General features: G+C 34.6%; 1 long non-coding RNA gene across 1 annotated transcript; it reads left to right on the top strand.

Annotated features, from left to right (window-relative positions):
• Window positions 1–62,292: 62,292 nt before the first annotated feature.
• On the top strand, window positions 62,293–116,644 carry LOC108493696. Its single transcript, XR_001873562.1, has 3 exons — window positions 62,293–62,383; window positions 90,320–90,394; window positions 114,798–116,644. It is a non-coding gene; the product is annotated as an uncharacterized LOC108493696 (long non-coding RNA).
• Window positions 116,645–140,134: the final 23,490 nt, after the last annotated feature.

The following is a 140,134-nucleotide window of genomic DNA, read 5'->3' as shown; positions in this document are numbered from 1 at the left end:
AGTTTCTCCATGATTTTGTTGGTGTTTTTTTCTGTCTTAATCTGTCAGAGGCAACCAAATCTACAGAATAGAAAAAAAAAACACAACAGAAAATTCCAAGTTCAGGATTCAGAATTTGACTGAGGTTAATTTTTCTCCTTCAGTATCTTTTGAAAAATAAGCCTGAAAATGTCATAAATACAGACTTTCACTACCTCATTTACTCCTCTGTCCCTTAACTGTTGAGACTGTCTTCTCAACTGGTGCTGAGAAGACATCATGGATGTGTTGGAGGAGACAGCTCTAACTAGACTTTCATTTGTATTTAATCATTAATATACTATTGACTTTACATTAGAAAAATGAGAAAAATAATCTCTGCTTTAATAGGTGACAAACACCTCTAAGAACAATACATCATAAAAGAATGCTTGCATTGTATTCATTTGAACCAAGTCTTACCTGTACTTAGACTTACAAGGAGAGTGTTTCACAATGGAGATTCTTCTCTGGTTTTGAAGAAGCCCCATTTTTAAATGGGTCAGAGAGTTCCCTTTCAAACTTAAAATCAGAAACAAACTCGTGTGCCCCGAAATGCTAACCCTGAGACCTTTTCACAGTTTCCAGATTCAGTGAAGAGTCTGTGTATCTTACATGACTTTTCCGTTTTTACTAGATGAATTAGAGCTTTTAAAAATGACTTGAATATGCATTGTAAACATAGCATCTTATGGACAGAGTCTTTGGTCATTAGGATTCCAAAGAGGAAGCAATGATGATAAAAGAGCAATTTAGAGTATTGATAGAGCAGTTCACTGCACAGATCTCTTAAAGTCAACACTGATCAAACAAAAGATTTGTTATATACAGTTCATCACATCCACCAGGAAATAAATGCTGCTTCAATCTGACAATCATCCCTTATACTCACTAGACAAATCACTAAGCTGGAAAGCGTGACACAAACAATGGATAAAGTGAGTACTGTATTATATGGAAAAGTATGAAGAACATTGTATTACTGTAGTGCTGAACACTTTAAATACAAATGTAAGAAAGAAGAACTTGCTAACATTTAGTGTATGTAACAGACATTTCCCTCTGCTAATATTCTCTTCAGTCCACTTATGGAAATGCAAAAATTATAGTGCAGAAAATACATCTGTGAGAAGAATCAGATTTTCAACTATATCCATTCCGGAATGCCATCTTGCAGAGAAGTTTCTCCCTTATTTAAATTTTCTTATATTGATAGAACTGAGATTTTCTACATGCATTCTCCATGCATAGACTAAAATTCTGATTTGTCATAGAATCATAGAAAGGTTTGGGTTGAAAGGAAACAAAGATCATCTAATTCCATGGGCAGGGATGGCACTTGCTAGATCAGGTGGCTCAGGGCCCAATCCAATTTTGCCTTGACCACTTTCACAACTTTTCTGAGCAACCTGTGCCGGTGCTTCACCACCCTCTGAATCAAATAACTTCTTCCTAACATCTAAACTTAATCTCTCCTCTTTTAAAATCATTCCACCTTGTCCTATCACTATCTGTCCATATAAAAAGTTGCTCTCCCTCTTTTTAATACATCCCCTTCAGGTTGAACTTCATGAGGTTCTTGTGGGTCCACTTCTCAAGTTTGTCCAGGTCCCCCTGAAGGACATCCCTTCCTTCTGCTTGATTTTTTTCAACTATCATAGAAGGACTTTTTTAGTACTTGTTCGCATTTGTGCTTACAAAAAGTATTTACAACTGCACATATGTTAGGATCTGATTATTAAAAGATGCCTCTGTAGGAATTAAGGTGCAAATGAGACCATATGCCATAGAAATAGGAAGACAGAGAGAGAATGCGAGAGAGAGAGTAAGTAAAAAGATAAAGATATCACCACCACATGGATTCTGATGGAGGCCTGCCAGTTCTGCTTCTTCTGGTCTTCTCAGTGGTGAGGGTCCCAAAGTTCTGCTTCTGGGATACCACTTTTATACAGTCCAAATATTGGATATTCACAGGACATCTCAGATGTTTCCACAACTTGGGATGGAATGGATGTAGGCAGTTGTTTTCTTTCCCACAGTTTGCACAATGGAATTTTTTCTGATGTGTTTAATTTCAAAACTTTACCTTTGTTTAGGTCTGCAATTGACGCTTTCTTTTCTCACAGGTTTTTGTTCAGGTAGATTACCCAGATGTGCCTTACCATGCCTGGTTCCTGTTGTTGCCATCTGCTCTTATCACAGGTTCCTGTTGTCGTGGCTTACCTTGTCGGAATTTCCTTCTTTGACAGCATTTTGAGACAATAAACTGCATTCTGTAGGTCCTGACAAGATATCATGTTTATTTGTAGGCTCTGTACAAATATGAAAACTTCTTTAAAAATCAACATCACAATGCGTGTCTCAGGTACTAGAGAAATGAATACTATAGGGCACCTACAGTGGGATAAGGTATTTTCCAAGATTTTAAAAACAATTTGTAATCCATCTACAGAATCTATCCGAGATGAGTGAGACAAAAGGAAATTTGTAATTTTCAGCATGTCTTTAGTCAATTGTGATGAATAGCTCAATTGGCTGCTTAAAATTGTATTAGTAGAAGTAATGTGACGAGAGACCACTAACAATGCTTATTAATTGTCTCTAAGCTTAAGTGTACTGTTGCATAGATTAAAAGTGAAAAGACCACCACCTGAGGCAAGCATCACTCTGAACCAATGACTGTGTTTATTTAAGTGAAGGAAGCAGCCATAAAAAGTTAATTTTTTGTGCAGAAAGTTAAGGTAAAGACCTCAAGGCTTGATATCAATTGCTTTGGTACTTGAACCTGTGGTGGACGCTTTCAGGGGCAGAGAATATCCATATTCTTTTCCATTTGGATGCAGAACAAAGTGATGCTGTTATCTACAGGTGGGCACAAAAAAGCATTAACTTCCAGTAATGGTCCCCTGAGCTGGCCAGTTGCAGACGAGGATATAACAGGTCAGTGTGTAGACACAAATAACTTACATGCCTGTCCACAATACTCCTGCCTGCAGAGAAATACCTCAAGATTCTGTAGTTATGGAAGACCTTGCCAAAGATTGTACCTTTTACAGTCAGGTTTTTCCCTACTCAAGAAAAGAAGTGACAAATTCACATGTAGCTAATGCCATGTTCAGAAAAAACAATGGCAAATAATAATGACTACTCACAGTTGACAGTGTGCCAGAGCTTTCACATCAGACTGGAAACCAATACTGTTCCTAAGCATGACTATGGTATGACAGAAGTGGGGGTGGTTTTTTGGTAAAAGGAAACTGGTTCCTTAAAGTACTACTCCTTGCCTATTGACATAACTTAATTTTTCTGGATATTTCTTTCTTTAGATTTCAGATGTTACTCTTAATCCAATCACTGGTTCAGGAAATGAAACACTGGACTATTCTGATGATGCAGATAGTGAAAGAAACTAAAGATGAAAAATTAAGTAATTAAAATGTAGAATTGATCGGCTGATATAAATGTTGTCCTCTAAGTAGAATTTTTATATCCTTTCAAGGGTAAATTTATATTCCTTTGTGAAATTAATGTAATTATATCAATTAGAGCTGAGAATATTGCTCAATCCATCTATGACAGCTGCCTTTCACTTCTGAATTTCAGCTATGATGTGATAGCCTTATCAAATTAAAGACACTAAGGAATAGTCTCAGAATGAGTCACATAATTCCAAAATAATAAAACTATTTTAGTAGTATATTTAAGGCTTGACTCAATTTTCTGAAATCAGTACAAATTCTTCCATTGACCTCTGTGGCCTTTAAAAGTTTTAGGAAAGTACTAATCAAAAAGCAAGGATCACTGTAATGCATAGATATGAAATAATAAGATTACTATACAGAAATGCAAAATTTACAACAAATTTTGTAAGGAGAAATAAAATGCTGCACCGACATATCACTTCCTAAACACAGAAAACAAGAACTTCTAAAGAAAAAAACACAAAACATCAGGATGATTTTTATCTTGCCATATGCTGGGAAATATAGAAAACAATAAAGGCCTTTAGAAGCCATGTCATTTTTTGAAAAGGGAACAGAAAAAGTCCACTGACGTGTCTTTTCAACCTTCCACATATAACCCAATCAAACTGAATTTTGTGCAATCAATGCTCTTTTCCTTTTGATGGGATGTAGTGGGAAGGTGGTAAAAAAGAAAGAAAAGAGAAGGAGAGAGAAGGAAGGCAAAGACCTCACATTTCATATAGAAATAGATGAACCACAAGCAATGGAAACTTTGAGTGAAGATACCCTGGATAAAAGTCTGATTTCAAACAAGAAAAATAAAATTCAAGGACATTCACTTGAAAATGGGAACAATGATTTGTAGTTGGGAGCTGGGCTGGTTTCTGATGGATAGAGTTAACTTTCTTCACAGCAGCTGGTACTGGGCTATATTTTGGATTTATGCTGAACACAGGGTTGATAATACAGGGTTGTTTTTGTTATTGCTGAGCAGGGCTTGCACAAAGCCAAGGCCTTTTCTGATTTTTGTACTGCCATGCTGGCAAGGAAGTTGGGGGTGCATAGGAGATTGGGAGGAGTTACACCTGGGACAGGTGACCCAAAATGACCAAAGGGATATTCCAGACCATATGACATCATGATCATGATATAAAGATGGGGGGAAGAAGGAGGAAGAAGAGGTTTGGAATGATGGCACTTGTCCATCCCAGTCAGTGTTATTCGTGATGGGGCCCTGTTTTCCTGGAGGTTGCTGAACACTTGCTTGCCCATGGGAAAGATTGAATTAATTCTTTGTTTTTCTTCACTTGTGTGTGTGGGTTTTGCTTTCCCTATTAAATTGTCTCTATCTCAACATACCACTTTTCTGGCTTTCATCCTTCAAATTCTCTCCCCCATCCTGCTGGTGGGGGAGTGAATGAGCAGCTGCGTGGGATTTGGTGTCTGCCTGGGGTTAAACCATGACAGAAGCTCACTAAACTAATTAATGTAAGGGTTTTGGAAGTTTATCATGACATCCAGAGAAAGATAATCTATATAGAATAAACCACTATGAGGTAAGTACTCTGTTAGCTTACGACAAATGCACTATTAGGGGAAAAAAAGAAAGAAGTAAAAGAGAAATTTGTGGCTTGATAGTGGAATTAATAGAATGTAGTGAAGTCATCTGAGGCTGTGGGTTACATAGGTATGGAAAAAGTAATGGCTTTTTACATTTAAATTTTACTTGATTTGATTTCTGTGCTCTAAACATAATCCTTAGCTGAGCTTGTAGTGTAGGTCCAATATTTATCTAAGGATTTTGGCACTTATGTAAAAGAAACTTTTACTTCTGTGGACTTATTTTACGGACTTTGCAGAGAGATTTAAGTTGGTGAGAAAGTAATTTCTGCTGGGATATGATACATAATGCATCATATATATATTCATTGCTATAGGACTGAAAGGATCTCCTGAATAAATTTCTAGGTCATCCTTTTACTTTTAGAAGCTTTGAAATAAGCTTAATGTAACTAAACCATGTGTGAAAAATGTTTGTCAAACCTGACTTTCAAAACCTCTCCAAGGTGTGGGTTGCAGTGTTTTGATAGGTTACATGAGCGTAACAGTGTATATCAGAAATGCTTCTCTCAAATTACACTTTTTATAAATTAAATCAAATTCCAGTTGTTAAATTCCAGTTTGAAAACGATTGTTAATCTCTTTGCAACAAAGTTTTTAACATGCATTCAAGAAACATACAAGGATAGAATGATTTGAAACATGGAACATCTTCCGTTGGATGATAAAGCAATTTACTTAGAAATGAATAATCAGGAAATGAATGAAGCCCTCAGAGTTGTTAATGATTTGCAGCAGGTGCTTTGAGACTGGGATATGGTCTTTCTGGAGATCAGAGCAAGACTTAGTCTCCTCCAGTGCAGCACAGCCTGATGGCTTTCTTATTCTCATGGTCTGGAGGCAGTTGCTTTCTGGAGGCCAAGCCTGCTTTAAAATAAATCCATTTTGCAGACTAAGGAAGAATGAACATCCTAATTTACTGTCAGGAATAATCTGTTTTAAATTATAAATGAGATATTTTCATCTGATCCTTCAGGAAAATTGGATGACTGATATTGAGAAATAGTAATGAGCGTATTTGACACTTTCAGTCATTGAAGGGTGAATCATATAAAAGTTGTATCTGCACATATCCCTTCAGTTCCGAATGGTTTCCAGAGGATCAACTGAAACCTTACTCTTCTCAAATGTATAAAAAGTTATGTTGTAATTAGTTTTAACATTCCTTGAATTATCAATAAGCAAGATCTGTCCACAATGAGTAGACAGTCACGTACAAATTACATCACCTTGAAATGCACAGAACATCTTATCTGCAGAAGGGATTCCAGGAAAATATTATATTACACGTGAAAAGTTAATTAGCTATTTAGGAAATTCTGAGACAGTCACATTTTGTAGATTTGCTCCGCAGAGGGATATATAAGTTCTTTTAAAGATCACAGTATCTTATATAGCTGTATCTGTTGTTATACATGACTGAATCAGAAAATAAAATAAATTTTTCAGAATTTGAATGCGGCTAAAGTTGTCTCTATAAAGACAGAATGATCATCCATATCACTTATCATTGTTTTTAATGGCATATTTATCTTTTTCTCTTTAAACCAATGACTTACCCAGAAATCTTGTAATAAAGATAATCTTACCTCTTTCTCTACAAAGCTAATTAAATGGCAATCTCACTGCACCTTAAAAGTACCTTCGTTATCTCAAGTCAATTAGTGGTTGATTTATCAATTACTTTTGTCACTGATGATTCCAGAAACATTCTGCATTGCAATGTGGCTCAGTTTAATTAAATCAGATTCTTTTAGTACATGTTTTAAGACACTCAAGGCCTCTGGTGTTAATAGCAATAAACTATATGCAGGTTAAAATTGCGAAGCATAAGTTAGGGGTTTCAAATATTAAAATGGCAAAGCAGAAGAGCATAATGAAATACATATTCTGATGTTAATATACTTGTGTTTCAACTCTCAACTATTGCACTTCCATGTTTTTCACTCTTCTGATACTCTATAGCAGTGTGTATTGCTAGGTACAAAATATATAAGGAAGATGCATAACTAAAAGCTCAAGTTTTGAAAAAAAAACCCAAAACCCCAAAATTGCAGTATCATGAATCTTAACTATACCAAATGCTAAAGGGAAAAAATCCTTTTGTAGGATATAACATCTATTAGCCTTACACATTCCTCTGACTAAAGAAAAATTGTGCTTAACTAAATTCCAGGCAGCCTGACTATTTACATGAGAACATTACTTTTTGTTCCAATTTTATTTGGGGCTTTTTTTTTTGGTTTTGTGGTTTTTTGCTTGTTTTGTTTCTGTATTTTTCTTCTTTTTTTTTTTTTTTTTTTTTCTGAAACATGAGCTCTGCAACATGCAAAACTGAATTAGTTTTCAGCCAATTTCAGGAGAATCCAGTAAAGTCCCATTAGATACTCAAACCTGGCATTGTTCTATCTGTCCTTTATGCAGTCATAATTTTGTTACATTTCTCAAAGCAAGCTATGGTGGAAGATCAACCTTTTTGAGACAATGTCCGTGGGTATTGTTCTAGCCTTAGAGATTGCTGCTATCAAGCTCCATTTGGGTCTAATCAACAGTTTCATGCTTGGCTTTTATGTTGCAGAAACATCTCAGAAGCTCAGCATATCAGTGGATGTTTAGAACTTTCTCAAGGGTTGATCAGGACATTGACACGTCCTGACATAGGCCTGGCTGTTGAGACCTAAGGGGCAAATTTGACACCAACTCAGTTCCATCCTACTTTGGGAAGTTGAATGATTTCTCATCACTTCATCCCCAGTCCAGCACTTCTGCATGGTTCTTTTATAGGTTAGTCTGTTCTCTTTTAAAGTACTGAGTCCTCTACATGGCTTTTAATCATAAAAAAAAATTAAGTCAGGCAGAAGGAAAAAAAATGGGGAAAGTGGAGGCACGACATTCATCTTGCTCTCACAGCCTTCAGCCGTTAATATGTTTCCATAAACTGATTAATCATAAATTATTAATGTCAGCCTCACTGAGATAGGATGTATCTCCTTTATTGAAATCTGTCTCCGAGGCGTTCTGCCAGTGGCTTTGACTGATAAGGCAATAGTGCCTCTATTTGCATAATCATGCTGGTACCTGACTGCAGAGCTAACTTACTGTTGTGTTGACACAAATATGATATATTTGTCCCTGGTATAATCTTGATGGACCACAAACAGTACTTCTGGATGAGAAAAATATAAATAAGTCAGGGTGTTAAGTTATAATTTTGCTGTTGTTGCTATTGTTAATGCTTAGCTTTCATGCTATGCCACCTAGAAGAAATGAAATTTATTTAGGTGTGCATGAAGCAGTTGCAGAATGTGTTGTGCTTCAAAAATAGCCACAGAGAAAACAGTAAACACAGAAACCCAAACCTTTCTGGTTTATCACATCAGGATATTACTGCTTTTAACTTTTTTTTAAACTGTTATCATAGATGCAAGCACTATAGAAACACTATTTGAATTCTAACTAGCACTGAATCACTATTATTTGACTTCTATCTGAAGACTGTTACTTCCTTTGACTAAGTTTTCACACAAATGATGCTATTACAGTAGCCACTGAAGATAGATACTTCCAATTGCTCATGAAGACGGTCTGTCTTGGATTAAAAAGAGATTCTTAAAAATCAGTACAGCCAGAAACAGTACAGCTAGTCGGAACTGAGTAATATTTTTGGCTAGAAAGTGAGATTTTAATGAAAATCTTAAAATCTGTAAGGTGGCACAAATTGTGATAAAAATGCTTACAGAGGTTAAGAATTACTCAGAATCAGTATATGTTTGGCATCAACATTTTGAACTTTTTATCTTTAATACTTCTTTCTTTCCAGAAAGATCATCACTAGCACTGATATACAAAGCACTCTGTGTCTATAGCTCCTGTCTCCAAGTCTGCTGGAGAGTTTTGAAGACCACATTAAATTAATTTTCAAAATATTCTATAGTAAAGTAGAGAGAAGTGGTAAAATATTTGAAGGTCTGCTACCAGTTCAAAACACTTTCAAAAAGCAGTTCTCAAACATTCTAACACTAACTGAAAGCAAGTGAGTCTGCACCATTTTTATGTCTTTCCAGGCTGTTGTTTTGTACTGGGAAGACATGATATTTTGGGTTAATTTTTAAATAAATAATCTATAAACTTGAAAAAGGAAGAGTTATTAATGGGTACTAGTTCTTCTGTGGTAGATTAAAAGCAGCTTAACACAAAAAGTAAGAATTGTAGATCTGTTATTTACTCTTTTAAATTAATTTAATTTAGGAACATACAACACATCTCAAGAAACATGTTGGTTCAGTATAAATTTCATCAACATTTTGTTGCTGTGACTGTTAAAGATTACATACAGAGGCAATATCATTCCCCTAGTAACTATTAAAATGCATATTAGTCCTTTTTCTCTTTTGTGTTGGCAATAATGAGGCAAGAATGCATCTACTGAATGGCTGAAGAGGAAAAGTAAATTATTTTAAACAAGTGAGGCTTTTTAGATACCTTATCAATTGACTTTCTTCAGGCTTTGTACTTTATATATGTATGTATTAGTCTATATATGCATTCCTCTTTTTTATCATAGTTGCATATATATATACTATATATGCAATTCTTTATTTATGTTTTATTTAAATATACATTATATTATTGATCTCAGATTGTCAGAAAACACCAGTTGTTCATGAGGATCATATATTATTTAGTTATAAAGCCACTCAGAGGTGGTATCGCTCATCTTTCATTATGTAGCTAACAAGTTACATTCTTTATTTTTGAGAATTTTTTTTAATATATAGGAAGTATTGAAATTGGGAATGCGACATCATTTGGACCAAAGATTTTTACAGATCAAATACAAATAGGTAGAGAACTAAATGTTTTTCTTATGCTTCATATCAAAGATATCTAGTAAGATTTTTTTGTATGTCAGTTTGCCACTGTAAGGCTAAGCAGATGAAACTGGTTTTTGTGGGAACTTTGGTTTTCTACAGAGACTTCTACCAAAATCTCACAGTCATGATGCAGATCTCTCTCCACTGGAAAGTAAGCTGACATTGACTCACTTTCTGCAAGAGTTTTTCAGAGTGAAAAAGCCATTATCAATTTGTGATACTTAGTGTTCATTGTGGAAGAGAGAAAGGGTAAAATAGGAAACAATCTGAAGTAATTTAGCAGTTTAAGAACAAACTCAGTGATAGGCTTAAATATCAGATTTGAATAAATTAAATTTCTGACATTTTTTTCTTGTCTGAGAAATTACGGTAATTTCCATTTTTGTTACAGCAATTTATAGGAAAAGGTAGACTTTTTCTCTGCATTTCCAGAAGTGTTTCCAGTTCAGTGGAGCTGGATAACCTTACATCTAACTCAGCCTAAATCCAACTTAACGTAAATCCAATTTGAAAAACCAGGATCTGCCCAATACCTAAGCCCTAAGAACCTATGTGAAAGACATATGGTTTAAACATAGCCAGTATATGCTGTCAGAACTAATCAGCAGGAAGCATGCCAGCTTTACATGGAGGTCATAGAAGTATCTCCTTAACCAACTGTAACACATGCTCAGGAAATGGGAAACCTTTGGATCGAATGTCTTTTTCAGCCTGAAGAAATATAATCCTTCAAAAGTGTGTCTTAACCATCATCCTGGAACTATGGATTTGGTAAGAGTACTGTCTACCCTTCTGTTTCAAGCAGATCCTTGCACAGCTCTAATGGACTGATACACAAGACCAGGTGTATCAATGTGAATTTTCATATACAGTCATCTGGTCTTAAAGGTCAACAATTACTTCTGCCTAATTCCACGGCACTGTTATATAATCATATATATAATAGATAGAAAATAAAGCTTCAAATCCACTTTTTCTGACTGTGTGCTTTACTGCAAGTAACATGTAAAGCATTGTTACTTTGTATTATGCTGAACAGCATCTTGTGAGAAATTAATATTAGTACACATGAAGCTAACATTATTTTATTTTACATTTAAAAACATTTTTGTTACCAACACCTTCAATTTGTAAATGATGAAGCTTTAGGAAGTCATATAAACAGAGTTTCAAAATCTGTTAAACTTGTATTCTTGATATTCACTCCTCAATTTACTGAAACACTGAAAAAAAATTGTATATTCTATGTGAAGATGTTCTGAGTCAGAGTTAAAAGTGGAGGTTAGGGCCTTTAAGGAATACTTAGAAAGAACCAGATCCCTCTAAAACATTTATTGTTAACACAGTTTACAAAATGACAACAGAAATGGTATAGTGATTGAAATTTTTCCTTTAGGACATTTGGGAGTCTGATGGGAAATGAGATGTCATTTATTTGACATTTCAAATGCAGAGGTAAGATAGCAGAGTGATAGGGCCATCAGAGAATAGAACACAAAATTACAAGTCGAGAGATTGATTACATGATACAGAGTTTTGGCTTATTCTACTTGCCACTCTCATTACAGCTGCATTTCAAAAATAGATTCACATGTTGCTATTTTCTTTACTTGTAGCAATTTCTCATCACCAGATTTAGCCAGCAAGTAGGTGGGAGTAAGGAACACATTAAGAAGTGGAATAGGTCATTGTGCTTGACATTACTGCTGTTTAAATGAAATTCTCAGAAAAGTGCACTAAGGCAGTAATAGGTTATATTTTCTACCCTCTATTGCAATTGGCCAGTGATGGCTCAAGATAGAATCTAGAAATGAGAATGCCTGTGCAATACTCCCAGCTCGGCTGCGGAGCATGACTCCAAACAAATCATGATTGCTTCTGGCATGTACTTCAGCTTCACTAGCTGTTAAAAATAATGACCAGATCATTACAAAAACTACAAATAGGAAAGACTTGTTTGTTTATTTATCTATACCCTTAAGTTGTAGAAAAGAACTTGGGGAGTGGGTTTTAAAAGCAGGATGAAACGAGCAGAAGATCCTAGAGTCAAAATTGTTGATAGTAAAATCTTTACTCTCAGCATATGAGCTATTTAAGCAAGGGGAAAATGTTAATTTTAAAAGAGTTTTGATTAAAAAATCTCAAATTTTGTTTGAAAATTGAAAAGTTGAGACCTAGGCATGTATTCCTTGCAAAAAAGGAGATAAAATATAATTGGATATCATATTCAACTATGATCATCCTATCCACCAAAATAGATGCTGGAAAAGGGTCATAATACCTTAAAAAATAAAACTGTTGAGTGGGGTAATTAGCCAATATTTACATTTAAGGAGTAAATCCAAATATTTATCTTTTTTCCTATAATGTAAGAAAACAGCATTTGTCAGTAATATTTTTAAATAGTAGGGGATATTAAATTAGAGAAAAATATACTCTGTATATCTGTTCTGCAGAACTTTACCATTGATTGATGATGATGATTAAAATAGATATAGATAAAGAACAAAATATTAGTCTAAAAAGAATTGTCAAATATCTATATTTCAAAAAAGTAACTAATTTTGGCCATTGCTTTTTACCCCTGAGTTCCTTGAACTTCCTTCTGCCAAATCAGGTACTATCTGTGATATATACATGGAATCATAGAATGGCTTGGATTGGAAGGGACCTTAAAGATCAGGTAGTTCTATGGGCTAGGATGTCACCCACTAGATCAGGTTTCCTAGGGCTCCATTCAACCTGGCCTTGAACAATTCCAGGGACATGGCATACACTACTTCCCTGGGCAACTTCTTCTAGTGCCTCATCATCTCCTGAGTAAAGAATTTCTGCCTAATATCTGATCTAAATCTCTCCTCTTTCACTTTAGAACTGTTCCCTTATCAAGATCTGCCCATATAAAAAGTCACTCTTTTTGATAAGCCCCCTTTAAGTACTGAAAGGCTTCAATGAGGTCTCTCTGGAGCCTTTTTTAATCCATGCTGAACAACTCCAACTGTCACAGCCTGTCTCCATAGGGAAGATGCTCCACCTCCTTGGTCATTTGCATGACCCATAATTTTATAGGATCAGAAAAAAATACAGGTTTAACGTATTTGCCATTCCCCAGTCGATTTGGGCTTTGATAAAAATAGTGGAATTACTCAGGAAATAAGTAGTTAATAGTAGTAGTAGAAGTAATTAAACAGTAGTTAAATAAGTAGTTGGTAGTTAAATAGTAGTAGTAGTTAAACAAGTAGTTAATAAATAATAGTAGTTAAGCGGGGGCCTCTGGTGGTCTAGTGGTTAGGGTGCAGGACTCTCACCGCTGCGACCCGGGTTCGATTCCCGGCCCCCCGGGCAGATGGAGCTCGTTAGCCCTGTGTGGCAATCCATCTAAGAGAAGGTCACTCTATGAGACCCTCACTGCCACTGTCCGAGTTTCACTCGGCCCCGGCAGATGAACCTCAGGATTAAAGGGTGGGCTCAGTTCAGCGCACGCTGGGTCTCACCTAAAAAATCCACTGCGCAGGCTCGAAGGGTCAATGACCTTTCCCAAATCTTCGCTCGCGAAGACTGGCCATTAATAGTAGTTAAAGGTCATAGTAATATGAGGGCTGATAGCACTGTATAAGGTTTCTCAATAGGATAGACAAAAATTTCAACATACGTGTTCGCCATCAGAACTTCATGGGAGATTTTAAACTAATAAAAAGCACTTTGATCAAACATGAAATGTTCACTTTAATTGCTACAAATATAATATTTGAGCAATAATTTTGTCATAGTTTGAATTTATGATATCGCTTTAAAAGGATCCTAATGCATAAAATTATTCTTCTCAGCCTAGCTTTTAAAACATTTTTCAGAAAACAAACAAAACAAAAGATATCCAAATAAGCTGCACAAAAATTTAATATAAAAAAAACAGAAGCCTATTCATATCATAATTAGTTTGAATTTCACTTTTAATGGGTACAATGAGCCACACCACATAGTCTACTGAATTGATTACAAAATGACCCTCAATGTAATTGTTTCTTTTTTGAAAGCTATTTTCAAAGTCATAGTGAAAAGAGATTGGTTGCATTTACATATGATAAAATAAGGCATGGACAGGGTGCATGCTGGGTCTAGTAACATGTAATGCATAAGAATGAGATAGAATAATACAAACATTAAAATGTTCTTCATGTTCTCCTTTGTGTGCTTTGACTATGGTCAACCAGATATTTAGGCATTAAAATCCCATTATGAGATGAGAATTCAGAGTTTCAGCTATCATTTTCTTTAAACAAATCAATAAAATAAGACTAGGCTTAATGGCTGTGAGACAGTTTTTGGAGTTACAGACAAACTTCGTCAGACATTCTGCCACTCCAGGAAGGGCAATGTTACGGTCAGATGGAAACAAAATAAGTGTATAGTAGCAGATCATCTATCACAGCATCAAATACAAGAAGTTATATATTTGGCTACCACGTGAAAGAAAGAAAGAGAGCTTTACACTGATGAATGTATTCCTTTAAACCGCAGATGATCTGTTGTCCATAGCACTTTTATGAATAAAAGTTCATGGGATAAAATCCCTAATGAAATGCAACAGAACAGAAGCCACTTTGGGTATACACTTTGTTCTTGTTGATGTCTCCTGTCTGTGTCACACCCAAGCAAGCTTTTCCAATATCTTTGGATTTGCTTTTCCTGTGAGTTCTGATACACTTCACAAACTGAAGGGGTAGCTGCACTAAATTGAGAAGTAACAATACATTTCAAATAAATATCTGATTTTAAACAATATTTGAGTTAAAAATTAAATCTGCTGTTAATTTGGTCCTATTTGTAGCAGGATTATTTTCAAAATAGAAAAGTTGGTATTTAATTTTTGTTCTCCTTTAATAGAGAGTGCATAGGTTTTTAAGGTACTGGTGCATCTTCCTAATGTAGTGCTGGTGAGGAAATACCTGTAAATAGATCTCAGTATGAGATCTGTGTCTCTCTTAAAAAACATTTAATGCTTTATATTAGCAATGGCCACCCTGTGTGGTATGGGGTGTTGCTGTTGAAGCAGCAGGAGAGTGACTTATTCACAACTTTTCACTGTCAAAGAAATAAAAGGCTCAAATCAGCCATGCCTGGTACAAGTTGCAAAAAACTGATTTGTTGCACATATACAGATTCTGTGTGCTGATGGGCTGTGGTTATGCAACACAAAGGAAAAAAAAGTGAAGGAACTCCATGAAAAGAAGATTATCTCATTTCGATAATAAATTGCTCAGCCTGAAACTTATTTCCTAGGTGCTCTCAAATTACCTCAAAAGGAGGACTTTCAGGATCAGACCTATGCCAGATGAACATGATAAACTATAAACAATCTACGGGTTAAAACATCTTTGCTTCTCAAGAATCATTTGACTATAAACTGGTCATGGTGAAAGTTTCCAATTGCAGGTTCAACTAAAAGTAAAGCACACATTTTACATGTACTCCCTTATCCCTGCCTAGGCTGCAAAGCCAAATATGTTATCTGTGTACATCTAACAATTAAGTAAAGACTTCTGCTATGATTGTGTAAATCTCTACTTTTCCTAGTTTGGCAACCTTTCAGTAAACTTCAGGAAGCTGTATATACAATTATGCATAGCTGTAGGAGGTTTCATTTGGTTTCTGTCTTTAAGTTATGGTGAGCACTTTTAGGCACACTGATACTCGTGTAGCATATTGCAGATGTGTTGTTGGAAGACAGCACATAGGGAGAAATATATATCCACAATAAAAAATATTTTCTCTCACTTTCAGTGATGAAAGTTAGTGAAGTTTTCCTTTCTTCTCAGGGTCAAATTGTCATTTTAAATTACCTGATAAGTTTGATTACACACTAATATTCTATATTCTACATTTATACTGAAAAATAATAGAGTCAACTATTTACCTAATGTCATTCAATATTGAAAACATGAATTTTAATTCAATATCACTGTACTCAATTGATACTATTGTAATCATCACATATGGGAATGGCTGTAAACTGAAAGAGGGTAGACTAGGTTAGGTATTAGAATGAAATTATTCACTGTGAGGGTGGTGAGGCACTGGCACAGGTTGCTCAAAGAAGTTGTGGATACCTCATCCCTAGAAGTGTTCAAGGCCAGGTGTGGTACCGAACTTTGAGAAAGCTGGTCTAGTGGGTGGCATCCCTGCCCATGGTAGAGGGGTTGGAACTAGATAATTTTTGAGTTCCCTTCCTACCTACCCAAATCATTCTACGATTCTATGTTTTGAGGATGTAAAATATGTTACTCTCCCCTCAGTTCTATGTGATTGCTTTTTGAAATGGAAAGGATTTTTTGAGATAGGGTATTTAACAGGAATAATATGCTGGACAGCTTGGTGTAAAATGAATTATCAAGAACTTTCAGTGTATGAATGAAACTACCACATAAAAGTAACATAGGGGAAAATGCTTAAAAAAATGATGCAGAACATGGTATGAAGAGCAGAGATACCCAGATACTCTGATAAAAAATTTATAGCTAACTCAGAGAAAGGTGGATTGGATATTAAATATATTTTTTCACAATAATAGTGTAGTGATGGGAAGAATCTTAGTACTGACAGCATTCAATGCTATGCACTCTGTATGATGGTCCCAGTGAAGGTAGATGGGGTTAGATACGTTGTGCTGTTCTGTGCTGACATTTGAACACAGACTACAGCTGGGTACTTTTTGGCTGCTCTACTGCATCAGTAACACTATGTGAAGTTGGTGATACTCCATTTTAGCAACTCAGGTTAATGCTTGCTTGGGATGTATTCAGTTTAACTCCTTTGCAATACAGGACACAGAGCTTTTAAAGTCCTCTCTTACATTACAGTGTTAATAAACCAATATTTGTATTATCCCTCTCACACTCCTTCTCTGTCTTCAGAACATGTAACATCCTCAATGTTTTATTGAAGCTTATGTATTTTTGATGCTGTATATACCAATTTCTACAAAATTCTTTTACCTCAAAAGAGTTCCAGTTTGATCTACTCACTAAAATCAGGCACAGCAACTTCCTTGGAGAAAACCACCTTTTTTAAAAAAAAAGCAAAATTGTTTACCCCTCTATGCTGCAATGCTGCTTGTTAAAGGTGAAGTTTAGGTTTTTGTCTATTGTTCTCAGAGCTGTTGCAGAATATCTAGACTCCTAAAAAGCCTCTTTAGGTGATCTCATTTGGTTCAATTAAATGATATCAGAAGAATATCTGGAGAAAAATTTTTCCTGTCTTGGATTCTTTTCCAGTTTTCCTACTGAGATTTATACACTATTGAGAAAGGACTCTTTCATCTACAGAGGCACTACTTGTTCTAAGCTTCCCTGAGAAGTAAAACTGTGATTTTAAGACCTCTCTTTGCTCCTGACTTTTTCAAGGATAGATTTCTTATTTTAAGTGGTTTGCATGTTTGACAAGAAATGAAAAGTTTCTTTATTAGCATAATATAGCTATTTAAATAGCTCTTGCATATGTCACTTTGAGGACAAAAAGTCACTGTACACACATTGTCTCTGAACTTCATCTGAAATAGCAAAAAATGAAAAAAAATTAAACTCTTGGAAAGCACTGATATCCAATAATAAACTGGATTGAAAAACTGATGTATTTCCAGTTTAGTTAAATCTCTATAATAGGTTATATTTATATTTAGGACAAAGGGAAAATAAGAATTATCAAACTGAAAATGAGCTTTCAGGCTATATAAATAATTTTCAGAATGATTTTTTGTTATTTAATCAAGAAAAAGTAAGTATTACCAAATGAGATATAAAGATTTGACAGAGAAGAATTGGAATTATTTCTCTTTTGATCTTAAAATTAAAATTGCAAAGTTATGTGAGGAGCAGCCTGTGACTTTATTTTCTTAAAAATTAATTAATTCCAGGGCACTTTTAAATATGGATAGGGAACAACTGAAAATTCAGATTATGGATTGATCAAGTGGCAATCTGATTTTCAGATATTTTTTATTCTGCATTTTTAAAACCTACTTGCATTCTAAAACCCCAGAATATGGTGTTGGAAAGAAAAGAGCTAGAAGGGTATGCAGAAGTTTATTCTTCAAAAGATTCTCTTCTCTTAGGTTCCATTTTTATTTCAACTCTTTCTTTGTTAAGATACTCTTTCTAGACATTTCTAAATCCCTGCTCTATTTAACAATGGGAGGTATGAAAGACAGAGTGAAGAGAGATCTGTTCTGATGACTTTAAAGCTATTTTAGAAACAGATCTTTCATATGTTTCTGATTTGACATAGTTACTACATAAATATATTTAATACATAAAAGAATGGCTCCTTTGTAATATTCCTTTTGTGAAGGAGAACATCAATTCAAGTGTGTAAACCAAAAATGCTGAACTTCTGCTTTTTTCAGTTGTAGCAGAATGAATAAAGGACGGGCGTATTGGGGTAACCCATACCAACCTTTTTAAATGTGAAGTATAGTGTGTGAATACTCTACGCAGAAAAACATAGATATTGAAAAAACTAGGTGCAAAATACTAACTTAAACAACTTTCAGAGTATAACAGCTGAGAAACTGATGTGAGGCTGAATGCAGAAGCCACTTGTGAGATAGTTGTTTCTTTTTTCTTTTTTTAAAAGTTGCTCTTGTTTTGTCTTTTTTTTTTTTTTAATCTTATATTGCTCATTTTGTCTGATCAATACTTAAATGTACATCTGACATGCATACTGTTTAGAAAAGTAATCAGAATTAAGAGACATTGTAAAGAATGGTCTGCTCCAGCGATTCTCAACATTTTAAATGAAATATTTACTTTACCTTTTCAACTATGTAGTGTTGAAAGCTACATTGGATTTAATTTACAACAGAACAGTCTAGGAATTTAGCTGAAATGTTACTTCCTTTTGCTACTACTACTTAATTTTCTCCTTATTTGTACTTTTTCTTTCTTGCACACATAAAAAAATTCCCCTTTTTCAGATCAGCTATCAATGTCTCATGGACCACTGTCTGAGAAACACTTCTCTAGACATACTAACCAGAGAGGGTATCTAGCTGATACTTTTAAAAGAGAACCACAAGAGCAGTTCTGTAATCACCATAAGAACAAAAAGTTCAGTTAAATACTCCAGGAAGAATATGAAGGACTCATAAAACATGTACCTTAATTTGGACTAAAGTAAACAAAAAAAACCCCTGTACATAAATAAATTTGAAATTACAATCTTTTAAAGGATAAAAAAGGGAGAATTTATGTCCCAATAAACTTCAGTTTTTCCCCTCAGGCTTACTACTAAAGTCAGTAGAATCACTGGGACTTAAAGACACATATAGAGTAGTGGCAAAAGACATTATTTGTTCAGATATGTCTTTCAGAAAAAAAAGCCTCTCTTGTCTTGAGTTAGATTCTCCTATCGGTTGATAAGAATGAAAGTTGTGTGCAATGAAAGTTATATGAATGAAAGTTCTCTGCAAAATAACTAAGACTCCATGGTGCTTCTGAATGATGGAACTTGGATGTCTAAGTGGTAATGTACTGACAATTAATAAAACTGAGAGTATTTGCAACAAAAACTTAAAAGAGTTATCCATAAATTTGACAGCAGTTCTAGCATTAATATTTTATTTATTAAGATAATATGACAGAATCAGTATTACTTAGGAGGATTTGCTTTGAACAACATTCTGGTTCTTTGAACAATACTCTGGTGGATAAGAGAGAAAAGTATGACACAGTATCCATATTTTACAACCACAGTTGTCCCTGCTGACTGTGTTAGCCATGTAAAACCAGATATAACTTTATCAATGCATTGAGGAATTTATAGAAATTAAATATCTTTCTTTTTTAGAAGATATGTCCTTTTCAACTTGAGATAATTTTCAAAATATTCTAAACTGCTAAATTTCTTTTGAGCATAAGGGTGTATTCTACTAATTTTTAGATGCCTCTCTAAAATTTCTTACTTTCTAAATATTTAGTGTCATACATCATACAACCTTAAAAATCAGCCTGGACATAAACTGTAAATGCCAGAATGAAGAGACAAGACAATAAGAGTGGAACAATTCCCCCTTAGTTGTTTAGTAACACCTCTTTATACAGAAATATATCAAGAAAACTCAGCAATTCTGGACGATCTGCTGTAAATGAAAATGCAGATGAGAAGGGGAAAATAATCTCTCAGCTACAGTACACAGGCTTTGAAGAGAGTCGGTAGGGGTGTCATTGTATTGGCAAATTTTGAGAATTATTTTATTTACTATGGACTTTCAGGATTGTAATGTATAGTTTACAAACTAGGTGCAGACACCAAAAAGACATCCCTGGTGAAGGAAAATTTTTACACTTGATGCAAGATTTTTGTCTTCTATGTTCAATCAATATTTCACATGAATTATTATACAAACACCTCTTGATCAGAGAAGGAAATAGCTAGTAAATTTTCATACCTAAAAGACATTTTTACATTTGCAGATGTCCGTGTTTTCCAGAAGTGGAAAAAGCTTGTTCACTGACACTCTTTAAGAAAACACAGTGAATGAAAGCTGAGCAGAAGCTGCAAGTCCTAGCTTCTTACACACACACACTTAAATTTTCACAAAAGCAGCCAAAAAAACCTGAAAATGTAGACTTGTTTACTTCTAATAGTCCATCCAACTATAAGTTATCCTCATGCTATACTTTTATTAAAATGCCAAAGTTAACTTTAATTTCTCTTTTTGCACCATTTCTGGTCTGAATTGATAGCAATTATCCTACAGTTCTGTACCTTGGAGTTTTGGGGGCACTGCAATGGGGGAGATGCTGAAATTGTGTCTAAAAACCTGGTGTGAAGGTAATTTGGAAAAAAATCCCAGACAACCTACATACCAGTAGTACCTTATCCACTAGTATTTTGCATCTCTGATTTCTAGACATCATATCTTCTTTCTTGTCTATATAACCTAAACAGTTCAGAGAGATCTTAGGGTGGAAGCACAGTTAGTAACAGCAGGGAGTTAAATATGATTAAAAGATACAGTGAAGATTCAGTTTTATATGAATGACAAACACATTAAGGGCAATTCTAAAAGAAACCCTAGGCAAACTGAATATCCTCTCCCTTAGTCAAGTTCCTCCTCACCCCTCACCAGTTCACAAAGGAGAAGCTTTTGTTACTAATTGCAGTACACAAGCTACACAGCTTGGTTTAAACAAAAATCCACAGTGCACTGTATGCACAATCTGTTGGCATCATATCACACTATTTTTCACACATATATTAACACATTAAACCTTTCTAATCATGGGGTAAGGGAAAAGCTTTTCACATTGTATTTATTCAATATCTAAGTTTGGTGATAAATCTTGTCTTTTTGGAATTTGATTCTTAAAATGATGCTTTTTCTATATATATGGTAGACTTAGAGCAAAAAGAGAATAAATTTGATTCAAGCTTTTAAAAACTCTTATAAAGATAATAAAAGTTATCATTGAAATCTTTACATCCATGATTACAAGAGCAGAAGGGTCAGTACTCATTCTAAAGTCAAAATATTGGAATAGAGAAAGATATTCTAAAAAAATTTGGAAACAGCTAAAACTGATGAGGAAAGAACATGCTGAAATTATAAAGCAGACATCATTCTACTTGAAATATCTTTAACTGTAAGTTCCTATTAACTAATTACTTTTGAACACACTGAAGGTCTTTAACAAAAAAGTTTCACTGTAGAGATCTAAGTTTTCCCAGTGTGAGTGATAGAAATCTAGGTGAAATATTTATCCACCTAGAGAGGAAAGGTTACTAGCACTATAAGAAAAGCCAAATCCCAAAGGAAACAAGTATCTAAACCAGAAGTTATTTTGATCTTTAAAGAGCCTTTATTTTGAATATACCGAGATCATCAAGCTGTCTCCAAAATATTTGAAAAAATGTCATGCAGAGACGCCTATTTCAAGGAAAATGTTCTCAGAGAAATAAGATGATCTGATATTCCTCTCAACAAGTTTACCCTTGTCTGTGTTCAATACATTAAAGCTTTTATGAACTTGTTAAAGATGCAGTGAACCATCCAGGGTTCTCATTAAGGATACATTTCAAAAACCTCCATGTAAAACATTACATGTCTATCCTCTTTTTTAAGCCATTTAACTTAGATTGAGATGCTCCATCAGTAGATAAGCCTTTGAAAGCCCAGAAAAAACACCATTTTAGATCAGAATTAAATAGAAGTGTTTTATGGTTTTCTTGATTCCTTCTTCAGGAACAATACATTTCATTATAATCCAGATAAATGTATACAATAATTTTAAATTGTCTTTTGTTTCCAATAGGTGGTATAGCACATAGAGTAGTGTTAATACCTTCTAACAGTTTACAATGTAGATTTTAAGATCCAAGAATCACCACCTAGAAGTGCTTATTTTTCTTCATTACTTATGAAGCTAGATGAAGCTATTTTTGGGGCAGCTAATACTGCTAAAGAATTACAGGAGTCTTAAAGAATATTTTTAGTATCTCTATATGTGAAAAAAGCCCAGACCGAAACAGAGTTTAACTGGTCAACTACTATCTTTTATATAATGCTTGTTCTGACCTTAGATTTTATGGTGATAAACATTTAATATAATGTCTGAGTTTGTTACATTGTTTTAATTTTCATGTTGTAAAATGGGTGAAATTAAACAGGCTAAGAATTAAAAAAATAATTTTAAAATATTAAACCTTTTAAGACATACAGCATAGCATATTCTTTTTATCAGCTTTTGTACATTTGTGATTACCCTGTTCTCAATTGACACCAGAGTACCAAGCATGTCACACAGTGATCTCCTACTAAAGTGGCAAGCTTGAATGTCCAAATGGGACAAATACTGAATTTTGTACAGCAGTGATGTGCTCCAAAGAGAAAAATAAAAAGAAAGTTTTTCTATTCGTACTTTTCAAGAAGGTTAGGGTGCCTTGACAAATTATCTGCAATCCTATGCTTCAAAGGATCACTGTGAGGAGCATCACAGCAAGAGCAGGAACTGAATTCTAATCTACCTTCAATGAACACCTGGGCATCTAAATGATGGTTAAAGAGACAATTTTAAACATTTTCTTCAAATAAAACATTTCAGAGCTATGCATTAGACGTGCAGGTTTAAATAAGGTTTAGAAAAGGCAACGAAATTTGAAATATGAGTGTACATGAGCTATTTAGTTTGGAGAAGTAATGTGCCTTTGAAGTGAATCTCCAGCCAACTCCATTTCAAAGAATCATAGAATTGATTGGATTGGAAGTGACTTTAAAGATCATCTAATTCCAACTCCCCTGCCCTGGGCAGGGAAGCCACTCATTAGATCAGGTTGCTCAGGGCCCCATCCAGCCTGGCCTTAAACACTTCCATTCAAAATCTCTCTGGGCAACGCTTGCCATGCTTCAATTCACATTGTGGAGAAATTTTGAGTGCATGAACCGAATTTCATTCAGGAAAAAAACTAACTGAAAAATGGCATCCCAGGCATATGAATTGTGTTCCAGCTGCTACAAACATTCAGTGTCCTATGTTCTTCTCACAGCAAAAGGAATACCATGTTTTTATTATCTAAGGAACATGCATGATGCTCTAGTCATATAGTTTAAAAACAGAGATAAAAGTATAATGCATTCTAGCAGTTGCAAGAGGATTTGAGATACTACTGCCAAGGCCTTTCCTCTTACTACAAATCTTTGCAGTTCTCTCTCATACCCATGGACCATTTGCTACTAAAAAAGAGTCTTGAAAATCTTCACCATAATATTTATGGGATTAAAGTGTCCAGAAGCCATACGGTCACATTGTCCTGGCTGTGGTTTGAAGCACTATGAATACTGGAGAAGTTTCTACATTCATACCAGGATGCTTTGATATGTACACTTACTAGTTCCCCTCCTTCTTGTATGTCACTCCACAGTTGTCTGGACTAAAACATCAGAGGAATAGTAAAAAGTGATGCTCAACCCTAGATGATTAATACTTTCTGAACAACCTAGATAGATGGCAGAACTTTGACTGCATCAGGTTTTTTGATGAACTAGTTGCAATCCAAAGGCGGTACAAAAATTTCAGTAGTATGAGGAGAAAGGGAGAGTTACAAGGCAATTTAGCAGGAATCCCAGTTTCTCAGGTTCTTCTTGCAAAATAATGAAAAATGAAGAAAAAGCAGATCCCTACATGAATGATGACAGATCCACAGTATGACAAAAGAAGGGTGACTGAAATAGCTATAAACTTGGAAGGTACTGCAGAAAATGAGACACAGGAAACACCTGCTACACTGACACAGAAGATACTTGTCACCATCTGCACTGTCTGTACTAACACAGCATCACTAAAGACATGAACGAACTTTTCAGTCTCAGAAAATACATGTGTTTATTTGAATTGGAAGACAAGGCTGTTCTACCTGGGTTTCCTGCATCAGATTAAAGAATTTTAACCCTATCCTGGTTTCAGCTGATATAAAGTCAATTTTCTTCTTAGCAATCGATTGAGTGCCATGTTTTGGATTTAGTACGAGAATAATATTGGTAACACAGTGATGTTTTAGGTGTTGCTAAGTAGTGCTTACCCTAAGTCAAGGACATTTCAGTTTCCCACTCTCTACCAGTGAGAAGTTGCACAAGAAACTGGGAGGGAGCATGGCCATGACAGCTGTCCCAAACTAGCCATAGGGATTTTCCACACCATAGAATGCCATGCTCAGGAAATAAACTGGAGGGAGCTGTCTGGGAAGTGCCAATCACTTCAGGTGAACTGGCTGGACATTGGTGAATGTAGTAATTGCTCCAATAGTGAGCAATTATATTGTGCATCACCTGTTTTCCCTGGGTTTAATTTTTTTCTCTCTCTCCTTACCATTATTATGATTATTCTCATCATCATTATTATTATTTTTTGTTGTTATTATTATCTTTATTTCAATTCTTGAACTGTTCTTATTTCAACCCACAGGTTTTACCTTTTTCAGGGCAGGTCGAGAATGGAGAGGAATAAGGGAGGGACTGCATGGTGTTGAGCTGCTGACTGAAGTTAAGTTACAACAGATTGCTCATTTGGGCACTGAAAGATTGAATTGTGTATTTTTACAGACAGAAATGATCCACTATAGACAAAGAAATACTGTTTTATGAAATTTAGTAGCTGTAATTAAAGATTAATCCTTGACTTGAAATCAAGGAGATTTGCAGTCTAATGAAAGCAATTTGGGATTCAAAAGTACTTTCTGCTCAAAATAGATATACTGTAAAAGAGAAATCTGAAAGAGAAATCAGTGGCTTTGTAGACATCTATCATAAAAATAACTTTAAAGACAAACTAGAAAGGATGCATTCTCTTGCCTGAAGGCAAGATTAATTATGCCTTTGTAATTTCTGCTTAATAATTGTCTGAACTCAAAAGTCTCAAATTATTGAGACTCCATCAATAGCAGCTCCACAGTCATACCAGAAAATTCTCTTCAATATTTTAGTAGTCTCATTTGAGGGAATATTTTAACTGTTCTCCTTTAATCTAGTCTCTTTTGTTATAACTTAAACCACTCCCCTCTTGCCTTTCTGGAAAAATTCCTTTCCTTCATCAGCTATATTTTATATATTTGGAAAATATTTCCTCTTTCATTCTTTCCATGTAGACCATATTTTCTAGTTCTATAATTATTCCATCTTTCTAATGTAATTACTGGAATATTTACAATCAGTCCAGAACCTTCTAAATTGTGGAATCTAGGCACAGTATTTCAATTTAGAAACACACTATGTTGTACAGAAAAGTTACCTCATTTATGTGACTATTTTCCTACTTGTTACTGAAATGAAGTGAAAGCAAAACAGTATGTTTATCTGGATCAAGTAATATGTGAATAATATGTAAAGCAGTACTGGTTATCTTCTGCTAAAACAGAAAGAAACTTTTGCTTCATTTGAGGAGTATGATTAAATATTTTGTATTTGATTTAATGCTATAGTTTTTCATTCCATGTGGCAACACAGACTTACATCCCTGCTTATCTACTTCTGCAGTCTTGCCCTAGGATTCAGTGAACAAGCTAGATCAGGCAGAGATAATTTATACCAATATAGGGAAACTAAAAGTACAGTGAACATTGGTTGACAATACAGAGACAGCAAAGAAACAAGAGCTTCAAGAGCAGAAAGTCTGTATTTTGAAAGAAAGCAGTATTCTGCTTAAGGAATGGAAGCAGACTGGAAGATTTAACAGCAGATGAAAAGTGCCAAAAATGCATTAGATGATTTCCATGGAAACGAGAGAGGCTAACACAAAAAGCTGCTTTACAAACACCAAAGTTGAGGCCCTAAGCTGCATCCTAGAGGCATAATGAAGAGGATGGATAAGGGACTTAAGTCATATGAATCTTCAGACCTCCTGCACAGGTCTAAATTAAAATACCTTTGTTTTCTTGAGATCATTCTAGTATATGGGGCTTGCCCCAGAGAAACTGGAATAACACTACCATAGAAATAAAGACAAAAGCATCGTGTAGGGAAGCTTACCAACTCTTAAGCATTAGGCATTGCTTCATATATAACACTGCATCATTAGAACTTTGTTTTAGCTCTTCTCTTTCACGTGCAACCATATTTAAAAACTAGATGTTCCTGAAGACTCAGACTTATAATATTTTTAGACAAGATGCCAGTGCTGTGAGAATACACTGTGTAAAATAATTATCCATCATTCTTTTTGCAAGTAATAAATCCTGAAATAACAGCAATATTCTGTAGAGATCAATGAGATTTTTTTTTCATGTTATTATTGAAGACTTCTGACGTTGCCCTGGAATAGAGACAGGCTACTGCCAATCCAAACTGGACACATATACAATGGGAATCACTGAAATAATAGAAAGCATTGCCTGTTGTGATATGCCTAGCTGTGCTTTTTCTATCATATACCACTGTCACTTCTCTTATGCTGCTTTGGTAATGTTTTCTACTTCTAATAATAGACAGTAAAATTAAGAATCCAAGCAGTTTATGCTGGGGAGAAAATAACTTTTGAATGAGTTCCAGTAAACTCGTTATATTTTCGACCACAAATCTGTTACAAGGCAACAATCTTGTGAGAAACACAGTGGCAGATTTTTACCCAGCAAGAATGCTGCTTAGTGACAGTTTTGAAGAAATTACTTCAGTTTTTCCCATCTTGCAGTCAGTATCCTGTTTCACTGAAGAAATTGGATAGCATGTTTGTATTTTTTCGTTTGTAAGACTGTATTTTTAGACTATGGATGTTTTGCTCCATAATCTCTCAGTAAAGTGATCTCAAATTCTGAATCTTTTATATGAATAAAAATTCTAACAATTTTCATGCCCTAAAGGTCCTTCCTTGATATCTTATAATCACTTATTACAGTAACCCATTGATTGTTGTCAAACCACTTTGCTATCTCTAATGTTTATTATGCAGTCAATGAATAATAGCACTGTCAAGGATTATTAATTATGACCACAAGACTTGTCACAGAAAAGCAGGGCTTGCATTACCATGTATTCCTACTGTAGAAATTTTTCACAAATTGCATGTATATTAATTTAGTTTTATCATAAAGTCTCAATTTCTACCAGAGTAAGAAAGAGAACACAACAGACAACTAAACTGTCTCACAACTCCTTTCTTGTGCAATGGTCCCCTTTACTGTTTCATTATTCACCAGACAACCCTCTTTCCACTATGTATCCTTTCAATATTTACTTCTTTTCCTGATTCTTTCAGTAGAGATATCTCTGTATCTGTTATACCTAACATAGCAGACAGAAAGATCTTTTTTCCCACAAACATTCAAATTTTGACTATAGAGCAAGGAGCACAAAAATTTTGAGGGTTTTATGGTTCATTTTTGGTTGTGTTTTTATCAGTACTTACTATGATAGAGGAAAGAACCAGCAAGTTCATAGTTCTTCCTAACTATATATTGAAACAGACCTGTTGGTGAGGGAAAATATCTGTAATAAATGATACCTTAAGATCTTCTCATTTGGCACTGAATCAGTTTATTCCATGGAAGAAGAGGGAAAGGTCTCTCAGTCTGAAGAGTCTGGATGCCTTGGAGAGAAAATTCCTCTTTCTTTCCCTGTCTAATCCTGTTCAGCATCTTTAACTCTCATCAAAACAAACTGCTACATAAACTTTTGAGTTAGTACATAGATGTGGAGCATCAGAATGAAAAATCTCAAACATTCATGCAGGATTGCTGGATAACGAATAGGTTAATATTAAATAGCTAAGCTTCTAGACACTTCTGTACATATGAATGTAGGCTGCTAGCAATTACTAAGACTTTCAAAATAAAAAGAGCCTTAAACCCCATTTTTTTAGGCTTAGAGAACTGTTATATGTTTTAAGAGTTAATCACGCCAGCAATTGATGACTCTCTAAAGTAAATATATATATTTGTGTTCTCAAAAGAAGACATTTTGAAAAGCATTGGATTAAGCCATTCATATTGTTATGGTACACGTACATTTTAAAGTTGCTTGGGGAAATTTCCAAAAAGAATTATTTTGTGCTGAAAGAAATGATCATCTTTAGACTTCAAGAATTACTGTTGCTCTTCACTATCTAAGTCAGGAACCACAAGCCTTTTAAAACTAATAGGAAAACCTGTTCCATACTTGTATTAACTTCTAGAACTTTCCAGTCTTGAAGAACATTTCAAAATACTTCACCTATTTTATTTTGCATCTAGATGGCTCAAAGCTCATGAATAATAAATGCTATGATAAAATCAGAGAATAAATCTCTAATAGTTTGTAAAAACACAAATGACAGTCTGTATTGCCCCTTTCTGGAGAAAGAAAACAAGTATTTTCTTAATTTTCAATTACTTGTACTAAGTACTAGATATAAAATCCCTGTCTCAGTAGTTGCATTTCTACAGAAGTAGATGTAGGTCTGTGTAGGAGTAGGTCAAGATTTATTTATTATATCATGACCTTTTGGATGAGCTTACCCTGATCCCTAAGCCACTCAGGTGGCTTATCTTCAAACAGAAGGTATACAGAGACAGAGATGAAAAAACAGAATTGAAAGAGCCATCTGAAGTAGCTTCTGTCAAATGTTAGCCAAAAATACATCTATAACTGCAGCTACATATCAGTATTTGTGAGTAAAAGTCAGTTTTCTGTTTTAAAACCTGCAGAATATATGAGCTATACATAGTCAAGAACTTTTTCTTCTTTCTCTTTCTTTTTTTTTTTTTTTAATACAGGATTTTACGAATGTCAGACCTTACTAATACAAAGGTATGGAAGGTTTCTGTGCTAGAAATCTAAGAATGGATTCAGAGAACAGCATTAGGCACAGAATAACATGGCACATCACTACACATTAACATATTACTTTTCAACAGTAAGCATTTGCCAGATAGCAGTAAAAGGGTAAGAAAATATAGTCAGTTTGCATAAGGAAAAAGGAACTAAGGTGTTTGGTAGTCTTCTCTTTTCCATGTTGTCTACTGCAAATGTGTATATTTTTGTAACTTGTGATCTTTCTCCATATCGAACCTCTGAAATATCTGCAGGTTTGTATGTAGATGAGGCAACTGACCTTTTGAGAGGCAGAAATATCTGCATAAAAAGTCCTGTTTGTTCTTACTCTTATCTTAAATATAAAAGTCAAGATAATAAGCAAGTCTTTTCTTCATGTAATAATAAAGTAGTCTTTACAAAAAGAATGGAATTTAGTAAAATAAAATAGAAGGGGGGAGGAAGTTGGAAAAGAGATCTCTTCCGGTGGAATTGGAGAAAGCAAAGCAACCTCTTTGTGGCTGGGTTTCTCATGTGGGCATGTAGGCCTGTAAGTTTTTTTGAGAGGCTGTTGCTTCTTCCCAATTCGAGAGGAGAGATCTGGTGGTGTGGACTCTGCTTTCTTAAGGAAAGTATTAACATTTTGTTTGCTAGTTTTTTATTGGCCGTGTATATCTGTTTTTCTGGGTTTTTGGGGTGTTGGGATTCTCTTTCTTATATGTATATAGTTTTTGTAACTGTATATAAGTGTAAAATATATATATACTGCTTTGGTTCTGTTATTTCGGTTTTTTGGTGGTTTTTCTCCTTCCCTTTCCTTCCCCTGTGTTCATAAAAAGGGGGGGGAAGCTGTTTGCTATGGTCTTGGGTGCTTGGTGGGGGAGCCAAGTCCAAACTATTATGGTTAGCAATCATATTATTTGAAAAATAAAATAACAAAACACAGTGGAGATTTTATGTTATTTACTTTCTCCTCATGTTGATTTGGAACTTTAAATTTCAAGATACAACTGGCGAAAAACTCCCTTACTCCTTTTCACCCTGGTCATCATAGCTGAAGTGAAATACATTGCTGGAAGTCTATCTCTTTCCCAACCTGAAGAGTCTTAATCTATCCAATTGCTCTTTGTATAGAACTGATCCTCATCTTTGACCATCTTTCCAATGTTTTCTGAATTTTTTCTCTATGAGATTGTATTGCACATTGTATCCAAATTGCTGGCACACTAAGGCTTTAGTGTCCTAATGATATTGTCTGCATTTATCATCTTTCCTAATATTCTGCAAATTCGATTTGCTTCCTGATCTCTACTGATCACCAAACTAACATTTTCCTAGCTCCTAGATTTCATTCTGTGTTGAAAATAATTACCTTCTCTTTGTTTTTATTATTGCATCTGTGTTAATCATTTAGTATTAAACTTTTTAATTCCGCCTACAATTTTAGACCTTAGCCACTCAGGCACGTTTGGACCTTCTGAAGTTCTTTTAGAGACCTATATTTTGAATATACCTTCTGGTAGTACCTTCATACAATACAGATGAAACTTTTCAAGCAGCAAATTCTGTCTATTCTACCAAATTTTCCATGTAATGAAACTTATTATGTAATTATAATTCATGTTTTCCTATCTGTTGCATAGTCCTGACATGAAAAATACAATATAAGAAAGCTGAGTAAGGTTTTGGTGTCCACTGGTGAGAGTGGTATGACCATGTCAGAGAAGTTCTAACTGGGACATTTTTACAAAGCAGGAAAAGAAGAAGAAGTAGGGAAAACTGAAGAGGTAAGAGATCGGTTTTACTCTCCTACATACTTTTTTTCACAAAAAAACTATTCCAAATAATTATATGGGGGGAAAAATGTAGAATCTATGTACTTAAGAGAGTTTCTTAATTTCCTATTTAAATACAGCCATCTTAGGAATAGAACAGAGTATAGCAAAGAATATTAAATTACATCAGGGAAGGAAAACATCATTTCACAACTGAAATTGGAAATAACACTGAGCAGCAATGCACTTTTCTAATACAAATGCCAAGAGAATGTGAAGATAACTGCCATTTTGCTCTTTATACTTGCTATTTTATCTACCTTTTAAAAATACTCTCTTCTCAATATACCTTCTCTGTGATGTCCTGTAAGGAATGTGTTTTAACACCTTCCTGAATAAGTAATTGAGAATCATGAATCTGCACTAGAGAAAAAAGAACTGCTCCGCACATATTGTAGTGTAAATTATTAGTTTATGATGCGTTGGCTAAATGACAAAGCTTCAGCAGTGAATTTTGTTCATAATCAGGAAAGAAGTTAAATCAACACTACTGTCAACTAGTTAATCATAGCCTTCAAAAAGCACCATTCTACTGCAACCCCCAAATACCGTCAATGTCTCTGTATTTGAACAACAAAGATGACTATGGCAAAAGAAAACACAGCAGGTGTGTTTTCTGCTTTAATTTGCATTGAGTTAAGTATTCTCCCACTTGTTCATAAATGTTGAAGTTGCTAATGCAGTAACAAATTCTCAAGGCAAGGCTAATGCATTTGCTGAACTCAGAGGTCTTTTTCTCTTTGAGACATCCTGTTTAATGCTATTATAGCACAGACGAAAATTTAAATTAGTAAATCAGGTTTCCTATGTTCTGCAAATGTCTGAAACATTCTATCTGAACAAAAAGAAGCTATAAACTTATATTATATACTTATGAACTATATACTTATAAAAATATTAGGAAATACTAGCTGCTTTGTGAGTCAGCTCAATGCAACTCTGAAGAAACCTTAGTTTGAGATAAGGTTCTATATTCCTAGTACTTTCAAGGTAGATATTTGGAAGCAAAATTCAGGTTCCATCCACTGTGTTTGAAAATTAGGCTTCAGATAGTAAATGTAAATAGACAAACACAAAACGGATGTAGCAAACTGCAACTATATTCATATTTTAAATTAAGAGTCTATGGACTTATGGAAGCTATAATTCTTTTATTCACAAGGGTTGTTAAATGAGCTGCAACAGGCAATGTTATGCAGGGATGAGATGAGGTGTTGATGTGCTTCCTCTGGCTTTATGCACAGTGAAATCCTCAGCAGTTTATAAAACACGGACAAAGGCAGGACACTTTCAGGCTAACATAACTTGATGAGCACCCTTTCAGCAATTCAGAGAAAATTACTTTCAGGTTTGCTATCCTCATATACACTCACAGAAAGCAATATTGCTTTCATGTCGGAATTTTGAGGGTGGATCTTTGCTGCTGACAGCCCAGAACAAGGCATGAAACAAGATGTATCTATTTACAGCCTGAAAAGGCAGAGATAACTCTGTTCAGTGATCAGCAGTGAAACGCACTTGATGCCTTATATATTTGAATGCAACTACAAACTGCAATGGAATAGAAGGTGAGGAGCAAAATGCATGAATATAAAAAGTGCCTACATGTTTTGGACATCTGGAGAATGAAGCATATATCCTTCAGCATGAGATAAAACTATCTGATGCAATTATAATTTCAGCTTTATTGTACTGTGGCAAACTTGACAACTGAAAGTCAATGATAACAAGAAGCCTAATGAAGCATCTGCAAAATAGCCTTGAAATTACTGATGTTATCACAGAAGTAGTGATAAAATGTGAAAGAATACTGGAAAAATATATACTGTTTCCAAACTTAGGAAATGATAACTTAAAATGAGCTTACGTAGCCTTATACTGATATGTGAATCAATCCTCCAAGAATTAAGGGGAGGGCAGCTGGAAACAGAAGGAAAAAACTGAGACAACCTTACATGGTGTTCCAGCATGGTTATGTTAACCAGTTGGTATGACTTCTAATCTGAAAGGACAACAGAATATGTAAGACAAACCAGTATTCTGAAATATTTGGGATGATCCATGACCAAGATATTGTATATGTTGAATGTGTCTTGAATGGTTTATTCGGGAAAAAAGCCACTTAGGGAACATTTACTGACTTTTGGCAATGCTTACTGAAGCAGACAATCTGTCATTAAACCTTCATGTGCCAAAAATAGCTGTGTTTGTTATGTGACAGAAGAAACTAATTAGTATGAGTTCTAATTTAAAGCAATGTTGTCAACTTATATATGAAAATTACTGAAGCTTTTTTTCTTTTCTAATATTTGCAATAATCAAATGTTTTTGACATGATGGTAGTTTAAGGATTAGAGATAAAAGCATTTTGTTTCCTTGCCATTGTCCTTGCCACTTTTTCTGCTTGGGTAGGTACTTCACATAAAAGCAGGAGAAAAAAGTGATTTTGAAAATAGGGACAAAAATCAAGATATACACACACAAGGCATACTGAGAGACAGATATGGAATCTGAAATGGAATTTAACATTATTTTGAAATCAAGATTTCCCCTCTTATAACCATAAAGGTTATGTCTGAACCTTTAAAAAATTGTCCATATGCTATACTTAAGTCCTATACATAAAAATTACCTTAGAGGAACATAAAACCGATGAGTGAATAAGCTCTGAAAAGTTGTTGACTAATCAGTATTATAAACAACAAAGAAAACATCATGGTTTTCCTATTTGCATCACTAGGTTTTGTCCAGTTACACTACTATCATCTAAATTTTGTCTTTCGTAGGTATGCATAAACTTGACAGGATTTAAGCAATAGACAGAGCTGAAGGGATAAAAACAAAAAAAGCTTGCTTCTGAGAAGGTAATTTTCAAAATGCTTTCTTTGCAAAATCATAGTTGCTACACTGTTAAATGCAGTTTGCAAAAGATTAATTGTAAGGAATTACATAATTCTATGAGCAATATGCAAGAGTTCAACAATCTTAATGGTAGACTTGCCTATCTTATTCAATATGTTGTTCAAAAATGTTAGTTTAAAATCATAATGTGTCTTGACCTTTCTGACATATACACGATTCATTGTGCATTTGTGCATACACACCATTTCTTTGTATTGCAAGATAATGAGAAACACATATGCTTAATTTATGCTTTAATTGCATATAGTATGATTTAATCAGCCAGATACTCTAGTTCCCATGTGTAGGAACTTCTGATACAAGCAGATTTTTCAGTTAAATTTAAAATCAAGTTGAAGTATGTTTGTTCTTTTTTTTAAACTAAATAAGTTCATTTTCCCTTTTTTGCATTTATATTGTTGCATGTCCTTGCTGAGAGAAAGAGGATACTATATGTATTACTATATATATATTATCAATATAGAAGGAAGTTCTAAAATTGATAGCACTTTAGTAACTATCAATTGCAGCTTAAAAACAGTCCTCATTTCTGAGATAGATTTATACCATTATCAGCTTCCAAAGCTTGTTAAGTCCATTTTTATTCAAATAAAACTAAATTGTTTTTCACCCTCTTTATAACCATAATGTATACATTAATGAACTTTCTGGAAATGTGTCCAACTACAGGCCATGTATCAATAACTTGAAATACAAAGATTGTGAGTAACCTAAACTGTTGTGATAACCTAAACTGTTAAGACTAGTCTTTATTTAAATCTGTATCACAAATTGCAAGGCGAATAAGGTATTTCTGGGTAAAATATATACAACATGAGAATGAAATCAGCTATTATCCTTAAGAGTCTCCAGTATCTTAGGCCAATAAAAATCCACATAATCATGGATTGCATCAACTCATAACAGTTAGAGACCAATCTGAGCTTGAATAACAGAACTGAACATCGAACAAAAATGAGAGGAGAAGAAAATCTTTCATGTCTGACATATTTAAAATAAAGAATTCCTTAGGTAATAGAAGGAAGTCAATTTTTCCATTTAAAATAAGTTAGGCATATAATTTTCTTGCATACAAAGCAGAAAAAAAGACATAAAAATTAACAAAAGTCAAGTCTAAATAAGGGAAAATGAAAATTACTGAATCATTGAGATTTGAAGTTCAATAAAACTATCCTATGATGTAGCTGAAGTAATTAAGGATATTGTACAAAATTTCAGAAGTACTCAAAAGAGCATCCAAACTATTATGTGTAATGCTGTGTACTGTCAAGATGCATGATAACTGAAATAAGAATCTTCAGATTAAGGTTAGAGCAGAAAGTGAGTAGCAAAACAAATGGTAACACCTGTCTGAGTGAAAAGCATTTCTCTTCATCAGCTGGGTCATACTATCTCTTGGTTTCAAGAAGTAGAATATCCACACCTGCTCAGGTTCTCAACTGATACATTTAATTCAAAGGTTAATATGGCTCTATACCGTGAAAGAGCAAAGTGACAGGCAAAAGTGGATCCTAATGCAAGAAATAACTACTGGTTAAGCGTTACGTGTTTTAATACAAAGAGGACTCAGCTAGATAACTTAGTGATTTATCTCTCTATCTGCTTCCACTGCAAAAAAAAAATAGAAGTAATTGTTATCATAATATACTCAAACAGTATATTTATTAGCAGCATCTATGTTTATAACTTTCTGATCCGCTTATCCAGACTTAAAATAAACAGGGGAGCTTCATGCAGTCTCCTCCTGTTATCTGTCCTCAGAGATCAAGGGCATGAAGCAAAGAATTTAGCTTTTTCAAGAATAGAATAGGCTTCTCCCTGCAGTAGCTATTTGGTGAGCCATAAAGCAATGCAAATCTACTGGTATCTGGCAAAAACATCCATTCATGTTTGAGATTTTTTTGCTTTATGGCATTGTTTTTTGTTTGGGTTTTTGATTGTTTTGGTGGGGGGAGGTTGTTTGTTGTTTGTTTTGTTTTACATAAAGGAGCTATCATTTCTTAAAAGATGCCACTTGCTATGAATTATCAAACATTGATAGCTTCACTTTCCTTTTCTTCCCTTACTCCCCTTTCTTTTCCTTTAAATGTATATGAGACTCTTTGAATGGGTCTTTGAGTAAGTACTTGATGCTATACAAAGATTTGCATGAACAAAAGAAAATCCTGGCATTACTTAGAAAAAAGTTAATGAGGCAATCTGTCCATAAAACATCTGGTGAAGAGGCAGCAGATAAATACATGGTATCATCAGGAAAAGCAAAACATTAAAAAAAACCCCCTCCCACCCAAGTTGTGGAAGTATAGTGAAAGAATAATGTATTAGTTTTGTATTTTGCATTGTAATGACTAAAACACAAAACACTACCTACCTGGAAGGCTAAAATGATACCACCACTGTTAACTCAAGGACTTCTTAATTAAAAGTCATGGGAATCTGCATTTTTGCTGCTGTTGGAAAAATTAAATTAAAAAGTAGGAAAATGAAAAAAACCCTTATCTTGTTTTCTCTGAACATGGGAGAATCAAATGCAATTAGATACATAGGTAGAGGGAAAAAGGAGAAAGAAGTCAAAGCTCTCAAGTCATCTCTCTACCACTAGAGGTAACATCGATGGCTGAAAATTTTCTTTTAATTTCAAGCCTTGGATTTTTCTTAGACATTTTTTAATCTGTTTCTACTTTCATTTATAACATTGAACTTTTTGATGAAAACTTATCTTCATCCTAAATCCTGCATGCTGCGTGTAAATAGGAGGACTGAAATGGCATAGGGTTGCAACTGTCTTGCTGAATAAAATACCACTCAGCAGAAAACATAGACTTCCTGATCATTCTGAGCCTTATTGTACACAGATTCTACCACCCCTCTTTGCAAAACCCTGTCTAGCTTTAAGTAAAGTTCACATCTAGAATCACAGAATATCCTGATTTGGAAGGTACAAAGAAGGATCAACCAAGTCCAACTCCTGGTCCAGTATAAAAAAAAAACCCAAACCCAAAACCACACCATGTACCTGAGAGCATTATCCAAACACTTCTTGAACTCTGTCAGGCTTGATGCCATGATCACTTTCCTGGGGAACCTGTTCCAGTGCCCAATCACCCTCTGGGTGAAGAACCTCCCTATCCTCCTCTGACACAGCTTCATACCTTTCCCTCAGGTCCTGTCACGGGTCGCCAGAGGGAAGAGATCAGTGCCTGCGCCTCTGTTGCCCCTCATGAGGAAGCTGTAGACAGCAGTGAGGTCTCCTCTCAGTCTCTTCTCCAGGCTGAGCAAGCCAAGTGTCCTCCGCTGCTCCTTATATGGCTTCCCCTCCAGACCCTTCACCATCTTTGTAGTCCTCCTTTAGATGTTAATGGCTTTATATCCTTCTTATATTGTGGTGTCCAAAACTGCACACAGGACTTCAGGTGGCACTGAACCATCACAGAGCAGAGTGGGACAAGCGCTGATTACTAGTTGGAAATCTCTTTCTACAAATTTAGCTGTTAACTAATGTGAATTCTTTTGTGGCAGTGGGCTTCAGACTGTCAAAAGTCAATGTCGATCAAAAGAGCTTATGGAGAGGGAGGTGATAAGAGTTTATAATACAGCACTGTACTCTTGTGTTTGTACTCTTGCTCTGTACAAACACCCTGTATTTTTTTTCTTTCTGTAAAGAAAAACATATAATGAACTATTTCCATATTTTTTCCCCATTTCAACATGTGACATCCAAAATCCCATTCAAAATAGCAGTTTTTTGAAAAAAAAATATGTTGTGTTCTACATTGAGTTATAATACAGTTTATACAAGAACTTTTTATCTGGAAGGATATATCTAACATGAAAGAAAATAAAGATTACAGTCACTGAGCAATTTTGAAGCACTTATGATGTAATAAACTACAAAGTAGGTACATGTGTAAATTCAATATAAACTTTTTTCATGTTCATGAATGCTTTGTAAAAGTATTGAATATGCCAAAAATTGAATAATTCACTTCAACAATCTATTTACTGCCATATATTGCTTATACATCATGTATTTATTTCTCACAATTATTCATCAGGTGAACGAGCTTTAAAGATTAATCAGTAATTTACATGAACAGGGTACAATTTAAGTTCTGATGAGAGAAATGGGTGGTAATATTAAGCCCAGAGGTTTTCATTACACAATTATTGTAGATTGATTGCACTCATAATATTATTCTACAAGGATAGAAGGTCAAGAGTTATAATAGGTAAATCACCATTCAAAGAATTCATGATGTTTCAAAGTATATATCTTAAATCATATGTGTTCTGTTTAGTACTACACAGCAATAGACTTTCACTTATAAACAACTTTGAATATATTTACACAATGAGGCAACATGACAGCTTGATGCCAAGTTCGTAAGTAGGATGGAAGAATTGTGAAATATATAACATATTTAATATAATAGCATTACATCATCAGCTGAAATTATGCAATCAAATTTTGAAATGTATGTATAAATTTCTGTAATACCTCTTGATAATTTGAAGAAATTTATCTTGAGCAGTATTTGCCCATTTTACAACAGCACAGTACTGGGAGTTGCTATGGTTCTTCCATTATCCATTCCCTAACCAGCTTTTTCTTCATCTTGTGTGTGTGGAAAACATTTTGTTTCCTTAACCTTGCACTTGTTCTTATTAAATTCCCTTCTATTTTTTTCAGTCATTTTCCCAATTTCATTAGTGTATTTTTTATCCCATCCCTGTACAGTCTTACAGATCTTAATAGTTTAATACCATTCACATCTGTATCAAATACAGGACATCCCTCCTCTCTGTTCCATCATTCAAACCATCAATGAAGTTACTGAATAGGACTAAATCCACATCTATCTGCAAAACTTAACTGAAACATCCTTCTCTTTTGATAGCTTCTCTCCAATCCTGACAAGCTTTTCAAGAACTGTAATGAGAAAGAGTTCCTAAATAATTTTTTCACTGAGTCAACACTCTACCTAAGATTTATAGATGACATCTTTATTTTCGGTACTGGAAATTTGGACTCCCTTATTGATTTTTACCACAAATTCAATAATCACCATTCTCTATCACACTGTCACTGCAACACTTGTACCCTAGCACCATTTCCCTACAACATCAGCAGTGGTAGCTTTGCAAGTGTGATAAATGGGAAACTAAAGGCCAGCACGTACACAGCCTCCTCAGAAGCCTTTATATACAGCAGAGTACTCATAGAGCTTATGATAGCAATAAAGAAGATTTACATACATCAGGATTGCTCATGTAGAAGAGAGTTTTAGAAAGAGATGTGAAACACTAAGTGAAGAAATGCTTAAATAGAACATGACACCTCCACCTGTCACCAATCTTCTATTGACACATCCCATCCTACCCCAGAAGCTGAACAAAGTATCATTAAATAACTATAACTTGTAATACAAGAAACTCCTTGTTCTTCAAACAGCCCTGCAGCCTCACTAAATTGATTTTGAAAGGAAACTCTTTGTACTCTCAAACACACTAAATGAATACAGTTTTTGTACAAGTAAAGATTAAAAAATATACCAACATCTACAATAAATATGTACCAACATCTACTACAATAAATATGGCAGAAGAATTAGTAGCCAATATATATTACAGTTGCATACTTCACCCAGTGCATCATAATCTTATGGTAAATATGGAGGTGAAATTAAGCAGCTTTTCCATACAAGAATGATAATTCACACAAAATATGAATAGGACATACACTTCTAATAGAGGAACATATCCCATAAAATTCAAATTCCATCACAGTTTTAGTCTTGAAACCAAAGCGGAACATGTTAAACTACTAAGAAGGAAGATCCTGCAAATTAAAATGACTAATTAATTTTTGTGGTTTTTTTTATATCTACAAAATTTGGAGTTTGGTAAATTATAGTCTTCCTATCTTCTACCCTTTCTATTTTGCATGACATACACTGTTGTCTGTTTTCCCTTACATAACTTAATAATTCCTTTTTTTTCTCCCCACTTTTTTTCTGCTCCCTATTCACCAACCATTTTTATTCCAGGGACTTACTCTGAAACAGGAGTTAAAAATGAGAAATTTTTCTAAGTTTGTGTTGTGTTTAGAAATCTAATTTTTCTGTTTCAGGCCTAAACAATGTATGTTTGCTGAAAAGGTTCCTAATTATTCTAACTATCAACTGGCCTAAAAAGAGATACCGACTTTATTTACAGACACAGATTCACACACAGAATTGATTAGGTTGGAAAAGACCTCTGAGATCATGAAGTCCAACCTGTGACTGAGCACCACCATGTCAAATAGACCGTGGCACGAGGTGCCACATCCAGTATTTTCTAAAATCACTCTGGGAATGGTGACTCAATCACCTCCTTGGGCAGCTTTATTGAAACACTTATTTCAGAAGAAAACTCAATTGAGCTAAGGACTGCAAAAAAAGTGCTTGACACAGATGCACTAAGTCTGGAAATAAAGACCAATTGAGCAGAGATGACAAGGAGGATCAATGACTTTGTAAATATCTGGTTTTTACTCTGCCAAAGAAAGAGATATCAAGCACCTCTCAGCTTTTATCAGCTGGAGAGATGTCACCATTTCTGGAAATAATCAATATGTATATTTCCTCCCTGATATAATTCCTTGCATTAAGTAAATATTTTTATTCTTGAAACCAAGTACTTAATTTTGTTTTCCTCATTCTCAAAGGCAGATATCAGTGGCCAGTGCAAGGAATATTGCCTCAGATGTAAGTTATAACCTTCACTTCCCCAATTACACTTGAAAGTCCCCTTTCTGAAGCTTTAATTTAAGCTCTGCATCTTCTGGGGGTCAGGTACTGGACTTAATCCTATCCAGATCTCCAATATTCACTAGCTGCAAGTATGCGGTATGTGGATGTCAACGATACTATGAGTAGTACTCTAGATTTTGTGTGTCAGATTCAATTTGTTTCACACAAATAGACTCTTGCTTTCTTTGTATCCAGCTTTTATAAATTAGTCTCCTGGATTCCCTGTCCTGGGAGTCTATCTGACAGAGCACTACATATTATGTGAATTTGCTGTTGGAGCAACAAAAATGCTACTGCATCTTCGTACTGAGATTTTAACCTTTTTTCCATTATATTCTTCTTTAGTATAACAACAGAATCTTAATGCAAAAATCTACACACATAAATTCCTATGTTTTCAGAAATTAGGCTTTTACGATATGCTGATGCCTGTTTGAATAGTGTTTGTGTTCTAGTTGAACAGCATATATAAAAGACACCTTAAGGAGAGATCCTGTGTCTGAACTTCCACCTCTGGTGCCTTTCCAAACAATTCCTCCTTCTTTCTGTTATTATTTCAAGGATTTCTTGACAAGTGAGTAGAGAAATGAAGAGATAAAGCCTGACTGACTCAATTTGTCTCAGGCCCATTGCCTACAGTCACACAGAAGAGATTTACTGCACTACAGTAAATCACCTCCTGGGCATCCAAATCCAACCTGGGGGCATCTTTTCAATTTTCATCTTCTTTTTTGAAAACAAACATGTAGAGAAAATGAAAATATACAGTCAATGACTTTTCTCCCTTTCTCTTCTCAAATTAAATCTACACTTCAATTTTCAAGGTAATGAGTTGCAAAATAGCAAGCTTGCCAAAGTGGTATCTTCATGGTCATTCATTATGAAACATATGCTCCTCAAAGGTGAACATATGTTAATTTTACATACTTTAATTTTGTATTTTAGTATTGCATGTCTATTCTGAATAACATTGTGTCCAGTTTTTAAGAGTAATCTCCACAGACTTTTGTGTCATTTACACTGTGGAGGTCTATGTCACAATAAATATATCAGATGAGAGATATGTTAAACCTTTGGACTGTTTGCTGTTGGGCCTCTAAAAATCGTCATTATAATTTTGCCTGATAATGATGTTGTTCAGGAGCCAAAACTTATGGTTGGAAAAATCTTCTTGTTGATATGTTCATCAGAATATTTTGATAATTGATAATAAAAAGTGTCAAAGGATTTGTTTCAAAATGCAAGCATAGGCTCACTTCCTTAGGCTACAAAATTTATTCATGTGAGTTTCTGCTGAACTTTTCCCTACAAGATTCTGGTTTCATGTTATACATATATCTTTCAGAAGCCACGTTAAGTGCTGCTCCATGTAACTTAAGAAAGACAATCTTCTAATTTGAAAAAAACAGTGAAACATTCAGATAGCTATTTCCTAGTAAGTGACTCAATAAGATATGGTAGTACGCTTCAAATCAAGGTTTTTAAATTAGAAAGCAGAGGTGTCATTCAAAGTGCTGCACCTTGATCATTTGTCTTGATTTTCTAAGGCATCTTTCCTTGAGGACAGCCTGTGCTAACCTCCTGCTTCATACCCGTATGTTTATTTTATCCTTTGCAACTCCAAGAAGTTTCATGGCTAAGTTACCTGTATGCAGCAGATAGTGCATTGCTGCAGCAAAATATTCTGTTTCTCTGAAAGTCACTAGGTCTGTAATAGATATATTCTACCATGCTGTTCAAACATATGCATTAAAATCCAATTTCACTACCTTTCCCACCAATGTATACAGACATTCTGACAAAGTCAAAGCATCAATTAGAAAAAAAACAAGGGCCTGCTCCCCTAGGCTCAGGAACTGCCTCAAGGGAAATAAAGACAGCCCTTGAAAGAGTCAAAACTACATAAAATAACTTACACCACCTATTTGGAGGCAAATTTAAATCAACTAACCCTTTAGGGACAGAATGGCTTCAAGGATAATATGGAACAGTTTTACAGTGGCAGAGAAAACTGAAAAGGAAATAACGAAGCAACGAGGACCCACAGAGAGAAAAGTAAAGGATAATCCCTTCAAGCTATTTGAAAGAAGAAATGGCTATCTACCAAAGGTTAGTAATGTGTCTCAAAAGTGGCTTTTAGAATCTTCATTTCAGCTTCACTATTGATTTTAGAAGAACTACCTTATTCTAACCCTTTCCTGTAAACCTCTAACATATTATGTTCAGTTCTATTGGAGGGGCAGTGGCAGAGGGAAAAGCAAGGAAACAGGGTAGCCCGTAGTGATGGTAGCACATTTAGCAACATGCTGTGTCAGAGCACGTAACTGTGATGAGAAGTAACAAACTCCCAAGGGGAACATGCAAAGGCACTAAGCTAGATGCCACTCCAGAACAGCCTGAAAAGCACATCGGGGAGCATCAAACTACAGGGACGTAGCACAGTCAGTGCTACATCCCTTCTCCAGTTCTCCAGTCCAGTCCTGATGCTGCAGAGAAGCCCCTGTCACTACTTTCAAAATAAACACTGGAAGCTTGTTCCATCCTGATTTCTATCAAGAAGTCATCTGCAGAGGAATGTAATGTTTCCTACCACTATTGCTGCAGATTTCAATTGCTGACGCAGGCATTTGTAGAGGGTGGATATTGACACCACTGTGCCATGCACACTTTACATGGGAGTGACTCATCCTTTCCAGCTTGTCTCAGGAGTCTAGACAGTGCTCAGACTGAGGAACTGTGACAGAATCTAAGAAACTCATCTATAGGACTCTGCATTTTTCATTATTAGTCCATATGCTTTATCTATCTTTATACTAACTCTTTTGTTTGTGGAAAGGGAGCTCAAGCTTCTGCCCTTCTCAGCAGCACCTTCAGAAATAAAAAAGTTAGAGTTGTTTCTTACTATTTCTATACTTGTGGTCTGTCTTCATTATTAGACTGTAGGGCAATCAGCATCACTTTGCCTTTGCTAGGTGTGCTAGCACATGAAGAATAATTATGACATGTCAACTGTGTAGACTTGACAGGTTCTAGTAGACTTCATTGTACAGATGTGCCTCAGGTATTTCTAAGAATGCTACAAGAGGGGCTAGATGATACGAGGTTTTATTTTATTACAAAATAATTCTGCAGTGTATTTACTATTGCAGAGTTGAAATAAATCTAACATTTCATTGTACTAAGTGAAAAGCCTGGTTGATGTTTGCCTGAAAGTTTCTGAACTGTATTACTTATATCCTAATGTAGTTTCACAACTAAGTCTTCCTAAACTAAGAAAATAGAGATTTGTTCTTTTTAAGCTACAAATGCCACTTGTGGCTCAGTCTTACGTTTCTCAAACATGTTAAGCGCTATTTAACTGGTTTTCCAGCTGAGCAGTCAGATGGAATAAACAGACTGACCTGAATTTCACCCAGCGTCCAGGGCAAAACAATCAGCTGGTACCAAACAGGAGATTTCAGAACATCTGATGCTCTTAACTGTCAGTAAAGGAATTTCAGGATGAAGAAATAGAGTAGAGGCATCAGGCTTATGACTTTCCCTGCCCTTTTCCATTATATTTTGAGATCTGTTTAGATTCTTAGGCTTTACAATATGACTAATGTATTACAAGTCTTTCAATTTACAATAGGGAAATAAAAAACAGTTACTGCAAGTCAACATCAAACAACTAAGATGTGTGACAAGTTAGCTAGCCATGGTCTCTCTTTACTGTGGATTTTACAGATGCCTACAACACATTGAAACTTATAAAAAGTGTTCTTTTCAATTAAAGCATTTTGTTTCCTAAATTGATGCACATAAAAGGTTTGTTTGAAAACACTAATCATGGCTGTTTAATACCAAGTTGGTATAAGGAATCCAGGGTAGCATGTTACAGTATTTCACTTTATTAAAATATGAAGGATAAAGAAGAAGCTGGTGAAAAAATTTGCTAAAGTTATAGATTTCATAGAGTTTAGGACAAGAATAAACTGACTCAATTAACTACTTACGATTTGTAGCGGATACAGTTTTATCCATTCACCTCCTGCTAGAGTTAAAAAAATTTTAGACAAAATACAAATCAGTCCTTGAATAACTATTTCTTCAGACAGACAGTGGAGAAGATTGACATTTAAAAATGTCTAGCAATGAAAAACCATGAAGGGATTGCATGAGACACCTACTAGGATTTTCAGCATGTAAAGCTATTCTATGCAGAAATACACAGGGCAAAAAAACTGACTTTTTTTTTTATTTGGAAATGCCTTCCTTATCTCTGATCTGGACATCAGTATGTCTCTGCACAAGTTAGAAAGATTTACCATTAGATAACCAAGGAAGAGATTATTGTGTCTTCTTGTTAACTAGAATTATTGCACCTAACAACCAACACCACATCCCCAGGATATACTTGGACAGGTCTGTGTTATAAACACAGTTCTTCTGAATCGTCCTAGAGCAAACTGAAGCCCCGAAGCCAACTAAACAGAATTTTAAGTTGTATGAATATATTGAAATAAATACCTTCACTCTAGCTTTCTATATTTCCTTGGATCTTTCACCTTCTCTTATTGGTTACTTATTTTTAAACACATTTTAGATCATTTTCTAGTTAATATTTGTTCAGAACTCCTTACTCTTCACATGAACCTCGGGATAATCATCACGTTTCTTATATAAAGGCACATTTATTAGCACTGGTTTTAGTGTTTTATTAAAAATGTCATCCCTCTGAGTTGATCACAAAATCAGAATTCTCTAAATTACATAGCTATTACAAGTAACATTTAAACTAATTAATCCCAAACATTTCTGATGAAAATGCAGAACAATCTGGATTCTGATAAGTAGTTTTCAATACAAGGAGGGTAACCTCTTTGAGTTACCTAGAAATCATCACTAATAAAACAGTGCATCTTGTTGCAAAAAACCATGACACTTCATAGACTCATATAATAATTTAGGTTGTAAACAATCTCTGGAAGGCATCTGGTCTAACTCTGTTCAAAGGAGAACTTTTGTAAAACAGGCTCCCACCTGTGCCACTACATGCAGAGAAGTGTTGCTCAGGGATTGATTCCTTGCAAAATGTTTTGAGATGAAACATTCTACCCCAACAAGGAATAATTGCTACTGAAAGCCACTTTAAAGAAGACAAATGCACAATTGCTTGGAATTGTTTTATTGCTGGCTTGTTTTATTTTTACTTTGCTTTTTTTCAGAGAAGGAATCAATTTTCAATTTTGCAATTTAAATATTAAAACATATTCCCATAATATCTACTAATTATGCTACACTGCCTGTAAAATATTAGTTATCATTATTTCCTCACCTAATGTTAGAGAATATTTTTTGCTTGCAAAATATCTGGTAGATATCCACTGGTCTGGTAAGAACTCAACTGACATTTTTTGAAATATCTTGCTTGGAGTGTAATGTTATTAATTAACAGCACAAACCCAGTGACTTTTATATCACCTCCAAAATTAACTGCTACGTAAAAGAATATGGGGGTAATTTTCTTTCTGACAGGAAATAAACTAGAAGGTAACAAGATACACTCAGTGACTTCTGAAAGCTTGAAGTATTAGTAGTTTCCTAGATTATTGCATGTGCAAGTGTGGAATAATAGTTGTATTAAAAACAAAAAAAACCCCAAGAGCAATATGATACACCAGATTCATCAGAGTTTCACCATATTTGGATTCAGAAGTTGTAGTGAAATCCCAAAGCACAAAACTTTAACAATTGTGTCTGCTCTTGAATTCTTTTTACTGACTGATGTGTGCACATTTGATTTCAACATCACGTAACTAGACTCAAAGATTTTTTTATAATAAGGTTTTTCATAATTGGAAATTGATTTGCATATTCAAGTACATATAGCCTTGTAGCCTATAGTTAGAAAAGGAGTTACCATCATGTACTCTAAATTAATAGCTAGATTTAACTTTACCACGTTCAGCTGTCTAGTTAGCTATTGAATAAGGACAACAAAAATATCAGTAGAAGCATTGCTTTGAAATTTGCTGTCAGTAATATGTGTGAAAAATTTATCTTTTAAAAGGGAAAGAAAAAAGTAGAAAACTGCTGATTTTGCAGATATTACACAATTTTGTTGTCAGAAAATCTAAAGAACATCTTTAGTGCTTGGCTAAACCTTAACTGAACATACTCAGCCATCTGAATCACAATGTTTCACTTTGGAAAACTGACATACAAATTCATACCTTTTAGTCTTGTGGTGAGTGCTTAATGTTCCTCAGGAATAATTGAACTATATTCAGGAAAAAGCTCTATCAGTTCTGCAAGGGTTTGCATGATGTAGTTACCTGTGGCAAAATGGAGCTATAGCGGACCAATTAAAACATCCCTACCATTTCTGATGTATCTTGCTCATCTTACATATGCCATGATGAAAACCCAAACAGAGAATTATCTTGCCCCAGACCCTTAAAGTACAGGCCCATCCATTCCTTGTGTGACAAAGAGGAACCTCAGTAATAACCTTAGGAATTAGAATATACCCACACTAAGAAATACAAACTGAAAAGGAAAGCAAGTTATTCATCCTCGAAAATAAACACTGAAGAAGTCTTGGCTTCCTGCTGCATTTCTTTATTAGAGGAGGAGGCAGTATAATTACCTGACTTGAGGAATTAATTTTGATTGCCAGTTGGACCCAGTTTAGTAACTACATATATAAATGTTTTCTAATGTTGTAATTTTTTATGGAAAAAATTGGAAAAGTTGAGCAGCTTTTTCATGTGCACACTTACACTGTAATGGCAGTGGGATACAGTAAAAAATTTTCTGAAACTAAACTGAAGGTATTTTTGTGGGATTGAAAAAAATATTTATCAAAATTATGTAAGTAGCTAGGTGAAATCAAAGGCTTTGTATCTGCTCATGCTACCTCACTGCGCCAGAATTCCTTCTTTCTGAACCATGTATCTTTCAATAAACTAAAGTAAAACAAGAAAGATGCTTGGGAACAATTAGACAACATGGGATTTCGATCTGCATCTGCTGACTTATTTTCCAGCTCCGTCTGCCCATTTGCTATGCAGACCACTTCCTTCAGACATAATAAACCTGAAGAGAACAACACAAAAATAAAATAAGTAAATTTGCTTTGCTTGCAATTATGTTTTTGGTAAAATATTAAAAATAATACAAAAGTGAGCATTTTGTTTTCTGTTATAGATAAGAAGTAATGACAAAAACAGTATTGGAGGAGCTCTACAGATTATACAGAAAAGAACCAACCAACCAACCAAAAAACAACCCTGTTTGAGCCAGAAGGGTTTTTTTTTCATTCTTGTATTGCATGTAGGTGTTCTGAAAAGAATCAGTCAATTGTTAATGTATAAGTAAAACACTATTTAAATCTCTTTACTGATCCAAGAGACAGTTGCCATTAAAAATGCTTTTAAACTGGAGAAAATGGAATTCAGACTATCCACAAAGTCTTACAGAAGTTTTAACATTTAGAGGGTAAAAAAATTTAAAAAAAAAAAGAATCTCTGGAAAAAACTTGAATACGTATGGTTGATTCTGTGCAATATCAAAACTTACTTGCTTATTCACCCTCATACTCAAGCCATGTTTTGTTAGAGCAACATAGTATCCAATGTAAAAGGAATATTGGACAGTTTGCAGTTGATGAAAGAGACTGTATTAAATACCTCATAGCAACATGATGAACAGTTATGTCTCTGAAGGTTTATTACAAGTCTTAAAGCCAAGAATTCTATAACAAATGGAAATATGGTTGTCTATGAAAGAAAAGGTGCAAAGACTAAGGACTGCAATATGGGTGAAGAACAAAGACATAAGAAAGCAGGAGAGTATTTTTTTCCATCCATGTTAAGTTAGGGGCATATAACAAACAATATGAAGCAAGTCAAACAATTTCCTTATTGTCATCTTTAAGTAGTCATACAGTTAGCTGTGAAGGAACAAGATTCGGGATGGGAGAGGTTCCAGGCGTGGAGAATAACATACAGCAATTGACAGGACTTTATTATATGAACCTTACAGTTATTATATGGACTTTACTATTATTACGTGGTTTCATTGCATCCACACTACACAGTGCACAGCCTGGGCATGCTCGGGCTTGCCAGGAGTTTGCCTGCTCCCTGCTTCCCCGCTCCCCTCTCTGATAGGCTGCAGAGGGGAGACAGCTACCATTCGCCCTTTCCTTCCCTGGTTCCTCCCACATTCCTCGCCCTTTGCCTGTGTCCCTACCCCGATTTGTTCCCCTGTTTGTCTGTCTCATGCTCCACCTCGTGTTCTAGCCCTTTCCCTGCCTAAACCCATAAAACATCGGCACACCTCAATAAAGTATTCTAGTTGCACCTCTACCTTGTCTGTGACCCCATCCGTGCTGTGTCACGGTCCCTTCCCCCCTCGGACCGTGGCAGTTAGCAAAATTAATTTTAAATGAGAATAAAAGCTAAGATAGGAAAGAAATTCAGAAAAATTTAGATAAGTTATACATATTTATATTGGTATAGCTTCCAAAATACATGTTTAATATTGTCAAAAAACTTTCCGAAGTACTCTCTGAGCCATTATCATCTTTTTACAAAAACTCATGAGTAAGTTTCAAGAGACAGAATTGTGAGTATGATCACATAAAAAAATTTGGAAAACAAACCTCTGAAACTATAAACCTATCAACTAACCTCCATGACTAGAAAAAGTACTAAAACATATCATCAGGTACTTCACTTAAACATGGTCAGTATCAAAAGTCAGCATTGCTTCTCATCTGGAACAACACCCTACAAATTCTCTGGTGTCTAATAATACGTTGAGCACTCATTGAAATTTCTCCAAGGTCAGGGAATAAGTAATGTCTTTGTTGGATGGATTCACTAGTGTCTCTGGTTGTGTTGAATTTTCAGTCTTTATCTTATAAAAGGCACTTTTCATTTACCTAGTTGCCTACTTCCCTGCAGTGCATAGGGATTTAATTATATTTGAGACTTCTATCCCTCTGGTCAATGTCAAATTTTGTTGAAAAGAGGTTATTAATCAGGAAGAACAGACACACACACTGTGATTGCAGAACCTAATTTCCTTAGGAAATTAAGCTAAGAAGTAAGTGAAAAAGATTTTTCAAGGACAAGTCCCATCTGATTTTTGACATTTATAAGACATTTTTCCAAGTGAAGGGAAGAAAAATGCCTAGGTGAAATAAGGTATTTGCAACTGTCTGGAAATCCAGATTGAAGTTGCACTTGGTAACTAAGGAAAGCATTTCAAGTGGAATCCATTAAAATTTTGTCTCTATTCAAGTTCTTATAGTTTATCAATGGTTTTGCACAAAAGAAAAAAAGCTGCATATGTTATCCATCTGACAAAATTTCATCACTCCTGAGAAAAATAATGGGAATTCCAAATGGACTTGATAAAATATTCTATAGAGAAAATGCAATGTAATTAAGTGTAGAGTTCTGTGTCTATTGAAAAATTACTCCAGAATAGAAATATAAAATAACTATCTGATCATATGCACTGTTGAAAACTCTCCATGGTTGAATTGATGTCATGGTTTAATCTCAGCCAGCCACCAAGCCTGTCATGATCTAAGCCCAGACAGAAATCAAACCAAAGCTGCTCACTCACTCCCCCACCAACAGGACCAGGGAGACAGTTGGAAGGGTAAAAGCTAGAAAACTCGTGTGTTGAGATAAAGACAGTTCAATAGGGAAAGCAAAAGCTGAGCATGCAAGCAAAGCAAAACAAGGAATTAATTCCCTGCTTCCCATGGGCACTCAAGTTTTCAGCCACCTCCAGGAGAGCAGGGCCCTATCACATGTAACAGTTAGCTGGCAAGACAAAAACCATCACTCCAAATGTCCCCCCTTCTTCCTTCTTAACCTGACTTTTTATACTGAGCATGATGTTTTTTGGTATGTAATATCCCTTTGGTCAGTTTGGGTCACCTGTCCTGTCTATGTCTCATCCTAACCTCCCATGTACCCCCACCTTCTTGGCTACTGTGGCAGTACGAGAAGTAGAAAGGCCTTGGCTCTGTGTAAGCCCTGCTCAGCAATAACAAAATCATCTCTCTGTTATCAACCCTGTGTTCAGCACAAAGCCGAAACAAAGCCCCATACTAGCCACTGTGAAGAAAATTAACTCTACCCCATCCAAAACCAGCACAATTAAAAAGCTATCTTAAGTAACGAGTGGTTTTGTCCCACAGAAAAGGTAGATTCATGGATGTATCAAGTTTAAGATGCTTAAGAGTCTTATTTTGCATATTCACCTTGAAAGAAATATCAGTGTGTATTCAATCTTCAAATTTTTCTATCACACTAAGATATAAGTAAAAGAGTTGGAAAAGCAATAAAAACATACACAAGAAGTTTCTCCATACATAGAAAGGTGGTAGTTATGGCAGCAATCATCTATACTACTCTAAATAAAACATAGCAGTAAAACAAACCAAACAAAATCAACATCCACTCCCCCTCCCCAAAAAAAGCAAAAATCAAATAAATTTTGAAGGAGATTTAGGTTACACATTAGGAAAAAGTTTGTTAACTGAAATTAGTTAATAATTGGTCAACTAGGGATATTTGAACAATGTACATTATTAGAATTTAGGAACCATTTAGAAAAAAAAAAATAACCAAATTCCAGCATCAGCGGTATGGAGATTTATCTAGATGATCTTCATGTTTCTTCTATCTAGGCATTTATGGGATTTTACAGATAAGAAAGATACTTTATCTGTCAATTAAAAGTTACAAGTAATGAATTCTTTGGAAATGTTCACATTAGGCTTTGCCAGATGTTCATTCATCAGGGAATGCTCCAACTTGCATAGTAACTAACCTGGACAGCTCCTATTAAAACATAACACATTGAAAATTTTGATGTGTAAGCAAGTACGTGGTGCATTCTTCAATCTAATTTGGTTCTGAGATATGCATCAGGGATTTCTTTGTTGTGGTCAAACACACCAGCATTAGCTATTCCATCAGCATTAGTTATACATCGATCCTGCACATAAAATCATGATATTTAGTATCAAATGGCATTTTCTTCACATTCTTGTCATCTGAGAATGTGATACTTTCCAAATACCACGTGATTACAACTCTTGTCAGTTTGTATTATTGTATGATACATATTTTCACTGAAAAGTATTGGCTACTGAAGAAACTAAAGATGAGAATTGAATACCCCAAACTGGTTCTTTTCCTATTTGCCCTTTAACATGCATGTCTTTTCCTATAGATTTCATAAAATTCAAACAAAACAAAATAGGTTTCTGAACATTTAAAGAAGGAGACTAGGAAAACATTAACTTATCTGTAAGCTAGGTGAGCCAGCAATGTGTGCTCACAGCCTAAAAAGCCAGTTGTATCCTAGGCTACATCAAAAGAAGTGTGGCCAGCAGGTCAAGGGAGGTGATTGTCCCCCTCTACTCTGCTCCAGTGAGACCTCGAGTAATGCATCCAGCTCTGGGGTCCCCCGCACAGGAAGGACATCAAACTGTTGGAGCGAGTCCAGAGGAGGGTCACCAAGTTGATCAGAGGGATGGAGCACCTCTGCTATGAGGAGAGGCTGAGAGAATTGGGATTGTTCAGCCTGGAAAAGAGAAGGCTTTGGGGTGACCGGATTAAGACCTTCCAGTACCTGAAGGGAGCCTACAGAAAAGTTGGAGAGAGACTATTTGCAAGGGCATGTAGTGACAGGACAAGATGGAATGGCTTCAAACTGAGAGTAGGTTTAGAGTAGCTATCAGGAAGACATTCTTTGCTGTGAGGGTGGTGAGACACTGGAACAGATTTCCCAGAGAAATGGTGGATGACCCATCCCTGGAAGTGTTCAAGACCAGATTGGATGAGGCTCTGAGCAACCTGGTCTAGCTGAAAAGTGTTCCTACCCATGGCAGGGAGTTGGAACTTGATCATCTTTAAGGTTCCTTCCAACCCAGGCTGTTCTGATTTTTCTTATTGATTGGACTTCAGTTTTCATGATTCATGTTGTAATAATTATGGTAAGAACATCTAAAGGATAAGTTAAATCATGTCTCATTAATCTGTTGAGATTTATCTTCATCCTATTGCTTAACCATTGCTACCACACTAAGATACTAAGTAATGACTGTTTAAATTATTACTTTTCTCTCTATACATGCTGTTAATCATATATGATTCATTCTTTAACCATAGCTAAATTTTTGCATTTAAAAACTTTTCCTTACAGCAGTCAACATCAATGTCTTGTGCACCATTCAACTCCCACCAAACACCTTATTTAAGAAAAAGTTAACTGGAATCCAGATAACATCCCATTCAAGCCAGTTTATGATATTTTTTAATATCATAAACCAACTTCACATCACTTAATGTTCTTTGCCTTAATATTCAAAATAAAGGTGGAAAGAACTCTTCCTCATCTCTCAGTCTCCATGATAAGGTTACACATTTGTAGTGTAAGACAAACAGATTACTCATTTTCCACACTAGATTATATACAAGAATTCTTTCAATTTGGCTTCAATGTGTTTATGGCCTTGCTAGATCAACATTATGAGACTGTTCAGAAAAAACAAGAAAAAATCTGAGGTCCATAATAAAACAAAAGCACTTGGAACTTTGAGCTGAAAACTAGGCTGTCTGACATAGAAGTAAAGAATAAACCAGAGGCCATGCTACTGAAATGTACTGACATTCATGATTTTGTATAACTTTGAATGTTAAGCTTTATGTTTTCTAAAGTTCAGAATTATGCTTCAGAATGTAAAGTGGCTACTCCGAAATTCAAGAAAACCCATTTATTCTCAAGATATAAGACCATTTGCCAAGAACAGTGTTTTGACTTTGAAATCTCTGCGTAAATTTACCACTAATGTCAGACCAAAGAGAGAGTGTGGTGGACCAGAGTCCTGCAATGATTTGTCAAACTATTTTTAAGAATGGTTTAGCATTTCTTTGTTCAGGAAATGTAAGTTTGGTGTATGCTGATCATGGAAAACAAATGTAAGCCATAGTTAGAGCAGTAGGAGATTAATTTGGCATATTTAGGAATATATTTATTAGCTGACCAAGCATTCTAGACCAGTAATATTTACAGGGAATATTACTACTTTTACAACATAGCTCTTAAGTAATTATTTTAGGATGTCATTTTAATTAGTAACAATAAAAACATTAGACAGCATCTGAAGGAAAACCCCGCAGGTTTACCTATTACCAAAATTAAGTTACATCTCAAAGAACATCTACAGAAAAAGGCATTATAAATACTAGAAAGGATTTACATGCCTGAGCATAAGGAGAACTAAGAAATCTACATTGTTTTCTCCAAACTTCAAATACATTCTTCATTTGAATTAACAGATGCAGAAGAGACAACAATCATTACCGGGGAAAAATAAATAAAATAGATAAACATTGTAAAGGAGGAGAAAGTCATCATGATTACATAGATACATGTCAGATAACACTCATACTGTCCAGTAAGACACTGATTGAGGTGTCCCTGTACTCCAATTTTGCAACACTTTTATACCCAAGTAAGCAATTCAATTTTGTTTGACATTTAAAACAAAATAAAATTAAATAAATCTAGTACAAAATACTGTATTTGAGGCAGAGCAGTTAACCAAAACTATGTTGTAGTGACATCCAGCACAGTGATTTTCCTTTATTTAACCAATCTGAACCTGAATGGACAGGCCAAGGTAAGACTGTTTTTCTGAGCCCACATAATCCATTTAGTAGTCTCCTTGATTAGCCAGTCTTGATCTTGGCTCCTCAGTGCCTTTTATTTAAAAGCAGTGAGATACTTGCAAATACTTTCTATGGGAGTTATTTAATCAGGTTCAATCCTGGATTTGATGTTTATACTTAATTTTAGCAAGTTTTGCAGAAGTGGTGTCTTTTAGAGTAAGACATTAAAAATACCTTTTTGATAGGAGAATAATTATATTTACAATTTCTTTACAACTCCTTATGCGCAGTTGTAGAACACTGGATCTGGAGGCAAAAATTATGTGTTATTGCTACCAAATATTTGAATTTTCCTAAAGTTTGTATACATGCACCAATGAACCAAGAAAAAGAGATGGCCTGATTTTACATGAGCACACTTGCAGCTCCTTTGTTACTCACACATTAGTTATGCCAACATTTTATTGAAATGTATTGTGGCATTCATCTCCATCCTTCCAATGTTACCATATGTAACCTTGTACCACAAGTAGTGGTAGTATCATTCAGCTGTGAAATAAGAAAGGTTCCGGATATGTGTTGCCAAGTCTCTTTCACCTTAACTTTTTTTACTCAAATTTTAATCACTGAAAGAGATGAACAAGCCAACATAAGCGTTATTTATTGTGTTTCTCAGTGCTAATCAAAATCATTCCTAATGAGAGGAGGGAAATCTATTTTCTTGCTCAAAACATACCAAAAGTGGTATGAAAAAGCACTTCAATGATTAGCAATACCAGTATTTTCTTTCAGTTCCAATTATGTTGCTAATTTCGCTGAAAATAAATTTTCAGACAATAAAGATATTTAGCACTGTTTGTTAATTGGAAGCAGAACAAAAAACCTCCTACTATTGTCTTATTCTGAGTGTAGTAGAAAATTTCATTTTGTAACTTACAAATTGAAAGTAATGCTATATCTTCTAGAAAAGATTTGTGAAATGCTCTAAATAAGAATTTGTATCTTATTTTAGTGGCCGATTTAGAGGAATAATCCTTCAGTGATGGCCAAGCAGATAAGTGGTGCTAGAGTACTTTATTCTGGTTTTCCTTGTGTTATGTAAAGACTTATAGAAAATATGTATTTTTCCTTTTAGTAAAGTGATCCTAATGGTTTCAAATACTGTTTTTTCATAAGTTAAAAAATCTTCTAAACACATGTAAATAGGAATTATGGAGATCCTATTCTACTTAACTCATTGAAATGTCCATCACTTCTGTAAGGCAATGCAGGGACTGTAGAGAAAAATGCAGGACAAAAAAGTTTTCAGGTTAAAAGTTTAAATAAGCAGCATGTGCACTGGTTTTAAGCAGAAGTCTGAATAGATGAAAACTCATGGCAGAAATTTTCTCACCCATATCATGACAGCTTTATTAAGAGTTCAATTGTTATAGAGTAACAGTGAAAAACAAGTTGTATCCACTTCAAAGAAAGACTACACCTCTATAATGTAACTACTTATATTAAAAGAATCTAAATACATGATAGAATAATATAAGCAGTGCATTTTTCTGTCTTAAAATTCATCATTATACACAGAGACTAGAAACTTTTTGTTTCCAGGGACAGTGGATATTTCAACATGATCAGTTATTAATGCTTTCCATTTCCTAAGTTAGAGATGTAAATGCTTTAATACTTAAAACAGCAGCTTTCAGAGACATCCGGGTAATTTTTAATTCATCCATACAGTTAATGTTTGGAGAGCTAAGCAAGTGACTGGAGTCCGTACCCTCATCCTTTGGGAAGCATTGCACGTTCATTGCTTATAGACAAAGCATAACAGACCCACTTGATCAGTGAGGTGAAACACATCTGCTTGTTTCAACTCATTTTCTGATAGGTGTTTTTCCTCAAAGAGAAAGCCATAATCTTGGCAAATACATTAAAACCAGGGAAGAAGGAAAAGCAAAACGAAGAAGACTTATTTCTGATAAAACAATTGCAGCAGAGCTGTAATTACTGCTAAACACTAAAATATTCAGGGTCTAGTTGCTATGAAACTGTGATGAAGTTACAGTACACCTGCTGTAGACACAATGAGTGGGTGAAAAGCCAACTTATTGACAGAAGATATACCTTTATTTAATCAAAGGAATGACTTTCTTACCTTTCATTTTATTCTGTAACAGTCTATTTTTCTTTAGGATTTTCAAAACCTTGCATCAATTCAACAGCCTACAATACTTGAAGAGCCCCACCAGTTTGATACAGCATACAGTACTCTCAACTGTGAATCTGTGCTTGTGGCAACCAAACACCATCACATAGATCCCTTCAGTGACAGATACACTCCATTTTGGAACTTGAAGCTTCTGTTTTTTCTGACTCCACATTCTCAAAATTCACCATAGGTAACATATACAATGAGTAGATTCATTAATATTTTTTATCTTCTCTGCCTTATTATTCTAGTGATGAAAATAAGCAAAAGCTCAGATTTACTAGTTCTCAGTAAAATCAGTGTTCAGAACAGATTACCCACATGCACAGTAACAGAGACAGGAGACATTGACATAGTTCCCAAAGGCCTTACAAGGAAATAATTCACCTGCTCTCACATGGCATGGTTTCCTTGTCAAAGAACATATTTCTCTGTTCATTCTTACAAAACAAAACCACCCAGCGGTAGCTGTACTGACAGTGATGTGAAACAGCTTCCCACAAAGCCAAATAACTCACCATAAAAATAATTTGATCCACACTCCCTCTATCTTACTCCACTTCTCTCTTCATGCCCCCTTTATAACACCCCTTAATAAGGTCGCTACTCTCAGCCTGGGCTACCTGCCCCACTTGGATTACTGCTGAAAAGGCCCAGCCATGCACACAGAGCTCTGCATAGGTTGAGAAAAATACTCATAAATCCTTCTGACTGAGAGCCATGAGTCTTAAAAGGACATTGTTGATGGCAAACACAAATGCATTGCAACGTAAAGGTATCTCCAGCACAGAACCAGTTGTGAGCCTCTCTTCTGAGAATTCATCTATGAATTATCAAAAGATTCATGCTCTATTATAGTAGAGTCTTACTGTACAATAAATGACAGCAGCCTATTGCATAGTAAGTGACAAAAATATCTTTGTAATTTTCAAGACTCACACATGTATCTATCAGATGTGAAGTTAAAAATAAAATAGAAGAACATCATGGTTGCCAAGTTTCTATCATTAAATGAGGTGAGAAAAGTAATTTCACAATAGAAAGGATCAGTATTGATGTGAAGCTGGATTTTTTTTTAAATCTTAACTTTAATGACTATATTCCGCTTCATTTGATAGAAGTCTTCACCTAGATGAATAAGGAAAAAGGAAAAAAAAAAAAAACAAGGAAAAAAAAGAAAAAAGGAGAAAACCGAGAGAATAGAAGAGCTAAACAAACAATATAATCATGATCTCAGGTGCCTCTGATTAATTTCAATTTGTTGAACGTGTTTGGATTTTTTTTTCATCTGCAATAAAACACTAAATATATATTTTATTAGTGCAGACACTAAATCTGACATCAGCAGGGAATTTTTCCAACAATAATTGTCTTTGCTAGAAATACAAGACTGTCCTCTGGATAGAACTTGAATTCTGAGTTCAGGGAATGCTAAATGCAAAAAATTACAGGATCTCAAGAGCTTCAGGATTATGCATTTATCATGACTTTTATACAAGTAATTCCTTGGAGAAAGAAGGTCTTTTTATCAGTTACTGAAGTATATCAGTTGTTACAATCTGTTTCATGATTCAAAAATGTCTGTTGAACTTAGAAATAGTCAGATGACATTTCTTTTCACTTTGAGTCACTTTATTAACAATTTACTTGATCTCTTGAGACTTGGGTGTCTATATATGCAGTTAGGATAACAATCTAAATATTTTAGGATTTATGACCAACGTGGGGAAAAAAATTGCATCAAGATTATGAATGAACAGCATCTAGATAGTTTGTCATGTAGAGCATTAGTAATGGCAATATTCTCGTGTTAAATTAATTTAATTAATTTAATTCCTATACCACTTATGTTTTCTATATGAAAACTTTTCTATGACCATCAGTCATATCAGAAATAATTAATATAAAATCCCCCTTCATCTCTATTGTTATCAACCACGAGAATTTTAGCAGAATGGCCAAATCTTAAGAGGATATGAGGAGGACAAAATTGCAACTTTTTACACAGATTTCAAAAGTAAATATCCCTGGGGGTCAAGATTGAGTTACAGTGAAGGGGCATAAGATAATAATTGTTTTATATGCTTTTAATACTCTTTTGTTAGGAGAGTATAGTAAGGGACTTCATATTCAAATAGCTTTTCGAGGGTGTTGAATTCAATCTAAAAAAAGAGAATGTGTGTTAATTACAGTATGCAATAGACCAGAACAACACTAAAAGTATACAATACAGGAGAATAAGTGTTTAGGATACAAATCATGTATATTCCAAGAGGTAAGGTAAAATTACTCTCTCTATTTAATTGTAATTGCTGAATTTCCAAGACAGCAATATTTTTCTTTGCTTAAAAATGCACAAATAAGGTGGAATGTGATGAATTTTCTTCCTTTTCCTTTTTTTATAAATTCTTGTAGCAATTCACTTCTCTGAAAATTAGGTTAAAGAATATTTCATCCTCACTATACATGATAATTCATAATTTGCATGCCAATCAATCCTTTTCTTTCAAAACTGTTCATGAAGAGTGCTAAGGTGGGAAACCTCGTGAAAATTAACTCACATGATAGTTGAATGGATGAAGCCATTTGTTTGGGATTGGGCAGTTTCAATGTGGAGAAAACTTGCAACTTTTAAAAGTTATTTTTATACTTCCACAAGGGCTAAAAAAAGCCTCAAACAAAAAATCCACCATAAAACGAAAACCAAGCCACACATGAAAAAGCAACAAGCAACCAAAAGAAATCACAAGCAAACAAACCCCTAATCTCAGGCCTGTCAGCTTGACCTCAGTGTCTGGCAAGATTATGGACCAGATCATTCTAAGTGCAATCACACAGTACCTATAGGATTTACAAGGGATTAGACCCAGTCAGCATGGGTTTAGGGGTTTAGGAGGGGCAGGTCCTGTCTGACCAACTTGCTCTCCTTTTATGACCAGGTGACCCACCTGGTGGATGAGGGGAAGGCTGTGGATGTGGTCTATCTGGACTTCAGCAAAGCCTTTGACATCATCTCCCACAGCATACTCCTGAAAATGCTGGCAGCCCACGGCTTGGATAGGGGTACTCTGTGCTGGGTTAGGAACTGGCTGGAGGGCTGTGCCCAGAGAGTGGTGGTGAACGGTGCTGATTCCAGTTGGCAGCTGGTCAGTAGTGGTGTCCCCCAGGGATCAGTGTTGGGCTCAATTCTATTTAATATTTTTATTGACGATTTAGATGAGGGGAGTGAGCCCACCATCAGCAAATTTGCAGATGACACTAAGCTGGGGGGGAGTGTGGATCAGCTGGAAGGCAGGAGGGCTCTGCAGAGGGACCTGGACAGGTTGGAGAGTTGGGCTAATTCCAACGGGATGAGGTTCAACAAGGTCAAGTGCCGGGTCCTGCACTTTGGCCACAACAACCCCCTGCAGCGCTACAGGCTGGGCACAGAGTGGCTGGAGAACAGACAGGCAGAAAGGGACTTGGGAGTTTGGATTGACAGGAAGCTGAACATGAGCCAGCAGTGTGCCCAGGTGGCCAAGAAGGCCAATGGCATCCTGGTCTTCCCTGGCCAGCAGGATCAGAGAAGTGATTCTTCCCCTGTACTCAGTGCTGGTGAGGCCAAACCTCGAGTGCTGTGTCCAGTTCTGGGCCCCTCAGTTCAGGAAGGATATCGAGGTGCTGGAGCAGGTCCAGAGAAGAGCAACAAGGTTGGTGAAGGAACTTGAGCACAAGTCCTGTGAGGAGAGGCTGAGGGAGCTGGGGTTGTTTAGCCTGGAGAAGAGGGGGCTCAGGGGAGACCTCATCACTCCCTGAAAGGAGGTTGTAGCCAGGTGGGAATGGGTCTCTTCTCCCAGGCAACCAGCAGTAGGATAAGAGGGCATGGTCTTATGCTGTGCCAGAGGAGGTTTAGGTTGGATATTAGGGAGAAATTTTTTATGGGGAGAGTAATCAGACATTGGAATGGGCTGCCCAGGGAGGTGGTGGATTCACCGTCCCTGAAGGTTTTTAAGATGAGACTGGATGTGGCACTTAGTGCCATGGCCTAGTAACCGTGGTGGTGTTGGATCAAGGGTGGGAGTTGATGATCTCAGAGATCTTTTCTGACCCTATTGATTCTATGGTTCTATGATTCAGCACAGCCTCCCTCCACCCTCAAAAAATTATTATTTATGTTTCTTGTATAAACCTAGGGCACAGTGAAAGTAGAAACCCTATGTACAAAGTGTTTTTCCTTAATTTCAAGCTTTTTCAGGTGGTCATCAATGGATTCTTGATTCCTCTTTTGCTTTGCTTACACAGGCCTTGAAGATACTGCAGAGAGAAAGTTCTCCTTTTTGACTTCATGAAATTTGAGATATTAGGCCCTTGTCTACATAGAAATCTGTCTCTTCATGTTTCTTCAATGCTAAGAATCATCTTGTTTCTTCAAGATTCATGGCTATTTCAGTGCCATAGCAGCACCCTGTAGTATGTATTTCCTCCTCCCAGCACACACTGCACTACACTTACCAACCTCCTGTACAGCTCTGGTAAGCTTTAGTGAAGTTATATAGATCTACATAAGATAACTGTCTTAGAAGTCATTACATCACCAAAGAAAAACGCCCAGTATATATATTTTGGTTTCTTTAAAAGTCTCAGGCAGTAAACAGGTTCTTTAAGAAAACATATAATAAAGAGAGAGCAAAGTATTTCTATTTAATAGAAGTAATTTCCTCCCACATTACAAAGTTCTTTCAGCAAAAACGTATTCCTCACAGTGTGTTGCTAAAGTCAAAGTGCATTTTTCTTGCAATTTATCTGCTGGATATTTACAAACCATAAATTGTCATTTTGTTACTCTGCTGACTGACAGGCCATCTCGCACTGAGCTGCAATATCCAGGTTTTTTTAAACGGACTGTATATTACTGTCTAGCACAAGCAAGTCCCAATTGATTTGAGTTGTAAATTAAATGCCCTGATGGTTGTAACACGGTGATATATTACTAGAGTAAATGGAGGTTTTTCTTTGGAGTGGATATGTGCACATGCACAAAAATACAAGTCGCCAGAGTCCCAGTCAGAGTGTGAATATTCCATAATTTTCAAGCAAACCACAGTGTGAAACCTGGTCAACAGGGGCTTTCAGGGAAAAAAAAGTTATGGAACTAAATGACATCAGCTGTGAAAAACAGACACTGAAAATGCTCCTCATTGACAATTCTCATGTTTTTAAATACTGAGACAAAAGTTCTCATAAATGAGCAGGTAACAAACCTCATAAAATTGATCTGGAAGAGTAGTTGAAACAGAAAACATTGTAGAAACACAAAGAGGGGTTCTTCATATTTAAAGAGGCCGTTCAGTATTCAATGATCAGGAAAAAAAGAGGATTAATTCCTTGTCCCTAAGAATTATCAAAAATCTCTGTGTAGCACTTCATTTCTCATTTTACCAATGAAGAGTAAAATAAGAAATTAATTTTTTTGCTGTTTCTGTTAACCTTTTATTTTCTATGATAGAATTCTACTTTTCAAAAGTCAAAATCAATACATTTTGAACCTTGGACTTAGTAGAAGGTTGGCTTGTTTCTTTCTTTCTGTTTGCTTACAGAAAGTATTTGTTTTGGGGCTCAGTGTACCTGGTATCATACTTTAAAGCACAAAAAATTTTAACAGGATAACACATGTAACAAGAGTGCATTTTTCACCTTTCTCTGCAAGCTTAAACAGGTCAGTTGAAGACTTTTTCATACTTTGCATGGCTCATACTTTCTTTGCCATCCTAAAGTTACAGTATTATCACTTGAGCTTGTAATGGATACAGAATACAACACTCCACAGTATTTCTCAGGATAACTTCCTTATTTAGCTCTTCTGTCATACTGAGTGCAGTCGAAGAACATTTGCTTAATTGAGATCAAATACCTACTATTAGATGGGTGAAAAAATGAATTCTCTAATCTAGACTGCAAAAAAGAATGATATTTGACAAATTTGACCCAGGAAAAGATCTTAACAGGTTTGGGTGTTGTTAAAGGATGTGTATATATATATATATATATATATATATATATGTATGTATACGTGAATCTGATTCAGTAACTAGGAATAAATCTATGTACAGTTACATATTAATTTAGGAAGTTATGATAGGCCAGGTAAATCACTTAGGAAAGTGATGTCATGCTAACACTTACCGTAACTTTTCCTCAAGAAGGTAAATAAGACAAAATTTTCTTAGCTGTATGGTAGCTCCTGCAAAGTTTATTTCAGTTTCTGTAAACACTTCCAGTGAATATTCATATTATTCATTCAAAATTAACTAGGGTGCTCATAACCTTGTGTATCTTCTCACTCAGGTGTTCCCACTCTGAGCCTACTAAAAGCAGTGACTCATTATAAATAGACACAGTCTGTGTGATGTTAGAGCCATTGCTGCTGCCATTCATGATCAGCTATGAGTCCCAGCATCTTAAAAGGAACAGAAGAACGATGCAATAATAATAGAATTAATTTTTGTTACTTGACCCACACCTGAGACTAGATACAACTCTTGTGCACAACAATACTCCACGTACCCAGAAATGCAGAGTAAGTCTGAAAATATTCCTGTATGAATAGGTATCCTTCCCAGGAAAAAACAAGCCTTAGCGGGAATGGAAATTGCTTTCTTTCCTATCTACTATGATGATTTATAGTGTGGCAGAGTAGTAGAGAGAAGACTCCTGGTCAGGTGTGAGAAATATGACACTAATCATATGGATGATTATGATTAGATTTATTGCTGATACAGTATCTAAATATTGCCAATGCAGTCTATAGTATAAGCAGGTCTACAGGGTTATAGTATAAGCAGATTTGGGTAGAAAGGTACAGGTTTATGGGTTTTGGCCCTGCAGAATGCAAAATTGCAAAGTAACAAAGCAACAAAGGCTTCCACTACAAAGTATACTAAATAACATATTAAGAAGGAGAATATATGTCAGCAGCTGTTCTTCTGATTATGGTTCTCAGTCTCTAAGTATCTTTCTGCACCTTAGACTACATGACCCTATTGACTACTTCAACTGAGAATGAATGCAGTAACACAACATTTTACTGAGCTCTGCCTTGCATGTGTTTTTCTTTCCATCAAAAAGGCACTTTATGCATACAGAAAAAACTAAAATAATATGTGAAATTTCAAATACTATATTACTGCTTATGTAATTTGTGTTCTTTGGGGAGATTTATACCATACTTCTGAAAGTTTAAATGCTGCCTATTATTATCTCAGCCAAAACAAACCCAGTGTTTTTATGCATGAATACAATCCCATGGATTTTACTTTATCTGCACATATCAAATCATTTTCTTCTCCCATCATCCTACCTATGCTTTGTGCGAGTGATCTGCTTTTATACTCTCTCCATCAAGGTTCAACTTACCCAGGTATTATGAATCAGGAAAAGTGTAAAGCAATCAAATCAGGTCCAGCATGCTCCTGCTGTCAAAAAATCAACCAGCTGTGATTAATGGAAGAATGCATCTGATTTTGTGGTGCAAGTTCTTCCTTCAAAAAATTTTAAGACGTTTAACATGTTTCTGTCAGCAAATCTTCTCAGCTGACAATCTTTATGAAACAGCCATCTGTTTTCAGGGATTATAAATACTTTATCAAAATATTTTTGACATGTTTCTCTTGAAAGATGATATCTTCTTTTCAATAAGTTAATGTCTTAGAGATAACTGCAATAGCTAAGTATGCAGTCAGAAAATAAACTTTAAGATTCATCTAATTCACTGGCAAATGTCATAACCCATAACCTCAGCACATTTTTTATTGTCATAAATTACATGAAAATAACATCAATACTTTCAAGGTTGCTGCTATTTTATTAAGATTAAAATCATGCTAAATCAAAACTAAGTAGAATTTAAAATGGTTAATTAGAGGTTGCATCCCACCTTCTGATTTATCACCTATTTGTCTATTTCTTGTCTCGGCATTTTTCTGTCATTTCAAGAAGAATTAGAATTCAGATATTTTAGGCATCCATCTTATAGATGTGGGAGTAGTCCACAATCCATGAAGACTTTCATTTTGCTGTCCTGCAGTTATCCACACAAATAAAATAATTATTATTTATCTTTTATTTTTCTACAGTCACCAGAAGCATTATCTAGAACAGGACCCATTTTGCTAGACACAAAATAAACAAAAATTCTTGACTGTAGATGTTTATAGACTCAGAGTGAAGATAGAACATGTAAATGGATAAGTAGCAATAGGACCTAAGAAAAGTGGATGAGGAATAAGAATAATTTTGCTCTAAACTATCCAATATGCAGTTTGAATTTGTTAGCAGATTGGGAGAAGTAATATCAGGATGCCATCCATCCACTATAAGGTGGGTATTTTTTGCAGGAAAAATTCTGAAGGTAAGGTTAGTCATCAATTTTTTTTTTATAAAGCTAGTCTTAGGTTAACTTTCTTGAAAGGCTTTACTTGTTTCCAGCTGCTTTGTAACATAGTGATTTTGATTTTTTTCCTTCTGTATAATATATATCTCAAAACATGCACATAATTAGGAAAAAACTTTTTCAGTTGTGACTAGAAGGCATATAAAAATAGTGTTATCAAAGACTGGAGAGCTACTCCATCTTTCAGAAATATCTTGTAGTTTTCACTAAGTTATTTCTAACTGATCACTATTACTTAATTTGTTTGATTTTCTTTTTATCTTTTCCTCTCATCCCTTTCAGTATGGAATACTTAAGTCTTTCGTGCTGCTTACCTCTTGCATGCATTTATTGTTTTGGATATAATAATAAATATGTTTTGTATCTAACAATAAAATTGTATCTGAAACTGAGACTATCTAATTTTATTCCTAATTTTCCAAATCTAAAAAATATTTTTTCTATTATTATCCACTCAGTAAATACTATCATTGTCTTTTAGAGAGATTGTATCATAAACACACATATTTATTGAAAGAATAAAAAATTCCATTCCATTACTGACTTTAGTAACTTCTGTCTTTTGTTGGTATGACCCAATCCTGTGAATAAGATAACAGTGTGCCTGGTGTCACTAACATGAATAAGGCTTTGTGCATACAGAAATACTTGTAAGATTAAGATCTATAAGTTAAGATTTTTACAATAATGTGTTTGGAGCACTTCAGAGGACTAACTTTATTTCTGTGTGTATGGCACCAGTGGCCTACCAGGAATCTTGATGCCACTATGGTATTTCAGTAGTTTCTGACCTACAGCTGATGGGCAGAAATGCAAACTGTCTATAGTTAACCCCCAGAAGCACCAAGGCTTATGTTTTATTAATCCTTATTCTCAGGTTAAGAGAGGTGCTCGGGAAGGAGAGGAGAAATGTCTTGCCTCTCTTTGCAGAGATCAGTATTACTGTATATTGAAAACAACTGTACAACGTGCAGCTCTGCTGACGAAAAAGATATGAAGAACAAAAGTACCTAATATTTCCTCTTTAAACTGTAATAAAATTACAGATAAGAATAAACTACCGAAAAAGAGTTTGAAAATGTATTACATTTCTGAAAGGAAGACCTATATTATAAAACTGAAAGTATAAATTTGGCTTTATGAATTTATTAGATTGGATGAGGCCATGATTTCTTCTCTTTTTTAGTACCCTAAATACCAATGCATTCTGCCTAACAACAAATCCTGTTTCACTCTGGTTGTACAGCACCACTGCACTGAGTGATGGGAAAGTGTCACGCAGCATCCCCTGGGTCTAACTCTCTGGTTGTTCTCGGTAGTGTTCTCTCTAAGTCTTCAGTGCTGTGAAAGCCATATATCCTATATATTTCTAAACATTTCTATAATGGGATAGAAGGACAAGTGAACTTTTGAGTCTGTTGAATTAGGCATTGCTTATGAGATTTAGTTTCTAATTGAACATCATGTTCTTTATCCCATAAGCAGTGTTCCAGAGAGATGGATATTTGCCAGTGCTTCTTATACGTACCTAGGTTTGACCTCCATGTATCTCTGGGTTATCTCAGTTATTTCTGAAACTGAGACAGTGTTCCTATCAAACATTGTTTCCTAAAATTTTTAGCTTAGATCCGAAAAATGTTGGCACATTGTTTAGTGCATTCCAAAATATCTGTGATTAAAATCTAGTAAAAAATTTTTTGGAGAAATTTGTGCATAGGAAACAGCAAAGAAGTTCATTTTAAATTGCAATATTTTTCTTGAAGTCTTTGCACATGAATTGAATAAGTGGTTTGACAGCAGTACCAGACAAAGTTTCATATGGGGAGAAGAGGGCTTTTTTCATATGGGCAGAAGAGGGCTAGAAGCAAATTTGTCCCTCTTTTGTTTCAATTCCAGTGATGACTGGCTCTTGTTACAGAAAAACAAGAGGAACTTCAGGGAGTAAAAGATATAACACAGGGAATTATTGGAAGGTTACAGCATAAATCCATCATATTTGAGTTCTGGCCACTGTGGAGCTGTATTATATCACTCATAAGAAAATGGCTGCAAATTTTTGAAACAAATATGCTTGTACCAAGACGTATAATTAATTTTGAACTGTGCCTGCACTCTGTGCCTATGTCTACTTTGAAAACCAGACAAATCTTAGCAAGACTGCAAGTTGCCTGGTAACAGGCAAAGGATGAAAGGCAATGGAGACCAGAGAGAACTACAGGTATTTCATTTTCTTCTATGTAGTTGACATCACATAAATTTGAATTAGATCCTCAGAGTTTAAGCTAACTCTTGCTATTTGTATTAAAATTAAAACAAAAAAAAAAGAGTTTGGGAAGACTGGAATTGGACATAGATCCCTTTCCATGACAAATGAGAAACCAAGTAATTGGTAAAAGGTTTAATATTACTGAATTCAACTTCAATTCCTATGTTTTGTTAGTCTGACTTTTGTACTATGATGCTCATGCATTATTCTAAATGTAGAACTTTTAACAAAATATTTCTTATCTTATCCTTCATAGCTGACAGGAAATTAATGTCCAGAACCATCAACAAAGCATAAACTATCTTATGAGGAATATAAATATTATCATGAGTGAAACATGACAGAATAAGAAATAGAATTTAGTGCCTGAAACACAGAAATGGAGATTTATAGAACAGAACTAAAAAGGAATACCTTATGCAGCCCTGTCAGGGATTGTATTTATTCTTTGTACTTTATCGTACTGAAATTTGGCAGGCCAGACTTGATAGAGTAAGGGATTTCTATGACCTTACAAAACCCTTTCTACTCTGACATCGTACAGTTGTCTCCAGTGGAGTCTCAAACAACTCCTAAGTGCTCAAACATTTGGTGATGTTTTGAGAAGGTCTAAAATAACAAAAGAGTTTGTGACCTTTTACCAAAGAAGCACGAGATAAAAAATAATCTTTTGCCAACACTACTAATGGAAGAAAAAAAGACAATCTCTAGAGGATTATAAAACCCTCATCTAATCCTAATACCTAAAAAGGATCTCTGAGGATTAGATTAAGTTTCATGTTTTTTCTTAACATTATGTTCAAGAGAATAAAGAACTATACAACACAATCTTTTATTTGAAAATGCAACTCTCGTGTCCAAGATAGTTAATGCAAAACTTGAGTTAAATCAATCCTGAAAAAATTAAAATGCTAATATGATATTAATTTAAATTACAGCAATTGTTCAACAGGCTACCTCTCTGAAATCTGACTGTTCATATAGGGAAATGTCAACCCAGGTAAATAACCCTTGGAAACTGATATTTGAAAAGAAATGTTCAAAAGCCAAGTCCAGAATACATGAGACATACCTGAAACATGTATAGTTTATATAATTTAATTTTCTAAAGCAAGTTTGAAAATTACCAAACAGTAAGAGCAGTCAATTATTTTAGCTTAAGAATCAGAAGATATTTAGAACTATATAAGGAACTATAAAAAATAGTATATAGCGCTGATACTCTAGCATAAACTATATTACAATGACAGTATTCAAAAAGATTAAGAAAAACCATTTAAATTCCTTTATGTAACAGATTCTGAGAGATTATATTACACATATAGTTATTAATATTAATATTTATATATTTTCTCAACCAGTGCTTATATATTGCTGTTGATTGACTCTAGTCTTCAAATTTTTCCAGTGCTATGAAAATAGGAAATAAATGTAAAGACAGAGAAAAAAAAAAAGTAAATATACAATCTCTGAGGACAGCAAAGCTTTAAGATTGGATAACATTCATAAGCATGTAGAATTAAAAAATAAATAATAAAATTAAAGCATTAACTTTTCCAGCTTACTTTTCTATTTTCTAAAGAATGCTTATTATTTTCTACTTCTGTGATCTGTATATTTTAGGTTGGAAACAATCATCCGTCTTAATTCATATACTAATTTTTCAATTAAAATGTCATTATTTGTAATCAGCTGTACAGTAAAGAAAAGATAAAGAAATTAGACACTTGTTTTCTTAAGCAATTAGTATTTTGCCTTTAGAGTCGGGGAAAAAAACAAACACTCTTTCAACTATTTTTTACCACAAAATCAGGTAACATAAAGAAAAAAGAAGCTGATGTTTATCTGTGTAAGAAATTATTTGCTGTGATAACAGTAAAGAATAACCTGAAGAGATAGCTATTGTCTGCATTTAGAGCTAGATTTCAAAGAACTGCAAGACACGGATCAACACATCACTGTTTTTATGTAAAAATTAAACTTTTATATAGCAGTTGGCTGACCTGAGGTTTGAAACAAATGATTATAACACCATTGTTAACAGCCAAAAACCTCCTAAATAATGCATATTCAGGGGGTTGAATTTTGTCAAAAGAACAAACTGAAAATGAAAGGATACCAGATGAGAGACTAAGGCTATTAGTGGAAATTTTTTGTTACCGTCTTTTTGAAAGCAAATTCTTTCTTATTTAGAAAGGAAAAAATAAAGGAAGCAATTCACCAGTCAAATACAGCAGTAGTTTTGGAAGTCTAAGTTTTATCATGAGCAATGTAGGGGAAGAAGGCAATGCATCTCTAGTGAAACATACAAAGCAGTAAAATAGGGTGGTAACCATGCACAAGAGTGACATTTTCACAGAGTGAGTAAGAACAGAGAATGAGTACTGAACAAGTGTGTAAAGTGGCAGGAGAGAAAGGAAAAAATTGTAGTAAGTTTCCTGTTATGACTTTCTTCTTCAATTCATATCTACATTTTTTTTCTCATGTTTATAATCTCTGTCTCAGACAGGAAGATCAGAAGCTGTTAAATAAAACATTTTTATCAAATAATAAATGAGATTATTAAAATTATTCAGTGTATACAATCTGGAAGAAATGTCAGTTGAACAGTCCACATTCCATCCTAGAACAACCTACGGAGCATGAACAGTATGGAGATAGATAGATAGATAGATAAATAGATAGATAGATAGATAGATAGATAGATAGATAGATAGATAGATAGATAGATACATGCACACATGCATACATACATGCATACGTACATACATACATACACAAATAGACAGACACAGAGCAGTATAGATTGTCTTGGACTCATCAGTCTCGTTGCATGGGTGTGATTTCTTCTTAGAAATACTGATTTCCGATTTTTCTCTTTGATTTTTTTCATTAACTTCATATGATACAGCTTGTCATCTCAACATTTATATGCACACCATCTTCCATTTTTGTAATGTGCATACTTTTGCTATCAAAGATCAAAACATTACTTTATACGTTCCCACTCCAATACTCCAGTGTTCCCCCTCTCTAGATGTCACACTTTTAGACAATTTAAAAAAATTCCATAATGTTTATTCATATGTAATCATTGCTCCCTGCTGAACAAAAATGACTTTTCTGAGACTGACAATAGTACATTCTCCTTCTACTCTCTTCCTTTTTCTCTTTTGAAACAGGATTATTTTATGGCAATAAAACTTCTGAGGTTGTAGATATGTGTAGCTGTATTAAATATTTTACTTCTTTATCTCCAAATATCTCAAAAGCCTTTCAAATGGAAGGAGCTGTTTCATTGTTTCTACAGCATGAAACTAAATGTTGATTCTAACACAATTCTTACACACAGGTGCTTGTATGTGAGGGCATCTGTGTATGCGTGTTTCAAGTAGAAAAACACAGACATGCACTTACACACACAGAAGTGTTCTAAAATGAAGTTTTACAGTTTAAATAGAAGAAATTAGACTTTAGAAAGAATATTTCTGTTATAGCAATTTCATCCAAAATATTTTGTCCAAACCTATTCAGAGAACTGTTTAAAAGAAGCTCAAAGGTGTTAAATATAAATTAGGGGGAAAGTGCAACCAGAGAAGTCACATTACTGCTTCTGTTCTGAAAACTTCTCCAACCACAGAGAGAATGGGTCTCATTTCCAAGAATATTTCTCGAGGGAACCAAGTTCACTAAAGTCCTGTACAGGTATGACTGCTTACAAAGGAATCAAAGAGTGGCTTGAGCTTTCAGGACAAAGTAACCTAAAGATAGCACCTGTCACAGAACATTATTGCCTGCAGATACGGCAAAGCTGCTGCAAATCAGAGTGCATTGCTGCTTTTCTTCATCTCATATATTTGAATGTATACTCAAAATTATATAGTGTCTTCTTTTCCACTATAATTAGTGTGACATCTTGCAACAAATATGGTAAAATTTGATATTTCTAACTTATTTTAATTTTGGAAGTCTAAAATAAGCAAAACTTGAAAGTCAGAATAAGGTAAACTGGAAGTTTACAATGTTTGAAAAATGTAGCACTGATTACACCTTGTCATTTTGATCTCTATCAAATCTCAACATTTCCCATGTGCCTTATATTTTAGTTTGATAACTCAATAACGTAAACTAAGGCATAAGAAAACAGGTAACTGAGGAGAAGGACATTACAGATGGCTTTAGTGAAAAGAAGAAGTAAAAAGAAGGAAACATTTCAGATAATTTTGGTGGTTTTTTGAGGAAAAAGAGTATTAATTGTTGAAAACTGGAAACTGGTGATTGTAGTAGTAGCAAATTGACAAAGACGTTGCAGGTAAAGTAGGCTGTTGCTTAGTGGTTAAGTTAAGCTTCTGTATAGCTGGAATATTGTCAGTGACTTGAAAAGAGTATCATTGAGAGAGGGAATGCATGAAGGCATGCATAGGAAGGCATGGAAATTTTTGCTTCTCAGTGGTTAAATTCCTTGCAATTTCAAATGGATTACTACTCCAGAAATGGATTAAGCATGGAAAAAAAACCATAGGTTAGGAAGAAAACAAAACCTCACTGCTCCAAAAGTCATCCCCAGATGTATTTCCACAGCTATACAAAGAATTCTGAGCTAAGTATTTAACTGGTCACCTGTGTTACACCAGTGCAGGTTGATATTTCAAAATCTGTTTTGCAGTTTTTCAGAAGAGCCCTAGTGACTCCTAGATAACTGTGATTCCAGAGTAGTATAAGTAGTTCAATGCAATTAGTCTCTTCATGGCCAATTGTTTCTCTTAAAAGTTAGAGTATTACAGTGCTTAAGCAAGTTGATAAGCTATCTTTCCTGTTCTCTTCCTGTTGTCTTTCAGTCTAGTGATATGAACAGTGAGCAAACAGATGTCCTGATGAAATGAATAAATGTTTGTTTCATTCTTATTTAATGTTCAAACTATTCCTCATATTTTGATTGACAATCAAAATGGAGAACAAACTATAAAATTATATTTTGCACAACTGAGATAGAATCTCTAATTTAATTAATTTCTACCCTCTAAGAAATTTGAAGTTTAGAAATATATTTATATTAGATGAAATCCATCTTGCTTTCACTAAGTTCATTAAAGATATTTACTCAAGCTCTTTACGTTCTTCAGTATCATACTCGAAGTTTTCGTTACTTTTTGTAGACAACATTTTTTGGTAGTTTTCACAAATAAGAGATGTTCTCTTAAAAGACCTCCTTTCTGCAACTCAGAGTACATTTCTTTCATTTCTTCTTATATTTTCCATCCTTTTACCGTTCCTTGCATTCTCTAAAATATTACACTGAAGAATTTCATGGTAGTTGCACAGTGTAAGTGCTCATGGGACATTTATCACATTTTCTTCTGTAAGTCTTTGCTTATAGTTGGCAAATATTAAACAATCTGTCATCATTCAAGCTTCTTTTTATTTTATTTGTTTAAGAGAATACTTCATTTTTCAGTGATCTGTTCTTGATAAATGGTTTATAGCAAGATTATGGGAACAGTGAAAGAAGCATAAAAGGAGTGGTCATTGAGAGCATTTCTCCCTAACTTCAACCTTTACTTTTATTAACAGAAAAAAAATTGTGGCAGCAAGCCAAATGTTTTTACTCTGGACATTCACTTTCATGTAGATTGTGAATAGAGGCAATTGATAATGAGACATTTGAAAAGATAAAGTGAACTGAGTGTTCAATACACATGACTAAGGATAGGAAAAATCATGAAGATTAAATATAAGCTTTATCTCTACATTTCCTTTAGATTGTAAGCTAAATAAAGCAATATCTTCATCTCAAAACTAGCATTAGAGGATGATCTAGTTATTTTTTGAGTAGTGATTTGTAGTTTCCTGACTACTACGAAACAGCATGGTATGAATATGATATCTAGAGATTCCTGAACATTTGTTCTCCTGTGCTTGGTTTTGCTGGAAGTTTCATCAGGCAGCGAAGCACAGCAATACAAGTCCTACTGGGAAAAAAGGCGTGGGGGAAGGGAATAAAAGAAAGCATTTTTATCCTGCAGAGTTTTCCTTTTTTTTTTGGCTGTTTATAATGTGAATTGCAGGACAAAAGCACTCAGCATTTTTGCTTCTTTAAACTACATGTTCAATGGAAAGTTTAGAAAGTGACTTGGGCTCCCAAAAGATTAGATTGTAACTCTATATGCTAAAAAAAGAATTTAAAAAACACACAAGAAAATGTACACTAGAGAAGAACACGTTTCACTGTGCTCTCTTTAAAATGACCTTATGGGTCATTGTGTCAAAAAGACTTTTTGAATGAATATACTCAGCACTAGCTCCTTTTGCTTGTATTGCGTTTTTTATTCTCACGAGGAAGAAAAATGTATATATTGTAGAGTGAAGGATGGCACGCTCAACTTATGGTGCTTTTCATGCTTTTAAAGAAATATTGAGAAGTATTGAGAAAATAGATATATTTTGTGTTTTTAAACAAACATACAACCCCCCATGAATTTTAAAAAATGTTTGTACGATACTTTTCCTTTCTTGTTTACTTTCTTAAAAAGCATGTTGTTACCGTATCAAGGCTGTGGCTGTCAAATCTGCACACAGATTTTTGACTCCCACTCACAGAGATTGTGATCAAACCATCCTCCAAGTTATTTAATTTCTCTGTGCAAGATCACCACCTGGGAGGACTGAGTTCCTAGATGCGAAAAAGCACATCTACATATATATATATAATATACAATAAATTCTCATTTATTGTTTTTCTGCCAGTAGTCACTAAAAGACCAGAGAAGATCAAGATGCTGTTTTCCTGTCCCCAATACATGCAAATAACTAAAGTCAGTTGTTTCTTTAAAAGTTTCCAATTTAATTTAAAACAAAAACAAGAATGAGAAGTGCTAATAATGATATAAGACACCCAGTAGGACAGGCCACTACGAATGGATCCATGTTGCATGAAAGTGGTCCCTGAACCTGTTGGTGGTAAATCTTTGAGCTACAAGTTACACAGAGAACTGTTGGATAAAGATTATACTTACAGGTGCTTTCCTCATTAACTTTGTCACATATGGCAGATGCACAATGGAGCTATGTCCTACTTGATTTTTAGCTGTATTCAATCTCTAGGGGTCTCTTATTTGTCACATTTCCTTCAGTCACAATTACAAATAATGACTGTCTTGAGTGTGGAAGCATTTTCCTAGATACCTACATGATTCATCAAATCCCTGTCAGCTAGAGATTTTAGTTATCCAGAAACTAACACCCATTAGGTCTTTCATTTGAGATCTTCCAAAAAAACCCCAAACAGTTAATTGCATGTTTATGAAAATATACGTTATTTTCTGAGTCTTTTCTAGTAGAAGACAAAAGGACAAGTGTAACAATGAGTGAATCAAATTAAAACACATTTGGGTCACAATTCAAAACACTGCCCAATATATGACCTGATCTATTGTTGCTGTCACATTTTTCACCTTACACATTTTCTGCTGCAAAAAGACTGCAGCTCTGATTCAAAAAGGACAGACTTTTCCCAGATTCTACCATTTACTGCTATGCTCCACTTTCAAGTAGGTTTCTGTTCTGGATTACTTCCTTTAAATCTTAAATATATCTAGACTGGTAGAGGAAAAATCTAAATTATTTCCTCAGTAATAGTGCAGTTCTTCCTACAATGAAATCAAAGAAATAATCTCATTAGTGTCAGGAGAAGGAAAAATGAATCTTTCATTTTGGAACGCTATGGGAGCTGGGGAGAGTGAATGGACATAGCAGAATGTCAGCCAGACACATCTTTTCTGGCCTGTCTCAGCAGTCCAGGTGTGAGCATCACACTGCAGGTATAGCATTTTATTAAAAAAAATAGAAATTTCATGTATGAACAACATTTCATATATTGAAAGTTAAAAAGTTAAAAGTTAGAGCTAGCACTTCACGGTATACGTATGGAACTTTTCCAAATATCTTTTGTTATTGGCTAATGTCTCTGACAGTATCCATCTACAGCATTTTCTTGGCTTTTGCTTACAAGGTGATATTGGGTCTAAATCGGAAATAATTGGGAGAGTAATTTGTTTCATTGAGATGTAGAGAAATAGCTCTACTGATCAAACAAGTAGCCGGTAAGTTGTTATGCTGTCAGCCAAAATAAAAGAGTTGAATGTTGGGGGTCTTTGATTTTTGTGATTTAATCCAGAGGACCAGTAGAAATTCATTCTATGCTGTTTATCTTCCTAACCGTGACTCAGTAAGGAAATTTAGCTGAGGATAGATCATATTCACTCTTATTTTGTTGATTTAAGATTAGATTGAAACACAAATATGTGGTGGGAGGACACTTGCTGGTATTATTAGGACAATTGTTTTTCTCTACTGTTGTCTTTCATGCTATTTTTTTCTCCTTTCTTTTCCAATATAAATTCCTTCTCAGGCTGCTATTGCTAAATGCAGATCCTTAGGCTGTTAAGAATATTCACTGTATGCAGAGGTAATTCTGGTTTTATATGCACACCAGTGATGAAGTATGCCTAGAGCAGAAGACTTGAGAATTTATAAGGAGACTCTTCTGGCTTTGCTTCTGAAATAATATTAGATCCTTGCACATACAGCTATTAAGGTTACTCTTTCTTCTTCATCCTATTCCATAGTTCTTATTTTTCACACCAAGTTGATACTTTGGACAAGAAAATTATCAGTCCTTTACCTGTATACCATGAACTGTAGTTCTGTTTAGGCTATTAAACCTATTTAGGCTGATAAACTAGCTTATGCCTTGAATAAAACAGGATAAGTCTTTGTTTTCTGAGAAATCAGTCTGAGTTTTTATCTTTGGGAATAAGTTGGGAGTATTCAAATATAGTGGTGGTTTGGATCTTTTTTTAATTTTTTTTGAGCATTCTCAAAGCAGAAAAGAAACTTGACACATTATTGATTTCTTCCTTTTTTTCTACAATTCCCTTTTTCCAAGGTAGCCTGTTTCTTGCACCTTACAGGCAGAGGTTTCATATATGGTGGATCTATTTCTTCCTTAGTTCTAGCAAGAAATATGGTGTTAATCCAAGTCATTTATTCTGATGCAAATAGGATTTTTTTAGTGAGAATTTTGATGTAATATTTAGGTTTATTTGTACTATTAAGAAAAACATAAGAGGTTTCATCACAGTTAATGGTAAACATTCTATATGTTAGAAATGAGAAGAGCAACAGTTCTGTGCTGAAGCAAATGACCAAGATAATGCACGAACTGGAGATAGAAACTAAAATAATTTTCCAATGTAAAATGTAGTTAGCTTAAGGAAGGCTCTGCTGGGCAAAAAACCTGAGATGGAGTCCTTCACAGAGGCTGCCGGACCTGGTTTTCCCAGCATGCTTTAAAAAATAAAAAAAAAAAAAACAAGTTACAAAATCTGATTTCTGCTAAATGGAAAGTCAGAAATAAATGGTTATGGTTGTTTGGAAATAATTTCTATGTGTGGAATTGATTTAATTTTTTCTATAAACTCATGTTTTGACCACAGAGGGGAAAAATAGAAGTAAAAAATAAGAAAATAGTAATCAAAGTGTTTAACCTCAGACATGAGAGGTACCAGCTGTGCTATATTATATGAACTGCCTGCTACAGAAACTTCAAGATAATGGATGTCCTGAAATAGCCGAAAAAAATTAAATGAAAGTATAATTGTCAGAGCTGCCTACTCACTTGTGGTCTGGAAAACTCTGTTACTAAAAGTTGCCTCAACTGCACTATAATGAAGAGAAGGTTGTGGCTACAATTCTTGTTATATCAATATAAGAACTTACAGATAACAATTAAGAGGTTCTATTCAACACTTTTTTTTTTAACAGTAGGGCTGTATTCACAATTTGTGTATGTACAAAAAAGTTATTGTAATATTTAAATACAATAGCCAATAGATGTATTTTAAAATTGTTGAGATTACATTCTATTCCCCCATACCACCCAAACTTTGCAGATTTGAGGAATACAGACAGGCTCCAAATAGAAGTTTTGAAATATAAGTACTTTGTACAAAAGAACTAACTGGGAGGATGTAGGAAAAGAATTCATTACAGGATATTAATAAAGACCTTTGTCAATAAATTCAACTGCTAGATATTTTAAAGCACTCTGGATTTTCTAAAAAATAAAAGAATGCTAATGCTGATTTTTATATTTTCTAAAATTACTTCTATAATGTTACTATTTAATGGTGATTTTTTCAATAGATTGACCATACTCCTTTTCTTTATACAGTTCTGACAAATTTTCTTGATAATGTAAAACTGTGTCCAAATGCTAAATAATATATTCTTTTTAAGTACCTATTTCAGTTACTATGAAAAAAAAGAATGAAAATTACACACCTAGTAAAAAAATGCTGTTTCAAGCTATGATGAAGAGAGTTTTCTTCTCTCCGTCTCAAATAAAAAATAAGCATTTGAAAATCCTTAAAATTTTACTTCATTTTATTTTGTTTTGATAAATAAGTCACATAAAGATGTTGTTCCATAAAAATTGTTTCCTAAAGCCCTTTATATATCTTTCTCTAACAGTCTATCTGCTCTAATTGCCACTGCAGTGACAGGAGAAGTAAAGTATTTTCATTACTTTATTTGTACATTGCTAGATAAAAGGTATTGGTTCACTTAGATAAGGGAAATTACCTAGTCTATTAGAATGTTTTGGACATATTCCTGATATTTATATCTATAAAATCCAAGTCTGGAAAAAAAAAATAAACCAGAGGTAACATTTTAAAAAATTAGTCTACAGAGCACTACCATTTATTGAGTTTTTGTCTTTATTGTGATACTATTTTAAAAAAGAAGGACAGATCTTGTGCACTTGAAAATAAATGTCTGCCAATTGAATATCTTGCTTAAATTTAAGTCTTTTGTTTAAAGCTCTTCTGGCAGGCCTGTAAATTACATTTATTTAATTACATATGTATAACAGCAACTACAGATGTTAATATATCTGGAGTTGTGCAGGAGAAATTGTCACAATTTCAGTCTATGTAGAAAATCTGAAGCAGAGCTGAAGGTACGAGTCATGCTCTAGTCTAAACCAGAAGCATTTGACTCTTCATTTGAGAAATCATGCCTTCAGAAAGGATAAAAATGTGACTTGATTCTGCTACTTCTTCAAAGATTGCATAGAAAAGGCTGTATTTTAATAACCTGTAAAGTTTATGATTTACACACGAAGTGTCTCCATGTTCCCTGCTTCTTGGCAAAGGTTTCACGGCAGCGTGCTGCAGTGTTTTATTGTGTGCAGTGCAGAATTTATAAGTCTTTGTTATTTTCATAAAATACATTATAAAATATTTACTACTGCATTATGAAAGCATTATTGTAAATAGTTAAAACTGTAACTCAATTGTCAAGATAATTGAATAAACCATATTTTGTGGTGCATCATCCTGCAGTGATGAATCACCATTTTAATTCTGTTCCATTCATTTATTCACTAATGTGGCAAAACTGAAAATTTCTTAAGAGTCCACACTTTGAATTAGAGACTTTAATTTGTATACTGAAAGAAAGAATGAATTAAGTTTCTGTTCTGCCAATATAACTTACATTTAAACTTCTTGTAAGGCTTAATAAGACAGAAGTTTTAGTTCTTCCAAAAATGTGTTTTTATAGATAATTTTATTTTAAAATTAGCACAACTCATTTGGTTCCAGATGTTGAGAAGACACTTGCTTATGTTTTTGTTACTGATATATTTCTTTAAGCAAATGTGAGTCATGATTCTGATTAATGATGAATATACTGGGAGAAGGTTTGCCCCCTTATCTTTCCTTACCTCTTACAAACTAACCACAGGGTTGATTTGTAACACACAGTCTTGGAGAAACAAGGATATCAAGGTCACTCCATTATTCATTAATTAACACTTTAAATTACTGTGCTAAAATCTGAGCTTTCCTTCTCCCTAGGCTGTCAGAATGGCTGGGGAGAGGGGAGAGAGGGGATAGAAAAACTGGCCCTGGATATCATTGAAGATGGAAGTTCATTTAAAGGAATTTGGAAGGACAAACCACAGAATATGATTATTCATTTGTTTATTTGTTTGCTGTTGATGTTTTCAATAAGAGTGGATAAAAGCCAGGCACTGAGGATCTAACAGGAAGTGTCAGTTGTGAACAGTAACAACCATAAGAATAGAACAGAATTCAGCAAATCTAATAGCAGCTTCCAATACCTAGTGTGACATAGCCTGGATTTCAATCCATCTGCCAACTATAGCCAGAGAGAATAGTAATTTGGGATTGATAACAGAGGCTACTAAATTAATCCTACTTCTTTATTAATTGTAGGGTATTTGTGTTTCATATTTACATCATAAATATGGTATTTTAGCCCTGATTACTTCATATGTTTGCTACTATTTGACATCAATGATTAATATCATACTTGACAAAATTCTGAAAAAAATTAAAATTCCATGGTAGTAGGAGGACAGACTAAGCAATCTAGTAGTTTTACTTTCTCTATGTATGGTAATTCTGTATTCAGTTGTTTGAAGAATGGTTGAATGAAGGCATATGAAGAACGGCTTTGTTCTACTGCAAGCTGCAAGGTAGAGCCTAATGGCCTTTCCTGAGTGCCAGTGGTTTTGGCTTTTATTCTTATCCTATGACCGATTAGCAAGGTCACAAACTCCTTGAATTTTTGCAAGTTACTTCAATGTTTCTAGGCCTCAGTGACTCTATCACTTTCAGTAAAAAATGAGAATAAGAATCCCGGACATTTTAAATCACTTTGAGATCTCTGGGGGTTTGAGCAGAGAAGGAAGGGAGCACATTCTTAAATGTCCCAGCCCAAGTCCATTTTTTTTTTTACATATTAAAACATAAGGTGCCATAAGAATACTACATTTTTGTAGTCATAGATGAATGAAATAAATTAAATAGCTGAAGTGGGTTTGATGTAATATAGCTTTGAGATTTTTAAAACTTTAAAATATGCATACTGTTGTTAAGGTCTGACTCTTCTTATCACAAGCCAAGAATTAGTTTTGCTTTGTTTAGGCAGGGGTTGGGTGACCTACAGGAAAGCATTTAACAGATCCCACATGATGAAAAAAACATTTTGACACTGCATCATAGACAGAAGCTTTATTACAAACCAATTTGGTTATCCTCGAATGCCACTGTACCACACTATGTTGAATTACTTCATGTTTCATTGTAACTATGTGCTCATAGAAGGTAAATCAACCAGTACAGCACCCTTCAAGCTGTATTTGCAAAGGTTCTGTAAGACAGCAAAATATTCTCAATAAACCAACAAGCTACATAAATTCAGTTAAGAAGTGAACATATATTCCAGGATTGCACACAGATCACTACGGATCATCAAGTCTAGATTTGCTTCACAAAATGGAGGCCTTGTTATGGTTTGTAAAGAAAGTGACAGTTGCAGGCTTAAATCAAACAAGGATCTTCACAATGTACTGCATGAACTTCTCTGATCCTCAGTTTTAGTGAAATTGGTCTTTCTACCATATGTGAGTTATTCCATAATCCACAGATAAAACCTGCTACGAGTGCACAAGATTACCCAAACTGAAAATTAAGCTTTTAGTGGACATGGCAAAGGTAAAGGTCAATGTGGTCACACCACATAAATAATTTGAAAGTAAGACAGTTGTGGCCTAATTTGCTGTTGATCATACACTCCTGTTAGTTTGGAAATCAAAATGACCATGTACAAATGAGATTAACAGGTCCAATTTAGGTGTTATTAGATTCACAAATTATGTTTTCTTTCTCTATGCCAACTGTTTTTATCAACATATTATTGATCTTTAAAAGACAATGGAGAATCAATTTTCTCTTTTAACTCCCTTTTTATTTGTGAGGCTGAAGATTTTAACTTCTTATCGGCTTTTATCAATGCATTAAAAAAAAGAGGGAAAAATTCAATCTTATATTCATCTCGGCCCATATTGATTCTGATTTCTGGGTCCAATAGGAATTTCTTTGCAATTGAATGCTTGTCTATGAGAAATTCAACACAGCTAGAACTTTTCATGTTTTATGTAATTTTTAGCTATAATACATTTAATTAAGGTATAATTTTTGGACCTACAGAAGCTAGTCCCAGAGCAGAAAAAACTCTTATTCGTAATATGATTGTGAATTAGAATTAATTAGAATAGGCAGCCTGTTCAATTGAATCCAAGGATCTTCCAAACTCTGAACAAAATTCCCTAGTAAGATTTTTGCCCTTGCTCATAAATATAAGCCCACATCCTTCTTATTGAGATGGTGCTAATTTCTTAGATCTTCTCTGGCAGTTGTATCTCAAAAATAGTTTTGGATCTCCCTTAAAGTCTATGCTGAATCTTTGAAATAGTTGGTTTATATAGAGATTAGAGAATGCATCACTCTGTATAATCTTTTGCAGCCTCCTTATCATCCCAAGAAATTTGATTTCTGGCTCTTATAACTATTTATTAGCTGGATCTGGCTGTCACAATTATGTCTTTCTCAAAATTATAGCAAAAAAACATTTTCTTGGGACCATGAATTGTCTTGGAATAGAAGCCAAACAGATGATATTGAAATCTGAATAAATTTAAAACAAGTGACATGGAATAAAAAGGATTTATAACTTCAAACATGAAACTAGATAATAGTATTTATAAACCTATAAATTTTAAAGCTCACGGACTAATTTAAAAGCATTTTTGTGATACTGCCAGATGAGAAGTGCATAAACAGAAGGTTCCTTTGATTATGAGAGTGTTTGCTTCTGAAAATTAGAGCACAGCCATTTATCAGAGGGTGTCTCAAGGCTATAATCAGTTAAAGATATTCCAGAACTGAGGTAATTTAGTATTCTGAATGTCAATCAAACCATGGAAAAACATGAATCAACGTGCTAATGTAAATTTGAAATATGCATATGCCAAGATGGCAAGATGAAGAAATAAGTGAGTCAAGTTCCTCGTGTGTTACAGTACTTTGAATAGTCATGATTGTGTGAATTCAAAGGATGTACCCACAAGTTTTCCAAATGCAGCTCTATATGGACTAAATGGTAACTTAATGCAAACAACTGTTATTCTATGATGACAGAGATCAAATAACATCACCCTTTAAAAGGAGTATGTAGGAGGACATGACACTTCCACAGTGTCCTTCTAAATTTCATATCAACATCAGGAGAGACCTTGATGTAGGAGCTCTGTTTCAGGACCATCTTCTAAGAAGGTACTTCAATAAAAATTAAAATAGGCAAGAGCCACAGTAATACAATTATACCGGTAGACAGAAAAAGAAAAAACACATTGACTTCTTAGCTCTCCATGAGGACAGATCTTACCAAAATCAATCTTCTGCGTCCAAAAGCCCTGTCATTTCTCTCAAAGAAAATGTGTCTCCTCATGAGCTAAGTTTCTATTTCCCTGTAGATGATTTTCCAGATTTACTGATAATTATCCTGGGACCACTGACTGATAATGGAATGCTCATTTAAGAGGTATTGAGAAATTAGTATTACTTGGTCATGTGCTATACTTTGGGTCACAGTTACAGGAACTGCCTTTTTGACTAGGCATATAAGACAGAATATATTCTGTCACTGAAAACTTTTTTATATGAGTTAATAAACCTTTATATGAATCTTTTGGCTTGGCTTACTTGTATTTTGCTTCACTCTGAGTAAAGGATAGTGTAGCTGCTGAAAGTTTTGATGGAGGCAAGGAGCACTGAACAGAACTGAACAGGATTATGAAATCAATTACTTGAAAATCTCCCCACGTGTGTCTTGAGGTAAAAGTACTTGGAAAAGTAGTACTGGGAAAATAGTTAGAAGAGTATTATTAGAAATTGCTATTAATATATGGTTTCCTTTTTTTGTCATAGTATTGTCACCTGCTTACAGCTATTGGACTACATGACACTATTGGAGCAGAATGATTAACTCACTACAGCCATTATTATATTCTTATCTGAATCATGACAGAAAACATTGGAAATATCTACTACCCACTATTTTTGTTATAACAAACCAAATTTAAACAAGCCTTTATTATATGACACATCTGTCATATAACAAATTGACAACAGATGATGAACAAACCAAAAAGCAGGCAAGCAGACTTTTAGATAACTATACTTATGGCTAGTGCTAATTTACTTGATGATCAGCTAGAAATGTATTCTATTTGTCTGTTAATATCTTCTACCATATTTAAACGGAAATGCTCCATCAGAAACTGTTAGGAAATCATTTATGATTAGCAGCTTTATCAGACTTTCATGGAATTACAGTAGGGATGATGTGCTAAAGATGAAAGTTTCAGTTAACCATAAGTATGATTGTTTCAAAATACATGTTGAAAAGCAGGGTATAATTTTAATTTTTTCTTTCCTTTTTCTTTGTGTCTAAACATTTCATTTTTTGAAAGATACATATTTATGGTTTTCTATCAGATATTTGCTCTTAGCAATAATATGCAAAAGAAAATATAGGACATAAAGGGACATAAATTGAAGATATAAATTGATCGGGAAGAGACAAGAATGAATGTCTGTATGTGGCAAGCACACTTGGCTTAGTAGGCAGTAAGCAACTGTTTCTCTCTTTTGAATAAACAGGTGTTGGTCAATAATGGAAGTAAGGCATTGTACCTGATGAACTAAGAATAACCTCTGTCTAGAAAAAAAAAGTGGTTTTTTTTACAACTTTATGTATCTGTGTAAAGCAACACATAACTTAAACATCTTTCATCTGGAATTTATTCTCTGAAACACTCAATCTCCTTAGTTATTTTAGGCAGAAAAAGAAGAATGTATGCTTACACATAACTCTCTAGCTTAACTAAACAATCTCTCCATAAAATAGTGCTTGTTCATCCCTCAGAAACATATGTAAAATAGGCTTTTTTTACATAGGTTTTCCATGTATTCCCTCCAGGCCTGGATGACAAAGAAATTATAAATCATAAATTTTTGCTAGGTGAAAATCCAAAAGCAATTATACATATTGCATGGTTCAGGATGTCTTTATTCTCATCTTCTTACTCTCTTTTTGTCCCAATACATAACCATAGGGATAAAAGAATTATTGGAAAGAAAGTGGATTGTGTTTGTCTTTTTTTAATTGCTACAGGAACTTGTATACATTCTTAGTTTTCAGCTTATAATATTTGAACTGAAATGACTGAAACTGCACAGTTTTCAGTTAATAAAAATCAACTATCTGGTGACAATATGAAAGTGTCTATTAATAGAGTAAAATACAAACAATTTCCATACTGTATTTTATAACAAGCATTAGTTTGATCACTGCTCACAAGTTCTTCCACCAAGTCAAACACTGTATTGAACTAGATATGCTTTACATATCACAATGCCTTTGTCTCAGACAATTAGACTAGAAAGGCAAAGATTAGAAGAAAATATACATTATTGATTGTGTTTTATTCACAGATAAGAAATAAAAGATTGTTCACTAAATGGAAATACATTTCAAGATTTATAAAATTTCTACAGCTGAGAGATGAACTGAAGGTAAAGTTCCTAAATTAGAACAGTAAGTTAAATGTAAGTCCTCTCAAGCTCATATTGAGGCAACTGAAATTTAACATGTTCTTCAGTTAATCTTTTTACAACTTTCTTCTCACTCACCAAAGCTGCCACCCATCTCTTATAGCTGTACTGTGCAAACTGTCATAATGGGAAATAGAGAAAATTTTTCTCAGTACTTTTTTTCTGATCACCTATATTTGTCTACAATCAAAGGCCTTTGTGCATAAATAAATAGTGTTTATTCTCTGTTATCATTGGTTGTATTTTTATCAAATAATCTCATTTGTTCATTTCTAGAGGAGAAGCTATATCGTGTGCCATTAGTAACCTAACAAATAAGAGAAATGGCATGGCTCATGACATGACTAATGCAAAAACTCTTATTTATTTATTTATAATTACCAACTACGGTGAATAAAAATAGCAATATCATGTACTACTTATTGTTAGATTCCAAAGAGACTAAAAGGCCATAACTTTCAAATTATTCATTGAAAATATATTAACTTGTTATCTGTTGAGTAATTCCTACCTTACAGTGAAATATTGTTTTAGATGTGATACGTCAGCAACAAATAATATAGCTTTACTGCAGAATTTTCTCTGTTATATCTGTAAGAGATTACATTGTTATGGCATAATATAAAACACAGGCATAAAATATACACTTATTTATAGTACCTGAAAGAAAGGGATTCATTTTCCTCCACAAACTGATTTCACCCTAAGTCCACACAGACAATTTTTGTTTTTTGACTGAAGAGAAACAAACACAATATAAATTACCCCCTGAAAGACTATTACTTCCAAAAGAGATATGGAAGCAGTTGCTAGAAAATTTCACTGCTATTATTGTTCTTATGCTGTCAGGAACGAATATAGCATGATCAAGCACAACTTTCAGCATTGTTTTGCGCTCTTAAAGACTAAAAAGTGTTTGGTCTGGGTGGTATCTGAACAGAAAATATTACAAGAATATGTAATTGCTCTTTGAGGTAGTAACAGTAATCCAGCAGTATAGAACAGAGTCTACACTGGTCATGCATTTATGAACCATAGGAAATACATATAAAAATAGGTTCAGAGACTAATGCTCATTCAAAATCTACTGGGGTTCTGTTTAAATGTTGTTGGAGTCTTGACTTCTACTCTTCTGTCAAAATGTAGTTTGAATGACGATGTTTGAGTTGCTGAACAAATTGCACCAGAATTTTCTAAAATGATGACAACATGAATTTATTCCTAACCATATATTTTATTCTACTTTGTACCTGAAAAATTTTGTCCCATCTGTGATTTCTGCGATGCCAGAAGCTACCATCTATGGTAGTAGAACTTTGTCCTCTACCTGTTGAAATAGATGACTGAAGAATCCGGACAATAGTTTGCAAAACCTTTGGGATCTTAGGGCTTAAAAATGCTCTTAATAATGAAAGTCATTATTATTTACCCATGGTGAGCTGAGATTTAGGACCAGAGTTACAGGGAAGCTTCTGTATGTATTACTTTTTCAAGATGTCTTAGTTGAAGTTCAGTAGGTTCAGGTAGTTATCACGGAGCCATAGACTAACAAAAGAGTTAGAACATATCTGAGAATGTCGTTAAACTTCACTTGCAGGAAGTGTCTTACAAAGTCTTTCTCAGAGATCAAAACAGGAAAAACACTTAGAAATACACAGTGTGAGCAAAGACTGATGTCCTCTAAGAAAGAAAAGGCAAGTTGCACCATCTGGTTAGGTTTCTTTGAAGACAAGACTACCACAGGAGACAAAAATGGAATTCAATGGACATCACATGTTCAGATTTCCAGAAAGGATTTGACGTAAGTCCAGCTCATGTGTTGCTCTTTTTTACTGCAAAGTGGCTCAAAAGCACATGGGCTAGCTGCCTGTTAGCGGTGTCTTACTGTTCAAAGCGCAGTGGAGAATGGAGGAGGGACGAGCTGAGCCCTGGGGGCATCTGGGCATGCTAACTGCTGTGAAATGTCACACATTGATGTTTCAAAGAGTAACATAAGTTGTATTTAACCCTTTCTCTGCTGATTTCTAGTACAATGGCCAAATTTCCTTCTGGAGCACAGATTTTCTTTTGAAATTCTTATTTTGATCTGCAGGGGTTTTTTGTCTTACATGGGTTACATATTGTCAGCCATTGCCTTTAAGATCTACTATAAACATTGGGTTTGCCATTACAGAATTTACGTAAAGAAGATGCTGCTTCACAGCAATGTTTAAAAGTTTGTGTACTTATATAATCAGAGTAAGAGGGGACCCATCCAAGATACAATGAAGTCAATGGAAAAGTTCCCGTGGATTTTCATAGGTCACGAGACTGACATGAACTTCAAGTTACTATTCTCTTGCAGCAGGAATAAAGCTAAACATGGCCAGTTTTAGAGCTTAAAGACCCTATCTCTTCAAGCACATTACATCTTTGTGTATATTTGTTCAATTAACTCCCAAGATTTGTAGTTAACAGACCGGATGTGTTAATGACTTTCCTTGGGAAGGAATGCTTGCACTGATGCTTCAGCTTGCTTTTCCTCCCACATGGCTTCAAAGAGGAACAAGTAATACTCAATTGTCTTGCAGAAAATAGTCCACACATGCAAGTGATCCAGAGCCTGGTGCCTCCGCGTCTGCCAGTCTATTGAATATTAATTACTAGAGCAGGTTATGATGTGATCCATTATGGATTAAATAAAAGCGTTGCATTATGTTGTGAGCATCCCTGCATGATACCTTTACAGTCCTGAATATAGGAGTCTGCATATGCAAAAAGCTTTAGAGAAGGTAATCTTTGGAGATCCTTTTAATCACACCTTTTTATAAGTCATTAGAAGGTCTATGAACCTAAATCTTTTAGATTATTTAGCTTTTCCTGACAAAAATTCTATCAAATGCATTCACTTATCTGTGTTAAATTGGATTTTTACTGACATTGATATATATAGCAAAGTTTGTATGGATTTGGGCCTTATTTCTGGACATAAAATTCTTTCTAATGAGGCAGTTCCTTGTCATCTTCTGTAAATGTACTGTTTAACTATAGTCATTATTATGAGATAATGAAATGAATAACTTTATAAAACCTTCTGTAAAAGATAATATAAAAATAATATTTAAAACCCAAAAAGGGTTAAAATCTTTTTTCAGGACCTAAAAGATTTCTCAGAGCCTGGAAATCAATAATAATTTATATCAGTCAAATCATATCAGTCATATTTGACAGAATAAAAAGCCCTATGAACAATTTAGATGAAATATGCATTTTCTTTCTTTATATGCTCTCCTTTTCAGCAGTTACAGGTATTTTATTGCATTATACATTCTTATTTAGGTGCTCCTCAGAAATATTCAGGTTGTCACAAAAAATTTGTAAACCTCTTAGAATTCATGTTCCAAGACACTGAAATAGTTCTAAAAACTTTTGTGCCTTTTTCTTCACTGTTTGAAAAAAAAAAAGAAAAAAAAAGAAAAGAAAACAATATTATGAATAAATAATGAACACAGTTTACAGAATAAAATTTGTAATATCTTAAAGAGCTCAGTACATTCAGAGTTATCAGATTATCTCCATTGTGGTCCACAACTGCAGGTACAGAAGTGAGTCTTGATTCTAAGCATGAAACCAGTAGTTTTCTTAAAGTTAACATTTCTGCTTATGTGACTCAAATTTACACTAATGTGATCTGTTTGCTCTGTAAGATCCATTCTTTTTATCATAATTTTGTGCAGTAGCCAATAGTGTGAGTAAGTAATGACTGTGATTGCAAACACTGGAGACTAGATAGCACTTTTTTTGTGTGTGTAATATTACCATAATTCTCATAATCTTATGAAAGTTTGGAATGGGAACACAGAATGCCTTTGCACTTTGTGAGCATCATGCCTTTGGGACATTTTTGGCAACCTCTAACACATCCTGGCTCAGAGCACCAATTTATGGAACTAGTTTTATCAATTAATAGTTTGGAGTTGTTATTTAAAAACAATCAGTGAAATGAATGGCACTGGAATCCCTGTGTTACTGAAGTTTACTGTTTTTCTAAGTTATCAATAATATTTCTTTCCAAGATTTATTGTAGTAAAGCACCTACATCCTCATGAAAATGTTTTAATTAAAACATATAAAATGTGCAGTGTACAACTGTGCATTGCTCTTTGTATCTGGAATTCTGAACAAATTAAGTTAACATAAAACACAGTTCAGCACCAATTTTTCAAAGACACCTGGAAAAGCTAAACAGGCTTTAAAAAGTGCTTACAGGTTGTGTCTTCACAATAGTCACTACTACAAAATCTACTCAAGAAAGTGAGAAAATGTTTGAGTAGGTCACTGATTCTAGTTTCTTTTTAGCACAGCTGAACTACTTTCAGTCCCTATAATAACTAGCTCAAGTGAGACTTTATTGAATCGTAAGAAAATGTTTTCTTATGTAATTAAAAGTCCTTTTTCAAAATTGGATTCAGATTTTAATTTTCCTAAATATTCACAGAAATGCAGTTCCTTAAATATGAAATACAGTGGCATAAAAAAAATGAAAAAATAATGGAAAAAGGAAACACCTACATAGTTTTAGAGATTTTCATAGAAAACTATATTGAGAGTGTACAGATTTGTGACATTAATTGCTATAGCAATCAGAAGTAATATTAAAGGGTGATATATCTCACCAGAATTATTTTTAGTAACTTGATATCTACCTCGGTCATATATATGGTGATAATTGTAGTCCTTTTGTTTAACTGCCTATTGAAAGTTTATTTTTTTTCCAAATGTTATTTAAATGTGTAAGCTCAGTGGATTTATCATATCTGAGCTAAATATAGATGAAGATAATTTGTGACTGAATAAGATTTTGCAAAAATCTGCATACTGAGGTAATTACCCTCCTCCTGATGAATTAAATGAATATTTTTCCTTATGAATATACATATGTTATTATTGAGTCTCCCTAAAAAGCTACACTTGGTCATATGAATCCAGCTTTCCTTCTTCAGACTCCAGATACTGAATACTCTTGAAAAAGAAAATCAAAATCTTGCCATACATGTGGGTTGGGATTTTTTCATTTTTCATGACTTAAAATATTTCTAGGAAAATTTCTTCAAATATATTTCCAATGTTTATTTTTGTGAATTTATTTGGTGAGATAGTCAAAGCTCAGAAATCATTATATTATGACCATTAAATTCTATCAACTAGAAATATATTGTAGGTTTTAAATGAGTGAAATGGGAAAAAAAAAGGCTGGTAAATAATAATATTGACAAAAGAGAAAACACAGTAATTATTATGATCTTACACTCTTTTACCACGTCAGCTGTCCTGATTCCAGCTTGAAAATCTTAAATTCTGCTGTCTGTGGTTTTAACTATTTTATCTAATACACACAACTTTTACCAGTTACATGAAGATAAGGAAACAAGACCATGAATCTTCCTTCTTCTCTACTGATGGTATAACAACACAGCTGTACATGTAAGTAAGCAACCACTTCATACTATAATGCAATGCAGTGCTTTTCTCACCTGGCTTAATAGTGCTTTTCCCACTTGCCATTGCATGTTTCTCTCTTAGCAGCTTTTTCAATAAGTCTCTCACTGCTCTGCTCCTCATTTTGTATCAAGCTGTGCCATATAGGAAATGTATTGCATTATCTTAGGATACCACCGTATTTTCACTCTTATTTTAACTCCAATATCATAACTGACAGTAGCAGTGTCTCTATTTACAGCTTCATAGCACTCTTAGACTTGGAGAGTTTTGTTACCTCTTTTTCAGAGGTTTCTATTTAGCAGACAATTATCAGTACCTCACCCAAATGGAAACACTTCAGAATTGAACTGCAATTGCTCAAATGGCAAAGTAGTCCTGGTGTACTTCCAATAACAGATTGTGAGGATCAGACACATCTTTGTTACTGTTTAAGAGAAAAACATTCAGGTTCCTCAGCAGTGAACAGCAATCAGATAACTTTAAAGTAATGTCAGAACAGAGAATTACAAACAATGAAATGATGAGGCCCAGATCCTCAAAGATATTTAGATGAATAATTGCCATTGAGATCTATCACAGACTAATTCATAAATCATTAGCACAGTTTATCCTTTCTGTTTATCAGTTACCTAACAGTAAAATAAAGAGAGTGAATGAAATGTTTGTGAATCAGAGGAAGATAAAATACCACCTAAACATAAGATATGAAATGGAGGAACTTTAGTTTATCCTAACAAAATATACTAGAGGGGTGCTCCCTAATAAATTTCCTTAAGTCTGAAGTGCTTCAAGTAGAGCATCTCTGACCTTTTATATTTTTCAACAGGATTTTTTTAACCACATAAGTAATCTGTAAACACATGTAGTGTCTTGTATTTTGGTGTGTCAAATGATGAATTTTTGTCTGTGGACTTCTGCATACTGAGACAAATCTTTAACTCAAGTCGATGCCATTAACCTGGTGCGTGTGCACTACAGCATAATGAGACCACCTTGGCCCAGGGACATGGTAGAACCCTGTAAGTTGCCTTCTTATTAGAAAACTCAGATCTAAGGAAAACAATACACAAAGGTAATATCTGTAGCAGAAAAGCCTTGCTATTTGAAGGTGATTTTTAGAGTTCTGTTGAATATATTGGGAACTTGGATAATAAACTGAGAGCGAAAAACTTCTCATAGCTCTTAACTGGAGAAAGTTAATGTTAATTGAGATTAGTCCCACTGTAGAAATCAATTCCTTTAATCTGCTCTTTAAATTATATTATAAGGACTCTCCTGTAAAATGCACCATCCCGAGTATCTTTAAAAGCTCATATAAATAAAAAAAACCCAAAAAAATAAATAGAAGATGATTCTTTGAAAAAGAATGTCTTCATATCGTAATGAGTTTATTGACTTTAATTTTCATATGCCTCCTTTAAGAAGAAACAAAAATCTTTAAAGAAAGAGAATAAATGTTCAAAGTTTCATTAATATAGTCAACCTTTGCTGAATATTAATTTAATGAGGTACATGACATTAGATTTTTCTTTATGTATGATTGGAGTTAAAAACCACCAAAGCAACTGCTTCCTGAGAGAGGAGTCAAAGGAAGATGTTATTCTTATGTCAGTTGCTGTGCACTGAGAGGGCTTCTGCAATGCTTTGTGATGGAAAGGCCACACTGCACTATTCCCTACCCATCCTTAGTTCTCAGGACTGAAATAGTGTAATTTTGACTAGAAAGGTGATTAACAGTGAAAATTTTTCTTAAAGCCTGTTACAAAATTATTCAAAACCATTCAGTGCTTTTTTATTTACTTATAATAAGAATGAGCAAGACATTTATAACAAGCTGACTGTGCATTTGTAGCCTCAGCTGCGTTGTGTGTCAGCCTCTTTTTGTGCAACAGTCTGCAGTGAAGGGCATTTTCAATGCTCCGGGGAAGTTCTACACCAGGAAACCAAGAGGGTAATTCAACTGGACATGCCAATTAGCATCTTCTCTCAGAACATGTTTACTGTCATTGTCTCTGCTGCTAAAGGCCAACATCAGTGAAATGACCACAGAGCCCTCCTGAACACTAAAGCCGAGCCATCTTGCAGCTACCACTGGCATCCCTGATTTCTGGTATTGGCTCCTCCATCAGCTCCCGCTGACATGGCCAGAGCAGACATCAGCATATATGCAGACGAAAATTAGTTGTTCAAACATTAGTAACCAATCAGTACTAGCTAAGATAAAAGATTGTTTGGATTACTTTCCAAATGCTACTGGAAAATCATATAATAGACTCATCTAGGAGAATCTCAAAAGATAAAGCAAGTCTAGAATACTCCACCTTTCAAATATTGGTTACAATATTTGCCGTATTTTCTCATTCTGATGTCATTGTCACCTGTCACCTCCTTTTTTTTCTCTATTTCCTTTTCTTATTTAAAGTGCCTTTGAAATAATTGCATTTATAAATTCTCTTTGACAGATGAAGAGATGAAGGACAGGAAAAAGAGCTGACATTATCCTTCTTACAGAAATCAAAATGAGATTTATTGCTTCAAATATTCATTGTATTTCCTTAGGCTGTGTTATAAATGCACCTGCATTAGCAGCTGCATGTCATCAGAGATCATGAGCAATTTGTTCTACAATAAAACTGGAAAAGTACAATCACTGTTAAATAACACCTGTGGAAATCAAGGTGACACTGGTAATTTTTGGAAGAAGGCCTTTTTGTTATCAATGCATTTTAGATAATGGAATGAAACTGGGAATACATGTATAAACAGCTCCTAAATCAGCCAAGAATTTTTGATATCATAAATGGAGAGAGCAGAACTTGAATAGTACAGAACTGAAGGCATAGTGAATACTAAACTCTTCCTGTGTTTCCTCCCATCAAAGAAGAGGAAAAGGAATAACTACTGAGGAGTCTGAATAACAATTTAGTAAATTGGACCATGTATTAAAAAAAATATTTAAAATTATGAAATTAATCAAAATATTGACAATAAAAGCATTCTTAGTCTGAAACTAGTAGATTAGTGTTCTAAAATAACATAGTATTCAAAGCTGACAGATTCAGTTATGTTAGTAACTAATGAATTAGATTTCTCACATTCTTTTATATATGCAACCATATAAAAGTGATAAGCAAATTTAGTTATGCCAAGCTAAATAAAGAAAAAGTTATCATATATTTTCCAGGGGGGAAAACGATGTTTAATTCCTCTGTTTAACCACAAACTGCTGATAAAGAGAAGGTAGGCTAGAGATGGCCACCTGACCTTGAAACATCCACTGGTTCTATTACAGCAGAATGCTTTCTCTTCTTTAAAAATTGCAAGAGGAGAACAACAATATTCAGATTCCAGATCTTTTGATCCTTGGAATGTATTCAATGCACTTTTGAGATAAACCTTAAGGGCTTCAACAAATCAGATTCTTTAGGACAGTCCATATAAAATCAAAGTGTCTGTGTGTGTAGGCACATGCATGTGTGTATCTGTGTGACTGTGTCTTCCTTTTATAAAAAAAACCTGGAGGCCTTTTTAAAACTTAGGGTATTTTGAAGTAAGATGAAAAGAAAAAACAAAGGTAATAGTTCCTATCTGTAGGGATTATGTCTGTAAAGTCATAATTCAAGGTTATAAAAAATTTTCAGAAATAGAAAGTGCAGCTCTTATTAAGGTATACTTATTTATACCACGCAGTATCTTACTGCACAGAGAACTGTAGGCACATTAAGCTTGAGGAATATGTAAATTTTTGTGCAAATTAGTCTTCAGAGGATACAAAGCACTTGTTTTATGAGGTAAACATTGCTAACTAAAATCCATTTAAAGGAATGAATTTATAAAAGATTTTTAGGAAGAATGTGAAGAACGCATAATTCCTTCCAATCCAAGGGTGTGATTTGGGGGCTGGGGCTCCCAAATCCTAATCCACACCTAATTTCTCAATGAGATTTATGTAAAAAACCTTTAAAAATGCATTTGTAAAACATTATTGAAATAATATCAGAAACCTGGAAACAGAGTTCCAGATATGAGCTAACATTAATTTTAAGAGTATTCCACTCATTCTAATCTTTGTGTTGTCATGTATTATACACAATGCCAACTCCTTTTAGATAAATCAGTACCTCAAGTAGATGACAGCTATGTAAGCACATAGAAATGAGGGTCTATATGTGTTAGCCATAAGAAATTCCTTACTCTTTTTCACGGTTCCAGAGGTAAAGTTTAATAGAACTAACAGTTGTGAAACGTTTACAAACACTTTGCACCGAAAGTCAGCATGATTCACTTTCAGGAACTTACCAGTGGCTCCTGGTCTAGGAATTCACAGGTCCAGACATACCTTTCTATATCTACGCTCAGAGCCCTGAAGAACTCAGCTGAGGAGGAACAAGGATCAGAATAGCACTCAGCCATGGCTCAGGCCAGAATATGCCATTAATTTTTTCCTGCTATCTTTTTGACACTCATAGATGTTTGTTTCCATCTCCTTTATGCTACCCAAAATTCAACGGCTATGAAAAAGGCAGAATGGTCTGATTTTGTTTCCAAATAACAGCCTAGGTTTCTTAAGATACCTATACAGGTAGAAGTAAGCTATATATTTTATGTTCACTAATGTGTAAACCATTCCAGAGGACAAACACTCTCTTCTGGTGATGTTTTTAATCTATTACTCTTTTAAATTAGAAGTGCACTGTAAAATATCACATTCAGTATTTTTTGCTAAACAAGAAGAGCTGGAAACATGTAAAGATAAGCATAAGCTTTCAGATACTCAGTGATTTATTGCAACCAGATCCACTTTTAATAGGTCTAACAATCACTATTTAATGAAAGATATCCTAGCATTAGAAAGTATTTTTTTTAGAGCTGTGAAGTATTATTTAGTCTATAGAATGATTATCAGCATCCAACCACTACTATGCCTCCAATCCCTTCTTTTATAAATATTTTTCTTTACTATCACATGCCATTTCAGGACCTGAGTTTCAGCATCAAACATTTTTTCGTGGAACACGTCCCAGAGTCCATCGTCTCCCTCCCTTCTCATCTCTTAAATATTCAGTCTTTAGCTTCTGCTGCAAATTGATTTCTCCCATGTCTATATGATCCATGGGACCATGCTAAATTCTTCTCAGGCTTTAAAGTTGGATTTAAGGGCACAGAATTAAAGTCAAGTGCAGGCTAAGAAAAATGAATAAATAAATCAGAAATTTTAAATCACCAATGAGCCAGTGTCAAATGCTTTGTCTTTTCAAACATTTTTACATGAAAATCTTTATCATACATAAACATACTCTTACTTTCTGTTTTTGTAATGTGACCTTTTACAAATATAAGAGGCTAAAAACAGAAACAGAGCCAAAGATTTGTTTTCTCCTTGTCAGTCTGGATGTCAATGACAAATCTCAGAAGATCCTGGGAAACTACATTTTTCTTTTTATTCTTTAAAGAAAAAAATTCTTTTTGATTTGAAAGTCTTGGTATGGAGGCATAAATGGACTAATGAAAAATGTAAAATTATATACATTCAACCCATAACCATATGGAATAAAAGACAGTGAGGTGTAATATGATTAAAGCAAAAAATATTTATGTTCTCAAGTTTCCTAACAAATTTCACTTTTCATGCCTCAGTAAATATGAGTAAGAAAACACTTGCAATATTTTTTTTCTAGATTAAATACAGAGATGTCTCTGAATGGAGTGAAAACTTCAAAGAGAAGCACTTAAGGCAGATTTCTATCACAAAAGAACACTCAAAGAACCCCATATCCCATTCAACACACCAAACTGATTCTGACATCAGTCATTCTGCCAGATATGATGTAGTAAGATATTTGGTTATTTTGCTTTTAAATCTACTGAGTGGAAATAATAAAAAATTGCCACCACTAGGCTATTAATGGAGAAAAGTTGTGTCAAATAACACTAGAAAACAAATAAGGGAATACTTGACTTTTAATATAGGCATTTATGTACCATTTTGTCACGTATTTCTAGTCTCTATATATGAATTGTCATAGGATAAAAGACTAACAGATTTTGGAAGATTTTTTAAAATCATACATGGAGATATTAAATTGTGCTCATGTGCTGGTTTTTTTGGGTTTTTTGGGTTTTTTGAGTTCCTTCATCAGAAGACCATAAAAAGTGAAATTTCAAGTAAATGCGATACTCAGCACCTGAAGGAGTGCTCAGGATTTTTTCAAAATCAGGTTCAGTAAGTTTACAGAAATGAAAGTGAAATAAATTAAAAACATTCTATTCCCAGTCTTCAGCTATTAGGAATTTATACAGCTCCAGAAAAGTCAGTGAACTTGGATTATCTATTTTAAAATATATGAAAAATAAATAATGTAATTTTTATAGTTGTAATAATGTCAGCATTTAAAGAGCAAGAAGTTTTGACTTCCAGAGCTAAAAGCTAAGAATACAATCCAGCTTGGAACACAGCATACAGTTTACCATAAATATAATAGTGTAGCTTTTGGAATTACAAATTTATACTAATATATTACCCAAAAATATATTGCAATTGGAAACACTGTAAGAGAAAAAAAATCTTTAGTAATTTGGAAGAACAGGGAAATGTCTGTTTCAGAGCAGTTTTAATCAAAGCACCTTGTAACGTCATCTGACCTATTTTCTATTTTCTGTATGATGTATTTTACTGCATTATGATTACAACTGGTGAATAGAATTCAAAGCAGTCTCAAATGGAGGCTGCATTTGAAAGTGGAGTAAAGAATGTAGATCAACACTGGAGATGTGTTCCTGTTTTCATAATGCGTTTGACCGGAGCTTTCAATCAAAATGTAAAAAAATTGTAGGAAATTTTAAATACAATTATAAATCTCAAATATGAATTTTCACCCTCCTTTAAATGACAGGTTCCTAACCCATCTCATCCCCTTTCACATCCTTTTTCACCTTCATATGTTTGCTGCTAATTAACTGTCATCTTTCTACCAGGTTCCACAACATTCAGTCAATGTCAGCAACTACCCTTATGCTCTCTTGCTGCTTATAGATTAATTTACTGAGCCATCTGTCTGTTTTCTTTACCCTAAGTATTTCCACACTGTGTGATATTTTAATAAGCTAAAGCAATTCAATCTAAAATATTGTTTTAATCTACGAAAGATGCAATGATTTGTCTGGAAACTGTAGCTGGCTTCATGAAAACATGATCAATGGTATCATGATGATGATCTCTCACTCCAGACAGAAGGCACTAATCAACTTTTTATTATCCTTATTTATATTTTTATTTTAATTTTCTGTATTATTTTTTCTTTTTTTCCTTCTTTTTTTTTTTTTCAGTCATGTCCTGTCTTTCTCTGATTCCACATAGCCTGACATATTATAGGAGAATTCTAATCATACTATACTAAAGAATAATCAAGTTGTCCTGAAAAAGAAAAAAAAAAAACAAAAAAGAATAAAACCCACAAAATGTAATTTAGGCATGGACAGCTAGAAAAAATACAAGTCTTGTCAGTCTCTGCTGGATGAGATTGTACAGCAGTCATTTAACAAAGCTTTGTAAAAGGAAGTATTCAACTGCGTAATCTTAAAGAGCCTGAATTCCAGACAGACACTGTACATAAGTTGACGATGTAACAATGTGACTGAATAGTCATAGCTGCTCCCAGGAGGGCATGTATCTGGATAAATACTAAAATTCTTTGTAAAACTTAACAGCTCAAAAAAACCACAAACCCTCAAAAAACTGCCAAAATAGTGACACAACTGGATCTCAGAGGCACACAGTTATATGAAATTGCCTGTGAAACCAGGAAACTAGGAAACTTATTCTACATTTTCTTAATCCCTTTTTTCAATTGCAATTCACTCTGCTTCCTGTTATGCTGTACACTTTGTGACACAAAAAAGCTGTGTTGCAAATAAAGAAATAAAAAAATTATTTGGGCTGAAAATAAGTATTTAGAAGTAAGTCTACCACTCAAAAATAATCCCCTTGAGACTTTTTTTCACTGGGATGACCTCTCTAACACTGCATTGGACACATCCATTTATTATGGACTATGATAAATTTGAGAATCCCTTTCAGAAATACAATGGAAGAAAACAAATGCCTACATTAACGTTAATTTCTGCTAAATGAGAAAAGCAATGAGAGCAGTAGACTAGATACACAAAAGAACTTCAATCTCCAATGTGAAAGAATATAAGAACAAATTATATACACCTCTGTCAGGATGTCATAGGTAGAGCTTGTTCTGCCTTGATGCGGAATGAGTGGATATGTACTAGACAACCTTTAAGATTACTTCAGGACTATATTCTATGATAGCATCAATGATTGGAATATTTAACATTGAGACTCCACATTTTATAATGGCACAAGATACAAAATAAAATACAAAAATAAAAATTAGCAACTGCTTGAAGATCTTGTAGTAACATTTGCACGGTTTCAATATTCTCTTTGCATGGTTATATTCCAGTTATTACCTAGGATAGCATCGAGGTACTAAATAAATCTGCAATGTTTTTTGAGTTATACTAGTTTTCAGTTGTTGCAGTCATGATCTTGCAGCCACGTGGAGTACAGATACAAGACAGAAAATATCTACCAGAAGAAAGGGATTGTGTTTTGGTTTGTTTGTTTAGTCTCATCCCTACAATTGGATCGAAAAAAAGCTTCCAAGTTCACAGTACTTTACTGAGGTTTGACAAGAATGAGAAAAAACAAGACACTACCGTTCTTAGCTTAACCTGCCTGTGTTAGATAATGAGAGAGGAAGGATTGAAGAACAACACCAGAAAAGAGAAGTGTGTTATCGAGGAGATAAGTGTTACATTGTTAACTCACTTGGAAAAGAGAGAAAAGAGGTTCCTGAACTTGTATAACAGAGAGAGAATTGTATTGGAATATAAAAACTGATGTTAATTCTATGGAATTCAAGATTTCTATCTTCCAGATCTATAAAAGCTTCATTTCCCAAGTTCATTTTTGGAAGTATTTTAAAAAGGTTCCCTTGAGAATCAGGACTGGAGGAGTCAGAGATAGAATAGTTCTGTAGAAAATGTTCCCCCTGTGGTGGTTAGACCTGATTGCCTGCATGGTTCACTTTGGTGCATGGAGTTATTTCACCTGTAATAACAGAAAGAAGTTGAACCTATAAAACCAGTAAGATTTTACTTTTATTCTACCATCTTACTGTTGTATTGACAGAATAATAAAATTGTGGAGGAGAACACAAATGTTTTAAAATATGACAAATTAAATAGAATTAAATGACAAATTAAATTAAATATTTTAGGTTCTTTTATTTTTGTGTTGTTTATTTAGAATTGAACCATGAAATTATAAGTTTAGGGGAACGCTAGGGCATCTTTTCCTTGTGTCTTCATTTCAAATGCATAAAGCTACAAATTTTAAAGACTACAGGAAAGATAGGATTGACTCTTCTGACGTTGATCCATTCCCCAGCTTCAAATCAAGTCTGAAATGCCCTCTCAGTAATTCCTGCCCATTAAGAGAATCTAATCTTTCATTCAGCAAAATCTATTCAAGACAGTTCAATGGGTTTCCTTTGTAGAGTTTCAAATGCAGTATTACAGTGGGAGCATTAAGATCATTGAGTTAAATTCTGAATCTATTTTTCCCCTTGCTTATATTTTTTCTTTCCAATCTTTGTTGTAAATGTAATGGATGCAAACCAAATTCAACACTGTAAGCAAAAAAAAAGTATCTTTGCGGCAATCCTTTTGAAAGGAGTTGTGCTATGAATTTTGGCCTTTTTTGTTCATTTCCAGGCAAATGTGTATGTATCTTGTTAACATTTAAGATGCTCAGTCTGACCTTCCTTAAAAGAGTTTCAGTGACAGAAATCATGTTTCAAATGGCTTGACCCCCACATAATTACATTTCATCTTGAAAGTGTAATTATGGGAGCTTAATGAGAACAAAGCTTAAATTAATTGCAGTTTTGTTATTCTTGGTGTCCTTTATTAGGGTCTTAGTTTTATTTTAATAACATACAGTGGGTGATTCATTAGCAAGCTTTTCTGTTTGTCACGTACCTTGTTTTTTCAGTGCTTCCTTCAGAACTTGTGCATTATGTCTTTTTTTGAATGAGATAAAGTATATGCAACATCAGCCATTGCCAAAGTTTTACTTATTTCACCTTCCCACCTTCTGGGTGTGGAAAAAGTACTCATCAGTCCTTTCTGATGAGAGAACATAGTCAGTGGTTCATCTGAATTCATTCAGCTCATATGCCTCGTCTTAAGCTAAAGCAAATAGAGAGTGTGGCCCTTTGTGATTTCACAAGGTCGAGTTGTAAGGGAAGTGGTTTCCACAACCACATCAAATGCTTCTGAAACAAAGACATATTTCAGTTGTCCCAGTGTTTATTTTGGTTTGAAAAAAAAAAAGCATAGACATAAAATCCCAATCCATTTGGTTTGAACTTTCACTACTGTAAATTACTATAAGCAAAAATCAAAATTTATTAATTTTTATATTCCCTAGTACCAGATGTTGATGCTCTTCAGTATTTGAATTTCCTATAAACATTTCTGTGTTAACAAAACCTGAGTTTCAATTGCATACACATACATTTCTGTTATCTTTTTAAATCCTTAAATTAACCAAAATATATAATTAATTCAGTCTGAAAATCAAAATCCTTCTTGACTGTAATATTTCAGTGCTTTCAATGATTTTTTCCATATTTATTTGTTTTAGAATTAAAAAAAAATAAATATTTCCATATCCCAAGAATGAGATAAAGAAATAAAATAACAAATGGAACTAGAGATAAAACTGCAATAATTAAGCTGTTGAATGGGTTAATAGTACTATAGACTATTTGAATTCTCTTGAACATTTAAACTGAAAATTAACTGTAGTTAATCAGAAATCTTAAAAATAGCTGAAGACACATTTAGATTTATTTTGCATTAAAAATACATCACCAGTTAAAAACTATGATGAAAAAATTGTTATATATATACATAAAACATCCTTAAAACATCACTTTGTCATCTGGGTTTCTGTAGCCAGTTAGTAATTGGTGTTTCCTGGAAAAATACTAAATTCTATGAATTTCTGCAATTTAAGTCCTACTTGTATTTTAATTGCCATTTTCAATGCCATTTTAAATCATTGTGGAAATTATAGAGAGAATAGAAGATAACTTCTATTTTTTTAGATCCTTCTGTACTTAAACATTGAAGATACTTTGAAGTACCCATCTTTCCTATCATTTATGGTGGTTTTTTTAAACAAACATGCCTTTGAGTAAAGGTAATAGACACCAGAGCATTAAACATAATGTGAATTCTCAGAGGAGAACCTACATAGTTTTTCAAATTCATGACACACATAAAATTTTGCACTTTTCTAGGTGTTTTGCTGAAAGGAATCTATTCATAAACTTTCTTTGTTAAGCTGCTACATTTACTCAGATTGAAGAACTGAGAATTGCATGTGCAGTTTTATCATAGGTCTCTTCTTATAAAGACATATAGTTGAGTCCAATAACTGGGAAAGGTCTATTATAAAAATAGAATTCTTTTGTATAGCTAGAGATTCTTTCATCAAGACTTATATTTAACATACATATACCATAAGTCTCAGAGGTCAAACTCAGGTGAAATAGAAAGAATGACAGAAGAGAGATCCGAAGCAAAAGAATGAAGGTCCTTTAAGGACTGCCGATCTTGATGAAAAACTAACAAAAATCAGGTTGGAATAATGTGTCAGGCAGAGACATTAACCAAGCAGAATCTTCCTGCTAATTAGGAAATATGGTGTCATAATCAGTCATCCTGCAACACACTGATTGTGGACCGAGTTTTCGGATTTTTTCTACCACTGCATAATTACCTGATTAATGTATAAATGGGTAACTTACTAGATATGTGAGAAATTGTAATTGAAAACTGACAGATTTGATGTCATTAGTAATATTAAGCAAATATGACATACTTCCTATAATTGGCATAAAATATACCTTTTTTATGACTAAAGGATATATAACTCTCATGTACTTGACCATCAGTTCTATAGTAGAAAAGGATTTGATTTGATGAATTTTGATTTTGTTTTCATCATATTAAAATCAGTAAACTATTTTCAAGGATGTCAGTATTTGGATACAAGTCAAGACAGCAGGAGAAAGAACTAGATAATGTAAATAATGGTTCTCTCTTTGTGTGCAAACAATAAAATGGTCATCAGAAATTACTAGATTAATACATTTTGTAGATGAGAAAAAGTGCTTAGTGACATCTGCTAAGAATAGAGCTGTGGTCTATACTTATTTCTTTTAGGGTTGTTCAACTTAGGAAATTTGCTTGAAGCCTAAAAGTTATCCTATTTTTATATAAACACTATAAATGAAAATATCCTGTGTTCTAACACTAAGAAAAAATCCGTACTTTGATTTTTCCTCACTCAGTGTGTGTTAGCAGAAATATAATTTCATGACTTGGTACCTCAGTTTCCTGTGAGTAGAGAAAGACAATGTTTACCTCAAATGGTTGTTCAGAAGCCTAATTATATGCTCTTTGTATCATTCAGAAATCCTCAGAGGAAAACAATTAGAGTGTTCATATGAAAAATAACACTAATTAATTTGTTATTGAAAAATTACATGATTATCTGACATATTACAAATATAATTGCACCCACTACTATTTTTAAGGATTCCTTTCATAATGGCCAGTCTTCGCGCGCGAAGATTTCGGAAAAAATTTACGTGGAATTTCACACTTGAGAAAGAACAATGCTTTCCTAACTGAATCATAAGTTCTATGAGTGATTTGGCAAAATGACTTTGTTCACAATACATCACTAGGCTTCATTTTCCTATGTGCACTTTCATCCACTAAAGGGACAGCCTTGTCTCTAAACTGGAGAGACATGGATCTGATGGGTGCACTACTTGGTGAATAAGGAATTGGCTGGACAGTGACACTCAAACAGTTGGATTTAATGCCCAAGTGGATATCAAATACGAGTGGCATTTCTCTGGATTCGGTATTGGGATCAGCACTGTTTAACATCTTTGTCGGGGACATGACAGTAGGACTATGCCCTGCAGGATTTGGTTGATGTAGTCGCCAAGCCACTCTCCATGAAAACATCATGGGACTGGAAAAAGGAAACATCGTGTCCATCTTTATAAAGGGTAGAAAGGAGGACCTTGGGAACTACCGACCTCTCAGCCTCACCTCTGTGCCTGGGAAGATCATGGAACAGACCCTCTTAGAAGCTTGACTAAGGTACAGTCAGGACAGGGAGGTGATTTGGGACAGCCAGCATGGCTTCACCAAGGGCAAGTCCTTCCTGACCAACCTAGTGGCCTTCTGTGATGGAGTTATTACATCAGTGGACAAGGGAAGGGCTATAGGCGTCATTTATCTGGAATTCTGTAAAGCTTTTGACATGGTCTCACACAAAATCCTTCTCCCTAAATTGGAGACATTTGATAAATGGACTGTTAGATGGATAAGACAGTGCTTGGATAGTAACATCCAGAGGGTAGAGGTCAATGGCTCAGAGTTCTGCCGGAAATTAGTGACAAGTGATGTCCCTCAGAGGTATATATTAGGATCAGTGCTATTTAACATCTTCATTAATAACATAGATGATGGGATCAAGTGCACCCTCAGCAAATTTGAAGATGGCATCAAGCTGAGTGATGTGGTTAACATACCTGAAGGATAGGATCCCATCCAGAGTGACCTCAACAAATTTGAGAAGTGGGGGCATGGGAATCTCGTGAGGTTTAATAAGACCAAATGCAAAGTGCTGCACCGGGGTCAGGGCAACCCCCATCACTAATACTGGCTGGGGATGAACAGATCAAGATCAAGCCCTGCTGAGAAGGACTTGGGTTTTCTGGTGGATGAGAGGTTGGACATAACCTGCCAATGTGCACTTGCAGCCCAGAAAGCCAAACAAATCCTGGTCTGCATCAAAAGCAGAGGGATCTGATTCTGCTCCTCTATCTATTCTGATCTGATGAGAGCCCACCTGGAGTTCTCTGTCCAGGTCTGTGGTCCCCAGCACAGGAAGGACATTGATGTGTTGGAGCAAATTCAGAGGAGGGCCACCAAGATGATGAGAGGGATGGAACACCTCTCCCATAAGGAAGGCTGAGACAGTTGGGTTTGACAGTTGGGTTTGTTCAGCCTGGAGAAGAGAAGGCTTTGGGGTGACCTAATTGTGGCCTTCCAGTACCTGAAGAGAGCCTACAAGAAAGATGGAGAGGGACTTTTTAGAAGAGCATGTAGTGACAGGACAAGGGGGAATGGATTCAAACTGGGAGTAGGTTTAGATTAGTTATTAGGAAAAAAATTCTTTACTGTGAGGGTGGTGAGGCACTGGATCAGGTTGTCTGGAGAAGTTGTGGCCCCTGGACCCCTGGAAATCTTCAAGGCTGGGATGGATGGAGCTCTGAGCAACCTGGTCTAGTGAAAGGTATCCCTGTTCATGCACGGGATTGGAAGTAAATGATCTTTAAGGTCCCTTCCAACACAAACCACTTCATGATTCTATGATTCTATGAATCCTGCAATTCATTTGTAGAAATAAACTAAACCTGAAAAGTGACATCACATCTCAGTGTTTTCTGATAGATCATAGAAACGTATTCCCTTCCTTCCTGCAACTGACTTTCGACTTTCATTACATCTTTTTTTTTAATTTCCACCCAGGGGTTCAGAAAATTTTTTATATTTAACAAATATTTTTTCTAGCGAAGAAACTATGTTACCTGCTTCAGCTAAAGTGGTATTTATGATCTGCTCAATACTACAAGGCTTTTTTTTTTATAAAGTTCTTCTGAAAATCATCCTAATATAAGATATGGAGAGCATTTTGCATGACTGTATATCAGCTGTGGTAGACATATTCACGAAATACTCATCTGAGCTGCATAGGGAGTTTAGAAGTTCCACTGCTCCTTACCCCCAAACAAGATTAAGGGTACAGGTCAACAAAGTATTCCCAAAATAATGAAAAAAGTGTTTTTATTCCCATCATAGGTCACTATATAAAGGAAGTCAATGCTGTTGCTTTGCAAATGCAGATGCTTTGCCATTTCTATCACCTGATGGCACATAGCAAAATAGCAGCATTAAGGCATTGTGAAAGGCAGGTCTGTGAGTTAAATAGCAGGAGCAAAATTTGGTGTCTGTATTATTTTCTTCAGTACCTGTGAACTGTTATGAATATATGCTGATTTTTAAAAAAATATTAATGTCTCAGATCATGGTATAACATTTGAGATTTAGTGAGGATATTTCATATGGTTTTAGTCTAAAGCACTGCTAAAGATGACAGTGGTACTAAGACAAAGCAAGGTGGGGTGAGGCAGAATTTTACCTTTGAAGATTTTGTAATAGCAGCAACACTTCTGTAAGAATCTTCTTGATGCATAAGGTTAGATCTCAAATGCCAACTTCTACAGATGTTTAATTAATTCCATTTTTATTTGTGGTCTCGTGTAGAACCCCAACCAAACCTATATTCATTAATTTCAGGTAGGAATCAGATATAGTTTTAACAAGGACAGCTATTTCTTTACAACAAAAAAAGTTGAAGAAATTCAGGTTCAAATCTATAATTCTGGCTGTTACTGAAACCATTATTAAGCACCATTACTGACTGCTATATTAATTGTGGGAATTTGTTCAGGGTTACTGTAAAATTTATGAGGTACGAAATCTAAAATGAAAGAAAGTCTGCTGGAAAAAATTATGACTAATTCAACATATTCAAATTTTTATCAGGTTGCAGACTGGGCTAATGAGGATTGGTTGCCCTTGAAGGACATGAAAAATGCTCTTCCCTTTCTAATAAAACACATCACTTCTTTAGTACCTCAGGAAGTGGCTCTGGCCCACTGATTTTCTTCATGTTGCCCAGGTAGGATTATACAGTGCCAGTCTCCTTGTATAATAGCAAAGACAGAAGTATTCTACTTGAGCAACCAAATAAATATAATTCTGTTGTTAAGCATCCTTCTACCTGTGTAATTAATTTACATAACATCTGAGTATTGTAGAAATATCTTTGGAGGCACATGCCTTAAAAGAACCTATGAGAGGGCTAGATGGGGCTAAAAAGGAGTTGTTAAATATCAGCTAGAGGTAGATCACTGCTCTAAAGTATCCAAATACAAATATTTCAATGTAAATAAAAAATTAACATTACTGATTCACATATGCTTCATAACTTTTTAGCTCATTATAGGATGCCACATTGATCTACTGCCTCTGAAATTATTTCAAGTGTAACTACTACCTTTGCATTTAAGCTATAGCATTACTTCAAATTATTTTGCTAACCACATTTGGTATCTCATAAATTCAGAAGACAGGCAAAATGGAGAAGTTTTACGAAGCATAAGCTCAAGTGTCTTTGATAATGAAATTATTTCCTTCTAAGTTCTTGCTTATACAGCTACCTGAGAAAAGTGTGGCAAAAAAAAGTTTGAAACAACCAAGCAGCAATACAGCAGTTCTAACAGCTCCAGTTATATGAATATTTTACTGAATCATACTTTTGTGTGTCATATGGGCTAATTTAATATGTAGTGTTGTATTTATGCCTTTTTTCCCAGCAATTTTTACTAAAAAATTTAAATTGATTCAAGTATGTATATATAAGGAAAGCGAGGTACTAAGGTGTGGAAGTCTTGATATGAGGGATGAAGTTTCTGGGTTTCGTTCTACTTTTTCCCATGTTAATCAATGACCACCTGAGCTGCATTGAGTTGGCCTATGAGTTGGCTTTACCACCTGTGACCTCTTAGTCACATTCATTAGCCCTGTTCTTCAGTGAATGTGACTGAGGAATTCTCTTCCATCAGTGTGTTCACTACTTTGAAATATAGTTTGACACACACACATCTTATTTTAAAACACTGAAGCACACATTCTACTTATAGTACTTGACATTTTTCACAAAATAATCCCATATCATAAATTAAGAACTGATATAATTGCTTTGTTGTGCAATTGTCTGACTCTGTCATATGTTTTTTAACCTGCATAAATACAATATCATTTCCCAAGTAGAATTGCTATAGTTAATTAATATCAAACATATAATATGAAAATCAGGTCACAGAAGTTCAAATTTTTTCTTTGGTGTTTAAAACATCACAAATGTGCAGAAAGTAAAAGAATAAGTTTTGTGCATGTGCATATATCATATGCTATATCAACATGAAAACTCATTATTTTGCAATCTGCATTTTGAATTTTTATACTACCTTTGACTCTGAATGAATTTATCTTAGCTAGAGAATTAGTTGCATTTTGATAAAATAGAAATAACGTAAAAAGAGTGAAACATAACAAGCAGACTGACATTTGGAACAAAATACAGAAAGTGAAGCTGCTAACTGCGATCTGACTGACATGTATTTCATATTTCATTAATGAGAATTATCTTAACTGGAATTAATAATACTGTGCTGCTGAAATCAGTAGTACAAAATTATTAAATAAAATAATTCAGTTTAAAATTGTAAAAATTATAGTTTCACAAAATAATGTTGTTGGGAGTTTCATTTCAGCAAAACCCCAAAAATCCCAATGCAGTTATAACAGTTATATTCAAGCACTTGCACTTCAAGCAAGAATTAATCTCTGTCCTGTGGCATCTACAATGCAAAACATGATAGAAAAGACTAAATTATTTTTTCATTTAAAAATATTAAAGGAATCTTAACTATATCATCTCATACAATATTGTGGAATAGATATTTATTTTGGATTATGTACTGTAAATCCATAGAAATACAATCCTTTAACTTGGAGTGGATCTGGTCCACAGAGCAAGCAGAGTTTAAACATGAGCTGTAAGCAACTTTCAATGTTGCAATGAGCATTTTGAAGAATAAAACTCATCATGCTTCATATAAAGCTCCCTAGGATAAAATAACTTAAAAGTATTTGTCGAACTATGTACAGCTTCAAACAATAAACTGAAGAGAGAAGCAGCTACTGATGTTACATCTTTTCAATGAAAGATAGAAATTGAATCTATAATAACAGCTTGTCAGCTCTGAAATCATGTGAAATTATACTACTGGATTTAAACTCTAAAAATAACATTTAATTTGTTTAAAACTTGGGTAAATATACTGGTATAGAAAATTAATATGGAACTATTACCTTTAAAGATATAGCTGAATGTCACTCAATTTGATTGACTTGGATCATAAATGTAACTAAATGTGAAGTGATGGTACATGAGTCTACAAGAGGGGAATTAAACTGGAATTTCTATAATACAATTCTATAAAATGGAGAGTTTCAATTATATAGGTTGCAAAAAATGGTCAGTTTCAAAAGATATAAATTAACCAATACTAATAAGAGCTCATATTATGACTGCATATTGTGAATGAGAATTCACAATATGTGAAATTATAATGTGAAATGTGAAATTAATGGACAAACACAGAAAGGGAATGTTGAAAGAAAGCAACCTGTCATCTCAAGCTATGCCATTTCCATTCAGAGCTGATGAAATTGGCACAGACCCAAGGCATACAGACAATCCCGCAGAGAGCAAGACTAGTGAATCCAAAGTTAAAAGACATACATTAAAATGTTATAGCTGAATGTTATGGTGGATACATACATGAAATATACTATTTCAGATAAAGACAATGGGAAATTAAGTAGTATTGATTGAGCTGTAATCAAACACAATGTGAAACAATACCTCAGTGTTAAAATGAATCAAAGCAGCTATGCAACGAACTCTTAAAGTGAGATATGCAGCAAAATGTAGAGAAACCTTACAGAGGATACATGTATGATGGTTTAACAGCCACCTCATGAGTGCTACTGAATATTACATACAGTATTGAACTGAACTGATTCTGGAGAATTAAAAGAACCAACTAAGACTTTTGAAACAAATTAAATGGTTGTTTTATAATCACAGAAAAGGAAATTAATAAAACATAGCCTGGAGTAGCATTTAGCATTTTTCTCATTTAAAATAATGGTTACCTGAAGCTCCCAAAATTAAATTCCATGTAACCATTTAGAGCCAAACTAGCCTTTACCGAAGACAAAACACAACTATAACCTGAGTTTACCGCTGCTCAACTCCAAATTCATTGAATCTTATTCCTCCAAATTCATACAAGAAACTCCTTGTCTGGAAAGGTTTGATGTGAATTGGAATTTCTTCAACCTTTATAGATTGTTTATGCCTTGGAGCTGTCTCGGAGGCTATCTAGTGCTTATGGATATCATGTACATGCTATCTTGATATAATTTCTGAATGTACTCCATGGCACACAGGTTTAAATGCATTATGATGGTTGAAGGGTTTTTACATTGATGGGTCAGTAATACTGTTACTGGTGGCTTGGTGCTGGAATAGGCTCCCCAGGGAAAGAGTCACATCACCAAGGCTGTCTGAGTTCAAGAAGTGTTTGGATGATACTCTCAGGCACACGGTGTGAGTGTTGGGAGTGGTCCTGTGCAGGGTCAGGAGTTGGACTCGAGGATCCTTGTGGGTCCCTTCCGACTTGGTATATTCTGTGATTCTGTGAGACTGGTAGGTACAAGAAAAGAATCAATGACATAGTTTTCTTTTGAAGAAAGAGTTAACATGGTAATATCTTAAGATTTGAAAGCTGAGAATTTCAGATGAAGTCTCAGCTGCATTAAAACCAATGGAAAAGTTTTTAGCTTCAGTGGGACTAGGTAATCTGTTTAAACATTTCTTAATTTATTGCTATTCACCAATAAATAGCCAAAGTACCAGTTTTCATGCTTCCACACTTAAAAGTATGCCAAAAAATGGAACACACAGCTTTGCTCTTTCAACACCCTGCATTCCCTGAAATCCTTATCCTATATATATCAGCTTGTTTTCCAGAAGACTATGACTAAGAATGAAAGAAATCATGTATGGATGTTTTTATGATTCGTTTATCAGCTGCTTAAAAACAGAAGATATTTTTTGCTATATATTGCAAAATCTCTCTATGCTTTCTGTATATTTATATGTGAAGAATTGTCAGTAGTGGATAATAACCAAATCCTATTCAACAATCACAACGGTATGCCTGGATGTGTGTTTCATAAATTAGCTATTTCAGTTTTTAATTGGAGTATTTTAGCCAATATTTTTCTTAAGAAACCGAACAGAATTCTCTGTGTAACTGAGGTTACTTCTATTTCCTGTGTATTGTAAATAATGATGTTAGCTGTTACTGTGAGACAAATGTTAAGTTTCCATCCCTGTATAAGATCTGGTTCTCATTCTTTGTTTTGACATTTTAAAATAAAGTACTTCAATAAAACAAGTTTTCTCTGTTACAGTACAGCAGATTTTACATGTTTACTGTTAGAGGAGATTAAAAAAAACAAAACAGAGTGAAGGCCCAGTTTGATTTGTAGAGATGATACCTACCACAAAATTGGATGAAATAGTGAAAAGGATAAACAACAGAGAAAAAAAAAAAGCTTTCTCAAAAGTTTTTGCTATCTATATACTGCAGAACCTTATAGAATGCTATAAATTAGGGCTCATAGTAGTCCTAGATATATTAATAAAATGCATGAATATATCACTTCTCATGTAAAGGAATCTCCCAGAAACACACTCATCATTTAATAAAAATGAATTCACTAGAATGAGTTTTACGGTACCTAGAAGTTAAAACCAGAGAAACAGAAAATAAAAAACCCCAACCCGAACCCAAACCTAAATCCCCAATTAGGTCAAAACCTGCTAAAGAAATCTTTTGTGACAGTGAAAATCATAAAATCATAGAATAGCTTGAGTTGGAAGGGACTTTAAAAATCGTCTTCTTCCAACCCCCAGCATAATTGCAAAATTTTAGAAAGGTTGCATCTAGTTTCAGTAAAATTTAGTTAAACCAGCTGTAGTTAATTCTGAAAATATCAGAAAGCCTTTATTAACATTCTGCCTTGATTAATATCAAGATTTAAAAAAACTCGGGGTATTAAATCTCAAATAAAAAGTCATTAATGGCAGACTTCTGTGGTTTGAAGTCTGAGGCCTTATAACAATATCTCTATCCATATATAAGCTGGTGAAAAATAGAGTTTATTTTAAGAGAGAAAAGCCAGCAGTAGCAATTCTCATCCACATTAGCTAGATGTAGTTAAACTCAAAAGATCAGGAAACTAAATTATTTTTCTTTTGATTTAAGTGACTGACTTTAAAAAATTGACTAGATTTGAGCTATAGAATGTAAATTAATTAATTTTTCCAGGGTCACAGAGCAAATTTGCACAAGAATTTAATATGGTAGCCAAACCTTCCAGTTCTTAGCCCTCTGGTCTTAACCACAATCAATACTAAATTGTTTCCCAAGCCTGAAGTTTAATGAACTTTCCCATTCGTGGATATAAAATAAATTAGTTTTTCCTTTTGGATTCCCAGATCAGCCAGAGAACCACATTTTTAGCATAATTATAAGAGCTTTATAATTCACAGAATATTCTGAGTTGGAAGGGACCCACAAGGATCATCAAGTCCAACCGTTGAGTGAATGGCCTATATAGACATTAAACTCATGACCTTGGCATTATTAGCATCGTGCTCTAACCAGCTGAGCTAATCTCAGGGTCACTGTACCATCTGTTTTCTCTCTAAGTATTTTAAGCATGTAAGTTTCTCTTACTGAACAAAATAGACAAAATTTACGTAAGTTTCAAAAAAAGGAACTCAAGAAAAATAGTAAATAGTCAATTTAATGGCTAAACAATAAGTTTATTATATATAGTTGAATTCTCTTCTATTCATATCAATGTGTCTGTCCATTGAGGGCCTTGAGGGAAAGTCATATGAAGAGCAGATAAGGTCTGTTCAGGCTGGAGAAGAGGAGACTGAGGGAAGATCTCATTGCAGTTACAGCTTCCTCCTGAGGGGATGTGGAGCAGCAGACACTGATCTCTTCTCTGTGGTGACCAGTGACAGGACCTGAGGGAATGGCATGAAGATGTCTCGGAGAGATTTAGTCTGGATATTAGGAAAAGATTCTTCACCCAGAGTGTGGCTGGGGACTGGAACAGCCCCCCAGGGAAGGGGTCATAGCACCAGGCCTGATAGAGTTCAAGAAATGTTTGCACAGTGCTCTCTGGCACATGGTGTGACTCTTGGGGCTGTCCTGTGCAGGGCCAGGAGTTGAACTGGAAGATACTTGTGGGTCCCGTACACCTGAGGATATTCTATGATGATTATAGGCATACTAGGAAACTAACTCTACCCCCTTGCATTAGAAGAGGGAAATGAATACAAGTGAACTTCCAAGAAAAAAATTAAAGTGGCTAAATGAAAATACCGTTTATTTCCTTCTAGTGCAACTTTTGTTTGCTTTACCATAAAGTAGAAATTGTAGATGGAAGTCCATACCATTCAGTAGAAAGGATGAGGGCTGTTTGGTTAAAAACTTCTGCTTCTGCATTCTTTACGCTTCAGCCAAGAGCTGGAATAAATTTAGCTGGAATAAATTCCAGATCTAAACAAAGAAAGAAATTAAGGCTTAATAGAGTCAAACTGGTATTGCTCTCCCCCTTTCCATTTGTCTTTCTGTTTCTTCATGTTTCACCCTCTCGTAAGTCAAGGAAAAGGAAAAAAAGTGTTGTCACAAATTCAACTTTTTATTGAAAACAACAACAAATCAGCAATAGAGACTAAGTGCATAAAATCAAAAAGTAGGCTTTAGATTGAAGGAAAAAAAATAAAAAAAGTGTTAATCAGACATCTCGATTTGTACCAATTTATCAAGTTTCACAGAGATATTTCTTTACATACTACTTTTTTGTTAGTTTCTTTGAATATTGGGAACAACATTAGGGAACCTTGATTTTTTGTTTCTTCTGCAGTGCTGCTTGAAAGTTATTCAGAGCTGTGACTGTGGAAAGCTGCCCTCAGGCTATATCAAATGTCTCTACACCAGCTGGACAAGTGTATATCCCAAAAAGGTACTATTTTCTCATGCATTTTCTTTGTAGCCAAAGCTTTAAAATGATAATACCAGCACATTAACTACATTTTACCATATACTTGAGCAAAAGCAAAACATTGCTACGTTTCAAAGTGACTAGATCATTTGCAGAGAGCAATGATGGTTCAAGGGCAAAGTAGTAAGTTGAAATTCAGTTTCTTGTTTCTCTCAAATGTTCTAATCATGCAGTTATTGGATATTCCAGAATAGATCTCTTCCTAAGGGGAAAAAAAAAATAAAAAGAGAAGGGTTTGGGTGGGCTCACAAAGTTTCACATATGTTTTCTTGAACAGTTTTCCTTTTGATGACAGGTATTTTCTCGCAAAAACTCCTTCTAACTAAACAAAAAACCCAGTAATGACATAAAACCATGAAAAAAGTCAGCGGAATTGTTCAATCTGAGGCATTGTCACTGCTGAGAATACCAACAATTTTATTAAAAATATTATTAAAAAATAAAATTTTACTATTTTAATAAAAATAATAAAAAAATTATGTTTATTCTTTTCAGCTATTCTTATTAGGTTTCATGGTTTAACCCCGGCTAGCAAATAAGTACCACATAGCCAACTGCTCAGTCTGCCTCCCTCCAGTGCAATGGGGAGGAGAATGGAAAAAAAGTATGGGTTGAGATAAGAACAAGTCAATAATTGAAATAAAGTAAAATATAAATGATGACGATGATTGATTGATGATGATGATGATGGTGATGATGATAGTGATAATAATGATGATGATAATAATAATATTAATAAAGGGAAATGATGCAGAGGAATAAAACCCAAGAAAAAGAGATGATGTACAGCACAATTGCTCAACACCTGGTGACTGATGCCTAGCCAGAAGTGATTAGTATCTCCCAGCCAGCTCCCTCCAGCTTGTATAATGAGCATGATGGTCTATATTATGGAATATCTCCTTGGCTAATTTGGGTCAGCTCTCCTGGCCATACTCCCTACCAGCTTCTTGTGCACCTTCTCACTGGCAGCATGTGGGAAACGGAAAAGTCCTTGGTTAAGGGTAAGTGCTACCTAGCAACACCTAAAACATCAGTGTGTTATCAACATTAGTCTCATACTAAATTCAAAACACAGAACTGTAGCAGGTGCTAGGAAGAAAATTAACTCCATACCAGCCAGAAACTGGTAAGCTACATATTTGGTCACAGTTGTCCTATTTATTAGATTCAGTGCACAATTTAGATGTTTCCTTTGTTTGTACTTTAAGTATTTAGTCATTAATTCAAGAAAAGATTTATATACATTTATGCCTCTGCAATCCTATCCTTAAGGTAATTTCAAATTCTAAGATCATAAATACTGTCTTGACCTGAGCCTTAATTTCATTTACAAATGTATTATTTTTTGTGTGTATTTCAGATGCTATCAACCACCATAACCATAATGAGGAATCATCTGAAGTTTAAGTGACCTGCCAATGATGTCTGCAAAGAACACTTGAGCAACATTTGCTCAGAAGATGGTGTTCCACATATAAGATGTTAAGTACATAGTGCTAATTTTGAAAACAACAGCTGTCAATATAAAAAGTTGCAATGCAGTCTGCAGGTTTCATAGCTACCATCTTAGTATTAGTAACAGCAATTAAGACAAAAAAGGATAGAGACATGATTGAAACTCATCCAGTCATGCTCTGTGATTAGTAGACTGAAATGCATCTGTTTTGTCTCTCTCCTACCATATAATGAATAGAACTAAACAGGATTTTTCTGACTAAACTGAACTTTTGTCACAAAATACTTATCTACCAAATGGAAGCGTTTTGCAAAAATAGATTGGTTTTGATGAATTACTGAATAAATGCAGAAAGGCTGGGAACAACAAACTGCCTGATTTTCTGTCTGCTCACCTATTGGGTTGCCAGAGTCCAAGGACATTCTGGAAAAGCAACCCCCCTCAAATCATCCTAAAGATAAATAATAAGTGGAATATAATGTAAGAAGAACGAGCTGTATCACACAGGATGATTATCAGAGTTTTGCATGCAACTAGAACTAGTTCCACTGATGAATTTAGACCAGTTAGGTAATATGCTAGAAGTACCATCTCTGTGACAAGTCCTCTGAGATCTCTACAGCAGTTAATCAAGTTTCCTTTTATGCGACCAAACAGTATCAAGTATGCATGCAGTGCTTATTTGAGAAACTTTCACATGTAAAATATTCTACCTCTCCTTACAAGTGCCATTACTTCAAATATTCCTCCAGGGTTCTAGGTACACAAAGCTATATGCATAAGAACCTGAATGTTTCATATAAAGAACATCTGCTCCATACAAGTCAAGACAAAATTTTCATAATGCAAAAATGTTCATTCTGCATTGATACTATTTTTCATAGGAAACTTTGAGGAAAAACCTTGATACCACAATTTTAATTATTTATTTTGATTTTGTTTAATGTGTGAGCACTGACAAGACTGTAGCAAATAGTGACAGCAGATAATTGCTACACTGATATTTGCTTCTAGTAAAATGCATGTCTCTAGGCAGTACTCAGAGTGTAATAGTCTTCCAATCCATCACACATTTTCTGGGAAATACACTTTAAACTTGTCATGCCTCCTGACCGTAAGTAGAAGGTTTCTTGCTGAGAAGACACCATGGGAGTGTTTGCATCTAACTGGTGACAGATGAATGCCCCAGCAATTGAATAATGACTTGCCTTGTGTGGCTAATCCACATACTCAGATCTTGCATTATCTTGGACTCAATGATCCTTGTGGTCCCTTCCAACTCAGCATATTCTGTGATTTTGTGATTCCGTTGACAGTGATCATTTTAAAAGCAGTTTAAAAGAAACAGACCCAACTGCTATATTGAAAAGCTGTAGAAAAGCTTAGCTCTTATTTGAGCATTCACAATCTAAAAATACAACTCCAAAGGCAGAGTATTTCTTTGACGCTGTTGCTTCCGCTGACACAGCTTAGAGATGGTCAAAGCTAAAATCAGATGAGCAAAAATAGAGATAATCACAGTTTGTCCAAACTAGCCAGTTCAAGTGAGAAATAGAGCTAAATACTCAAAAGATGAAAAAGGCAATCTAGCTTATGCAAAACACTTCCTTTCAGTGCCAGACTTTCTGTTATTCCACATTTTTTTTATTTACCAAATTATCTAAAATGTACCTAGGGCTAAATTCACCAAAACTTTTTTTATATAAACTGATCCTCCAGTTAGAACATTTCCTTTATATTTTAATTCTATTTTCCTGCCTATTACCCTTATGTTGCATAAAAATATCCTTATTCAAGTATACATCCTAAAATATGGTGTATCTATCAACTGAGCATCCTCTATTCCTACTCTGTCTATAATTTCACATTTAATTAAATTTCTTTATAACTCTGACAACTTTTATAGTTTACTTATGAAATAGCTTAGCTTTGCCACATTAATTCTGAACTTGTATTAATAAAGACACTTTAGACAGAAAATATTCAAGACAACTATCATATTCCATGCATAAATTACTGCCATTACCATTTCTGACATTTCTTCAGAGAATTTCTCCCTGTGAGTGAATATTATTGTTTACAATCCCCAATTATTTTCTTTAATCTTTATTATATTAGACAGTAGGGGAAGGTAGAAGGACAGAGCTGCACTCTCACCTGTAATGAACCTACGTATGGGCTGCACAGCCCACACTTATTGTGTTGCTGTGCTAAGTTTGGCCAAAAGTAACCCAGGAGGCAGAAAGACTTCTCTCTGTGCCAGAATCCTATGGAAGTGTCATTGAAACACAGTTACTTTGTAGAGAAGCTCTCTGTGTTGCAGTGCCAGGCGTTTCTTATTTAGCTTTAATGTTTTATTTCTGAAGCACAAAATGTGATTTCACTCAGCAGGAACAGTTCCATGTATTGTTAATTATTTTAGTGTTGTCCACCCTAAGTAGTCCATGGAATTCCTAAATATGTGTAATAGAAAGTGAGATTAAATGTGGTCTCGTAATGAAAAAGAGATGTGTTATGTAGTTGTGATTAAATGTGTTATAGTTTACCTAGTAGTTTCAAAATATCAAATATCTGCCAGCTACTGTAGGAATTTAATAAGTGGTTTTCACAAATAATTGATGGAATTTCTTTGCATCTGAACACTAACTGACTTTGTCACACCCTAAGGCCATCAGCAGGGTAGATGAAAAACTGTCTAAAATCCTGGTAAGTAACATAAGTATTCAGAAAGAACCAATTTTAATTCTTTCAAAACCCTGAGGAACTTGAGTCCATGCTACAGGTAGACATTTAATATTTAACAACCAATTTAACCATTCCTCTAAAAAGATTTTCTTTATGGGTCCCAGGAGCTACTTGCATAAGACCTAGCAGATCTTCAGGTAAAGAGTTTATAGAGTTAGAAATGGGACAGATATAGGGATGATTCTTGTGACTTAGCTATCCCCAGAGCTTTCTCACATTCTAAGATGTACATTTCTGGAAAAATGAAGTGGATTGTTCTAATACCAAGCTTTACTTTCATTTAAGTTTAAAGTAATTTAAGCTTCTTTTTTTTTAATGATACTACAAAGTTATCTACTATCTGATTACATACACACAGGTCTAGATCAGGAGTCAATTACTCTGGCGGATCAATGGCTATTCAGCTGCAGAAGATGAAAAAATCTCATCTTGTTTTAAAAGCTTGGTATCTACCCAGGAATAAAAAGTCATATAACTTTCTAATTGTAAAATTGAACTGGGAGATAAACTGAAGGCCATCTTTCAAGTTTGCTCTTCTCCAAAAAGAACAACTTTAAAGCAATCAAATATTTCAATATTTAATATTTGTGTTATTATTAAATTACTAATTATTATATTATTAAATATTTCTATTTCCAGTGTTACATCCTGTCCCCCACTGATAAATCCTTACTTATACCTTTCAAATTTCTGATTGTCCAAAACTACTGAAAGCCACTTTGAGGTAATTTTTAGGAAATAAACAAGTTATACGAAATAAGCTGGCCATGCTTTTCCACTTTCTGATTGTCAAAGGATCTATCATAAAATCCACCAGTATTAACCAGCATTCTTTTGGTAGTCTCAGCTGAGGTACAAAGACTTGAATAGACAAAAAGGCTGTTCTACTGTTCCTCACTAACCTGTCCCTCTCAATAAGGGTGAATATAAATTTTCTTTCAGTGCAGACTTACCTCTATTGTTAATAAACACAGGAGCTCATTCCCTAGATATGCCAATGCTGAATTTCTTTTGTAAGTTATAAAGAAGACAAACTAATAATTAGTTCCTGAGACTTGAGAGGATTGACCTCAGATCCTGTCCCCTTCAAAGACATGGGCAAGTACATTTCTCTCTAAGCCTATCTGTAAAATTGAAGTGACAGTACCTACTTTCCTCATCAGTAACTTGTGAGAATATACAGATTAAAATGATTTGGCACAGAAATTATAATAATAATGAATATTTTAGCTCCATTTGTATCATCACTGGAAAGCATCCTATAAAATTGCAGTGCAGGATTTTAATATGTTTGTCTTTCATGTATGTATATATTATTAAATGAAAGCTGGGGGAGGAGGAGTTCACTGCACTTCTATAATAACAGTATTTTATGGCTTTATCAATTTTATGTTGAATAATGGAGAATACTAGGTTTTTGTGACTCCTGATTTTAAACATTACATTTCTTTGTATAAAGAAAAAAATTAAACAGTTGTGCTAGTTTTGGCTAGAGTAAAGAAGCTGAATAGTCTATACTATTATACTATGACTATATAATACAACTATATAATAGTTTCAACTATATAATAATAGTTTCAACTATATAATAATATATTATTCAACTATATAGTGAGTGACTATTTTTTCTACTGGATACCCTTGAGTGATCCTTTAACACTTTGAATGAAGTGAATCAACCTTCAGGATACCAGTCATGGTACCCATGAGGGAGAGGCCTTCCCTGTGTGTGTGCATGCATGCACATTTTGCATCGTTGTTCTTGTCTGTGTAGCACCAGTATTCCTGACAGATAAACCAAACCTGTAACCTATTAAATGTCATTGGAGTGTCATCATGGTTACACCTGTTTTTTACTAGTTTTGGCCATTGGTTTTGGTTGCAAATTAGTTTGTCTGAATGTATGAGCTACATGAAGTTTTTTTTTGTCTACCTCTATGACAATAGCACAAGAAATGTCCTCAAGTTGCTCTGAAGGAAGTATAGGTTGGATATTAGGAAAAATTTTATTACTGAAAGGGTGGTCAAGCATTGGAACAGACTGTCCAGGGAAGTGGTTGAGTCATCATCCCTGGAGGTATTTAAAAGCTGTGCAGATGTGATATCTACGGATGTGGTTTAGTGGTAGACTTGGTAGTGCTAGGGTAATAATGAGACTCTATGATTTTAAGGATCTTTTTCAACCTTAGTGATTCTAAGACTCTGTGATCTATTTTTAACCCTGCTAGTAATTGTGTAACATAATGGCAAGCAAGCACATACATTACAAAATTTTCCCGAAACTTTCCAGATGAGGTTATTCAAGTCTGTAAGAGCATAAAAGTAATCTAGAGGACAAAACATTCAGAGTAAATTTATAACTGTTTCAGTCAAAACACTTATACATTGGGGGTCAAAATTTTGAAATAGAGGTATAATTAAAATAAAGGTGGTAAATTTTCTTTGTGAGTTTCTGTTGACCATGTTCAGTTAAACGCCCAACTGACAGTAGACAAAATTCCCTAAACAGAGGATATCGGTCTTGATTGGGAAACATAGCCACAACTATATTTTTTTACTATGTGCAATTCAGCTGAGACTTGAAGGTTACACTAAAATGATGTTCAACATTTACTTCTTGCCAAAGAAATTGCCTTTTCTTTTTAATTTGGTTTTGTAAAATACTTTGTAAAAGTTAAAAGAATTACAAATTTTCCTCTGCCAATAAATGAATAATATTAAAATAACTTCATATGTGTGAACAGGTATAAGACTACTTTTCTTGACACTTTGTGCTCTTGAAATAAAGAGTCACATGAGAGAGTGATAACGCAGTAGCGGGTGACAATATTGCTGTTTGGCATTCTTGACAAAATTTGATAATTATAAAGCAGTTGTGGATCCCCTCATTATTTTCCTTTTCTGCTTCTTATATTTATCACTCAATATTTTGCAAATGTCTAGTCCCTCACATCAAGTTCTGTCATGGCAGATATTCCATTTCGATTTCCTATTAAGTGGAATTGCTAGGGCTGACAATGTTTGATTAGTGAAATGCACTAATTAAATAAGTTTAGTTTTGAATTGGTGTCCTCTTCTGTATCCTTTTTCAGACACTGATTTAGTATTTTATTTCAGTCCATTGGACTGGAAATAATAGGAGCTACTGCTTATGTCTAACTTATTTTACTTCATAATAGCCATATACTTGCTGGTAATTCTTAGAATGTCAGGTATGCAATACCAAGCACAGAAATTGATGCATTATACAAAGGTCACTTCATTATCAAATGTTCTCATAAGCATAGAAAAAAAACTTACTGTGTTTTGACAAGATTGTTTCAGAAAATGACAACAGTAGACTAGAACTGTAGATTTGTTACAGTCAGCTCTGATTTTAGAGGAAACTTTGTGGGCTTTTTGTATACATTGATAAAAAAGATGTTTGTTCCAAGTATAAGGAATCTGTAACTGCTGGTATACTGGATTAACTCTTTTCTTAATGTTTAACAGCTGCTATTTCAGACTATCTTTGAATATGAAACATCCAGAGTTAAAGCCAGAAGCCTGGTGCTCCAGATAAAAATTGCAATAAATTCCTAGCCTTGTGTATTAAGCAAAATAGTGAAGGTATGATAAATTCTTAGCAGAAGATGCATACACTTGAAGGTTCTGTAATTATGAGGTAGATGAATGCAATTTCACAGTCCATTGAAAAGAAATATTACACTTAATATGCATGCAGCAGTGTACGTAATAATAATATTAAACACTGTTGAGTTTATAGTTGATAATTGTGAAAAGACTTTTTTTTATATTGAAGTTTATATTAAATAGTTATAGCAATATATTTTCAGGTTCTACCATATTGGTAATGAAATGGCAAATGGTCAGTGAAACAAAATCTGAGTGCTACAGCAGTTATCTACTTTACACAATTTCTATTACTGATTTTATTTATAGGATTCCAAATAATAGTTTCAGGGATTTATTTGGGGGGGGAGGGGATGCAGGTGTGCCTAAATATTAGAGTACATACAATTTTTTTTGCTGCAGAACTGAAACATAAGTGTCAAAATCATGGAGCTAAGAAGTGATTTAAAAGACCAGATGACAATCTACAAATAAACACAGAAGGGAATAACTTAGGGAACTGCAGAAGGTCCAAATGCCTATCTAATATCACCTTCAAATATTTCAGAAAATTGTTTAGATCTAAAAATTACATTCTTGTTGCTGAAGTTGACTAGGGATGAAATATTAGTGGATCAGTATCACTAGAAATTATTGAGATTGCTTAAAATGAAAAATAACAAAACATTTGAATTGTCTTGTGTCAAAAAAAGGATCACTCAAGGAGACTCCAAGTAAATCAAACACACACAAGAAGACTGTACATCTTTAAAAAATATGAGTCTCTTAAAAACTAGTTTGAAAAGTCATTGTCATTTCAAGTGTAAATTTCTACATTAGCAAGTAGTGTGGTATAAGCTTTGTAGAAAAAAATAGTTGAAGCTAAAGAACCAACAGCTGTTTTAAGCATTTGCAATGGTTTTCTTGAATATCTAATATTGTCTATTATTTTGTGTTCTTTAGCAAAATTCCAGCTGAATACTCCAAGAAAGTTCTATAATATGAACCAAAGCACAGTATGTAGGGACGAAAGTCAGAAATACATTCCTAATCTAGGGAAACAACAAATTTGGCCGTGTTAAAATCTGTGTTATTAATGCATACTTAAACATGGAACCATTTCCTGTGGGACAGTTGGAATCAACAAAACACAATGGAATAGCCATTTAAGTAGATCTAGTTAACAGATGAGTAGTGACACCAAATGTACAAGGAATGAATAGATTGTGGTCTCCTCAATCTGTAATATTCAATGATTGTTCAAACAGTGTGCTCAATTTGATTGCATACTTTATACGGTGAATGACAACAGGACAGAAAGAATGGATAAGTAGCAATGGTTTCTAGTGCACATGAATCCTCCAGCTTCAAGCTAAATGTAGAACTCTGAGGAAAGCTAGATACTCAGTTTTACAGAGGCAGAGCCTATATTATCTTGCATGCAATTCATGACTCACAAAATGAGTAATACTACTTCCAATCTTTCTGAATGTAAAGTTGACCTTGAAACAGGACTTAGATTCAGCAATACTTTTTCTTGCAAGTGTAAAAGACAGTGGGAACTTATGTTCAGAGAAAATGGCATGCATCCAAAAAAATAACACTTCTGCAAAAAACTGTCACAGAACTAGTGTTTTTACAAAGGAAAGCTGGAAATCTTTAGATATGTACAAAGGAATATGGTTCATAGAATCACAGAATCACAGAATATACTGAGTTCGAAGGGTGACAAAAGGATCATTAAGTCCAACCCTCACAAGAGCATCCCTGAGTCACACCATGTACCCAAGAGTATCATCTAAACACTCCTTGAACTCTGTCAGGCTTTGTGCTGCTACTGCTATATCTGGGGAGCCTGTTCCAGTGCCCAACAACCGTCAGGGTGAAGAACCTTTTCCTGATATCCAACCTAAACCTCCCTTGTGACAACTTCAGATCATTCCCTCGGGTCATGTCACTGGTCACTACAGAGAAGAGATCAGTGCCTGCCCTTCTTCTTCCCCTCACAAGGAAGTTGTAGACTGCAATGGGGTCTCCCCTCAGTCTCCTCTTCTCCAGGCTGAAAAGACCAAATGACCTCTGCTGCTCCTCATACAGCTTCCCCTCAAGGCCCTTCATCATCTTTGTTGCCCTCCTTTGGACACTCTCTAATAGCTTAGTATGTTTCTTATATTGTGGTGCCCAAAACTGCACACAATATTATGCCAGAAAGAAGACTTCCTATAATTTAAAATAAGGTAAAGTAGACCTTTAAGATCCACCTACTTAAAATTTCTAATAATTATGCAATTTTGAGCAACAGATGTAAGTTTTGGCTATTGGCATTGCTTCTACTTTTGCCATTGACAATTTTTAGAAGAGTGCTCAGTGTCTGCACTGTCAGAAATTGTAGAAATGATAGTAAGTAAACACAAAAAGAAATATAATCCTTCTGACCATTGCAAGTGTTACACTTTTCTGTAATACACAAAAAATGCTGTAATCAAAATATCAGTATCTATATCTCAGAGAAGCTAGTATTAGCAGCAAAACATTTTGTCAAATTGCTTTTAAGAATTGAAGGCTGTCTATGACTACAATATTTTTCAAACTGTGACATTGTCATGAAGAGGTAGAAAGTGCTTGCAAGTGTTACACCACAAAATAATATAAACTGATGTATTAGAACTCTTTACAATTTCTCATGTGAGCAAACTTTTCCACAAATTCACATTTATACATTTTTATGAACAGCACAATAATGTTCATATCACTTCTGTAAGGGTATGGATGGAAAATAAAATTTTAGATATACAGAATTTCTGAAAATATAGCAAATAAACTCTGTAGGGTAAATGATGGCTATACACAATTCATATGCCCCATGGATCCAACACATTCTGTGAAAAGCTTATCTAGAGTGCCAGGTCTTCTGTGATGTCCCTTAAAAATAAAGGCATATCTCCTCTGTATTTCTACCCCACAACATTACATCCTCTCTTTTTGCAGATATGTACAATACATATCTTATATTTTCACACTGGCTTATGCTGTTATTGGCACTTTGCTTTGAGTCATTACTGCTGTGAGCTGATTTAAGTGTATCTGTCATGGAGTGACAGAGTGACAGACTGACTCCTCTATGGAGGAGTTTGCTCAGTCCTCAGAACAGCTCAAGTCCTGTAGAAGTCTCCATGTATGCAACTGCATAAGAAATAAGTATGTTTAAAAACTTGAACCAAACCTCTGTAAGGCATTATTATTTCAAGCAATCATTTGGATCCAAACACCAAAACGATGCACCAAATGATAAATGCATTAATTTATAAACACACAGTGCTCCTATAGAAGATAAATTGTTACTCTCTCCAAAACTCTAATGAATTACATTTATTATGTATTTTCATTTTTAAGAAATGTCCTTTCTTTTTGTCACACAAGGCCTTTGATGCCTATGGCTTAGCCACAGCAATGCACAAATTTGTTCTTTTTAGGATTGCTCATTGTAACTGTCCCAAAATTGCTGATACCAGAAAATTCCATTGATTCATTGTACAGTGGGAAAAAAGGCACAAAGATATAAGATTAAAACAAAGTATATATATTTTCAAATGAACAAATTGATGTCTGAATGTGATTACGTAGTTTTATACGACATTCTACCATATTCAACAGTACTAGCGAGAATTAAATGAGGTCTACAAAATACATCCAAAAGGGCTGTACCATAGCTGCCAATTCCTCTACAGCTTTTAACAACATGCTGCAAAACATCACAAACCTTGTACTGGGTAAACTGTGGAAGTGAGAAAAATAATGATGCAATTGTCAGTGTGATAAATCTGAGAATATTTTCTAGATTTTTTAATTATAGAAGAAATGTTTTAAACTAATTTGGAGTCTTCAGTCTTGTGCTATGAAAAAGTGGAATTTTTTTAAGGTAAGCATGAATGCAAGTGGTTGCAGTATAAAAGAGGGAAGTTGAAACAGCTGTCTGACATGGTCTTAAGTATTTCAAGTTGTAATATTAATAACCAGATCATAACACAGATGAACAGAAAAATCATGGCTAGGCAACAATAAATTACATAGACACATATCAGTCTGTTCAGTAGATACAATACTCACCTAAAGCTATTAGCACTAAAAAATATTATGGCTTTTCTCCCTAATGTCCCTCCCAATTTTTAAGTTAATGTATTTGGCTTCCAAAAACCTCCCTGCAATTCAGTACATTAGTCCTCTTTACTTGATATACTGTTCCGTAATACCACACAGTTAGTCACAGAGATAACAGTCAGAGCATCAATGTTAAATATTTACTTTCTGCCTATAATCAGTCGGTATAAGGGTTGAATAATGTACTGCACTTCAAGCTAAAAATTTAACCCCTTAATGAAACTGCTGCAATTATTTAATGAGTTTGTCAGTCTACTTGGGATGTCCTCAGAGTCTGACAAAAGCTAGAAGGAAACAGTCCCTTCTGGAAGTACTAATAACACATGTTCTCTCACACTTGCTGTAGCAAAACACAGCAGAATCAAGGACTGTTGGATAAACTATGCCAGGTTCATACAAAGGCAGTCCCACCCCCATCTCTTCCATTCACTCTCCCACATCCTTTCTACTGGCAGATTATAACATCTTGGAATTAACTTGGGATCAAGATGTAGTCCAGTCTTTAAAACATCTATGGTACAAAACATTTGTTATAAAATATACAGAACACATTCAACTTAAACACAACACTTGTTTGATGCAAATCCCCATAGGCTGCCATTTACTTTTATGCCTTCCTATTGAAATTAAAACACAATAAGAACATCATAGATTTAAGTACAGGAAATATTTACTAGATTGTTTTCCTTTGAAACTTGAGACTAAAACATATTAACATTTTTTTCCTTTTCACTCCTCATTTATTCTAGTTGTCACTCTGGACATTTAAATCTGTAGAAAAAGGAAAGCTAATTAATCCTTGAAGGGGGACAAAAAAACCCTAAACAAACCAAAACCAAACATCAAACAACAACAGCTACAGAACAGAGTCAAAAACACTTCTTAAAGTCTAAAGAAAGAAAGCAAACCCAGGAAACGTACATCAGACAGTGAAATACGACACAATATCCTAAAAAGCATTCAATATTGCCTCAATTGGTACTAAGATGAAGTGTTTTTCTCATTGCACTGAGGTTTAATATTGCACCTCACTGTAATAAGCCCTCTCTATCGGTATTCTTGTCAGATGATGGTGCAAAGCAGGGGTTAAAAGCAAATCCAGATGCACTCTCAAATCTAGGTTACTTTTCAGTTTTGAACAGAACACTGGTTTGACTGAATCACAGTCCATAACAGGGAGAGGAATGCATGACAGTTGGGTGCTCCCTTTGTCATTGGGAAATATTCAATATGCAGATATGACATCAGGAATCAACAGCTGATCAATAGGACAGCAATGGCAGAGCTGACTCTGCTACAGTTACAGATACATATGTGCAAGGAATAAGTGTTTCTGAGATGGATGGAAGATCTTGATACAGAGAGAATTTTTATCTGCATGTCGGACCTTTTTGTTCTTACTCAAGTGAGCATTTTTTAATCAAGTAATTTCTTCAATATAAGTCTGCAGGATCCTGTTGTTTGAAGCAATAAAAACTTTCCCACTAAACCCAGTAAGGCAAAAAGTTCACAAACATGTGCAGAACTGGGGCTTGGGGTTTTCTGTTTGTTTGTTTGGTTGGTTTTGGTTGGAGTTTTTTTTTGTTTTTCCTATTGTAAACAAACCACAGATCTCGAGGGAAGTTTCTGTCATACTACCTAAAATCATCAAAAGTAACTGAGAACACTCTGGCAATGCATTATTGGTGATACCTATTCTAGAATGCAGAGATTAAAATAGGATTATGAGGGCATTCAACAATTATCCATCTCTCATGGAAAACAAGAAAAATGTGTTCATCTGGAACACCAATGTTTATTGAGAGAAAAACATTATATTAACCAAAATATCAATCCAATTGAATATTATCAGTTTTACACCACCTGCTAACTGGATGCAGATGTAAGCAAAGTGATGTTATATTACATCCTGAGACACAGTGGTGCCTAGGTAAGCAGGACTAATTTTTCATTCCACTAGTTAAGCATTCTCTTTTCTTTTTTCTTTTTCTTTTCCTGTAGGCATATGTGCATTGTATAGAGAAAAAAAACCCATTCTTGTTGTTCAGACATATTATCTAAATCCTTAAGACAAAGATGACTGACATAATATTGATTCTTACTTGACACATTTCACAAAAAAACCACTTTTGCAGCATTCAAATTCTTCAATGTTTGAGAAACTGGAAAGAATAAACCTGGGTGTATGGAAGAAATTCTTTACTCAGAGAGTGGAGAGACAGTGGAACACCTTGCAAAGAGAAGTTGTGGATGCCCGATCCCTGGCAGTGTTGAGACCAGGTTGGATGGGGCTCTGAGCAACTTGGTCTGGTGGAAGGTGTCCCTGCCCATGGTAGGGGGTTGGTACTGGGTTCTTTAAGGTCCCTTCTAACTCAAGACATTCTATAATTCTATGATTCTAATGAGACAAAAGCCTCAAAGGAGCAGTAAATCACCAAATTCTCAGGTCTTTATAAAGCAAGAACTAAAATATAGTAGTTACTAGAGCATCACAGAATGTCTCAACTCAAAACCTAACTCAGGTGGCTTTCATCATGAGCACTGAGCAGGAGGGTGGGAGTGGTAAAAACAAAAAGACCCTTGCAAACAGACATTTTTTGAGACTTTTAAAAAATTCTGCTGCTCACAAGAGCTTCCAGTAAACATATCGTGGAAAAAACACAAACACAATAATTTTTATCCTTCAGAATTCTGAAGGAGATGTTTCAAGCCTGCATTTTCCACCTCAGAATTCCAGTCTACAAAACTGCAATTATGAGTTCAGGAACGTTGCCTTCAGTTCCCCCCCACTGTCAGAGAGTGTGTTGGGAAGTAAGTAGTTAGCTGGAGAATTATATATCAGAAAAGCCCAAAGTTCTCTGGAATCAAGGAACATACACATTAATCAACATTACAAAGTATCGAAGTGATTTATAAAGTGATGGATCCAAACAATAGTGAAATGATTAGAAGTAACTATTTGATGTTTTCACTGTCATCAGGCAATACTCCCTAGAGACACCCACATCAGAAACTCCCATTCAAGCTGCTCTTGCTAAATCTTTCTACTTCCCTCCCACTTCCCTTCCCTTCCCTTCTTCTCAAGCACTTCAGGGAGGCACAAACTGTTTGGGAGGTACTGAGCAACACAGAGACAACTCCCATTCTCTTAGTTTTATCTGTAGATTTCAACAGAATTTCCACTTTCAGCATAGGTCGTTCAGTTTTAGGATCACACTGACAGCTACATGCATGCAACACACCACCCACCTAGTCTGAAAAATGCATTGACATCAGCATCTTTTGTATTATTCAATGGCTTAATTTACACAAAGATAGTTTTGTATAAAACCTTTGCAAGTATCACCTCAAACATGTTTTATCACGTATACATATACATATATAATCTACAGTAAACAAAGAAGTTATAGACAGAGCCTTAGATATGTCAATAAACATCAGAAGAATTAATCTAGTTTATTTTATCTTACAGTTTTGTCTCAGATATGTTCTTCCACATTTTTAGCTATTTTTCTCCCCACAATCAGCAGAGGGCATTGTTCACTTGATGTGGAAGCAAGAGAGTTTATACTCATAAAAGAAACTACTTCAAGTTTTTTCTGTCCCTCCTTAGGCACTGATTTTTATTATTTTATTATGTTCATATTTAATAGCAAGCATCCATAAAGTAGGTTTTTAAAAAAAGTTAGAGTATTATTTTTTGAGATGTACATTTATATCATGACTTTCATATCTATTTTACAGAGAAGAGGCATTTATATTAGGCTAATTGTCCAAAATGACAATTAGTCAGTGATAGAATGATGTTACGAGTTCTTTCTCATACAAGTTTACAATATAAAGAATTGAGAGTTCCTCTGTTAGACAGACACTTACCATAAATGTGTAAGATATGCTATATTAACAATGGGCTTCATAAGCATAAATAGTGGCAAAATGAAAACTATCCTTTTGCAGTTTAAGCCAGAAAAGAAGAGCAGCTTTCTTTCACAGTTTAAATATATTTTTAGTTCCTTACAGTATTCACTTTCACTGCACAGCATCAGCAAAACCTGCTGTCTGCACCACGGTAAGACACAACTGTTTCCATGGACTATCCCACTGGGTTCTTCCTGCTTTTGTTTAATGTTTCCATTGTGTTAGGTGCCCTTAGTTACTCAACAAGCACCACCATCTACTTTTCACCAGCAGTCCCAAGCCTAAATCACGTTTTTATGTGCAGTACCCAGTTTCACAGCTTCAGTGAATGGTCACTTTCAAACAGGTTAATTGCTCTGTTGAAATTTTAAACTGTCTTGTGAAATGTCGGTCAATACTGAGGGCCCAGCTTGTTAGAAACTATATCTATGTAGATCTTCCTCTACTGAGATGCAAAGAAAAATCAAAATTTAAAAAGTTCTTTCTTTTGTGAAGTCCATTTCCAGAAAGAACAGAAAGTCAGTTATTCATTCTTCTGCCTTTAAAAGGTGTTTAGTAAACAGCCTGTTGTTCCTCAGATATTCTGGCCAAGAAATATGTCAAAGGAATGAAAGGTGATGTTTTCAGGAAGTACCTTAACACATAACTGAAGGGTCCAAACAAAAATATATGGATTTATATGAAGCAAGATCAGGACAATGCTATAATATTCTGTGAGATAGTTGTATGGGGTTTTTTCTCACCCTAAGTTAGACACTTTACTATTTAAAGGTATTATTTCCTTTTCTTTTTTTTTGTATTAAACAACGGAGAAGCTGTCCCTTTGTTTTTTGATTTTGTTTGTTTGTTTTCTGAAGAATACATAACAAGAACATAAAGTCTGTTTCTCTAAAACACATTCTATCAGGGAAAAGGCAACTGAAGAAAATCCCACGTGTACACAGAAGATCAGCAGGTGCTGTTTGGGTGGCTAGGCCTCTAGCAGTTTTTACAAGAATGTAATTTCATGATAACTATCACTTCTGACTGAAGCTACGTGCAGAAGCTTCACAGCAGGCAGCTCCAGTGAGCCCACGAGTGCCCCACTTGTCTCTCTGCACACTCCATTCTCACACAGTCAGACCAGGTTTCCCTACCAGTTTGACCCCCTGTTTCCCATAGCAGAGCCTCAGATATCCCATTCCATAAAGCTGTTTATTCATGATACAGCAACACAGAAACTGCCCAAGCTGGTGCCTCTGAGGAGGTTCCTCCAACAAAGGAGCCCTGGGCTTTTATCCTCTCACAGTCTATGCTCACTCAAGTCTCACTCTTCCTCCTGAGTCCTTCGCTCCTGCTGTGTCTCCCGCTGTCCTTCCACCTGGTTAGTGCCAATGATCTTCAATCTTCTGCTGTGGCTCTCAGTGTCCACTCACCTGGTGGGCACCACTCATCTTCATGCCCTTTGTTAACCAGAGGTTTGGCAGTTCATGGCCTCATGTCTCAGGCTCCCACCCAGAGCTCAATCTGCATCTCAATTGGCAGCTTGCAACATGAGCTAACTACACCAGATGTATTCCTTAACACTGGACCCCACTCTATTTTTTTTATATTTTTTTTAAATAATGGCTGTAAAGGTCCCATAACCAGAAGTGATGACACATATAACTCAAGCTAATTTTACTGTCAGGTTTTCAGTATTTCTGCTCAGAAACACTGCTGACCTTTGGACTAAGTTTTTTTGACCAATCTGATGTGTAAAACACTGATTTTGGTTGCTGAAAGATATGTCAGTAGCTATTAAATACGTTTATAAACAGATATATTAAATCTCTTTCATAGTAAATAAATGTTAGAAAACAAGGAAGAGGGCTAAATTATATTCATTTGTGAAATAACAGCTAGAGAGCGCATGAGTTCCCAGGATTTTTTTCCCCTCCATTTTACTTTTGTCCTTCCAGGTAATACCTTTGCAAGGAGATTCCAGGACACTAAGCAATGTCAATAAACAAAACTGTTCTCCAGGCCTAGCTTTCAGGAGCACAGGATCACAACAAATCTGCTTTTCAGATGACATCTTTTCTATAAACAGACATGCTCTACTGTTTCCCGAGTGGGATGATGGATGACTTTATTACCAGAAAAATGTGTCCCATCTAGTACTTCTTTCAGAGCCTTGGACTCTAAATCAGGCCATTTTCTCAAAAGCTGGTTAGTGCATATGTATTTGGGGATAATCATATACGAAGAAAAAACCAGACCAGCAAAGAAATATTGGAAACTACATAAAGAAGAGCAACTGCTGGTAATGGCATACGAAAGAACACTCAGAGAACACCAAGATGGTATGGGTCTGTGGAGAATATTTAACATTATGAAACAATGTATTCAGAAAAAACATGCTAAAATTTATGCAATGTGCTCATACAACCAAATCTGTCATTTTCTTTCCCCAGCAGTACTTACATAACACTTTTGTTTAGACAAATTCTTCAGAATATATAGTGTCTTTTTCTTTTATATTTTTGGTATATATAATGGATTCTTATTTCAACAGCAACCACTAAATACTCTTACAGGTCAAATAATGTTCAGGGATTTTTAAAGTAAAAACTACCCACTTTTGTGCTTTCTTCCTATTTAAGATTAAACAGGTTATAAATAAAATTAAATTGAAATGAACTCTAGGTTTGGAAAAATAAAGCAGATGCTAATATGTTTTATTTGACATGCTTAAGTGTTGTTTTAATGTTGATCTACTTTAAACTGATTCTGTTAAGTAAAATGTATTTTGAGGTTTAACATTAACCTTTTCAGTAACCACAAATCAAGTATGCTCAACTTCAGTGGAGGAATTTTTTTGCTGTCTTAGCCACTAGCTCAGCTCAAAGTTTAAAACTGAGCTCTGTATTTTTGTCAAATTACTGCCACTGATAGAAAATTGCCAATTTAGCTGGTCATTTTTCTGAAGAAATGAAGATGAAGAAATCAAAGCAGAATCAAGATTGCTCTTTTACAGATGTGTTGGGCCTACAGAAATAAAGTTTCATCCCAGGCACCAAAGTCAACAGATACTTTTCAAAATCAAAGATGTGGAAATAAACTGAACCAGAAAGTTCTGGTTTTATGATGATTTGGTTTTTAATCTCAGCAATTTCTAATCCCTGAGCATACTATCTACTCTGAGTTCTAGTGATACAAAGTATTGATAAATTACCAAACTGAAATCCACTGCTACTTTTTAAAACAGAAAATGTGATTTATTACAGAGCAAAAATTGTCATCAGCTGCTGTCTGATACGATGCATATCCAGTGTGAACAGGAACACCAGAATGTTCCCTAGCTGAACTGGAACAGTTGCATGTGACTCTTATTATCCCTACCGCTTTAGATAAGTAAGCTAATTTATAAGTTTGTTATAAATTTGCCTTTTGAAGCATGTAAGTTTGTTTGAACTTGTATGAAATGGAAAATTCATGTATTTGCATACCATCACACCTACACTGGAAATATGGCCAAAGACACCATATCAACACCTATTAAAAGAACGTGAGTTACCAGAGGGGAAGAAAAAGCTACCATTACTTGGTCTACCAAGTAGTTAGGGATTTGGTTCTCTCTTTCTCAGACTTCTCAGTCAAGTAGCTCATATAAGTTTGATGAGGTACACAGGAATATCAAATCTATTGTCTATCAGTCAGTTAAGAAAATTATTGTAAGATAATGTTGTCTGGATCTTTACTTTTGTGCTACACCTTGTGTTGTTGTTTTGGATTTCTTTTTGTTATTGTTGTGTTTTGCCTTGTGTATAGTAACTAGATCAGGACTGTTCCATACAAATTTTCCAGTAACCCATCCACACAGATACTCGTGGACTGAGCATTTTACAGATACACTCATGTCTCAAACAACTGAAACTTTGAAAAGTAGCTCTAAGTAAATTCAGTTTTCAGACAAGGCTTAAGAGTATCTTTTCCCCAGGTTTCTTCCAAACCTCAGGTATGAAATAATTATGATCTCCAAAGCTGCTAATTGTGCTGTCTACAAACAAAGGATTATGCTTTCTAGTGGAGAATAAGCAGCAGGAACAGACAAACAACTTCTTTTTCATGCAATTACCACTGATAATTAGTAACTATGAAGAAAGACTAGATGACTCAGAGGGTTTTAAACTAAAATTATGTTACTAGGAGGACTGACTTTGTTTCTGTAGTGATCAAACTCATTAATACCCCAAAACTCAAGAAGACCGGGAAAATACTTTTTCTTCTATTTCTTCCTAGACAATGTCCATATTTAAAAAAATGAACCAACACTCCCAGAAAAAAATATAAATTGCCCTTTTTAGCATCCTTGAAATGTTGACATGACCTATACGTGATAAAAATAGTCCCTTTAGGTCAGGGGAGGTCTAAAGTATTTTGAAGAAATCCGTCTTCCTCTACTTAAGCCATTCTTATTTTCAGAAAGGAAAGTATTTCAATATCAGCAAGAGAAAAAAGGAACAAAATTTTTCAGTACCTAAAAAGAATTGTGGTTTTTTTCATAAAAACACTTTATGATTAAAAATTTCCAATTTCTTTTGTAGAAGTAAATACTGTTTTATTTATAAAAGATTTTTACCAAAAAATCTCAACAATTTATAAAAACAAAAGAAAAGAAAAATTATGAGACAAAACCTCTTAGACGCATACACTAAGCATAATGTTTAAACATTTGAGGATCCATGAAAAAGAACAGCAGGCTTTCAACAATGCTATGAAAGTATTTATGTCCCATATAATTTAGTCCATTTCATATGCATTCTGAAAACAGAACATCTCAGTTTCTCAAAATGTGGATGACAGCATCTGTAGAAACCAAATCAGTTATTCAGCTTAGTTCTTAATATACATAAGACAGACATGGGATGGCAATGGAAAAGAAAATTAATGAAAAATGGAGCTTAAATTTGATGAAATTTTACAGAAATAGAATCAGCTGTGAAAAGTTTGAAACATTTTTCTAAATTTTCTTTGTAACTATCCTTTTCATTCTTCTCTTTTTTTTTCCCCTAAGGATACTAACTCTGTAGTTCACATCTGATCACAGAAAATTGTTGTCTTCTCACTTAAAATAATAACTGAAGGTATTAGTACCCCTGCTTCAACACTAGACCCAAGTTCCTGAAAACCACAGCTTTTCTGATTCAAGAAAAAAAGAATCAAACCAGCCACAAATACCATGAAAAGAAACCCATAAAACAGATACACTAACAACAGGTTAGCAATTTGCACACTGATTCACTCAACTTTATTATTTTAACATACTAAATGTAGGCACTCTTATTGCAAAGACTTTTCAGAGTATAATTAGAACTGCCCAATGAGCTTCTTGTGGGCAGAACTCAGAGCCCCACAGATGGCAGGGGACCATCCATTCAGAAATGCAGGTGATCTGGGTCAAACTGTATTGAGTTACCAATTAATACAGCTTTCCTGGTCAGTGCAGTTTTGTTTCTCTAATTGCAGGATTTTACAAGAATCTCGAAGGGAATATACCTCCCAACTACCATTAGAAATCAATACCATCAGAAATGCTATTACCAAAGAAGCTTTTAAAAAAACCCAACACACAACTCAATTAAGCTTCAAGGACTACAGTCTCTCATATATTAGTCTCATCACGATGCACTGCTGAAGTCAGAGAGCTACCAATGAAAATTGCACCTCCTTACGTGTGGCCTGTGAGATTAACATTCAGCATCCACCCAAACTTGCCTTAATCACTCCTTAATTTAAACGGCTTTTCACTTGGTTATCCCTTCACTGCATCTGCACTGGAAAGAAATGAGGAGTGGAGAGTGGAGAATGCCTGACAAATCCATGCACATTCAGCAAGTCTATGAATATGCAATACAGCTTGCAATAATACCTAAGTAATTCTTCCATTATGAACTCAATCCAATTCTACTATTTGATTTCAGAAATGGATTTTGAACATAGGGCCTGTTTGACTAATCATATCCTCATTTTTCTGTTCTTTTCTATTTAAATGCTAAGTGACATAGTTCTGTTTGGAAAAGCAGTGATTTCATTACACCAACAGAGGGAACTGCCATTCCAGCAAAGTGACAAGAGCCAAATTGGCCTGAAAAAAGTATTTCTTCCTAGACTGAAGAGATCCACATGAGAAATTCAAGCAAAGTGTCACTCTCAAACAATGACAACAGGATTACAAAAATCTAATTAGCTGTTTCATTAGCTGAATCCTATCTGTGGAGACAGCAAACAATGGGTATTCGGAAGCTGTCCATCCATTTTTAATACAGGCGCTGTCATGGAGATACTGGGTCTAATATATTCTCTTCATTGCCTGTGTTTGCAGAGTGAGTTCAGGGAGGTATTTCAACTGGTTTGCTTGAAATAGCAAAGATTTAAAGGTGCAATGCATCTTTAAGATCACACATTGCCTACATCCTACTGAAACTCTTCATTTCCTACTTCCCTACATCATTTAATTGATTGCACTTCTTTTTCAATCTGTTTGGACTGCACCAGAAAAGCTTCAGAGCTAAATACACATACTCAAATCTCCTAATAAACAAGTCTAATTAAGATTAATTGAACTGTTGGAGGTAAATGAAGATAGCATCCATAAGAGACTATTAATTTTTGAAAGACTAGGGTAGAGTAGGCACCAGTTCCTTTCCCTTATCAATTTTAATAATTTAATTTCCATCATAAACTCCATTAACCCAGTATCAAAGTATTACTGATGGAAGCAAGTGCTGAATTTTCAGGCTGAAATAGCAGGGATATTTCACATGAACGTATTTATGCACACATATAGGCCTCTCCTCGCTTTGGACTGTGGCTATTTACCTCCTTTATTCAAGGTTCCAAAGTACTCCAGAACTAGTGCAATTTGTGGTTGTGGTAGCTTTTCAAATTAATAATGTAGGCTCAAGTATTTCAGGCCAACATCTGTTGCTCTATCAGTCCATTTTTTTTCTGTTCAAAGCACTTAGTGGCGTCAATACCAACAGTAAAAGATAGTTATGATATTCCAACTGAAGACACTTGATCTGCTTACACCACAAGCAGATTAACTTACAAAACTAAACTGTTTGAAAAGTAAGAAACCACAATCAATCATCTTTACATCTACAAGACAGAAGAAAACCTCTAAATATTGTTTGCCCATCAGGGGTGACCATCAACACCATCAACTTGCCTATTCTCTTTGTACTTAATCCAGAGAGAAAATGGTCAATGTTGCCTTTTTTTTTTTTCTTCTTCTTTTTAAGCAATAAGAGAAACTCAGGTATGGCAAACTGAAGATACCAGCCCAAGTTGCAGGGGCATTAATGCTACTGAGGCATTTCAAATAAATCTTGGCAGAAAAATCAGCTACTGATCTCAGAGGAGTAACTGCAAACTAAAGTTAGATGCCTAAACTTGCAGTAATAACATTTCACCAAACAACAGCAACACAGAGAAGATTAAACAGCATTCATTTTGATGAATTTTGTTTTTCTTGTTTCCTTCTTTCATGAAATCCTATGAGCTACTTGAAAATATTTAGGAGACATTATAGTGAACAGTCCTACAGTAACAACAAGACTTCACAAGTGATGTGACAGTCTGAAATCTTCTTGTTTCAAAATTATTTTCTCAAAACTACAGAGTAACTTTCTATTAAAAAAATAAAATCACTCATTCTTAAAGAACAGATGTACAATAAGCCAATAGTTAAATAAAGAAAATGTGTAGCATCTACTTGGGGTGAAAACAGAAACTTGACATCATAAATAAAATCCATATTTTTCTTATCAATATTCTAAGGAATTTGAGGTGAAACCAAAACTGATCCTGGGAAAAAGAAAGAGGGCACTTAGAAAATATCTTAGCAAAGCCTAAATGGATACGCTTATAAGGAAAAAGCAAGAAAAATATTCCACCAATTTGAATTTATTCTCTGTCATCAAATAAAAGTAGTATCTCAGGAAATGAGTTTAACTCCTACAAAACTCTTGTGGTGCTAGTTCAGTGTATTACATATATAGGAGAGAATTTAATCTGCTCTAAAAGGAAATACATTATGATTTATTTGTGCTAGATTTACTAAACTACAGAAAACTTCAGAAATCTACAGAAAAATTTCCTTCTGTCTCTTGATCCCTACCAAAGATACAAAAGTGCATTCTGTGAAGTTTAAAGACAATGACTGTCTCTTAACAGAGAAGATCAAAATAAATAAACCAGAAAAAATCAGAATCACATTGAAACGAAGCTATCTCTGGCTTTGTCTTAATTTCCTAGCAGAGCTCCTTCCACCAGTCCAAGAAGAACTGAGAACTTAAGAAAGCAGGTCCCATAAATTCCTTACAGGAGGTCCCACCATGCTTCAGTTTAAAGGAAGTTGCCTCATCAGCTAGTACAAACTGGATGAACTAGTAATAACCAGTGAAAGAAAATAACTGAAGGAGGCGAGTAACACAGTATGTGTGTTTTTGTGACATGACAAACACTCTTTTCAGGAAGAACAGAGGAGTCTAAAGGAAAAGCTTATGCAATTAGTTGGAATAGGCTTGTTCATGTTCATACTAGCTTCTGGTCTGAAAAAAAGCCAACATAGCTAAGAAATTTTAGAGAAGGAAATAACATTTTAAGTAGTGCTGCTATGGCAGAAGTTAAAACTGGCAGTGAAATGGAAGTCTTGTAGCCACGGGTTTGAAAAGATATTGATGGCAGCCAGGAAGGCTTGGAGAGAGCAAATTAAAAAGGCATTATGGTTTTGTAGTATATTTCATGGATACAAAAATGTCCCACCTGGCTATTCTGATGAATTGTCACTATGGTGTTCATGTTGTGTTTGAACATTTCTACCATCTTTCTTCTGTACAAATTTAGCAATTTTTAATAAAATAGTTCCCAACAGTCACACAAATTTTCAACCATTTTTTTTGTTATTTCTGATGCTTCTTACACAAGGCAGGAATTTTTTTTAATTTGTCCTTTGAATGTAATTTTGGATTGTGGAATCTATAGTTCTACTTTTGAACATGTAATTTACAGCAAATTTGTTTCAAACAAAAAATATACTTCCATTAGAGATCTTTTACTGTCTTTGCTTTGAAGTAGCTTGACTTATTTTTTTCCATGTAACTGGGAGCTGTAGGTTTGACTATAAGGTTCAAATACATTCTCTTAAGAATTCTCAGCATCTAGTACTTGTAATTAACATAGGGACACAAAAATATTACCAAATTATTTAATTGCCTTTATTATAATTACCTTAAAATGATTTTTAAAATGAGAATTTAGCTGTTAATTCTGTAGGTACTGAGACAGGACAGAATCCAGCTCATTATCTCCTCTGGCTCTACAGTGCGAACAGAAGTGAAAACTCTTTTCTAGAAAGAAAAACAATCAGATAAACCTTGCAGACAGACCTGCTACTGAAAATGCATGAAATCTGAGTCGGCTTCATCCTCAAAAAAAAGTACTGTGAAACTTTGCCATGCCTAAATCTTAGGCAGAGTGCTTAACAGAAACCAGTTCAATACATATATAACTGTAGATTCAGTGGTGACGTGTCCAGGAGTGAAATGCCATACTGTTTTTAGTTTTTTGATTCTTGGAATCAAGTCTAAAGATAAAGGGAGAGTTATAGCTTAGAATGATGATTAAAAATAGAGAACACATTAATCAATGGGCTGCCTGGGGGCTGGACACATTGCAAGATTCATGGAACAAGCAAAGGGTGTATGTTTAGGGCATAGATGTGGCATACTAAGTTTTGATTGTTGCCTACTAAGTTGTTCATCTCTTTTGTGAAATAACAATTGTCAAAAGTGCGGGCTGAGAAAGGGAACCTGAACAAATTTGGACCCCTAAAAGCAGTTTAGAGGCACTTGTGGAGAATGTTCCCTGAACTATAAAGAGTCATCTCTCTGTTAAACAGCAGGGGTTATTAACAAAGTGCAACACCACATAAATAGTATGGGAAGGCTGGAGCTGAGTAATAGAGTCTTTTCACCAGGGATCTCCTCACAGCTTGATCCAGGACATATCCTTAGTACCTTTTGTTATGAAAGTCTCTTCTGCTTCAAGCATAGGTCTCAACAACCAACAAGAAACCACACCTAACTATGTTATTTAACAGACTATAGATTCTTCCTTTTTCCCTTGGTAACCTGAGAAAGCAGGAATTGGCTGCATTTGACCAATGTCCTTCATATTAAAAGAAGGATAAACTCATCATAGAGAGGACACAAATTACAGGTCCTAACTAAAAGTCTTATTAAAAACATCAGTACCTATTCTAATTTTCTTGAAATAAATATTCAAATCCTACTGTTTTCATTTGGGCTTATTTACAGTCAGTCAATATGTTCTAAAGAGCTCCTCTTTTTTCTGACATCACCAGTTCTGTTGTTTGGATATTTTTTAACTGATGTTGTGTTGTCTTATGATTCAGAATAGCCAGCATATAAAGAGTTCCTAAAGACATGTAGTGTCTGTCAGCTACCCATTCCCACAGAAAAGTCCAGAAACTTTTCCGTGTATCCACAGAAGTTCTGCAATAGAACACAGGAAAATATGTTCCTGTTTTCCTCTAGGTAGAGTCTGCTGCACTGAAAGAGTAAATGTTTACTTGCCATTTTGTGCCCTTTGTCTGTCCACCATAAAACATTAGTACAGGAACCATGTACATCAAGTAGATGTCATAGTAAAGTATTCTGACTTTTGCAGGGGTATTTTGGTAATACAAGGCTCTTAATAAACTAATGAACCTGCAGTGGAGAACTGAGCAACATCTAAGTGCCTTTCAATATTTTTAT

The sequence above is a fragment of the Lepidothrix coronata genome, unplaced genomic scaffold (assembly GCF_001604755.1).
Source record: "Lepidothrix coronata isolate B3197 unplaced genomic scaffold, Lepidothrix_coronata-1.0 Scaffold1, whole genome shotgun sequence".
NCBI lineage: Eukaryota > Metazoa > Chordata > Aves > Passeriformes > Pipridae > Lepidothrix > Lepidothrix coronata.
Note: the sequence above shows the minus strand (reverse complement) of the source record. Positions and strands in the feature narration are given on the sequence as shown.